General features: G+C 36.3%; 1 protein-coding gene across 2 annotated transcripts; it reads left to right on the top strand.

Moving 5' to 3' along the window:
• The first annotated feature begins 34,554 nt into the window (after positions 1 to 34,554).
• On the top strand, positions 34,555 to 136,612 carry RTKN2 (rhotekin 2). Of its 2 annotated transcripts, XM_061161609.1 has the most exons (12): positions 34,555 to 34,745; positions 42,337 to 42,533; positions 60,523 to 60,581; positions 74,658 to 74,711; positions 75,940 to 76,057; positions 78,509 to 78,703; positions 90,962 to 91,056; positions 103,244 to 103,350; positions 104,223 to 104,354; positions 126,158 to 126,323; positions 131,075 to 131,182; positions 132,419 to 136,612. In XM_061161609.1, the coding sequence occupies exons 1-12, from the start codon at positions 34,686 to 34,688 to the stop codon at positions 132,925 to 132,927; spliced, it is 1,800 nt and encodes a 599-aa protein (XP_061017592.1). In that variant the 5' UTR covers positions 34,555 to 34,685; the 3' UTR covers positions 132,928 to 136,612. The 2 variants fall into 2 exon arrangements, with proteins under 2 accessions (XP_061017592.1, XP_061017593.1); XM_061161610.1 differs by lacking the exon at positions 42,337 to 42,533 and having other exon boundaries at positions 34,671 to 34,745.
• Positions 136,613 to 144,179: the final 7,567 nt, after the last annotated feature.

Here is a 144,179-nt window from a genome sequence, read left to right as displayed (position 1 = left end):
TCCTTCCAAGGAGTAAGCATCTTTTAATTTCATGGCTGCAACCACCATCTGCAGTGATTTTGGAGCCAAAAAAATAAAGTCAGCCACTGTTTCCATTGTTTCTCCATCTATTTGCCATGAAGTGATGAGACCAGATGCTATGATCTTAGTTTTCTGAATGTTGATTTGTAAGTCAACTTTTTCACTCTATTCTTTCACTTTCATCAAGAGGCTCTTTAGTTCCTCTTCACTTTCTGCCATAAGGGTAGTGTCATCTGCATATCTAAGGTTATTGGTATTTCTCCTGGCAATCTTGATTCCAGCTTGTGCTTCCTTCAACCCAGCGTTTCTCAGGATGTAGTCTGCATATAAGTTAAATAAGCAGGGTGACAATATACAGCCTTGATGTACTCCTTTTCCTATTTGGAACCAGTCTGTTGTTCCATGTCCAGTTCTAACTATTGCTTCCTGACCTGCATATAGGTTTCTCAAGAGGCAGGTCAGGTGGTCTGGTATTCCCATCTCTTTCAGAATTTTCCACAGTTTATTGTGACCCACACAGTTGAAGGTTTTGGCATAGTCAATAAAGCAGAAATAGATGTTTTTCTGGAACTCTCTTGCTTTTTTAATGATCCAGTGGATGTTGACAATTTGATCTCTGGTTCCTCTGCCTTTTCTAAAACCAGCTTGAACATCTGGAAGTTCATGGCTCATGTATTGCTGAAGCCTGGCTTGGAGAATTTTGAGCATTACTTTACTAGTATATGATATGAGTGCAATTGTGTGGTAGTTTGAGCATTCTTTGGCACTGCCTTTCTTTGGGATTGGCAATCTCTTTAGGCAAACCAATTATAGAACCTGTGAACCAAATAACTTTTAACCCCTGAGTTAACACCACTGGATCTTTAAAGATTCAAGAGGGATGGTTTAAGCTTTCTATTTTAATGTAAATTCAAATAGATTAAGGCTCTGGTTGAACTCCTGGGAAAGTCTAGTTGTAGGAACAATCTTTCCAACTCATTCTCTTCTTTGGAAGACTTCAGTTTTGACACAATCATTTTCAGTTCATCCACAAATCATTTACTTTTCACAGTCCCTAATTTCAATACAAAAATGTTTTTCTTTTTTTAATAGAGAGAGCTCATTTATCTGGCATTGTCATCATGAAATATTGTGTTGTGACAAACTAAAATTTCAGAGAGTGATCATTTATACTACATATGAAGTACTAATTTTCAAGTCTATAAAAAACAAACCAAAATGTCTCATACAAATGTATACTGATGATGATTTAATGTTTGGTGGTTCAAATGGCACAGAAAAGATTGAGCCTCAGTATCACATTGTGGGCTTCCCAGCTGACTCTAGTGGTAGAGAGCCTGCCTGCCAATTCAGGAGACATGAGACATGGGGTTGATCCCTAGGTGGGGCAGATCCCCTGGAGGAGGGCAGGGTAACCCACTTCAGTATTCTTGCCTGGAGAATCCCATGGACAGAAGAAGCTAGTGGGCTGCAGCCCATAGGTCACAGAATCAGACACAACTGAAGCAACTTAGCATGCACATCATGTTGTAAACATTTAGTTCCATTGATTGCAATAATAGATACAAGTGATAGCAAATAGTGGGCCAGTAACACGTGATGCTGGAGAAGGCTTTTGAGAATCCCTTAGAAAGCAAAGAGATCAAACCAGTCAATCCTAAAGGAAATAAACCCTGAATATTCATTAGAAGGACTGATGCTGAAGCTGAAGCCCCAATACTTGGGCTACCTGATGGGAAAAGCCAACTCATTGGAAAGGACCCTGATGCTGGGAAAGATTGAAGGTAGGAAGACCAGGGGTGACAGAGGATGAGATGGTTGAATGGCATCACTGACTCAATGGACATGAGTGTGAGCATACTCTGGAAGACAGTGAAGGACAAGGAAGCCTGGTGTGCTGTACTCTATGGGGTTGCAAAGAGTCAGACATGACTTAGTGACTGAACAACAATGACAACACATGAGCAAAATTTTGAAGTCTTTTAAAATAAAATTTTTATATGAGTTTTTTACTTCCATTTGTCTAGAAAGCATCCTAAAAAAATAAACTTCATAAGTACACAAATATGTAAATATAGTTACATATATCTATCTCTCTTGCCAAATTAGAGATGAAACTTGTGATCATAGGCTATATCTTGAAGCTTTCTATATTAAGTTCCTAAACAGAAGCACATCCCAAAGATGGTACTCAGTAAATGTTTGTTGAGAGAATAGATAATAAACAATACTTTACATTTCACTTACATTGATTGTTTAATTTTGTTTTGCTTTCTTACAACAATCTTATGACTAAATAATGTCAACTAAAAACATGAGGCTTAGAATATTTATCACTTTTACAGCCAGAATAAAAGCCAGAACTCACCAGACTTCACAATTTTTAAAGACTGTGCTCCATTTATGGACTTTCCTGGTGGCTCACCAGTAAAGAATCCGCTTGTAATGCAGGAGACACAGGTTTGATCCCTGTCTCGGGAAGATTCCCTGGAGAAGAAAATGGCTACCCACAGCAGTATTCTTGCTTGGGCAATCCCATGGTCCGAGGAACCTGGTGGGCTACAGTCCATGATCACAAAAGAGTTGACCACGACGTAGTGACTAAATGAAAACAACTCCATTTATAGTTATTATAAAATATTGGCTATATTTCCTGTGTTGTACAATATATCCTTGTAGTTATTTTATACATAATAGTTTGTACCTCTTAATCCTCTGCCCCTATCTTGCCTCTACCCACCTTCTTCTTCCCACTGGTAACCACTAGTTTGTTCTCTATATCTGTGAATCTGTTTCTTTGTTGTTATATTTACTAATTTGCTGTATTTTTTAGATTCCACATGTAAGTGATATCGTATTGTATTTCTCTCCCTCTGTCTGACATAGTTCACTTACCATAATACCAAATCCATCTATGTTTTTGTAAACGGCAAAATTTCATTCCTTTTTTTTATGACTGAGTGGTATTCCATTGTACGTATGTACCAAATCTTCTTTATCCATTCATCTGTTGATGGATGTTTCAGTTGTTTCCATATCTTAGCTGTTGTAAATAATAATGCTATAAACACTGGACTGTGTATATCTTTTTGAACTAATTTTTTTGGCTTTTTTGGATATATACCCAGGAGTAGTATTGCTGCGTCATATGGTAGGTCTGTTTTTAGTTTTTTGAGAAACTTCCACACTGTTTTCCACAGTGGCTGCACCAATTTACACCAGTGCATAAGGGTTTACCAACAGTGTACGAGGATTCCCTTTTCTCCACATCCGTGCTAACATTTGTTATTTGTGTTCTTTTTGATGATATTCTGACTCAGATGATATCTGATTGTAGTTTTGATTTGCATTTCTCTGATGAGTAGTGATGTTGAGCACCTTTTCATTTGCCTGTTGGCCATTTGCATGTCTTCTTTGGAGAAATGACGATACGGTTCTTCTGTCAATTTTTAAATTGAGTTGTTCGTTTTGTTGATGTTCAGTTGTATGAGCTGTTTATATATTTTGAATATTAACCTCCTATCAGTCATGTCATTTGCAAATATTTTTTTCCATTCAGTAGATTTTTGTTCTATCAATGGCTTCCTTTGCTGTGAAAAAACTTTTAAGTTTAACTAGGTCTTATTTGTTTAGTTTTGCTTTTATTTCCTTGGCTTTTATATTGTTGTCTTTACTCCAACAAAATGAACATGCAGCATGTTATTTCATTCATTCATTTTTTTCTGACACTGTGCCTTTTCACTTGCTTCACAATACTTATAACAATTTGCTATTCTCTCTACATTTGCTTATTGTTGTCTGTCTCTCCTACTAGACTAAGTCTTACAAGAGCAGGGAGCAAGTCAACTTAATGCCCAGAGTCCAACCCAGTGCCTCATACATAGCAGACATTCAAAAAATGTGTTGAATGTTGAACATTACAGAAAATGTTTCCATTCAGTCTTCAATCCCCAGGTTTCCATACTGTTAGAAAGAATGGGGTGGTGTTAAGTAAATGGCACAGCCAGCCCTAGAACCAGGCATATAGGGCTTTACTGTGTGTTTGACCACACTTTCAGAGCCAAATAACCAACATTTAGCCTCAAATATTAATTTTTTGTGTCATTCAGATGTCATTTCCAATAGAATCTGACATCTGCATCCATGACTTACTTCTAGCATAAGAAAACTAAAGTGTACAATCCTTCTGATTGTTTGACAGATGTTTCCTTTAATTGTTTTGATTTTTTTAATTTTGGAAATAAAACATACACTTGATATAAAATTCAACCAAATATAACTCTTCCCCAAACCTAATCCCATTTCAAAGAACCTCTTTTCAGTTCCTATATGTGAGTACGTGCATGTATACGTGTCTGTGTGTGCATATGATTATAATTTATTATCCGAACCAAGACACTTTTGAGAGTGAAAGAAGGTACTGTTAACAATTAAGCAGACAGCAAGCATAAACCAGGAATGTCCTTAGCAAACCTTAACATGTGGTCACCCAAGCTTGAAGTGTTACCCAAACCCTAGCATGCCTCATCCTCAAGGCCTCTTACCTTGCAGTGTTCACTGCCTCTAGATGCTAGGACGACTTACTCTTTTCTCACTTAGGCCTTCTCTAACCGTCCTACATAAAGTAACAACCATCTCCATCTCAACTCATCACTCCCTCTTTCATTTTCCTTAACTTTTCTCCTAGCCCACCATCTGCCATACTCTATCCGTTTAGTTACAGCCTTCTCCCACTAGAAAATAAGCTACTTGAGAGCAGAAATTTTTCTATTTTGTTCATTGCTAATGGTTGGTTCTGAGCTTCCCAGGTGGTGCTAGTGGTAAAGAATCTGCCTGCCAATGCAGGAGACAGAGACACAAGAGATGCAGGTTCGATCCCTGGGTCAGCAAGATCCCCTGAGTAGGAAATGGCAGCTCATTCCAGTATTCTTGCCTTGAAAATCCCATGGACAGAAGAGCCTGATGGGCTAGAGTCAGACATGACTGAGCAACTGGGCACAATGCTTGGTTCTAATTCTTAGAACTGTGCCTGACTCATGATAGGTGCTCAATTAACAATGAGTAAAGGAATGAATGAATGACCAAACTGGTATAGAGTTTCATGATTCATCCTTAGGCCTGAAGTAGAAACCTGTCTTTCCTAAGATCAAGGGATTGCTCTTCTCCAACTGGAAGAGGAAGTCTTCCCCTAGCAGGTGGAAAGGCTGCTCAGTAGGTAACAGGCAGTATCAACAACCACATTCTTACTGAGGAAACTGAAAACCTTCTGTTGGTTCCACCCAGTTAAAAAAACAAATTATACTATCTAGAACACTTCCTGGTCACCAATATTATTACCTCTCTCTTTTTCATCTTTGCCCATCCCTTCAGCAGGGCTGATGACTTCAGTCTTCGCTCCTTCTGAGTTGGACAGCCCTTCCAGGTGCACCATCACTTCTTAGCTGTCCATTTTCTCTGCATTGACCCCTGACAGCTTCCACTTCCCAGGGCTGCCCTATAGCCAGCTCCTTTTTCACACCCCAATCCCCCCTACTGTGGAAAATGGGACCGAAACAAATAAAACACTCTTCTATGTGTCTTAAATGTAAATTCCTAAGAACATCATCAATAAATCTTAATGACTACATCAGTTTCATTCTTTTACAAGTGGTTGACCAGTTTTCCCAGCACCACTTGTTAAAGAGGTTGTCTTTTTTCCATTGTATATCCTTGCCTCCTTTGTCAAAGATAAGGTGTCCATAGGTTCGTGGATTTATCTCTGGGCTTTCTATTCTGTTCCATTGATCTATATTTCTGTCTTTGTGCCAGTACCCTACTGTCTTGATGACTGTGGCTTTGTAGTAGAGTCTGAAGTCAGGCAGGTTGATTCCTCCAGTTCCATTCTTCTTTCTCAAGATTACTTTGGCTATTTGAGGTTTTTTGTATTTCCATACAAATTGTGAAATTCTTTGGTCTAGTTCTGTGAAAAATACCGTTGGTAGCTTGATAGGGATTGCATTGAATCTATAGACTGCTTTGGGTAGAATAGCCATTTTGACAATATTAATTCTTCCAATCCATGAACACGGTATGTTTCTCCATCTGTTTGTGTCCTCTTTGATTTCTTTCATCAGTGTTTTATAGTTTTCTATGTATAGGTCCTTTGTTTCTTTAGGTAGATATACTCCTAAGTATTTTATTCTTTTTGTTGCAATGGTGAATGGTATTGTTTCCTTAATTTCTCTGTCTGTTTTTTCATTGTTAGTATATAGGAATGCAAGGGATTTCTGTGTGTTAATTTTATATCCTGCAACTTTACTATATTCATTGATTAGCTCTAGTAATTTTCTGGTAGAATCTTTAGGGTTTTCTATGTAGAGGATCATGTCATCTGCAAACAGTGAGAGTTTTACTTCTTCTTTTCCTATCTGGATTCCTTTTACTTCTTTTTCTGCTCTGATTGCTGTGGCCAGCACTTCCAACACTATGTTGAATAGTAGTGGTGAGAGTGGGCACCCTTGTCTCAAAATGGATTAAAGATCTAAATGTAAGACCAGAAACTATAAAACTCCTAGAGGAGAACATAGGCAAAACACTCTCCGACATAAATCACAGCAAGATCCTCTATGACCCACCTCCCAGAATATTGGAAATAAAAGCAAAACTAAACAAATGGGACGTAATGAAACTTAAAAGCTTTTGCACTACAAAGGAAACTATAAGTAAGGTGAAAAGACAGCCCTCAGATTGAGAGAAAATAATAGCAAATGAAGAAACAGACAAAGGATTAATCTCAAAAATATACAAGCAACTCCTGCAGCTCAATTCCAGAAAAATAAATGACCCAATAAAAAAATGGGCCAAAGAACTAAACAGACATTTCTCCAAAGAAGACATACAGATGGCTAACAAACACATGAAAAGATGCTCAACATCACTCATTATTAGAGAAATGCAAATCAAAACCACAATGAGGTACCATTACACGCCAGTCAGGATGGCTGCTATCCAAAAGTCTACAAGCAATAAATGCTGGAGAGGGTGTGGAGAAAAGGGAAGCCTCTTACACTGTTGGTGGGAATGCAAACTAGTATAGCCGCTATGGAAAACAGTGTGGAGATTCCTTAAAAAACTGGAAATAGAGCTGCCATATGACCCAGCAATCCCACTTCTGGGCATACACACTGAGGAAACCAGATCTGAAAGAGACACGTGCACCCCAATGTTTATCGCAGCACTGTTTATAATAGCCAGGACATGGAAACAACCTAGATGCCCATCAGCAGATGAATGGATAAGGAAGCTGTGGTACATATACACCATGGAATATTACTCAGCCATTAAAAAGAATTCATTTGAACCAGTCCTAATGAGATGGATGAAGCTGGAGCCCCTTATACAGAGTGAAGTAAGCCAGAAAGATAAAGAACATTACAGCATACTGACACATGTATATGGAATTTAGAAAGGTGATAACGATAACCCTATATGCAGAACAGAAAAAGAGACACAGAAATACAGAACAGACTTTTGAACTTTGTGGGAGAATGTGAGGGTGGGATATTTCAAAAGAACAGCATGTATACTATCTATGGTGAAACAGATCACCAGCCCAGGTGGGATGCACGAGACAAGTGCTCCGGCCTGGTGCACTGGGAAGACCCAGAGGAATCGGGTGGAGAGGGAGGTGGGAGGGGGGATCAGGATTGGGAATACATGTAAAAAAAAAAAAAAAAAAAAAGAGAAGGCAAACAGCAAGAGTATGGTCTATGTTCTCACAGTCATGAAGTCGTAGTAATACTTTAAATTTCTTGACAATAAAGTTGGAGATAAAAACTGAAAAAAAAAAATGACTACATCAGTCAAAACTAAAACAAAATATCAATATATTAGATGCATTAAAACAATGTATATCAGAAGGCACATGCATAAAAAATTGAGTAGTGAATCAGTTCTGTTCAGTTCAGTCGCTCAGTCGTGTCCGACTCTTTGCCACCCCATGAATCGCAGCACGCCAGGCCTCCCTGTCCATCACCAACTCCCGGAGTTTACTCAAACCCATGTCCATCGAGTCGGTGATGCCATCCAGCCATCTCATCCTCTGTCATCCTCTTCTCCTCCTGCCCCCAATCTGTCCCAGCATCAGGATCTTTTCTAATGAGTCAACTCTTCGCATGAGGTGGCCAAAGTATTGGAGTTTCAGCTTCAGCATCAGTCCTTCCAATGAACACCCAGGACTGATCTCCTTTAGGATGGACTGGTTGGATCTCCTTGCAGTCCAAGGGACTCTCAAGGGTCTTCTCCAACACCACAGTTCAAAAGTATCAAATTTTCGGCACTCAGCTTTCTTACAGTCCAACTCTCACATCCATACATGACCACTGGAAAAGCCATAGCCTTGACTAAACGGACCTTTGTTGGCAAAGTAATGTCTCTGCTTTTTAATATGCTATCTAGGTTGGTCATAACTTTCCCTCCAAGGAGTAAGCATCTTTTAATTTCATGGCTGCAACCACCATCTGCAGTGATTTTGGAGCCCCCAAAAAATAAAGTCAGCCACTGTTTCCATTGTTTCCCCATCTATTTCTCTTGAAGTGATGGGACCAGCTGCCATGATCTTAGTTTTCTGAATGTTGAGCTTTAAGCCAACTTTTTCACTCTCCTCTTTCACTTTCATCAGGAGACTTTTTAGTTCCTCTTCACTTTCTGCCATTAGGGTGGTGTCATCTGCATAGCTGAGGTTATTGATATGTCTCCCGGCAATCTTGAAATCCAACATCCACTGGATCATCGAAAAAGCAAGAGAGTTCCAGAAAAACATCTATTTCTGCTTTATTGACTATGCCAAAGCCTTCGACTGTGTGGATCACAATAAACTGTGGAAAATTCTGAAAGAGATGGGAATACCAGACCACCTGACCTGCCTCTTGAGAAACCTATATGCAGGTCAGGAAGCAACAGTTAGAACTGGACATGGAACAACAGACTGGTTCCAAATAGGAAAAGGAGTACATCAAGGCTATATATTGTCACCATGCTTATGTAACTTATATGCAGAGTACATCATGAGAAACACTGGGCTGGAAGAAGCACAAGCTAGAATCAAGATTGCTGGGAGAGTAGTGAAATAATTTCAAAATTATTTAAGTAGAATTCCTAAAGATAAATTCTCATTCTGCTGACTTGACTCAAGATTCTAGTCCTTGGTTAGCAATCACCATTGGACATGTAATTAGATTCAAAATAACATATTCTAAATTAATCTTTTAACTCTCACAAATTGTTCTCTGCCTCTAAACTTTACTCCTCAGTCTCTGCTTCTCCCTGGGTTGTTCCAAACTCATATCAGGAGTTCATCTCTGTTATTAGCCTAAATTTTTTTTTTAAGTAAAATGATGGTCAAATGCTAGGAAATTGATAGCAAGCTGCCTGATTCTGTTTTGGAGCTTGGAGAGTGGATGTGCCCACCACATGAAGAGCAGTCAGTGGAGTTGTGGGAGGGAGACAAGAGAAAGGGAGACAGAGTGCCCTGTCCCTGGCATGCACAGAATATCTATTTCTGTATGTTAAATGGAACATCAGACTCCCCACAACACCATAAACCAACTTCTGAGGCATAATTAGGTGGTTAGTGTTCAAAAGAAAGAGTAAGCTCTGTAAAAACAATTTTATCTTGGCAAATGGGACATTACTATTGAAACTTTGTATAAGGTTAAGTAATTTATTTTTACCATTTCAACAGTGGATTTCAAAACAAACATAAAAGTCTTCTTATTTCAGTTGGCCTCACCATGGAAAACAGATTTGATGGTCCTCTCCTCTCCACCTCCCTGCTCCATTCCTGGAGTATATATATATGTATGGACATATGAGGTGGACATACATTCCTTACACACATAGGAGTTGACCAACTATTATGAGCTGGACACTGTAGGTGGAGATGATAATGTTCAAGACCAACAAAATTCCTGCATCCAGGGAGGTTATATTCTAGTGGCATGTGATTATAAACAAACATCATACAATAAATGAATAAGCAAAAAATATATAGATATAGCTGAATGCTACATACTGTATTATATATGAAAAATGTATGATGAATAAAATTAAAACTATACACATGTAATATTCCTGGAGAAGGGAATGGAAACCCTCTCCAGTATTCTTGCCTGGAGAATTCCATGGACAGAGAAGCCTGGAGGGCTACAGTCCATGGGGTCGCGAAGAGTCAGACACGACTGAGCAAATAATACACACACACACACATATATAATATTAAAATATGTAAGCATATATATAATTAAGGTGGGCTGTCCTGGTGGCTCAGATGCCACCAGGCTGGTGCTCTGGTGCCTGGTGGCTCTCCTGCAAGGCAAGAGATGTGGGTTTGATCCCTGGGTTGGGAAGATCACCTGGAGAAGGGAATGGCAACCCACTCCAGTAGTCTCGCCTGGAAAGCAGATTTGAGAGTTACTTTAGATTGGGTGGTAAGAAGCCATTTCTAAAGAGGTGTCATTTAAGATGAAATCTAAGAAGCAGCCAGTCACAGAAAGATCAGGAGATCTTCATTCCAGGAAGAGGGAATATCTAGGTCAAAGGCTCTAAGGGAGAATAAGCGACATACTTAAGGGACAGGAAGATCAATGACTAAAGCAAAAAGGAAGGAGGGGGATGATGTTAGTGAGGTGGGCAGAGCCAGGACTTTGTCAGCTGAGGTAAGGAATCTGGATTTTATTCTACTCCTTGCCATACAGGATTCATTTTATTTGACTGTTGATAGGCATTGAATTGTTTCCAATACTGTGATAAATGATTTTATAATGAAAGGGGGTATCTGTACCTTCCTAACAGTTTTGAAAAGGCATACCCCTCTAACACTTAACTCCATTGTTTAGCTAATAAGAAAACATGTCCAGGCCTTGATACCACATCTTTACATTTTCAAAATAATACACGTTCTTTCTTGAAATGCAGAGGAAAAAACTCTAAGGAAGAAAATCATCATCTCCAGTACCCTGTCACCCAGATGCGCTGATACCTTCCCTTTGTTTCTGCAAATCCCCTTCTCTCCCTGCTTTGAGCTCTGGGAGCCCCATCTGTGTGGGCTGCATTAACCAACCCCTTTGCCTTCTGGCTTCCTGTTAGATTTGGTGAATAGCAGGCACCAGTCAGAGACTGGAAGGATGGAGGAGAGAGAAATCGGGGTATTTATTCTCCTTGTTCACTGCTTGCTAGATCCACGTGGATTGGCTGTACCCCTCTATAAAAGGCCTCAGTTCTTGTTGGCTGCCTTCATATAGCCACTTTCTGGGTTCTAACAACAGTTCTCTTTAAATCTTGACCACATCTTTGTAAATAGTCCCTTTATTAAATTCTCCTCAAAATACCTGGCTTGAGAGTGCCCATTGTATCCTGTCAGAAACCTGATCAATAGACCAGAGATAATATTTTCTATATTTATTTCCAATATAGTTCCAGTAACTAGCATATAGTTTGAATCATGTTTTTATCACTTAATATTATATTTTCCCATATTATTAACTATTATTTGAAAATATTACTTGTATGGTAATATCTTTATATTAATGATTTAAGCATTCAGCAGTTATTGAACACTTAAATTATCTCTAAATTCTTGCTGTCATGTGATGAATAATATCTATATTCCTACTTTTCTGATTAAAAAGCTCTTTCCTTATTCTTAAAATATTCTCCCATATTATCATCTAAAGCTTTATTGTTTTGTCTTCATATTTAGTTGTACAGTATAACTTTAGTGGAATATTCTTTCACATGGACACCCAAACTGTCCCAACACTATTGATTTGAGTGATAATCCTTTCTTCCTTGAATCTGCAGCGCCACCTTTTTTATAAATTACATGTCCATACATATGTAGGTTTACTTCCAGACTTTGATTTGCTCCATTGGTTTATTTATTTTATGTCAATACTATATTGTTGAATTAACATAATTTTATAATAAGTCTTGATATCTAGTACAGTGAGTCTTTCTACTTAGCTCTTCTTTTTTCCAAATTGTCTTGGCTATTCCTTTTTATCTTTTAGGAATGTGAGTGGTGCTTATGGGTTTCCTCTTTGCTTTTAACTTTATTTTTTAAATGAACAAATAATGTTGGATTTTTGAGGGATATGGTTTTTTTTTTAGGTATATGGTTTTATTAATGTTACAACAACTAAGGATTAATGTTATTACCACTCAAGTCCAGATATAGATGGTTTCATGACCCTAAAAACTCTCTCAAGCTATTCCTTTGCAGCCACCTTCTTTCACCTTCTTTACCACTGCACTTCCTGGTAATCACTAATCTCTTCTCTATTGATAAAGTTTTTCTTTTTTGAGAAAGTCATCTTTTAATAAATGGAAACATACAGTATGCAACATTTTGAAATTAGCTTCTTTCACTCAGGACAATGTATTTGATATTCATCCAAGTTCATGCTTGTTCCTTTTTATTGCTGAGCAGTAGTTGTTTGTTTGAATGTACCAAAATTTGCTTAAATATTCACCCTTTGGAGGATATTTGAGTTGTTCTCAGTTTTTACTGATTATGAAGAAAGTTGCTATAAATGTTTGTGTATGGGTTTTTGTGTGACCAAAACATTTCATTAGGGTGAATACCTGGTAGTGGGATTGAGGGACAATAATAGTATGATATTAAACTTTGTGAGGAACTGCCAAACTCTTTTCCAGAGTGCTTGTACCACTTTGTATTCCCATTAGCAATAGTTCCAGTGGTGGAGCACTTGACATTGTCTTTTTTAAAAGTCATTCTATTATAATAGTTTGAAGAGATATATTATTGTGGTTTTTTTTTTTTTTTTTTGGTCATTGTGGTTTAAATTGGCATTTCCCAACTCATTGGAAGACTCCGATGATGGGAAAGATTGCGGGCAGGAGGAGAAGGGGGCAACAGAGGATGAGATGGTTGGATCGCATCACTGACTCAATGGACATGAGTTTTAGCAACACGGGTTGAAGATAGTGAAGGACAGGCAAGCCTGGCATGCTGCAGTTCATGGGGTTGAAAAGAGTCAGACACAACTTAGCACCTGAATAACATCAACAACAAAGTGACTAATGATGTTGAGTATCTTTTTATGTATGTATTTGCCTTCCTCTCTTTGGTGAAGTATCTATTCAAGTCTTATGCTTTAGTTATTTCTTTTTAATTTGCAGAGTTTATTCTCTTATTGTTGAGTTTAACAAGTTCTCTATATATATTAGACACAAGTCTTTTTTGAAGGCTATGTGATTTGAAAGTATGTTATGTCATCTGTAACTTGTCTTTTCATCCTCTTAACTATATCCGTCACAGAGCAAAAGTTTTTAATTTAAGAGAGAACTTTGATGCTGGTGGTGCTGCCAAAGCAAGTTGAAGCATGCTGTAAAATTCCCTGGTAGCCTCAGGGCAATGTGGTGCCAGGGGTGCTGTGATGGTGGTTGTAGAGAAGACCTGTGTGATTTTAAGTGGTCACTGTCTTGCCCTCTAACTGCAACCCTGAACAGTAGGTAGCAGCAGCCCAGATGGTGAGAGAACAGAATAGAACAATACTGTCTGGGGTTTACAGAGTGACATCTTAACAGACCTCCCTTAATGGCATGGGATTCAGAGGAGGGGGAGGTCCCTATCATGCACAGTGGTAAACTAAGATGAGTTCTTTTATCCCAACACATGTTAAATAGTATTAATTTCATTTTTCTTGTCCTGGGTGTTCCACTTCACCAGCTGCAGCAAGGTGACCATACTATTAGCTTAGTACAACCTAAGAACACTCTGTTTTCTGAAATAATTACCTTGGATTCATCTACAAAAGAATGAAACTTTCCAATAAAAGGAAATACAGAGATGTGCTTCAGATAAGCTGTGTATGTCCTCCCAGAGTTTCCTATGTCAAATTCCCAGGGAAATTTCATTATTCCTCCAAATGAGTTATTTGATCACTTAAACAAACTGCTGTTTGTTTGAGAGCATCCTGTTCCTCTCATTATTTGTCATAATGAATATTTTCAGATTAATGTATCACATAGTTACTATGTATGGCATTGTTGTTTTCTCATAAATTTACTACCAAACTTTGAAATAAACAGGCCCATGGCAGCAGAATAGATCTATACATTTTCAGATATTTTCAAAGTTTATTTTTACTCCTACCAGCCTAGTTTCTGAGAGAATAACAAAAGCATAATAAATGCCTCCTTTCTTGAACATAATTTCGTATGCTAAGCCTCAAAACTGAAATCTTTCAATATTTGTCCAACGAACACTAGCTTTTGTCCCATGTAATAAACAGTGGGATTTTCCATCGCTGTTGATATTTTAGAGAGGTGAAAAGAAGGCAGAAAAGAGATGAGAAATTTCTTTCCTATAGAGGATATTGTTTTCTATGATAACATTTAAAATGTATATAAATTTAGATCTATTCCAAGTTAATATAAACTTTAGAACACATTTTAGAATAATATAAGTTTAAAAGGGGAGCTGGAACTTCCTTGGTGGTCTAGCAGTTAAGACTCCAGTCTTCCACTGCAGGGGGCTCGGGCTTGATCCCTGGTTGGGGATAGTGGTTATAAAGTCAATAGTCAAGATGAAGAATAAATCAGTACTTACTAAACAAAAGATATTAAGAGATAAAGTGATCTCTCTTTTTTAAGAATAAATTGGTGCCAAATTCAGGATGACCCCTGGTGGCTCAGATGGTAAAGAATTAGCCTGCCATGTGGGAGACCCAGGTTCAATCTCTGGGTTAGGAAGATCCCCTGGAGAAAGGAATGGCAACCCACTCCAGTATTCTTGCCTGGAGAATCCCATGGACAGAGGATCCTCATGGGCTACAGTTCATGGGGTCTCAAAAAGTTGGACACAACTGAACGACTAACAGTTTCACTTTCACGTTTTCAGGTTGATCAGTAATCTGATTGGGGTGTTCCTAACAGGTTACCACAGGACCTGTCCCAGAAGAACTTTTCTTTCCTCAACTTTAACCTCCTTATATCGTTTCTGTTCCCTTATTTTCTCCTCTTCACTTTCTGAACTTTACTGTACTATGCAGTGGGGGTACTTAATAATTCAGATTTTCACATTAAGTGTAGTAAACATGTTCCAGCATGTAGGTAAATGAGCATGAATGGATCCTTGAAGCCTCAAAGGAAGGCCAAGAGAGTTTTAGCTTTAAACAGATGTATAATCAAAACAAAACGAAAACACTAAATGAACTTTTGACTTTAACAACATAGCTTTTTGATGAACTCACTTGAGAGAAAAATAGTAAAATGTATCCCTAGGAAATTAGTTGTTAACTATAAGGCAGTTAATTTGGGGGATAATTTTGTTTTTCAGTGTTTAAGTCTTATTTCTGGCAATAGTTAGAAAACTAGGTCAGTTGTCAGTTCATTTCATGATAGATTAAAATTAGTAATTCTTTGTTTTTAGGTCTTTGTCATATCAATTGGAGATACTTGTAACAAGAAGGTAGAATAATCAGATTCTAAATCTGTAAAGTACCTTGGGAAAGCCCTACCCACCCTTTCCCTATTTCTCAACCCACTTCCTATTAATTTCCTGATGTGAATTCAGAGAGGCTAGAAGACTTGTCTCAGTCCACTGGCATAGTTGGAAGTAGTCTAGAATTAGTGAAGAGCATCAAGAGTTTACCAGCCATTCTGACTTAGCTCATATCATCTCAACTTTTAAAAACTTGGCTTTTATCTCACCCACACTTGGAAAGTTTTTTGGTAGAAACCGATGCCCCTCTTCTGTGGTTCTCTTGTAAAACTATGACATGCAGTGCACATGGCATTTATCTGCTAAGTTGTAATAATGGATTTCCCTCTATCTCCCTCATTAGACTGGGAAGATAGGTTTTGTGTTTTGAAATTCTGTATCCTCAGCACCTATGTAATATCCTGGATTGTTCCAGGAAAGGATACAGAAATGAAGTCAGAGTCATCTGACTAAATCCCAGGACTACTCTCAGAACTTTTTTGAAGGAAGTTGTCCTTAGGCTGAAACCATAGTGGTAAATATGATATAAGTTTGAACCTGCCTGGGGCCACTAGCTGGAGAAGGCAAAGGCAACCCACTCCAGTACTCTTGCCTGGAAAATCCCATGGACAGAGGAGCCTGGTGGGCTGCAGTCCATGGGGTCGCTAAGAGTCAGACATGACTGAGCGACTTCACTTTCACTTTTCACTTTCATGCATTGGAGAAGGACATGGCAGCCCACTCCAGTGTTCTTGCCTGGAGAATCCCAGGGACGGCGGAGCCTGGTGGGCTGCTGCCTATGGGGTCGCACAGAGTCGGACACGACTGAAGAGACTTAGCAGCAGCAGCAGCAGGGGGGGCCACTAGCTGGAGCCTGATAATGAATCCAATATTGAGGAAAACAGATAAATACTTGTTAATATTTCACAAGTTTCTCAACATAGCAATGCTTGAAACCAACAGTATCAATTAGAATGCTTTTGGCTTCTACCATTCTTATAACAAACATTTCTTAAAAACAAACATTTCTTTTCCTCATATACCGAAGAGTTCAGGAGTAGGTTGTTCTGCCGATGACAGTCAATCAAATTAGGGCTCTTGGTACACACAGCTTGTCCAATCACAACAGCATCACAGCCTCGTACAACCATGTCCAGAGATAAGAAGGAAAAGTGGATTCTCCTCAAGGACTTTTTCTTTTTATAAGGAAGGAAAGTTTTTCTAAGGGTCCCAAGTGGACTTCTTATGTCTCACTGGCCAGGATTGGGTCAGAGGTTCATATCTAGGTCAAGGGAGGCTGGGTAAGTGCAGATCTGTCATTTCATTTTTTACCTCCACAATGAGAGACAGGCTCTTCCAGCAAGCAAAAAAATAAAAAATAAAAATGGTAGTAGGGGGAGATATACCACTGGCAGTTCTACACCCACTGATTTTCTATGGTCTGTGAGGCGAAATAGCTCATTTATTTAAGATTCTTTGAGCCAGTTTCTGTCCCTTACACCAAATCGTGGGTAACAAAATATATCATTTTACCACACTTATCTTTTTATTATAATTTTAAAATATTTAAGTGAAATTTCTTATAAATTATATACCCTTTCCAAAGAAATAAAAAAAATTATACAGATTATAAAGGCTGTTCTTTTCTTGCTATCTATGTTTTCAGGCTGACCCAAACATTCATGTATGTTAAGTAGAGCCTTCATGCACTTACTAAGAAGATAATTGAGCTTTTATCTCACAAACAGAGCTTTGGTACAATTCCAGCATAAAATCAGTTAATATTTTAAAAGGTTATTCACCCTTATCTTGTTTTCAATCTTTGAGATAAAAATATTTTTAGAATTTAAGATTAGTGTGCTCTTTTATTCACCATACATTCTGCAAATGCATGTCATTCCGTTGCTCACTGTTTTAAAAAAATCACAGAAGAACACAGAGCATAAAGACATAAAAGCTGCACTCAGTTGACTGGCAGAATTGGGACTCAGAAGTTTACTTCACAAGAAAAGAAAAAAAAAAAGAACTAGGCTACTTCCAGTAAAAAATGTATTTCTTTAGTGCATTTTTCAGGACTAAATTTTAAAGACTTGAACTATTTGTAAATTAGACATTCTTTCCAATTTTTTTCTTAATGATGTTGCTTTATTTTTTTCAGAAGCTGAGACAGATGGCTTTTTTATTTTCAAATTTAATTATAGCTGTACATATGAGAAGCAAACTTGTCACTGCCTTTTGCATGGAATTTTCTCAAAATTTTGCAGACAATTGTATAAATACTAAATGTATGGGTTCAGAAAATACATATTAGCAGGGCAGCTGGACTAATTTGGATTGAATAGTATTTAAAAAATGTGCTTTGTATCCCAATCACAATTGTACTGAGATATCAAACTCTAGTGAGTATAATTATGCTTTAGTGAACAAAAGTATAATCTGGTCAGGGAACCAAGATGAATCGTAATTGCAGTTTTGAACTCTTTCTAAAGTCATTCAAATATTTTTTAAAAATCTATGGCATATCTCATCATTAAATCTCATCATTAAAATTGATGTAATTAATGCCAACAATTACTGCCTAAAATGTGAAGATGATAAAAACAGAAGAACTGGAAAAAGTTGGGGAATAAAATCAAACTTGAACTTGATCATGCCTCTGTAGTTTCTCAACCTTGGCACTACTGACGCTTTGAGCCAGATAACTCTTGTTGGGGCCGGGGGCCTCTCCCATGTATTGTAGGATGGTTAGCAGGATCCCAGGTCTCTTCCCAGTAGATGCCAATAGACTCACCTCCACTGTGACAATTAAAAATATCTCCAGGCATTGACAAATGTCTCCCTCCTCCCTGACTCCCCCGACACAGAGAACCACTACTCTGGATCCAACTACCGATTTAAAAGAAGTTCAGAGGACAGAAGAACAGGAGATGCAATCAACAAAATCTACTCTGTGGGAAATTCTGCAGATCAACTGACTTTATTCTGCAAATAAATTTCAAGAAAGAAAAAGTGATTAAAAGAGACTTAAGAGGCCCAATTGTAATGTATGGAACATATTTTCACCCTGATTCCTATAAAGTATAAAAATATTATGCAACTATCCACCATTTAAAAATAGATTAAAAACTATTACACAACAACAAGAGAACTATGAGCATGCTGAATAGATGTTTGACAATAGTATGGAATTATTGGAATTATGAGATAGTGGCTATACTCCTAAAAATTTTTTTTATCTTTTAGAGAGACTAATAGATGGGAAAACAATGGAAATACTGACAGACTTTATTTTGGGAGGCTCCAAAATCACTGCAGATGACTGCAGCCACGAAATTCAGAGATGCTCGCTCCTTGGAAGAAAAGCTATGACCAACCTAGACAGCATATTAAAAAGCAGAGACATTACTTTGACAACAAAGATCCGTCTAGTCAAAGCTATGGTTTTTCCAGTAGTCAGTAGTGTGGGTGTGAGAGTTGATTCATAAAGAAAGTTGAGTGCCGAAGAATTGATGCTTTTGAACTGTGGTGTTGGAAAATACTCTTGAAGAGTCCCTTGTACTGCAAAGAGAGCAAACAAGTCAATCATAAAGGAAATCAGTCCTGAATATTCATTGGAAAGACTGATGCTGAAGCTGAAACTCCAATACTTTGGCCACCTGATGAGAAGAACTGACTCATTGGAAAAGACCCTGATGCTGGGAAAGATTGAAGGCAGGGTGAGAAGGGGACGACAGAGGATGAGATGGTTGGATGGCATCACTGACTTGATGAACATGAATTTGAGCAAGCTCTGGGAGTTGGTGATGGACAAGGAAGCCTGGCATGCTGCAGTCCATGGGGTTGCAAAGAGTTGGACACAACTGAGCAACTGAACTGAACTGAATGACATATTTTCAGCGTTTGGAAAGGTAATCAGGAGACCTAGTGAGGCCTGGGCATCAGGTTTGAGGAAACTATACCAGGTCCATCTGAGGCAGAACCATATCTCAAGAAATAAGACCTTATGTGTTAGAAAATTCATTCCAGTTAGAAGCCCCATAAGGTCAGGAATCATGTCTGGTGTATTCACAACTGTATGCCTAAGCCATTACCAAGGAGTGGCTTGTGAGAGTTTTATTTCCCACCTAACTCTCCATTAGTTGCTATCAGGATATTCTAAATTCCAAATTAAATAACTCCAAATTAATTAATTAGTATTTGCAAAGTTTCTAATTCATACTTTATATAAGATTCCTGAAGTGATTAAGATTATTATCTAAACAGATTCCAACTCTATTTTTAAAAGGGGAAATATTTAGAAAGTGTAGAAAGCAGTTAGAAAAATGGCATGCTTTCCTAAGTATAGCATTTATTTAGCATACTAATATCAATAGAAATAATTTAGGAGAAGAAAAATAAGCCAGGAAATCAAAGCCATTAGGAAAATATGTACTACTTTTGAGTACTGTAGGTGAGAAGGGAATTGACCCCAATTAAGTTAAATGATAAACTTAACATTAAGAATAATTGGTTGATAGAATTTTCAAAAAAGAATTATGTTTTCAGGATAATGATTCTGTTTATCTTTATTCTGCAGTTATTTTCATGATTTTTTCCATTTTATTATTCATCATTATTCATCTTAGCAATTGCTAAGTAAAGTGATAAATTCTGTAAATGCATAAAGGGAATGACCTTTCTCAAATATAGAAACAATGGAAGAGTTTAAGCTTCTGTCAAAAACCCAGCATCTCTTTCAATATGTCTAAGATTCAAAAGTTTAATTTTCTTATTTGACATTTTAGATCTGTATTATTTACTATAACTTGTTAGATAATATGACTCTTGCTAGTATTATACCCTTGCTATAAGAAAATTCAAAGGGTTTGATTCTCTATCTCTTGGACTCTAGCCTAAGTTAATGAGATTTATGTATCAGACCTGGAGTCACAAAACTCCAAACCAGAGTACAAAATAATTTAAAAATTAAGGATGTTAATGCCCCCTTTTATATTTTAAGCTAAACATCTTGAAAATAAATTCCCCCTAATCAATAGTGTAATAATGAGAATGATGTTTGTACTACAGTCACATATGATTAATTTTAGAGTAAATCAATTTTACAAAATTTATTAGAAGTAGAACTAATAAAATTACTGTGCTATTATCATATTAGTATATGATAATTAAAGAGAAAATGAGCATATCAAATTTAAAGGATGAAACATGATATATTATATCTGTAAGGATTAATAACTTACAAGAGAATCACTCATTTCTTTAAACAGTTTTGGTTTATTAAAAGCTAGAAGTGTGAAATGACTAGCACCCATTTCATATTGACCTATTTTAGAAAAAAATCAAGTTGATTATTAGGAAAGCAAATGAAAGCCAACAGAAATAATCTATCCTAATTGATGATTACTTAATTTTGACTGGTTATTCTTGCTAGACATTTGTATGAAATTATTAATATTGAAAGTACTTCAATAATTTAGCCAAGTATTTGACATAAGTTATTTTAATGATACATGAAAGACATCTTGTTAACATTCTGGAATGATTAACTTTATTCATACAATCATAAATATGATGATCATAATAATAGATTCAGAGTTGTAGTCTCATTTTTTAAATTGATTACTATGGCATCAGACTGACATTTTATCTAGTTTTGTATAACCTTTTGATATTAACCTTGTTAATTTGGGGTTTATTGCCACAGAAATAAATTATAATAATCCTGAGGAATAGCTTAATTCAACATACAGAATTTTACAAATTCTCTATGGAAGTATTGAGGCTGATGGTGAAGGCTTTTGTTGAAGGTGAAGGTGGCAAGGCTTTTGTTGTGCTTTTCATTTGAAAAATTAGATACATAAAATCAAGCAGGTAAAATCCGAAGCTGGCTATACTTCTAATGGGAATCTTTCTCTAATAAAACCTGAAAATGAATTTAACAACACTGAGGCTGACTCTTGACTTTAGAGAGAGAAGAGAGAGAGACAGGGTGACTCTTGGTCAAGAGCTCTATCTTAAAAGCTAGATTTTGCTTTATATTTGAAAAGAAAAATTGCTGCTTCTTCTAGAAAGAAAAAAAATTACTTTCTCAGTGGATGAATTAATACATTTGTTCTTTGGCAAGTGCAGCTGTACCACAGTGCAGTAAAGGGAGGTGTTTTATTTAAAAGACTTGCAACTGTCACAACCCCTGAGCTCCTGGCTGATTAATAAATCATTTATAAACTATGACAACTGGATATGGAAGGCAGGAGAACAAGTGGCACAGAGGGATCTTCAATACTAGGCATCTTTTCCTTCTCACTCTTTTCTTTAACTGTCTACATGTCCAACACGACTTATAACTTTTGGACTCACAGCTGGAAAGAGAAATAGTAGCAAGAACTTTTCATATATTTCTGTTGAAATTGATGAACATGAGGAAATGGCCACTGGTAAAATCATGAATTGTGACCTGGGTAAAACCTTTGCCAATACTGTAAGCAGTCATTTTAAACTGATGGAAAAATACTGTGGTAGCTGACCATTAACAAACAATTCATGCCCTTCAATAAATGTTGTCATCAAAAAGGTCACATCAGAAATTGACTTTGTGAAATGTTCTTTTATCAGATATAGGAATTGCACCCCAAAATGCCTTTAATAGTATATATCAATGTTCATACAAATATATAATAAGCGAAAGCTAGCAATTTATCATGTTACTAAAGATCTTTAGGAAGAGATTGCCAGTATGCCCCAGTTGCATATTAACTGTGCCTAATAAGGAGTAAATTCTTTTGCTATTTTTATAATGTTTTATAATCATTACCTTGTTTTAATCCTCTTCTATAAAATTGCAGAATAGAACTAGATAGATAATTTCTAAGACTTGTTTTAATTTCTAAAATTCTGTGATGAATCTTCTTTGCTCTGAAAGTCCTATGATCCATTTTAGCAATAGTCACAAAAATTCTGACCTAATAAGCCATAAAGAATCGACATCAACCTAGATCTCTTTTTATTGTTACACAATAGCTTTTATGTTGTACAGTAGGAAAAAATAGTATAGCTTCTATCTTATACATTTGGTGATAATTACTAAATCATTCTCTATTCAAAATACATATTGTAAGATCTACTTACATAACAAATCTAACCTGACATCCTATTAAAATAAATTTTCTGGAGAACCTACATTTTTTTCAGGGGGAAATATTTTGTTTGAATAATAAAAGTTGATTAACATGGTCAGTTTGAATAAAAAAGGTTATTAACATGCTTAATCAACAATTGGTTTTTCCTATTAATGAATTAAGATATAGGGAAAAAAGATGCACTAAGGGCTTTTAAGAATTTTGAAAATTGTCTCTATAGACATTTTCAACTTATAAAGCTCATTTTTATTAAACTGCAGTATATTAAAAAGTAACTTAAGGTAACCCTGATTTCATTAACCATTATTTTTAATTTTTTTAATCTTATGAATTTGAAACAGTTAATAGAGGCAAATTTAGTTTCAGTAAACAAATGTAATGTTCAAAAGTAGAAACTAATTTCACATTAGGTAATAAAATACATATCATTTTGTATGTAATTTCTATAATTGTCTTGAACATAAGAAACTATTAAGCAAAGATGTGAAATAGAATTCAATTAAATTAAAAAAATGAAGAAAAATAAGATATTAGGCATTGAGAAGAAAGTTCTTTCAACAAGGAAATCACCTCATTTTTTTCTTTTTTTGTGTGTTTTATGTGTTCATTTTATCATATAGTATTCACCTTTTCTATTTAATATAAATATTCTTTCTCAGCACAGCAACATTTAGAAGAATATTTTGGTTAGATATTTTTCAAGTATGAATCAAGTGTATGATTAGTACATAGAATTCTTCAAAGTTTTAAAGCTACACATTAAGGAAGCTACACAATAAACCTGCAGGTAAAATCTCGGGTTTTATTTATACTATGGTAGGGAGAAAGAGTGACACTATTATGCTAACATCTACAAAGCAAAGAAATGAAAGTCCAAAAGATGAAGACACTGTTAGGACATAAAAAAGACAGATGTATATCTGATGACTGCGTCCTCTAGCATGCACAAATATCCTCTGAAGAACTCAAAAGCTACACTATTTGAGTTAAAAGTGACTAGTTTCTTGTTGATACTATATACTTATTATTTTATACTTAAATTACAACTAAAGAGTTTAGTGCATGTTTTACAAATGAATATTATTCTGTAAGTAACAAAGAAATGATTTGAAGAAGTAACTCAAAGTTTCGTATATAATTATTCATCACACATCATCTTCATTACTGTGACAGCACCAGTCAGCATTGCACTTTCCTGAAGTAGTGCGGAGCCCTGCCCTCCCTGCCTGGCCATTCACAACACAACAAACGGCAAGCCAACAACAACCTTCCCATAAGACCCACACATGTCTCTCACAAACGCCTCTAGTGAGCAGCTTATGGTTGTCATTAACCAGTGGAGAACTGCTCAACATGCTCACACACTCTGCAAAGCGCTCACAGGATTCTCCTGTCGTTAGGTGTCCAGAAGATAACAGAAAAGGGCATTTTCTTTTTTTTTTTTTGGATTTTTTTTATTATTATTATTTTTTTTTTCCAGTGGGTTTTGTCATACATTGATATGAATCAGCCATGGATTTACATGTATTCCCAATCCCGATCCCCCCTCCCACCTCCCTCTCCACCCGATTCCTCTGGGTCTTCCCAGTGCACCAGGCCGGAGCACTTGTCTCGTGCATCCCACCTGGGCTGGTGATCTGTTTCACCATAGATAGTATACATGCTGTTCTTTTGAAATATCCCACCCTCACATTCTCCCACAAAGTTCAAAAGTCTGTTCTGTATTTCTGTGTCTCTTTTTCTGTTCTGCATATAGGGTTATCGTTACCATCTTTCTAAATTCCATATATATGTGTCAGTATGCTGTAATGTTCTTTATCTTTCTGGCTTACTTCACTCTGTATAATGGGCTCCAGCTTCATCCATCTCATTAGGACTGGTTCAAATGAATTCTTTTTAATGGCTGAGTAATATTCCATGGTGTATATGTACCACAGCTTCCTTATCCATTCATCTGCTGATGGGCATCTAGGTTGCTTCCATGTCCTGGCTATTATAAACAGTGCTGCGATGAACATTGGGGTGCACGTGTCTCTTTCAGATCTGGTTTCCTCAGTGTGTATGCCCAGAAGTGGGATTGCTGGGTCATATGGCAGTTCTATGTCCAGTTTTTAAAGGAATCTCCACACTGTTTTCCATAGCGGCTGTACTAGTTTGCATTCCCACCAACAGTGTAAGAGGGTTCCCTTTTCTCCACACCCTCTCCAGCATTTATTGCTTGTAGACTTTTGGATAGCAGCCATCCTGACTGGCGTGTAATGGTACCTCATTGTGGTTTTGATTTGCATTTCTCTAATAATGAGTGATGTTGAGCATCTTAGAAAAGGGCATTTTTACAGGACTCTATGATTCATTCTTTCTAATGGGAGGATGACAGTGGAAGACAGGGGTCAAGCCCTTGAAATTCAGAAAGTGGGGGTGAAGGAAAGGCAGATGCAGTTTGAAAACAAAGTTTAATCAGCTTGACTGATATTTGTTGTAAACAAGCCATCTCAATTCTCACCTTGATATCACAAAACAAAACTGTCATATTTCCTAAGGCCAAAATAAACTATTTCTTCTAAAATTACCTTTGGTTTTACTGTTGTTAGTTACAACTCTTTAACTTACAATAAAATTTCAAAAGCATTAAGGACTTTTTAAAGAAGTTTTGTGGTTATAAATGAAGGTGTGTGTAGTTATTTAGCTACTTTAGGTGGAAATATTACCACTTCAAGCTGAAATTATCAAGTCATCCATTCACTGTTACCTGTTTTAAATATATTCTTGACTTCTCATAACTTCTCCAATTTTTTTTCTCCCCTGCATTATACAGGGGAGAATAAACCAATCCAATGTTGTTAATGATACTACTGGCATATATTTGCACATGATTTACATTTTTCACTTTCACAAATACTGGATACAAAAAAAAAAAAAAAAATCCAGTGAAGCAGAGAAGGGAGAATGACTAATCCTATGTCACAAGTGAGAAAACTTACATTTAAAGAAGCCAAGTGACTTGGCATATAGATAGATGGCAGAGCTAAGACTATAATTAATGTAAATACCATCTCTTAGTCTGGTACTTGTATCGATCATAATGGGCTGGGTAATGCTGTAGTGACAAACAATCCCCAGGTCCAGAGGCTCAAAACAACAAAGATGCATTTCTTGTTCATAATACATGTCCATCACTAGATATCTATGGGTTCTCTAGTTCTCTCACTCTGAAACCCAGGGTATTGTACCATCCATTGTCTGTAAGGTTGCCTGTCACTGGGACACAAGGAAAGAAAATTATATCAAATCACACACTTGCTCTTAAAGCTGCTGGACAGACACTTTTGCTCACGCTCCATCAGCCGAAGCAAGACTCTCAGGCAATTCTGACATATGCTACAATGTGGATGAAACTTGAGGACATTAAGCTGTATAAAATAAGATAATCATAAAATGATAAATACTGTATGATTCCACTTATATGAGATACCTAATCAAAATCATAGAGACAGAAAGAAGAATGTGGTTGCCAGGGGCTGGGAGGAGAGAGAATAGGGAATATTTGCTTAATGGGCATAGAGTTTCAGTTTTGCAAGATGAAAGAGTTCTGAAGAGGGATGTAAACAGGCAAATCTATGAGCAAGGGAACCAAACCAGAAATATTTTGTGAATGTCACTGATTATAACAGTGCCAGAAGGGCCTTTCAATGAGGTCATCAAGTTCAAAGAGCAAGCTCTATGGGTGATATATTACAGTTCCTACATCAGGAAGAAATCCACTTCATGTCTGGGTATGGCTCCTCTTGAGTCAAAGAAACCTATGAACTAAAAAAGCATGTCATTTGTTCCCCAAACATCCAATATACACAGGCAAAATGTGCTCATGGTAACATCAATAACTATTCCCTGGAGAAAAATGGGAGACACAGCAGTTACTGATGTGTAGCAGGTGGGAAATCCTGGTAGGCAGATATTGTAAGGATCCTTTATCCCAAGAGGAGAGAAATGTTCCTTGATTAGACCTGGAAGGGGCCTTCCGGTCCATTTATTCTCCATAAGTCTGTGTTCTAACCTTTAAAAAATTCTGTCTTTCCATTTTCCTTTTTGGACACATTCAAAGTGAACATCAGGGAATACGACCTTGTTGGGACACTGAGAAGCTTTTCCTGGTGGCTACATTTACAGAAGGAGAAAGAGATAATACAGTGAGTTTTTCTTAAAATCAAATATGCACAATTTAAGACTGCTTTTCATTCTGTAATTATTTACTGCTTCTATTTTTGCTGCTCAAATATCCTTACTTGTGGACTTCAGTATCAGCAGCACAGTGGATTTTGTGAATAATATTTTGTTTCCTGAAACCATTAAACATAAATTTGCAGGAACCATAAATTTTGCATAAAACATAACTTTTGTAGCATTGCTGAGATCTCCAGAAAGAAAAATCTCTAAGGGACTAAAATCAGAATAATAGTAACCAACCAAACAAAAAACCTTAAGTTGAAACCAGAGCTGTAAGCTATATGTGCACACATGTGATGTACACACACACACAAAGGGTTTTGCTCTGTCGGTGGCAAGTAGAAGGACCTGTACCTGAGATCCTTATAGTAAGCCTAAGAATCTGGCCTAACTTGTCTCAGGTACCTAGAGGCTTTAGGCTCCCAGCAGAAGCAAAGACAGATCCTCTCTGGAAGAAAGTCAAGGTTAGCCGAATTTGAACACAAACTTCAGTTCCTGAATGACAGAATAGAGACAACAGAGGAGAGGCAATTTTCGAAGAGTAAATGCTTTAATGAAGAACATAAATCAAAGCTTACAGGGTGAATATATATACTTACTGAGATAAAGAAATAAACATTAGAAACATTTCCTTCAAATTGAGGAAAAAAACAAAAATGCCCGATATCACCACTTCAACACTATAATGGCCGCCTGCCTTAGCCACTGCAGTTAAGTCAGGTAAAAAGAATAACAAGAATTAGAAAAGAAAGAAACAAAATTGTTACTATTCACACTTAGTCATCTCCATAGACTACCCGCCCAAACCCACAATTTATTGGGAATAATAAGAGAATTTAGCATGGTGCCTGCATGCATGCTCAGTCGCTTCACTTGTGTCTGTCTCTTTGTGACCTCATGGACTCCAGCCTGCCAGGCTCTTCTGTCCATGGGAGTCTCCAGGCAAGAATACTGAAATGAGTTGCCATGCCCTTGAGATCTTCCCAACCCAGGGATTGAACCCACCTCTCCTACGTTCTCCTGTATTGCAGGAGAATTTACCCATTGAGCCACCAGACAAGCCCTGTAGCACAGTAGCTGGATATAAAACCAACAGATGAAAATCAGTTTTATTTCTATATACTAATCAAAATTAGAATACATATCTTTAAAGCTTTATTTCCAATATCAAGAAGAGATATAGGAATCCAAAAATGGAATAAAAGATATGAAAGGCCTATGTGGAAAAAACTGTAAAACTTCAGTGAAAGACATTAAAGAAGATCTAAATTTGCAACATATGTGATGTTCATAGATAGGAATGCCAATATCCTAAATATATCATTTCCTTCTAAATTCAGTGCAATTCTAATAAAAATTCCAGCAAGCTTTTTTATTTTGTCAGAACTTGAAAAGCTGATTAAAAATGTTATGTGAGAGAGCAGTATCTTGGCCACTTTTGAAAAAAAGAAAACAATGGTGAATATTCATTAAAGAACCAAAGTAGGAAGAAAAGGGTTTGTCTTTAGCCTAGCTGATGGCATTAATGTACACAAAGAAAAAAGTTACCTAGAGAAGGAGCTGGGTCCATTCTGGAAACTAGAGGTCCATATGAGAGACTGTGTGGAGGTGGGTGCAAAGTGCCAGGAGAAGAATCAGAGAAATATTTGAGGAGGTGAGTCTGCAGGTGTATGTCCTCTGTTAAACATAGATGTGTTTGGGTACTGTAGCGTGATGCTATCAGATATCCAAATCACAATTTTTTCAAATATTTTTGTGTAAAACACCTAAAAAAATTTATCCCTTACATATATTTTAAGGTGGCATCTGTTATGTTTTTGGCATACATCTAAATAGTTACAAAGCATGCAATTGCTAATGTATTAGAAAATTATAATTTAAGATTAAAACATTATATTTAGTGTGTCCAATGGAACCCAAAATGTCAAAGACTCAGCCACCATTTAAATATATGAACAACTTCATCTGTAAGTTTTAATGTTCCTTTTCCTACTTGAACTTGTATTTTTATTCCACTTCCTCTACAAAATTTTATGCTTGTATAAAATATTTTTATGCTTGAGAGGTCTTTATTGCTCATCCTATCATGTTTCTCTGCAACAAACATACACATGTTAATTGGAATTTTAGATTTCATTGTCAGGAGTTTTCTTTTGGGTTTCATTATTAAAATTATTAGTAGTACATAGCTGATAAAAAAATAAGTTGATTACAGATTATGATGAATCAATATTAAGCATCAAAAGTAAAATTTTCCTGAAATGAATCTCATGATGAGATGGATGAGCCTTTTCTTCCCTCCAGTTAGTTTATGTATCCATGGTTGAATATTAAATGATGCTAGAATAAGACAGCCTTTTTTTTTTTTTGAGACAGCTTTTAATATCAAGTCTACATCTGGTTTTCATTTTTATAAATGTAAACCCTAAGTCTGTGGTTCATTGCTTATAGCAACATCAACACCAATAAATTTAATTGTCCTTTTGGCTCCCAGATGGTTTTTATACCCTGGGGCACACAGTAGGAATGGGTGAACGTGATGCCCTTCTTTTGTCAAGTGGGAAAAGGTGGCTGTGAAAACGGGACCTACGTGAAGCCGAGAGAGCAGACAGGTTGTTACGTAGATCAATTTTAGGATGGAGAACATAAGCTGAAGATCATGATGATGATTCCTTTAAAAGTGTCCATGCCTTTATAAACCTTGAAAAGTCTTTGTGTGCTATAGTTTGAGGATCATTGATTAAAATCTTAAAACTAATTCCTCTGGCTGATTGCTTGCTTAGTATGAAGCCCTCTGATTTTAATTTTAACCTGAATATCCTAAGGCCTCTGTGTAATATGCAGGTCCCATTAACAGTAATAACTCAAATTGCACTTAATTTCATCCCCACCTACTGACAAAACCTCTCATCCTTTGCAAATTCCACCCCCTCCTCCCACCCAAGCTTTTAAAGAGTGGCTCTTAAGTGTTCACAGATAAATCCACATGGCCAGATGGCCAGTTCTGGTCTCCTACTGGTCAGGGGCACCAATGAATTACAGCTGTACTTCTAACTTTCACATAGTATAATATGTACTGGAAATGAATTAAATGTAAATCTAATTTTGTAAGCCAAAAAAATGTATTATTATTTTGGTAAGTATCTTTTAAAATACCATACATTATCATCATTGTTTAACTTACACAGAATACTGTAAATATTCTAGAAATATTTCTTATTATGAAATGTTTGAGACACATAAAAGAATCTTTAGATAAGTTACCTACCAGGTAAACATTGGAATGTGAACCCATCACCTAACTTAAGAACTAAAGCATTACCATTACTAAAGTGTGTTCTGTTTCCACCCCATTGCCTCTCTCCCAGGGACTGTTACAGTCCTGAGCTTTGCTTTTAGCACTCTCTTCTCTTATAATATAAACTTCTACTATATGTATGTATTCCTAAACAGTGTACTGTTCAGATTCTCTTAGTCTTATAGAAATTATGTATTTTATGTACTCCTCTTTAACTTGCTTGCTTCATTCAGTATTTCTAAGATTCAACCATGACATTACATGTATCTATGGTTTATTCATTTTTATTGATATATAATATTTCATTGGGTAAATCACCACAATTTTTTTTACCCATTCTCCTGAGATGAACTTTTGGCTTGCCTTAATATTTTTGTGATTGCAAACAATGTTGCTGGTACACAATTGCAAAAATTTATCTCAGAATGTATAGTCCTAAGAGTGGAACTGCTGGGTATTTACATTTTCAACTTTACAAGATGGCTCTGAATTTTTTTCCTAACTGATTTAACAAATTTACATCCCCCCTATCAGTATATAATATCTTCTTGATTTGCATCTTTACCAATCCTTAGTATTATCAAACTTATTATTTACCAGTCTAGTGACTATAAAATAGTACCTCCATGTACAGATTAAAACTAATGATAAAGTTGAGCCACTTTTTACACATTTTCTCATTTGGATTTACTGTCCTGTAATACGTGCCTACCATAACTTTTGATCATTTTCCAGTTGGACTTTTCTGATCTGCCGGATTTCTCTCTATATAATCTAGGTATTGATTATTTTTTAGTGGTGAATGATATACTTTGACTATATCCAACCCCATTCATATAAGCTTTTCCCATTCAGTTCTCAGTGTTCCTTGGGTTGCTCATAGGGACTGGTGTTTTCTTCCTGCCTAACAATCCCTCATGTTTGTGTTGGATAATCAGTTTACAAAGCACTCTCACAAATCTTACCTCATTTGAGTACCTCAACAACTTTTAAAAGACAAGCTGGGTATTATTATACTTGTTTTATAGATAAGGACACTGAGTAGTTTGCCCAAGCTCATACATAGGGCTCATAAGTCCTCAGTCTCTGTGCATATTCTTCTTATGATTATATGATGCTTCAGCTGTTTATAGATTATGGCTTATTCATTTCAGCAAATGCTGTACCTCTGCTTGGCATCTTTACTTCAGTTCCTTCTTTTTTATGTATATAATTCAAGATAGAGCTCTAGTCTGTGAGGTTCATTCTAAGTTCATTACCTTCAACGTAACAGATGAGTAAAGGAAGCACCAAGACAATGTTTTTTAATAGGATTTAAAAAAAAAAGAATGTTCAGGAGGATATTAGAAACCGCAAGTTACCTGTTCTGGGGCAAATCACATTTTTAAAATAATGGGTCTATTATGTAAGAGTTGAGTTCAAATTTAGTATTTTTCTTTCTCTTGGCCTTTTAGAGAGTTAACAAAAGGAGTATGGTTAATAAAGAGAAGAAAAATATACTTTAATATTTATTAGTATTATCTAAATTTGCTGTCCCATTTACGCCAAACTGATTTTCTAATAATTAATTATTAAATATTTGTTATATTAGCTATAACTGATACTTATATTAAATGTTGAACTTACAATGGGAAGTGACATTGATAAGACAGTAATTCCATCACTCAACCTCTGGCTGAAGCTCCTATGCCTGGGCAGTTCGGTGAGACTCTGCCTACTGTGGGAACCCAAGAAGGGTGGGTGTTAGCTGTCAAATGAGAGACCCCCCGCCTCCCCGCTCAAGTGTTACCTCTCAAACATCTGAGATGGCAAAAGGTGGTATTTCTTACTTTCTGGGAGTTTTTAAATTCATTCATTCATTCACCCTCAAGCTGACCAAACTACTTCATGTGATATCTTTAATTTTTTGGTGGTTTTCATGGATTACTCAATTTTCATGTACATTGCATACACCAGAGAAAACTATGTTTGATGAAATTAGCAGCAATACCAAAGGACCTGAGTATAACTAAGGAAATAGCATTCCTACTCTGAGCTATTTTAATCACTGTATAATAGTATCTTAAGCACTTCCTGAGCATATCCCGTGATGAATAATAAAGAGACAGAACCTCATTGTATCTTCTCCAAAAGGAATAGTTTTAACAGCAACTGTCTGTTCTACAGATAATTACTAAATATGACTTTTCCTAGGTCTCTTTTTCCTAGTATATCTCCAATTATATACCTGGTATTTACTCATCAAATATTCCTACCTCAGTGTCCAATTTAAAATTGGTTGGCTTGCTATTTTATTTTTGATCAGTGGCATTTTGGCCACTTTAATAAGGGTACTGAGCATCACTGTTAGTACTAGGGTTTTTATTTTTCTTGGCTTTTTCTGTTCTGGCACATGTGAATTTTGTTTTATCAAAGACTTTTCTTGGTCTCTGATGATGGGTTTAAAATTAATGGAGCATCTGGTTTTAGTGTGGGGATGATCCAGGATTATGTTATGACTGATGTATATTGGTTACTCATATATATATATATATATATATATATATATATATATATTTGATCTTTGCAAGGGGAAAGCTACAAGGAATGAGTTTTATGCAATAAATTTAAATTTGTTACAGGTTTTCATGTTCAGTGTAAACAATTTTTCAACTTTGGGTAAAAATACTTGCAACAGCTTAAGGTGACTATATTTTACCTTAGGATAACTGTTGCATGCCAATTTGTGTGTGTATGTAAACACTTCAAAACTGAGTTAAAAGATGCAAATTTAAAATTGGTTTTGTGTCTAATGTGCCCCAGGTTCAGTAAACAAGCAATTATTTAAAATACAAACCAAAACAAAAAACAATTGGTTGGCTTGGTCCTGTTTCTGTGAAGTGATGGTTTCTCTAAGTATTTTGATCGAGAGCCCTGTGTGATATATGAAAAATAATATACGGCTGATATAAGCATCCAATATTTCTGGGTCAGGTACAATACTAGGCTCATGAGGCTCACTTTGAGTAGGGGATAATTATACCACAAAGTGGTAAGCATAAGAGAGAGGTGTGCACTCAGAGAAGGGTACCTAATGACTTGAATTCAGATCTGTATTTGGAGAAAATGAATTGAACTCCAGATTGGTAGCTTTGAGCTCTATGTATTTTATGGTTTTGTGTTAAGGATATGGGTCATCATCCCTAATGACTCATGCATTCCTAATGTAAGGGGAGGGCCATTCCTAGAGGGGAAGCCTCTAGAATCACTGGTCCACTGCCACAAAGGGGCAAATTACCCTTCTGAGAGAAAGGGCATCCTTTATATTTTCACAAGATCATCTTCAGACTAACTGGTTTAAAAAAGCCTTGTGGATGTGTCCACATAACTTAATATCCACTCTATCTAGGACAAGACAAGATCCGTGGAATACTGATTTGGACAACAGACCCAAACAAGGACTGTCTCAGGCAAACAAAAAACATGGAATGTTTTATTTTACTTATGGAATGAAAAGTGCCCTAGGCCTTTAAGAGGTAAGGGTGGGAGGGTTGTTTTGATAGATTCTTCCCTTAGGAGCAAAAAAATGTTAGAAGCCAAAGAAGCTTCTGTTGCTTTTTCAAGAGGACAGTGGGGTTTTAAAGAATTTACAGAGGCCTGAAATCTTTGGCATTTCAATTTTGACTTTTAAAGATTCCGTATTTTGACATTATAATTAATTCCCAATAATTAATTTCCCAATATAACTAAAAGGGTCTTTATATTGGTCTTTAGGGACAGCAAGAAATGAGAGTCTGGGGAAATAATACATCATTCTGTTGTCACTTTGGATGTTGGTGGGGAAAGAGTAATGAAAGGGTTTTTTCCAAGAAAGAACATACTACTTAGCAGCGGGGAGGGGCATGTGGAATTACAAAGAAACATTGGGGACAAAAGAAAAAGGCTTGTGAAATGCCTGACACCAGCGTGATTAATAAGGCCCTGGTTTCTAAGTGACCTCGGGTGACAATCTGCGCTGTGTGAGAGGGTGATTGCTGAGGGCAGCGTCACTTGGTTTTCTGGAACTGGGTTGTCTGTGGGAGTCCAGGGACTGCAGCGTTGGGTCAGCTGACCCCGAGAGCTCTGGAGGGTCCTCGGTGAGATGCAGGACGAAGGCTCCGCGCGCAAAAGGCTGGCCTCGAACACCACCAGCCTGAACCGGGCTTCCGGTCAGGAGCTATCAGTGGGCTACGCTTTCCCCACGACCCCGCCCACTCCTGTCCCAGGCCCGCCCACCCCGCAACCTCTCCCTTAAGTGGGCCAGCCGCTCCCTACTTCCCAGCCGGCGCCGGGAACTCGGGTCGCGGCAAACTTCGGACGCGGGCGGCGCGGGGGGGCGCCCTCTGCGCGTGCGCACGCCGGCTCTCAGCCCCCTCGCCCTGTCCCCTGCGCCGGGACTTGGTACGGCCGGGACGGCGGTTGGCGTCCTCCTGGGCAGCCAGGGGCGGGCTTTTCAAACCTTATCTTCGGCGTTGTGCCGACGGCCCTAGCTGTGGTGCTGGAGATGGAGAGGCACATCCTGAGGGGACACGAGCTCCGCGCGGCGGGGCTTGCGGCCGAGCAGGTGAGTGAGGGAGGGGCCCGGCTTCAGGTCCTCAAGCGGTAGTTTTGTCTGGACGACGGGAAGAGACCCAGTCCGCGTCTCTATTCAGCCGAGGCCAAAAACAAAAGGAAAAAGTAGGCGACTGCACTTTTGGGGCCCTAGTAGACCTTGGAAATCTCCCTATTCCCACCTCCCCAACCCCGCCCCCAGTTTTTTAGGAAGGAAATTGGCCTGGAAGGGGGAAGCCAGTTTTGGGCGCACCTGTCCGTCACCCCTCCTCCCAGGATTGGGACCTTGTCTTTTTGTAAGTGTGGCTGACTCCGGGGACTGGGAGCCCCAGGATTTTCCGGAAGCCCACCCGAGGCCAGTGGAGAACAGTTTGCTTGTTACTAGCTTTGATGTAAAGCACAATTACTGTGGAAGCTGTGTCTACACGCTGTATAAACTTGATGGGGCGGGATGGAGAAGCAAATTGGAACCTCTGAACTTGAGAAACAGTTGGTTTGCTAGTGGATTCTTTTATTATTTCTTGGCATTCATTAAAAGATTATACTTTCCACTCTGAACCTTTAAAGATATTTAGAAGATGGGGCTTAAGAGAAAATTCTGCCTTTGAACTGGATATCCACTTCCAATTTAATCTCCAGTTTTACCTATTTCTGAAATAGGTTAAACCATATGAAATTCCCAGTTTTGTATGTTAGAATTGGTAGACTATTAGCAATTTCGTACCATTAGCAATGGTCCAACCTATTATTTTTTGCTTAGAAACCTATTTTCTTTTCTGGAAATCTTAGAATCCTCAGCAGATACGAAGTTATTAGGAAGTCTTCATAATGGTGTGAAAACTAAAGCATGACATTTAGTCTTTCTCCAGAGAGTGCAGTAACTTTATCAGTAATTTATACTGTTTTATGACAGCATTTAAAAAAACTTCTAACATTTTGATGCACAGTGTTTCTTTTTCTATCTTCTTGTGTACCTCTTTTTTTTTTTTAAACTGTAAATGGTATCCAGCTGGGCCTCTCAATGCTCAGAAGCCAGTAAAGAGGCAAGGTTGGTGGAAAGGAAAGTTGACTTCATTTTGGAGGCCAACAAAGAGTGGGGGAGGGCAGTTGTTATTTAGCCCCTCAGTCTTTCCACTCTTTTGTGACACTATGGACTCTAGCCCACCAGGCTCCTCTATCCTTGGGATTTCTCAGGCAGGAATACTAGAGTGGCTATCTGCTCTACTATTTACTTCTTCAGGGGATCTCCCTGACCCAGGGATCAAACCTGTGTCTCCTGCAAGGGAAGGCAGATTCTTTACCTCTGAGCCACCAGAGAAGCCCTGGGGGAGGGCGGACTCCTATCCAAAGGCTGACTTCACCCCAGTGACAAGCGGCCAAGAGCTTTTATAGGCAGAGGGAGGGGGCTGCATGCAGAAATAGCACAGTCAGCTTTGACAACAGTCATCTTAAACTTGTCATTGGTAGTCTGACCAGTGGCATCTTGATTGTTTTAAGTACAGTTAAACTTCACTTCCAGGGTAGGTTTGTTCCCATTTCTTTGAGACCAGTTCTTGGAGTCATAGCAGCTTCTGTAATGGCTACTGTCTGGTCTTGTATTGACAGTTAGCTTATTCCGCCTGGTTGGGGTTTCAATATCCTTAAGACAGCTCATGGGATATGGCTTAGAATATTATCTGTAGCCCTTGAGAAGGAACTAAATGTCATTGACTTTCCTTACTGACTAAATTATTGATATTGTTGTTTTGTCCTGTTTTCAAGGTTTTCTTTGCTTCTGTATTTTGTTACTTCTCTGATTAAACTTATTGTTTGGCTAAAGGTGTTTCACAGGCAAAAAGGCAGGCTGAGGACGTGGGGGTAGGGACCTTAAGGGTTTTGCTCTGTTTCACTTGTACTAAGTATTTTGTAAAAATTTGACTTCTAGTGAATTGGTGGTTATCTTGAGGCTCTTGCATTTATCACATAGGTGTTGGTGGGGCCAATCAGGTGTATTTCTTGAGCTGTGTGTAGCAGCAATATTTTGGAATGGTACAAAAGAGATGAGAATAAGGTCATAAAAGAAGTTTTATGTGGAATGACAAGAAATACTTAAATATACAAAGGTGAGATTATTTACATGTAGGAAAGTACAATACTTAATGATTTCTTAGGTAGCAACAAATTAAGATAATTGAGTTGTAGAATTCCTTCTGTTTGGATCATGGAGAAAAATTGCAAATAGTAATAGGTTGTAATCTCACAGGAATATTGAGGGTCAGTAAAAAAATTTTATACTTGACTAACACTGAATTTTTGTATTTCCTTTGATATTAATGAACCTGCCATAAGATAGGGATAGGTCCTAAGATTCTGAGATGGTCACTCACTAGTATAACTTCTCTACTTGAACATTAGTTAGCTGTCACTACTCACAGCATAGAATATTGGCTTTGAAGTCCAATTAAGGTAAAATCCAATGCTGCTTGTTGTGTAACCTTGCATAAGTTAGCTGTCTTTTCTAAGTTGCAGTTTCTTCAGTTGTGGAATGGGGAAATCGCTTACTTTACAGAGTTGTTGGAATTTGAGAACCTCTTTATTTAAAGTACTTCATGGACTTTCCTGGTGGCTCAGACGGTAAAAGCGTCTGCCTGCAATGCAGGAGACCCTGGTTTGATCCCTGGGTCAGGAAGATCCCCCTGGAGAAGGAAATGGCACCCCACTCCAGTACTCTTGCCTGGAAAATCCCACGGATGGACAGAGGGACTGATAGGCTACAGTCCATGGGGTCGCAAAGAGTTGGACATGATTGAGGACTTCACTTAAAGTACTTAACAACACTCATACATGCTTGAAAGATGACTGGTTTTGTTACTATCTTTGTTCCATTTATCCAAATAGTTGGGGCAGCCACCTACCTTTTCTTACAAATGTTTAAGCTTTTGCAATCTTTATAAAAATTAAAATTCAAGGCATACTTTCTCATTGCAGAAAAGTAAACATAGAAACATGAATTTATGAACTCTTTCTCCAGTTCCATTCCCCAGAATGAGCATTGTTAACAATTTCCATACTTTTCTCTGTACATAAACAATTCTTAAAATACACACAGTTTCTTTTGGAAAGAATGTATCTGTATATGCCGTTTTGCAGTCTTTTTCATTGTAGGTTCTTGGTTAACATGGTTTAACTATATGCATTGGGTGGGTGTAGGTTCTTTGTGTATTCTTGCAGTTTTGTTTTTTTTACCAGCTGCCAGCTTCGTTTTTCTTTTTTTTAGTTAGTACTTAATTTCACCACTCTGGCATTTTCTTTGTCCTTCCTTTGTGTGCCATTCTAGCTCTTAAAATTTAGTATATTTCTGTTTCCTACATTATCTAAGTTTTCACATTTAAGTCATCTATTTCCTTCTTAGCCTGCCCTATCCATTTAGTCTTATCAACCTATCTTTAAATACTTATGAGATAAGCCTTCTGTTTGACTTGATAGCAAGCCCTTATTTAGAGACATGCTTTTTTTTTTTTTTTCCTAGAAATAACTTTATTTTTAAAAAGTAATATGGAATTATATGAAAGGCAGCAAGCATGTAATACTTGAATAAGACAATTTTCTTAAAAAACTTACACATAAGAAATGTGTATGGTAGAAATTTTAACATTAACAGAATGCATTTAGAAACATTACCAAGAATACAATTTGTAGCCACACCTTTTTTGGTTTCTACTAGTAACGCTTTTTTACCACTTAAGTATGCTGCTGCTGCTGCTGCGTCGCTTCAGTCGTGTCCGACTCTGTGACCCCATAGACGGCAGCCCACCAGGCTCCCCCGTTCCTGGGATTCTCCAGGCAAGAACACTGGAGTGGGTTGCCATTTCCTTCTCCAGAGACATGCTTTTGTCATGTGTCCTAGTCAGTCTTGACTCTACCAATATGATTTTAGTTGCCTACTCTTCCTCTTTGAGGTCAGTAAGCATCACCATGGAATGCTTACTGTCATTACACAATCACTGTTTTCACTGTGGTTACGCATCACCCCTAGTCTCAGAGCGCTTTGAACCCCTTTTCAACTAAAACCAAGTCCTTTGATTCCATGAAGCTTTTCTTGGTTAGAGTAGTTTCCTTGACCTGAGATGTTTTCTCTGCATAAAAGGCATAGATGTGTACTGTACATTCTAGTCTGGTAGTGGTGGTTTAGTCAAGAAGCTGTGTCCGACTCATGATCCCATTGGCTATAGCCCACCAGGCTCCCCTGTCCATGGGACTTCCCAGGCAAGAATACTGGAGTGGGTTGACATTTCCTTCTCCAGGGGATCTTCTTGACCCAGAGATCAAATAGTATATATACTACAGTAAGAGAACTTGCATGGAGAACACAAAACTGGTCCTTTTGTTTCATTAAAAACAGAAGCTAACACAACATTTTAAATCAACTATACTCCAGAAAAAAAAAATACACTTAATTTATCCCACTTGTATCAGCCCTCCAAGATTCACATCCACTCACGTAGAGTAAGGGAGGTAAGGTCACAGTTTACTATGTATGTTAATTTGGCTGGGTTAGGGGTCAGCAAACCTCTTTTGTAAAGGGACACATGGTAAATATTTTCAGCTTTGTGGGCCACATAGTCTCTCTTGAAATTATTCAGTTCTGCCTCTGTAGCTTGAAAGTAGCCATAGACAATAGAAATGGGCGTGACGATGTGCCAGTACAACTTTATTTACAGAAACAGGCACTGGGTTAACTATAGCTGCCTTCTGCTCTAAAGGATGTGTGTGCTCAGTAACTCAGTTGTGACTCTTTGCGACCCCATGGACTGTACATAGTCCACCAAGCTCCTCTGTCCATGGGATTTTCCAGGCAAGAATTCTGAAATGGTTTGCCATTTCTTCTTCCAGGTGATCTTCCTGACCCAGGGATCGAACTTGCATCTCCTGCATTGGCAGGCAGTTTATCACTGAGCCGCTGGGAAGCCTGATCTAAAGGATCAGTTCAGTTCAGTCGCTCAGTCATGTCCGACTCTGTGACCCCATGGACTGCAGCACGCCAAGCTTCCCTGTCCATCACCCAACTCCCGAAGCTTGCTCAAACTCATGTCCATCGAGTTGGTGATGCCATCCCACTGTCTCATCCTCTGTCGTCCCCTTTTCCTCCTGCCTTCAATCTTTCCCAGCATCAGGGTCTTTTCCAATGAGTCCGTCCTTTGCATTAGAATTCTAATATCTGCCAGCTGTATCTAATTTCTTTAATGAACTTTTAATCTTATAAATACTGTAAATTTTTTTTAAGCCCTGACTATACATTTCCTTTCTCCACTCTATCCCAAGCCTCTCCAGTTTTATGAAGTCTTGATCAATAATTGATGAAGAGAGACAATCTTCATTTACAGGATGGAAACCTTAGAAACCAATTCCTAAGTGTTTTTGTGGCCACCTGCTGGTTCCTTAAGGTTTCTGCAATTTTCCAGATTGCTGGGGAATATCAAATAGTCCAGCGCTGGTTCTCTACCTGGACTGTGCACTGAATCACCAAAGGAACTTTAGAAAAAAAATGTGCAGGTTATAATTCCAAAAATCCTAATTGTTTGTTTTTGTTTGCCTGAGGTGATTCTAATATGTAGCCAGCTTTAAGAATGACTGTGCTAGTTCAACTGGCTGCTTCATTCTAGTATTTAAAAAGCAAACTTGAATTTAATGGCACCAGATGGTATTTGTTTATATTTGAGTTGTGGGGTAGTTTTTCATCCTAGTTTCAAGTTGCTCCGTAAGTGCACTCTCCAATACTAACCTGCCTGCCAGAGTTTATTTCTATAGACATGTGGGTCACACAGATAATTCTTAAAATTGATTACTAATTACATTAAAAAAGAATTTACTTTGGGACTGACAAGTCATAAAAAGATGAGATGGAGTTGTTGAAATTCAGTCATGTGTAAAGAAGGAAAAGTAGCAAATGACTACATTTATATAGTACATCAGTTTTGAGTTATGCTACAAAAGAAAGTTTTTATATAGTGATTACATGATGTAATTACAGAACGTAATTAAACAGATCTGTTTTCTGCATGTGAATAGTACGTTTGATGGATTTGGATAGTCAAGTTAAATCATCTGCAATTTTTCTTTTCGAATAATCTTCATAGACTATTGCTCTAACTTTTCTGCTTTTCCTTTTAAAAAGACTGTCTTTTCAGTATCTGAAGCTTTTGTTATTAGATTCATTCATTTTTTGATACAGATTTTATGTCACTTAAAAGGTAAATTATAGCATTCTTTTTTTTTAACCACAGATACCAGGGTGATCTATTTTAGAAGTAGACATACTGAAGCATCAGCATATGTTTGTAGGATAGTAAAAAGTAACTTAGCAACTAAACAACAAAATAAAGGGTGGCCGCTTAGCTCAGTTGGTTAGAGCATGGTGCTGATAACAACAAAATAACGAAGAGTATCTAGTGATTTATAATTTTTTTAAAAGTCACTGAATTAAATCAGCAGAGTACATATCAATTTATAGAATTTTGATGTTATATCTGAAACTTGTTTTTAGAGCCGGGATGTTATAAGATCATTGTACAGAATGAAAGAAAGACTTTCAGAAATAAAATAATTTAGTAGTTTCATGGTGACTCTTAAAACTAAAATAAATATATACAAAACTGTGTTTTAAATCTCTGGTCCAGGAAGCTAAAGCTCCTGACATTTTCTTAGTACAGTGCTTTTACTCTCTTGCTTCTGAGATTTTATTTACATTGCTTACTCTAACAAATAGCCTGTTAATCTTTCTGCTGCTAAACCTTAGTTCCTTTGTTCAGCATCTGTTCTTTTAGAAAGTTTTTCCTTGGTTAATTCAGTATCATCAGTTAACATCTTGCCATTTCACAGTGCAACTTACATGAAACATACATATGCTATACTGTTCACCTTGGTTATATTTTTGCATTAGTTTCCTGAGGTTGCCATAACACGGTATGAAAATTGAATGGCTTAAAACAACAGAAATTTTTTCTGTCATAGTTCTGGAGTCCGGAAGTATCTGCAGGGCTGTGTTCCTGCTGAAGGGACTAGAGAAGAATCTGTCCTTACCTTTTCCAGCTTCTGATGGTTGCTGGCAATATTGGTGTTCCTTGGCTTGTAGACTCATTACTGCAGTCTTTACCTGCATCTTCACATAGAGTTCTCTGTGTCCCTCTGTTTCTCCACCTGACTTTGCTATGAGGCCAATAGTCATTGGATTTAGGGTCAAAATGAATCTTGTATGACCTCATCTTAACTAATTACATCCACAAAACTGTGCAGATAAGGGCAGTTCTGAGGTTCTGGGAGGACAAGAATGTTTGGGGGACACTATTCAACCTTGTACAATTACAGTAAAAATATGTAGTATTTCTCACTTTTGTTTCTGTTCTGTTTTTCTAGTTTATAAAGGCTCCCTAATAAAGCAAGAAATTAAGATTTTGCAGAGAGTATTTAACAATTTTTATGCTATCATACATTAAAACTTTATTACTTTGCTGATATAAAGTTATAATACTAGATAGTACATTTTTCATTTGTTAGGAATAAAAAGAAATGTTATTCTGTGTTTTGCTGCCTTGTAAAATGCTTTTTTTTCTTCTGTCTTTTCTAAGGACTGCAGCATTCAAGAAAAAATAGATTTGGAAATTCGAATACGAGAAGGAATATGGAAACTCCTTTCTTTGAGCACTCAAAAAGGCCAGATTTTGCAGGCAGTTAAGAATCTTATGGTGTGCAATGCTCGAATAATGGCTTACACATTGGAGCTGCAGAAGTTAGAAGAGCAGATTGCAAATCAAGCTGGAAAATGGTTAGTGGCATTGTTTACCCATGGTTTTTAATGTACTTAAATATTTACATTAAAAACACTGTGTGATTTAACCTTAAATTTAATCTAAAATGTCAAATCACCAAAGCTTTTAAAAAATACACTGAAGTAGCCTCTAGTATCATAAACATTTTGACAGTAGGGCTCAGAGTAAACTTACTATTAAGGCAGCAGTTTTTACTGGGCAGTTTTATTGTGTTCATTACTTGAAGGTTGTAAAATGAAGTGGTTAAGAAGCAAGGAGTGAGGAAATATTTTAAGAAGGATCAAGATTGATACTAGAATATTAATGTGTACAAATGTAAATTTTAAAAAGCTAATTACTTAAACTGATAAAAAGGTACTATCTGAGAGAAAGGGAAACTTAGGTATAGAAATTGAAATGAGTGGGCAACAGAATTAAAGCTATGACTAGAATTAAAGATATCAGTGGGAGGGAACTTAAAAATCAGCAAGCACATTCCTTTCATGTGCTGAGTGTAAGTTCTAGTGAAGCAAGTTACTCAGCTCAAGGACATATTTGAACTAGTGACAGAAGCTAATGAGCGGTTACTTATGATTTGCTAAGTAGCTCCTGGTTCTTGTTCTCTCTGTCGATTTGTGCCACCTTTTACAGTGCCAAGTCTTATTTGGACCTTAGAATTGACTCAATTTAGTGACTAGACACTGTCTTCCTTTATCATATAAATGGTTTTACATTATCCATGGTTAATCATTGTTAAAGCTATAGCGCTATTTAAAAGTTTCTTTTTAGACATTAGTAGCCATTGATTTGGTTGTTCATAGTACTCCTCCATGAAATTCTTGAAAAGTAAGGTAAAGTCACAGGTCAGAGAAAGAGATTTCTGTAAAAATAGAATATTGATGAAATCATATAATAAATACTTATGTACAAAGTATTGTATTTATTAGCTTTATTCCCTTGGGATAGCTGTTTAATCTGTTTAATTTCTGTAGTAAAGAAAAATTTCTTTTCTACAGTTGACAGAATATTTACATTTTGAAAATTAAGATATATATTAAAAACCTAAAAATCTTTTTATATAATTAGTATTCACAGTATGTCAAATAATTTTCACTATTATTTATCCCTGGTATTATAAAATGAAATTATTCCAGTATCATAATCTAGGAAAATATTTTTCAGGTACACATAACACTGGAATAAGTCTGTGCTTCCCAAATGAGCCAAATGTATTACTTAGAGTACATGATTATGTGTCAGAAGACATGCAAAGCCAAAGAGTAACTATGGCATATCTTTTTGTAGCATGAATTTTTAAGATAAAGTGTGAGAAATTTAGAAGTGTGGCTTAGTTTTGTATTATGCTACTCACAGGGGTATATATTCCTTCTAGCAATATTTTGTCAGGGAGGATTTATAACAATATTTTGTTTAGGAGGATTGTTTAAGTGGAAAAGTTTGAGAAGCACTGGATTTTAAGTATAGTATTTATAACAATATTTTGTCAAGGAGGATTGTTTAAGTGGGAAAGTTTGAGAAGCATTGGTTTTTAAGTACAGGCATGCTCAGTCATGTCCAACTCTTTGGGACCCTATGGACTATAGCCCGCCAGGCTCCTCTGTCCATGGGATTTTCCAGGCAAGAATACTGGAGTGGGTTGCCATTTCCTGCTCCACAGGATCTTCCCGACCCAGGGATCTAACCTGCGGCTCTTGCATCTTCTTTACCACTGGGCCACCTGGGAAGCTGGTTTAAGTACAATATGGGACTAAACCCTCAATATTTTGTCATCACTCACAGTTACATAGAATGTTCCTCTGGGAATCACATCTGCCCTTCATATTTATGTTCTTTAAATATTTATAATGATTTGTGAACTGGCCATTTTATTAATTTGACTGTACAGCTTTCCTGAAGTTGCTGATTTGTAAAAATGTTAAATTATCTTAATCCCTGTTGGATTTATATAACAAAGATAAGAAAAAATATCTGGGAACTCTCACCTGAAAATGTGTACAACTTTCAATTTCTTTACTGATTATCTTTGATAAAAATAGCTTTGATGGTATATTTCTTTTATATTTCAACATTTATATTTATCACTCATATAGAAACATTGCATCCGTTAATTATTATTTCTTTAAAAGTCTGAATATTCTATATGAATTATTTTGTTTATAACTTCTTTTTGTTATGTGCACATATAACCCGAGGTCACTGATCAAATGTAACTGAAAATTACCGTACTTTTTTCCTTATTACATAAAAGAACATAAAAGAATCTAAAGATAAAATAGAATCCCATGATAGATTTTTTAGTTTCTTGAAGAAAGTTATGTAAATTATGCCATTTGATTAATCAATCCAGTATTTATCAAATATCTACTACTTGTAGAACATTTACTAAATATTGTGCTAGTGTATTCAAATTCAAAAAACAGAATTTGTCAAAATGTGAGTATATTTGTATATTCAGCAGTCAAATAATTTACCTTCAGAGACTCAGCAGTCTGTGCCTTTCTTTGTTTTGGTGGTCTTCAAGGTAGAAAAGTATTCCAGTTTTACTTTGCTGCCAGAACTTAAATAGCACTTTGATGAGTCTACTGCCTAACACTAGTCTACCTTCTCTAAAATTTTATGATAAAATGTCAGAAAATTAATAGACTACATCTAGAGTTTTTCAAAGAAGAGTTAAATCACTATAAAATGGTATAGTTAAGGAAGGTCTAATGGAAAAATTGGATAGATAGAGTTTGGTTTGTTGAGTAGGAAGAAAGCAGGATTCTAAGAAAGAAAAATCTCAAAAGTTTAGGATGAAAGATAAGCATGAATTATTCAGTTGCAGTGAAAAGATGTGTTTGGATGAAGCTGAAGCTCAAGCCAAAGTAGGAAAGGATGTGGATAGCAAAGAATCAAGAAAGTTTACAGTGATAGGAGTTTAATTGGTATTTCCTGATAGTCTTTCCAGCTGGCATATTCTGTGCCAGGGCGTTTATAAATAGCACATCACAAGCTGAGAAAGGTATGAACTACTTTATTGAAGATTTGGGATAGGGACTTAGAAATATTAAGTAACTGTTTCAAAGGGCACCCAGTGTGGGATAATAACCCAAATGACTTAAAAGCCAGAGAAAACTTAACCCTCCTCAAAGAAGCCATCTACTCTGTACTACCCCAAGCTGCTCTAGTAAGTTATTTGAGGGCTTTATGTTTATTTCATTGTTTGCTTATCTTTTATCATTTTATTTTCAGCAAGAGAGAGGTATGATAAAATGGATTTTTCGGAAGGTTATCTGGCAAACTATTGAAAAGGATGGTGAGACAAAATGATTGAAGTAATCAATTTTTAAGGGAAATATTTAAGAACAAAGAGTCGGATACGATTGAGCAACTGAACAACAAATTTAAGAACAGGCAGATGAAGTGATCAAATAAGTAACTTTTGATGAGAGTTTTATAAAAACTAGTACATGAGTTTTGGATTTTTCTGATAGATATTCACACGAGGTGCTCTCTACACAGAAACAACCGTTCTGCAAACAGTTTCAGCTATTTCTTAATTTATTAGCAATTGTCTTGTAAGTAAACAAATAGTCTTGCTTCATTTTACAGTCTGGTTAACTGAGGTTTCAAGAAACAATTAAGCCCTAATGCCCTAAGACATGCATTCTATACAGTGACTTCTGTATATGTGGAATAGTGCTAGTTTGGTACCATTCTTAGGAGAACTGAGAAAATAGTAGTCGTTTTTTGGTTTAGTTGAGGAACCCTACTTGATAAATCAGTGATACAGTCGTATCATTTGTTCTTTCTTTAACCGCCTGGGAATATTGGTAACTGGTTAAATGTTCCCTTACTATGATGGTCTAATAATGTAACAGAAGCTTGTTCTCTTTAACTTCTGGTATATTATCCATTTTTTACATCTAGATATGCAAAATATGTTTAGGTTTGTGTAAAATTCATAGTAGAGTCAGAGTGACTCAGGAAAAAGTGAAGGAACTTCCCTGGTTAAGAATCGACCTGCCTGTGCAGGGGATACGGGTTCAGTCGAAATCCCACATGCTTCAGAGCAACTGAGCCCATGTGCCACAGCTCCTGAGCCTGTGCTCTAGAGCCCAGGAACCCACGATACCTGAGGTCTGGGAGCCCTGGAGCCTGTGCTCTGCAACAAGAGAAGTCACCAGAATGAAAAAGCCCATGCACCTCAATGAAGTGTAGCCCCCACTTGCCACACTAGAGAAAGCCTGTGCGCAGCAATGAAGACCCAGTGCAGACCCTCCACCCTCCAAAAAAGTGGAATATAGAAAGCTTTCTAGGTTGAGTAGACAGTAGCTAGTAGGGGTGAGAGGTAGAGCGTGGACAGCTTGCTACCTTAGTTTAGAGAATAGGATTGCTTGTTTACACCAGTCTGTCAATATGTTAATCTTTTAATTGGTGAGTAAAACTCACCACCTTTTCCTGTATGTTATAGCTGTGCGTGTGTGCGCGTGCACACGCGCGCAATGTGAATTGTGCCTAGTTTGTTGCAATGTTCTGACCGCTATGCCAGACTCCTCTGTCTATGGAATTTTCCAGGCAAGAATACTGGAGTGGGTTGCCATCTTCCCAACCCAGGGATCAAACCTGTGTCTCTTACGTGTCCTGCGTTATCAGGTGGATTCTTTAGCACTGTGCCACCTGGGAAGCCCGTATAGCCATAAAGAATTGCTTATATTGGTTCACTTCTTAAAGACAGCTAATGGTTTCCATTTACTAAAATTCTTTAGATAACACTACATGCCACGATTTTTGTGGTCTGATCTCAAACTACTTCCATGATAGTTTATAAATTAGTTTGTTAATTTCTGCTTCACAAATTTATTTCAGCCAAATGCTTGGTCTGTATCCCCCAAACGGTTTTTGAATTTTCCTGCCCCTGTTTTTGTTTATACTGAAGTGTCCCATCTTCTATTTCCATTTTACAGACCTTTTTTATTCTGCCATACCTTACTTGCATCATCAAAGTTTCCTTCATAAGTGAGTTAAAAAAAAATGATTTCTTACTTATGCTCACAGTAAGGACTCAAAAAATGATTATTTGCTTTCTCTTAGTTCTAGTAACATTTGAACCATGAATATCTCACTGTAACATACTATATTCTCTTTGGAATATGTATTTTCAATTACATGATAAACTTTTGGAGACGGGGACAATGTCTGGTTCATACTTATTGGTGAAATAGAAATGATGCCTAGATCTTGAAGGCAATTCAACTGCTGTTGATTCTTTTCTCTTTCTTCTTTGTATCCCCCAGAACACCTAATGATGAATGAATGAAAGTCGCTCAGTTGTGTTCGACTCTTTGAGACCCCATGACTATACAGTCCAAGGAATTCTCTAGGCCAGAATACTGGAGTGGGTAGCTTTTCCCTTCTCCAGGGGATCTTCCCAACCCAGGGATCGAACCCCAGTCTCTCGCACTGTAGGCAGATTCTTTATTAGCTGAGCCACAAGGGAAGCCCAGAACACCCAATAGTGCCGTATAAGTATTTAAGAACAGTTTAATTTGTGCTTCATTATGTTTTGTGTCATTCTCCCTTCCATGTGTATGATGAACAAATAAGGCTTATAATTTAATAATTGTTAATTATATGGCAGTTACTTCTTATTCTTCTTGTTACTTTATTCCATGTTCTTAGGTTCTTATGTTTTTGCTTGCCATGTTCTCGGTTGTCCTTTTTTATTCTCTACTTTGTTAACTTTTCTAAAATCAATTTTTATTGTGAAATTTCATATGTAAAAACTTATAAGCATAGTATGATAGACATCATCTTTATTCTCCACCTGAAGTTTGCCAAATATGTTTGCTCTTTCTCCGTCTTTATCTTTGTACTCATATACACGTGCATGCCTGCATGTGCACACATGCACATTTTTCTTTTTCTACTCATACACACACATATGCATGCATATGCACACATGCACATTTTTCTTTGTGTTGAACCATTTGAAAATAAGTTGCAGACAACATGGGATGTATATTTAAATAGTTCAGCATGTATCATCTAAAAACAAGAACATTTTCCTACATAACCAAAGTATGATTATCATATGTAAAATACTGACAGGAATTCCATAATAATCAACTAATATTCAGTCAATATTCAGTTTATCCTAGTTGTCAAAAACAAAATTCTTTATAATTGTTTTTCCCAAACCAGAATTCAATCAAGATTCATTTGATTATGTCTCTTTAGTTTCTTTAATCATTTTTACCATTTTCTAAAAACTTGTCATTGATGCTTTGAAGAGTCTAGGCTTTAAAAAATATCCTCAATGGATAAGGAAGCTGTGGTACATATACACCATGGAATATTACTCAGCCATTAAAAAGAATTCGTTTGAATCAGTTCTAATGAGATGGATGAAACTGGAGCCCATTATACAGAGTGAAGTAAGCCAGAAAGATAAAGACCAATACAATATACTAACGCATATATATGGAATTTAGAAAGATGGTAACGATAACCCTATATGCAAAACAGAAAAAGAGATACAGATGTACAGAACAGACTTTTGGACGCTGTGGGAGAAGGCGAGGGTGGGATGTTTTGAGAGAACAGCATCAAAACATATATATTATCAAGGGTGAAATAGATCACAAGCCCAGGTTGGATGCATGAGACAAATGCTCGGGGCTGGTGCAGTGGGAAGACCCAGAGGGATGGAGTGGGGAGGGAGATGGGAGGGGGTATTGGGATGGGGAACACATGTAAATCCATGGCTGATTCATGTCAATGTATGGCAAAAACCACTACAATATTATAAAGTAATTAGCCTACAACTAATAAAAATAAATGGGAAAAGAAAAAAAAAATATCCTCTAAAAATATTCTGCATTTTATATTTGTCTGTATAGGGGAGGGAAAAATTTTCCATTTGCCCCTCATTTCTTTTGACAGGTCTAATACAAGACAGATTAGTAAGAGAAAAACAAATTTAATTGTGTATATATGGTGGTCCCATACCAGACCACCTGACCTGCCTCTTAAGAAACCTGTCTGCAGGTCAGGAAGCAATAGTTAGAACTGGACATGGAACAACAGACTGATTCCAAATAGGAAAAGCAGTACGTCAAGGCTGTATATTGTCACCCTGCTTATTTAACGTACATGCAGAGTACATCATAAGAAATGCTGGGCTGGAGGAAGTACAAGCTGGAATCAAGATTGCTGGGAGAAATATCAATAACCGCAGATATGCTGATGACACCACCCTTATGGGAGAAAGTGAAGAAGAACTAAAGAGCCTCTTGATGAAAATGAAAGAGGAGAGTGAGAAAGTTGGCTTAAAGCTCAACATTCAGAAAAGTAAAATCATGGCATCTGGTCCCATCATTTCATGGCAAATAGATGGGGAAACAGTGGCTGTTTCCCCATCTATTTATTTTTTGGGTTCCAAAATCACTGCAGATGGTGACTGCAGCCATGAAATTAAAAGACACTTACTCCTTGGAAGGAAAGTTATGACCAACCTAGACAGCATATTAAAAAGCAGAGACATTACTTTGCCAACAAAGGTCTGTCTAGTCAAGGCTATGGCTTTTCCACTGGTCATGTATGGATGTGAGAGTTGGACTATAAAAGAAAGCTGAGCACCAAAGAATTGATGCTTTTGAACTGTGGTGTTGGAGAAGACTCTTGAGAGTCCCTTGGACTGCAAGGAGATCCAACCAGTCCTTCCTAAAGGAGATCAGTCCTGGGTGTTCATCGGAAGGACCCACGCTGAAGCTGAAACTCCAATACTTTGGCCACCTGATGCGAAGGGCTGACTCATTTGAAAAGACCCTGATGTTGGGAATGATTGAGGGCAGGAGGAGAAGGGGACGACAGAGGATGAGATGTCTGGATGGCATCACTGACTCGATGGACATGGGTTTAGGTAGACTCCGGGAGTTGGTGATGGACAGGGAGACCTGGCACGCTGTGGTTCATGGGGTTGCAGAGTTGGACACGACTGAGCAACTGCCCTGAACTGAACATAACTAAATGATTCAAAAAGTGACCAAAGCAGGTTGTTTATTTTATATACCTTTTTGGACAAAGAGTAAATTATTTGTGATGATTTGACAAAACAAAGGGATTTGAGCTTAGAGTAGCAAAATAATGAAGAAGTAATGAAGTTTGCATATACAGCTTTTCTGCCCCAAACTATGTGTCTCTGTCAATAAGGATGCCTCCCAACCTCTAGCACAGGGAGGAGATCTTCCCATAGGAGCTTTGTTTCCTGCTTCCAGGGGAACAAAGGAGGGTTAGGGTGTTCTTGCATGAACTATTTCTCTGGTAACTTTAATTCAAAATAGTATGCCACTTTGGCATATTTTGCAGTAGTCTCCCCCACTTCTCATCAGTTAATTGTTTATGGTATTATTGAACTTTTTCTCATTTTTTGCTGTAGCTGAAAGTTGGATCGTAATCAGACTCTGATTAAATGTATTTTGCAATTATTTTTCTAAGTTTGTTTGGGTACTAAGTGAGATTGTATATTCTGCAAATGTGTTACAATATGGTACTTGTTTTTACTGCTTTAAATAAGAGTTTGATCCCTTGGTTTAAATAGCAGTTGCCACATTTCTCCTCTGTGATACTTTAATAGTTTTCACTTCATGATTCATAAGTAATCTTTGGGCTGTTACATTGCAATTGGGAGAATATTCTGTTATCCAACAAGCTTTCACTTAATGATTGTATCCATTTATGATCCTTGCCTAAATTATTGGGGCTTTACAAGACAGTCATTATCTATTAATAATATTCTATTTTCCTATAACTTTTGGCTAATATTCTTTTGTAAGGAAGGGCATTCCTTTTCTTTCTGTCTCCATAGATTTGTGGGGTTTTTTAATCCAATGTGTTATTACCATTTATATTCATTAATCATTTTGATAGATTGAATTGTCCCGGTTTTGTTAAATGGAAGGTCCTTTAAGCGGGCTTCTCTGTTCTTTTCAACTTGTCTCCCTGTTAGTCATTAGGAACTTCCTTCCTTTCCCGCATGAAAGGATGGCCAGATTTGCCTTGTATTTTCTGTGCATTAGGCCTGGAGTCAGCCGTTTCTTTAATGAGCCTTGATCTGCTTTAAGGGTCAATGGTAATTTGAAACCAAGATATGAACATTAGCTATGCTCATTTTTATTGGGGATTGCTAATTTTAGGCCTTGAAAACCGTGTAACTATGGGAAAGACTTTAAAAAACCTGATGAGTTTATATTGATATTTATAAGTTTTTTAAATTACTTTGTATTTGTATCTCTTTTTCTTTTACTAAATATCTTAATTCCTAAGAAACAGCAATATATTTCCTTATTTGATTTGTGTATATATTGGTTTTATACTATGATTATATAAAATAGTTTCATAATTATAATACCAGCATGATTGCTGATATAAATCCATCTGGTCAAGTTCAAGATGTCCTTGCATTTCTTTTCTGAGCTACAGAAATTATTAAAACTTTACAGTGTACATAAAAGTTGAAAGAATTATACTGTGAAGACTGATATATCTGCAATCTAGAGTCTGCAATTAATATTTTACTATATTTGCTTTGTCTTATATCTTTCTATTCATCTATCAGTTCAGATTATTTTTTATGATGGTTCTTTTTTTGTATGCGTGTGCGTGTATACATACAAATATATATACATTCTTGTGGATAAAAGGTTAAAAGTTTAAAAGTTACTTAAAATAATCTCTCTCTCTCTCTGTATTTTATGTTATCAGTTTCATAAACAGTCATTCATTACTTGTGTCAGTTTGGGGTTGCCTTTTATCCTTCTTTGAATAAACTATGCTTTCTGTATATGCTGTGTTTGTTTTTCCTCAATGCTGGATTAGTAGTACCTGCCTTTATTCCCACTTGAAGAGGCAACCACTGTTCTTTTTCTTTTTTTCACCATCAGTTCAGTTCAGTTCAGTTCAGTCACTCAGTCGTGTCCGACTCTTTGCGACCCCAGGAATCGCAGCATGCCAGTCCTCCGTGTCCATCACCAACTCCCGGAGTTTACTCAAACTCATGTCCATCGAGTCGGTGATGCCATCCAGTCATCTCATCCTCTGTCATCCCCTTCTCCTCCTGCCCCCAATGCCTCCCAGCATCGGGGTCTTTTCCAATGAGTCAACTCTTCACATGAGGTGGCCAAAGTATTGGAGTTTGAGCTTCAGCATCAGTCCTTCCAGTGAACACCCAGGGCTGATCTCCTTTAGGATGGACTGGTTGGATCTCCTTGCAGTCCAAGGGATTCTCAAGAGTCTTCTCCAACACCACAGCTCAAAAGCATCAATTTTCCAGTGATCAGCTTTCCTCACAGTCCAACTCTCACATCTGTACATGACCACTGGAAAAACCATAGCCTTGACTAGACGGACCTTTCCGTCTAGTCATATACTCCGATTTCTTATTGTTTGCATTTGTTTGGTATATCTTTGTCCATCTCTAATTAGCCTTTATGAATTGTTTGTTGAAAATGTGTTTGTTGTAGTCATCCAAGAGTTGAGTTTTACAGCATGAGCCTATCTGAAAATCCTTTTACTAGAGAAATTAGGGCTTCCCTGGTGGTTCAGATGGTAAAGAATCCTCCTGTGATGCAGGAGAACTGGATTTGATTGTATATATATATAACTGGCATACTTGATTTCAGTTTTGTCATATTCTTTTATGTTAACTTATGTGTATTATAATTACAGCTTATTTTTTATATGTGGCCTGTTTTCCTTATTTTTTAATTTAAGATTATTTGTCATAGTAGTACTGGAACTTTATATGTTTAAAAATTATATACTGTTAGCTTTATAATGACCTTAGTTCTTTTTTCCTTAGGCTTCTCCTATTTTTCTGCTTTATATGATATCATTTTGGAGAAGGCAATGGCAGCCCACTCTAGTACTCTTGCCTGGAAAAATCTCATGGATGGAGGAGCCTGGTAGGCTGCAGTCCATGGAGTCGCTAAGAGTCGGACATGACTGAGCGACTTCACTTTCACTTTTTACTTTCATGCATTGGAGAAGGAAATGGCAACCGACTCCAGTGTTCTTGCCTGGAGAATCCCAAGGATGGGGGAGCCTGGTGGGCTGCCGCCTATGGGGTCGTACAGAGTTGGACACGACTGAAGCGACTTAGCAGCAGCAGAAGCCGCAGCATGATATCATTTTATTTCTACTTACAATTTTCTGTGTGGAAATCAATGAACTTATTATTCTATTTTCCCATTTCTTCCTTTTCTACCATTCTGTCTTCTTTTTTTAGAGTTGTATTTCTGTTTTGCTAAGTAGATAGTATTTACATATCAATCCTGTACTTGTATCTCCACCTTTATTTTAGTCTTTGATCTGCAGTTAAATAAATATAATGTTTGATACCTGTCTTTTTGTTATGCTTTCTAAAATCATCTGTTGTTTAGAGGAAGCTCATGAGCTAGTGGATTCCTTAAAGTGAACACAGTTTTCTTTACATTCTTGTATCTTTAAAGTGCTTTTCTTTAGTGTTGGTACCTAAAGTGCAGCTTGATTGGATACAAAATCCTTGGACAACACTTTCTTTCGCCGAGATTCTCTGAATACCTTGCTCCATTGTTGTGTTGTTACCAATAAATCTAATGTCTAATTTTTTTCCTTTTTTGAAAAGACCAAGTCGTTTATCTGGTATATGACTAAGGCCAAGCATTTTGGCTCATTTAGTGCCTTTGAAATATTGGCTCAGATGGTAAAGAATCTGCCTACCATAGAGGAGACTCAGGTTCGATCACTGGGTTGGAAAGGTCCCCTGGGAGAAGGGAATGGCAACTCACTCCTGTATTCTTGCCTGGAGAATTCCGTGGACAGAGGAGCCTGGCAGGTGACCGTCCATGGGGTTTCAAAGAGCTGGACATGACTGAGTGACTTTAAAAAAGATGTGTTAATAGATTCAGTTCTTTTATTTTCAGAAAGTTTTCCTGGAGTTAAAGCCTGGGGGTGGGGGTGGGGGGGTGGGGGAAACATTAATTCTATCCTGTCTTGTTATTTTATTTTTCTTATTTAAGGACTCCAGTTGCATGCAAATTGGATCTTCTTTGCCTGGCTTTTATGTCTGTCACTTTCTCTTTGATGTTTTTAAACTCTTTATTTTTTTGTTTGTTTTGTTTTGATCCACTGTATCCCTTTTTGCAGCCTTTACCTGCTCTTTATCCTTTACTAGTGTGGGGTGTTAGATTTCAGATTCTTGGTTTCTCTCCTATTTGCAGTAGCTTTTTAAGCTACACTTAATTCATTTTGGAGTATCATGTTAGTTTTTGTTTGTTTTTTGGAGAGTGGTTGTTGGGGTATTTTTATCAGCTGAAGCATTGGGATTCTACTTTCATTGTATAGTAACTTTCTATGGTTGTTTGAGTCCTTTTTTTTGTTGTTCCTAATGAAATACGTGGTATTGAAGAAGACTCTTGAGAGTCCCTTGGACTGCAAGGAGATCCAACCAGTCCATCCTAAAGGAGATCAGTCCTGGGTGTTCACTGGAAGGACTGATGCTGAAGCTGAAACTCCAGTGCTGGGAGGGATTGGGGGCAGGAGGAGAAGGGGATGACAGAGGATGAGATGGCTGGATGGCATCTCCGACTCGATGGACATGAGTTTGAGTAGACTCCGGGAGTTGGTGATGGACAGGGAGGCCTGGCGTGCTGCAATTCATGGGGTCGCAAACAGTCGGACACAACTGAGCGACTGAACTGAACTGAACTGAACTGAATGAAATATGTAGGATGTAGGATTTTTCTGGGTCAAGTGGTGGTAGTGGTGGTGGAGGGGAGTGGGTAAAAGGAGTTAGTTGGTTTCTTAGTTCAAAAGTGTTTTCTATTATTGGAAGGATGGGTAGACGTTTCTTTAATAAACGGTTCCTTTGGAGACTTTGGTTGGTTGAGTTTCTGATAGTTTGATTCTATTTTATATCTAAGGGGTTTTAATTTCAGTTCCTTTCTCCTCCTCCTCTTCTTTCTCGTCCCCCTCCCTTCTTCACCTCCTCTTGCTCCCTCTCCCCTCCTCTTCCTTGTCTTCTTCCTTCCTTCCTTTTTTTCATGGCCAAACCTTCAAAGGATACCTCCGCTATTGTGTCTCTTCTCCACAAGACTAACAACTTCTGAACCACAGTTCTTTTAGAGCCCCTACTAGGGCTGTGGTAACCACCAGATTTTGTATCCATCTTCTAGAGGAGAGGATTAAATAAGTTGATCTTATTTTATGTTCTGCAATAGGTTTTCAGTTGCTCAGTCATGGCCGACACTTTGCGACCCCATGGACTGCAGCATGCCAGGCTTTCTTGTCTTTCACTGTCTCCCAGCTTGCTCAAACTTATGTTCATTGAGTCAGTGATGCCATCCAACCATCTCATCCTCTGTTGTCCCCTTCTCTTCCTGCCTTCAATCTTTCCCAGGATCGGGTTTTTTCCAGTGAGTCAGCTCTTTGCATCAGGTGGCCAAGTGTTTTGGAATACCTGACTATTTGGGTAAGGCCTCCAGGAGCTGGTTCTGTTGTATTCAGTTGTTAATTTCCTCTTTTACATGTAAATTGAAGTCTGTTTTCTAGTTATGCTGTTGGTTTGGGCCATAGATGATTTTATTTGCTTTCCTTGTTGATGTGAAACTTTTCATAGGATTCTAGAAAAGATTCCAATTTAGGTGACTATCATTATCTTATAGAAACTGGGAAGTCATACTCCGATCACTTTTACAAATGATTTAGTGCCTCTTCCACGTAAGCTTCAAATTAATACTAAAACCATAAATACTCACAAAATAATCCTGGTTTTCTTGTACCTTTCTAAGAATGATACACAAATACTAGGGCTTCCCTTGGTGGTTCAGATGGTAAAGAATCTGCCTGCAGTGCAGGAGACCTGGGTTCAATCCCTGGGTCGGAAAAATACCCTGGAGAAGGGAATGGCTATCCATTCCAGTATTCTGGCCTGGAGTATTCCGTGGATAGAGGAGGCTGGCGGGCTACAGTCCATGGGGTCATAGAGTTGGACATGACTGAGTGACTAACACTAAAAATGATACAGAATACTTTACAAATATTTTTTTATTCAGTAGCTATTAGATAAATACTTCCCACCATTTACAGATGAGTATGCTGAGTCTGAGAGGTTAACAGCAACTTACTAAACTAGTTATTAATGGGTAAGAGTCACACCTATTTAGGACTTGCTCCACCAAAATGACCATATCCTGTTTTACTTCATTTGCTATTCACTAAACATTTATTGAGTTCCTTAGACTGTTCTGAGTTATATATATTGGGCACTGGTGATTGAGCAGTGAACAAAATAGGCCAAAATACCCCTATTCTTTTTTTTTTTAAATAATTTTATTTATTTAATTTTGGCTGTGCTGGGCCATCGTTGCTGCATGAGCGTTTCTCTAGTTGCTGTGAATGGAGGCTCTGTTTTGTTGAGGTGCGCGGACTTCTCATTGCAGTGGCTTCTCTTGTTGTGGAGCATGCACATGGCTCCGGTGGTTGTGACTCCTGGGCTTTGGAGCACAGGCTTAATAGTTGTGGTGCATGAGCTTAGTTGCTCCATGGCATGTGGGATCTTCCTGGATCAGGGATCGAACCTTTGTCTACTGCGTAGGCAGGTGGATTCTTTACCAGTGAGCCGCCAGGGAAGCCCCCCAAATTCCTATTCTCGTAGAACTTACATTTTAGCAGTAATGTTCTCTCCTGGCCCAACCCACTAGTCTGTCTTCTTGAAACTTTATTTGACTTTATAATACTAGCCAAAGATACTTATAGGACCTAATTATATATATCATTCAACATGATTGTGATTTTAATAATGCCACAAAGCTAAATAGTTTCTTACACTCCAATTGACTAGTTTAATTACTTATATACTATAACATAAAAATAAAAGCTAAAAGTGTGGATCGCCAGTGATAATTATGCACTCCTGGTATTTCTGCAATACAATATGGTATATTAAAGACATTACTGGTTTTACTTTTTTAAACTTTATATTGTTTGGTGTCTGTTGAAAATAAGTTATTTCAAGATTTAAAGTAGAAAACTCATCTTCCCAACTTAATATACTTATGAAAGTATTGATTTTATACCACATAGTTTTAGATGACTTAAAATTCCATATTAAGCATTTCTGGGTGTTTTAGTTTTCACTTACTTGTGTGAGAGTTGAAGGATTTTTATAACCTGCTTTTAAATAATAGAATCCTATTTAGAATTCTTCTAGTGCTTCGTTAAGAAAATAATACTTTCATCATGTGTCATTTCTTAATGTATTTTGTTAACTCTGGAAGGCAATGCTATTGTAAATTCCAATATGGAACAATATAAAATAAGGTAATCTGTATTTACTCTGCTAATTTTAATACAGATTTTTGAGCAACGAAGTGGCTGATTGGCACCCTCTGTTGGTCATTTTATTTACCTACAGGCAGAAATATGTTAATAAAACAGTTAAAAATTTGTCTTTTATATTTTTATTTCTGTCTTTTAAATTAGCTTTTACAAATCTTACCAAAATAATTCTCTAAACCAGGTTCATAAGAATAAGGTACACTGTTATATAGCTGTGCTTTTGATTGAGTGATTTTTATGGTTATTTGCTTTTTCTTCAGACTGGCTAATTGTAGCATTTAGAATTGGTATTAACATTGCAGATTTTAAAACAAATATTTATTTAACTGTAGCAAACTATTAGCTACAGTAGCACATTGTTAAATAGATAATGTATAACAATTTTGTTGTCAATTTGGATTAATTAGAAAAGCATCACGTTTTAGCACCCTGAATAGTAATTGAGTTATCTGAATTGAAAATAATTCAAGTTTCTGAAACATAAGACTGGATAACTTCATCTCTTAATTTTTTAAAGGCAGACTTAATTATTCTGTAAAATTATTTGGTTAATTGGATTTATATTATGGTTTGATAATATTTGTGTATATAATAAGTTTGTTGACTAGTCCTGAAAAGGACTTGCCTATGCAAGTAATTTACAGTTATAGGGAGAAAAAGCTATACCCTGCAAGGTGGTTGAATAACTTAGAGTGGGAAAAATTTTTTGGTAAATATTCAGCCAGTTGCTTTTGGTGTTTCTAGTATTTTAGAATTTCACTTGTCTGCCAAAGCCTTAAGTTTAATCCAATTTAATAATGCCTAATGGATTTAAATTTTAGCAAAATCTATGACCTATTCCATAATACTGAAGTTACTCACTGTATTAGAGCTTCCTTGTATTTTTTTCACTGAAATGGATATTTTGGAGAATTTATGCCTTGCTCATATAGGAGATATTTTTAGAAATATTTACTTACAAATGCCAGCCAACTGTGTTTATACTGTATTTCTTGTACCAATTTGAGGAAATTGAGATTTGTGTTTGATTTCTAGTTGGCCTTTCAGTGTATAATTTCACAACATAGACTATTCAATTGAATTTTTCACTCTGATGACCTAATAAGCCAGCTGGTAAACATGACAAACTGAACTTGTCTATGAAATATTGAACTTGACTCTTTAAAATTTATGATTCAACAGAACATTTATTTTGAAATAATGAGTACTTTTATTTTTCACTGAGTGAATTCCCTGTTTTAATTTAAAAACCAGTGTGACCACAAAATTATTAGATAGGATCCTGAGAATTTATGACTTTAAGTCTACTATATTACTTAAGTTATACCTAGTGCTTGATTCTATAAATTCTATAAATACTATATATATAAATGTCCTGTATAGGCTTACTGACCATAAGTACCTCAGTAAATTATTTTTGCTCCTTTGGAATTTATTTCACCTGTAATACTTATGGGCTTAATCCAATAAGAGTTAAAAAAGTAGGATGATATATTTTGTTTTAAAATTTGGTGCATGGTAATAATTATGTGCAGTCTTTTTAGCAAGGCTACTGAAATGCATGTAAGATGTGTCATACTCTTCTGAAACTTAGATACACTTCACACTCCCACTCAGTCTTTCTCCAAAAGTCCTTTTAGAATCAAAACAGTATTAAAATGAAGCTTCTATCTTATCACATACTTGAGGTACCTAATTAAATTAACTGGCAGTTAATTGGCTAACCAAATTGAATAGAGACAAAAAAAAAAAAAAAAGTGCACAGAAGAATACTCCTGGATACATTGCTCTAGAAATGGAATGCTAATCTCTAAATGTAGGTTATTTATTAGGAAACGATATTGGAGAACTGTTTAGAGATGGGATTGACTTGGTCTAATGGAAATAACTATTTTGAAAAAAAAACTTTATGATAATAGTATAGTCTACGTTCAAACCTGGAAGTGTCTTATATCCCAAGAATTTCCTTTGAGACATTTTCTATTGTCATGGTAATGTTTTCCTCTCCACATTTATTCTCTCTAGAGGGCCTCTCCCTTCCTTTGCCACCTTAGTTAATTTATTGTTTTGATATATGCTTAGTGTTTAAAGCTTCAAGGAAGTAAATTACGATATTACTACACATGAATACGTAGCAGAGAGTAATTTTTTAAGTGTTTGTTAGAGACTTTATAAGAATAATATACTCTTGGGCGGCAAGCTCATGGTTAGAAAGTTTATTTATTAACTTTTTCAGGTAACTATAATCTGGTAAGCTAGAAATGTAATTTATGAAATGGTTACCCAAGATATACTTCCTAGGACTTGTGTAAATATGGCATATCTTGTTTATAAATGTAAGAGGTCACAAAAGACTTTCATTGTAGAGTAAGCTAATATGCAATCATCAGGGAAAGTAAAGCTTATATGAAAAAATAAAAGAGAGAATGGCTCTATTTCTTTTAAAGTCAGCTAGCTGTTGACTAAATATCACAAAGTTTGAGTCAAATAGTTTATATTAACTGGAAGTCATTGTTATTCCAGGATATGTGTTTAATATTTAAGCATTTGTGAAAGATTGTTAAAACAATTGCTTATTAGAGAAGATCTTTGTTTTTTTTTCATTAGGTTTTTATTTTCTTTTGACAGTGAGGAGAATTTTGAAAGTAAAGAACGGACAGCTTGTAGAGGAAAGATTGCCATATCAGGTATGCTGTAATGGATCATTTTTATATTGCTGAGTAAATTCTATAAAGTAACTTCCTAGAATTAGTGGTTTTTTTAAATTCCTTATATCCATTTTCATTTTATTTTGCATACCTCTACCAGAATATTTGTTGTAAAACACTGTTTTCATCATTATGCTCTACATTTGTGTAGAATTTTACAGTTTGAGAAAACTGATTCATGTATATTGCGTATATTAATGTAGTTTTCTCTTCAGTGCCACACTGTGAAATAAGCAGGGTAGTTCTCTTTTTCTACAGACTCAGAGGTTAAATCACTTCCTGTAAATAGTTGAGCTGGGCTACAAACTCAAGTCGTTTGACTCTCCATTCCTTTTCTGCTCAGAAGTTTCAATACCGCTTTCTTTTAATGTTTGTCTACTACAGATTTTCCATGAGGGTTGGAACCGTGTTTGCTTTGTTTGTCACTATATACCCAGGAACGAATACAGTGTTCATGTGTAGTTATTATTCAATGAATGTTGATTGGATGGATGACTGCACTCTGTTGCCCATAGGATAGAGAGTAGACGCTCCCCCACCAGAGTTTCCTATTTTGACCCAAGTACTTTTCCTTGGACTGTATATAGTCCATGGGGTTGCAAAGAGTTGGACATGACTGAGTGACTTTCACACTCACAACTATTTTGCTAGTCCTATCGTCCACTATTCCTATACATAAGCTGTCTATATTAGCTGTATATTTTTCTCTGTGTTCCGTCAATGCACCCTATGCTCCTGACCCCCAGTTAACTCTTGAAATAACTATAGTATCTTCAGGATCTTTTAGCTCATCTATAAAGCCTTCCCTGTTATCATTCCCCTAGAAATGATGTTTTCCTTCTCTGAATTCTTAATGCAGTTAGGAAACCCTTCACCACTAGATGGCACTTATGCTGTGTTGTCTCAGTTTCTCCAAAGTGTTTAAGGAAGCTAAAGACAATGGCTTGGAGATGCCACAGATTGGAGTGAATAAATACATGACTGACTCATGGGTATGCTAGTTAGATAATGTATCTTTTATAATTATTATCTCACTGATACATTTTAGAAACAACAGACCTCCAGCAGCCCTTAAGTAATAACTAGGTTGTTTCATTGGCTGAAAGCCTTGTTCTCTTAGCTCCAGGAAGCCTGCTGCTACATTTCAGGCCATGTCACCCAAGGAACTGTTTTTAGAAATGTGTTCATGATAAACAAAAATTCTACTACAGGACTGGTAGACCTGAATTTTACATATGACATAATTGTCCTAAATCAGAGGAATTATTCTTAGCAGAAATTCTTCAGAAAATAAATGAACTATATATAAAAATCTGTTGCTTGCTGTATAGTTATTTATGTTTTCCTCTTTGCAATTATGATATGAGTGGAATGAAACATGTTTTATATCTTATTTATGCTTCTGATGCCAAATATAGCACTTTTACATATTGTTAACTATGTTCAATAAATTTTAATGTGAAAAAAACAAAATAGTGTAGATTTTTAAAGAGGATTCTAAAAATACTTAAATATAATCTTTAATACTGAAATATAATTCCTTGCTTATGTTGTAGTGCCACTACGTAAACAAATGAGATGTGTTAAATTGTTTTTGAAGACTGAATGCCATGACAGAGTTAGCCTTTATTGTCATTTCATAGTTGGTTATTGACTGCAGCAGTTCATGAAATTAGCATTAACTGTCCATTTAGAAGAGTGTTTAAATAAAAGCATTTAAGAGAGAAAACTGTTTTCTTGACCACGAATACTTGAGTGTAGAAATCAATCTTATTTCATGTGTTTCTTTATTATAAATGATAATTTTAAATTAAGGAGCCAAAATTCTCAGAAAATGGGATACTTGCAAAATTTCTTCTTATCTTTGCTTAGGCCTAATCATATCTTGTCTGTGTATTTGTTTTGTGTGTGTGTGTGTATTTGTAAAAGATAAAAACAAAGAATGTTAAAAATGAATTCGCCCTTTATAAATCCATTTTATTTTGATGTGGGAATGAAAATATGACTTATTTTGATCAAAATGAATATTTGCGACAAAATTTCATAGTATTTCTGAGATTACATTGTTTTCCAGAAAGTACTTGGGTTTTCTGTTTCCAGCTTCACCACTCACTGGCCAGATCTTTAGGAAAGTTAAAAGAATAATTGAGGTTTATCCTGATTATTTCTGCTAAATATAAAAAAATTGCACATGGTAAATAGGCAGACTACTAATTCATTGACTAAAACCAAATCAGTTCACAAAAGTAACTTGGATTTCACTTTTGAAAATGACAGAACTTCTGGGACCTGATAGCATCAATTTAGCTATCCTGATCAGTTTCAACAATAAAGTGTCAATTAAGACATTAAAAAAGAAGTTAAGAGTACTGTAAACTAAAACTGAGTCAATCATTTGCAAGAATGTGGAAGGAATTTCTACTCTTTGACACTGAATTTAAAAATAATTACTAACTTATACATTTTTTTTTTTTTTTGCCATCTGAATACTACATGACTGCCTGGGAAATAGATAAGAAATGTCCACCTTCTCTTCTTGAGGATTTGATGTAGCTAGGCATGGGAAAGGGCAAACTGATGAATAGGCTGTGGTTGTATGGCAAAAGAAGCAAGGGTCCAGTGTTCCTTCCAAGGTGGTGTAAATAGTTAATATCACCCTAGAAGAAAAAGAGCAACTATGAAAAAGAGCAGTTGTGAAATGCAGTGAGTCATCAACTATGGTCAAGAAAGTAGCAAGCCCTTTGACAGGACATCAGTGAAGTCATAGAAAACAATAAAGGCAATCTTATTAAAATCAAGAACAAAATAGCTTTGTCTATTATATCAATTTTACAACAGAGTTTTAGAAATTCTAGCTAAAATACTAAGAATGAAAGTTGAAACTACTGAAAAGATACAGATAAATTAAGTACTATTTGAAGATAATTGATTGCAGACCTAGAAAATAAAGGGAATTTACTGAGATATTTACAAAAAGTGGTAGTTGGTCCCAGAGTCAGAATAACTAGTTATAAAATATGATGGCAAAAATTATCTCCTTTACAATAAAATCAGCAAAAAAACAAACAAAAAATATCCCAAGAATAACCTTAAATACGACGTAAGAGTAATTGTATTATACTACTCTATATAAATAGCATATTTGTAAAGTTAACAGTTCCCAAGTTACTTTGGGTAATATGTGTGCTCAGTCACTCAGTTGTGTCTGACTCTTGGCGACTCTTGACTGCAGCCTGCCAGGCTCCTCTGTCCATGAGACTCTCCAGGCAAGAATACTGAAGTGGGTTGCCATTTACTCCTCCAGGGGTCTTCCTAACTCAGTGATCGAACCTGGGTCTCCTGCATCGGCAGGCAGTTCTCTATGACTGAGCCACCTGGGAAAACCCATTTTGGATAATAGAATTCTAATAAAACATTTTGGAAGGGGGATTCAGACACAGTATTTCTAAGATTTACTTAAAGAAATTAGCAAGTGAGAATAATATGTTTTCGGATGGGTATATTTCTGATGGTGAATCACTGTAGATGGTGACTGCAGCCATGAAATTAAAAGACGCTTGTTCCTTGGAAGAAAAGCTTTGACAAACCTAGACAGCATATTAAAAAGCAGAGACATTACTTTGCCAACAAAGGTCTGTCTAGTCAAAGCTATAGTTTTTCCAGAAGTCATGTATGGATGTGAGAGCTGGACTATAAAGAAAGCTGAGTGCCAAAGAATTGATGCTTTTGAATGGTGGCGCTGGAGGAGACTCTTGAGAGTCCCTTGGACTGCAAGGAGATCAAACCAGTTAATCCTAAAGGAAATCAGTCCTGAATATTCATTGGAAGGACTGATGCTGAAGCTGAAACTCCAATACTTTGGCCACCTGATGGAAAAGACCCTGATGTGGGGAAAGATTGAAGACAGGAGAAGGGGATGACAGAGGACGAGATGATTGGATTGTATCACCATCTGAATGGACATGAATTTGAGCAAGTTTCAGGAGATGTGAAGGACAGGGAAGCCTGGTGTGCTGCAGTCCATGGGGTCACAAAGAATCAGACGTTACTGAGTGACTGAACAACAACAAAAAATTTCTGTCAGGAGCCACCTGAGAAGCTCATTTTGAATAATAGAATTCTAATAAAACATTTTGGAGGGGAGATTTTGACCCAGTATTCTTAAGATTTACTTAAAGAAATTAGCAGGTGAAAATAAGATGTTTCTTGAAGGATTTATTTCTGAACAGATGGTAAGGTATATAAAATTTCAATAGTTAAGATGGTGTGGTATTGATATCAGGGTATTAATAGGAAGTAATTGATTAATGACTCAGATCTATAAAGCATTAGCCAAGGAAAAGACTGTCAGAATGGCATATGTGGTGAAGATGGCACCGTTCAGTCAGTGAAGAAAAGACCTATTAGATATATAAATGGAGCTGGAACAACTATTTTTATAAGAAGAATATTTATATTTTAACCTTACATATTCAGAAATCTCCATAGATTAAATAATTAATTTTTTAAACTAGGAGCCATAAATAATGTATATTTAAAAAGAAAACTGGGCCATGGATACAAACATATTCACTGAACTGGCCAGTAAGTTAACATTTTTCTTAATCCAGAAAATGCAAATGTAAGCAGTTAATCCTGTCACTTGACTATTAAATTGTGTAAATATATATGTATATATTTTAATTGAAGTGTAGTTGATTTACAATGTTGTGTTAGTTTCTAGCATATAGCAAAGTGATTCACTTGTACATATATGTTCATGCATGTGTGTTCAGTCATGTGCAACTCTTTATAACCCCTCAGCTATATGTGAACCATTGACTTCCAGATGTTCAAGTTGGTTTTAGAAAAGGCAGAGGAACCAGAGATCAAATTGCCAACATTGGCTAGATCATCAAAAAAGCAAGAGAGTTCCAGAAAAACATCTATTTCTGCTTTATTGACTACGCCAAAGCCTGTGACTATGTGGATCACAATAAACTGTGGAAAATTCTTCAAGAGATGGGCATACCAGACCATCCGACCTGCCTCTTAGGAAACCTGTATGCAGGTCAGGAAGCAACAGTTAGAACTGGACATGGAACAACAGACTGGTTCCAAATAGGAAAAGCAGTACATCAAGGTTGTATATTGTCACTCTGCTTATTATAACTTATATGCAGAGTACATCATGAGAAATGCTGGGCTGGAAGAAGCACAAACTGGAATCAAGATTGCTAGGAGAAATATCAATAACCCCAGATATGCAGATGACACCACCGTTATGGCAGAAAGTGAAGAGGAACTAAAGAGCCTCTTGATGAAAATGAAAGAGGAGAGTGAAAAAGTTGGCTTAAAGCTCAACATTCAGAAAAGTAAGATCATGGCATCTGGTCCCATCACTTCATGGGAAATAGATGGGGAAACATTGGCTGACTTTATTTTTTTGGGTTCCAAAATCACTGCAGATGGTGATTGCAGCCATGAAATTAAAAGACACTTACTCCTTGGAAGGAAAGTTATGACCAACCTAGACAGCATATTAAAAAGCAGAGACATTACTTTGTCAACAAAGGTCCGTCTAGTCGAGGCTATGGTTTTTCCAGTGGTCATGTATGGATGTGAGAGTTGGACTATAAAGAAAGCTGAGCACCAACGAACTGGTGCTTTTGAACTGTGGTGTTGGACAATACTCTTGAGAGCCCCATGGGCTACAAGGAGATCCAAGCAGTCCATCCTAAAGGAGATCAGTCCTGGGTATTCATTGGAAGGACTGATGTTGAAGCTGAAACTCCAGTATTTTGGCCACCTGATGTGAAGAGTTGACTCATTTGAAAAGACCCTGATGTTGGGAAAGATTGAAGGCAGGAGGAGAATGGGATGACAGAGGATGAGATGGTTGGATGGCATCACCGACTCAGTGAACATGAGTTTGGATAAACTCTGGGAGTTGGTGATGGACAGGGAGGCATGGCGTGCTGCAGTTCATGGGGTCGCAAAGAGTTGGACATGACTGAGCAACTGAACTGAACTGATGATGGTCAGACACATATCAGATACATATTCTTTGAAGTTTAAAGTACCTCTCCTAAGGACTGGGCTAATGGTTGATTCATGATTTTAGTTCTACTGAAATAAAATGTTAACAGGAGTATTTTCCTATACAATATAAAAGGTCATGTAACGTGGAGTTTAGTAAATATTGAGAAGAATCCAACAGTTAATAATATAAAATTCTAGCCAGCATGTGGTTTTGTGTAAGTATAAGATTGTCATATAGAAAGGGAAGGAACTATAAAGAAGCGGACCGTGTTAAAGGTCTAGTTAAATGCCCTCCTTTTACAAATTAGAGACTGAGACTCAATCTTGTAACTAACTTGTCCAAGCCACTTCTTAGTGTAGAGCCAGGACTGATGCCTGAGCCTGACTTCTGTTTTGGGCTCTTATTTACCATATCTGTGTTCTCCCACTTTATAACTTAATCATATTATTTATTCACTACATTTTTCCTTTAAATTTGGAAAATTAACAAGTAATGAAATGTCTTCTGCCCAGCAACTCTCTAGTTTTTCTCAAAAATGAGCATAATGAGAACAGGATGCAGTTCATAACATTAGAGCACTTGCTTAGCTTCATTAAGGTTAAGAACTATACATAGGAAAAAGTTTACTTTAAATATAATTTGATTTGGCAAACATAAACCTTGCATGAAAGTCACAAACTTCAAAACCTCTTTAGTCCATATCATAGTAACTCATGTTGTGAAATGGTTTTCTATAATCTTGACATTTTCTTCAGATAGACCGTTTTCCTATTTTAGCTGCCTTACAAGAGCTTCCAAAGACTTCAGTCTCCCTAGAGTTTGTTTTTCTTGTAACTCGAGTGTTAGCTGTGTGTGTGTGTGTGTGTGTGTGTGTGTGTACATGGAAGAACTGTATAAAACAGATCTTAATGAACTGGATTACTATGATGGCGTGGTTAGTCACCCAGAGCCAGACATTCTGGAGTGACGTCAAATGGGCCTTAAGAAGCACTGCTGTTAGTAAAGTTAGTGAATGTGATGAAATTCTAGCAGAACTATTCAAATCCCCAAAGGAAGATGCCATCAAGGTTTTGCATTCATTATGTCAGCAAATCTGGAAGACCCAGCAGTGCCCACAGGACTGGAAAAGGTCAGTCCTCATCCCAATTCCTAAGAAGGGTAGTACCAGAGAATGTGCTAACCATTGGACAGTTGTACTCATCTCCCATGTGAGTAAGGTCATGCTTAAAATCTTGCATGCTAGGCTTCAGCACTATATGAATCAAGAACTTCCAGATGTCCAAGCTAGGTTTAGAAAAGGAAGAGATCAAATTGCCAACATTTGCTGGATTATAGAGAAAGCAAGGGGATTTCAGAAAAACATCTATGTGTTTCATCAACTACACTAAAGCCTTTGACTGTGTGGATCATGACAAACTGTGGAAAGCTCTTAGAGAGATGTGATTACCAGACTATCTTACCTATCTCCTGAGAAGCCTGTATGCAGGTCAAGAGGCAACAGTTAGAACCCTGTATGGAACAACTGATTAGTTCAGGGTTGAGAAAGGAGTACGACAGGGCTATCTGCTGTCACCCTGTTTGTTTAATCTGTACACTGAGCACATCATGAGAAATGCTGAGCTGGATGAGTTATAAGCTGGTATCAAGTGGGACATCAACAACCTAAGGTATGCAGATGATACCATTCTAATAGCATAAAGCGAAGAGGAGCTAAAGAGTCTCTTGATAATGAGGTGAAGAAGAGTGAAAGAGCCAGCTTAAGACTAAATATTAAAAAAAAATAAGATCATAGCATCCAGTCCCATTATTGCACAGCAAATAGAAGGGGAAAAGGTGGAAGTAGTGACAGATTTCCTCTTTTGGGGCTCCAAAATCACTGCAGACAGTGGCTGCAGCCATGAAATCAGAATATGATTGCTTCTTGGCAGGAAAGCTATGACAAACCTAGACGGTGTGTTGAAAAGGAGAGACATTACTTGGCTGACAAAGGTCTGTATAGTCAAGGCTATGGTCTTCCCAGTGGTCACATAACAGTTGTGAGAGCTGGACCGTAAGTAAAGAAGGCAGAATGCCAAAAAGTTGATGCCTTCGGACTGTGGTGCTGGAGAAGACTCCTGAAAGTCCTTTGGACAGCAAGGAGATCAAACCAGCCAATCTTAAGGAAGATCATCTCTGAATATTCATTGGAAGGACTGATGCTGAAGCTGAAGCGCCAGTATTTTGGTCATCTGATGCGCATGGATGACTCATTGGAAAAGTCCCTGATGCTGGGAAGGATCAAGGGCAGAAGGAGAAGAGGGCATCAGAATATGAGATGGCTGGACAATATCACTGATACAATGAACATGAACCTGGGCAAACTCTGGGAGACGGTGAGGGACAGAGAGGCCTGGCGTGCTACAGTCCATGGGGTCGCAAAGCATCTGACATGACTGGCTGGCTGAACAACCATGGTTTCCCTGGTGGCTCAGATAGTAAAGAATCAGCCTGCAATGCAGGAGACCTGGGTTCAATCCCTATATATATTCTTTTTCATATTCTGCTCCATATGAGGTATGAATACAGTTCCCTGGGCTCTACAGTAGGACCTTGTTTATCTATTTTATATATATAATAGTTTGTATTATAATGGGATCTGCTGATCCCAAACTCCTAATTTATCCCTTTCTCACCTCATTTTCCTTTTGGTACCCACAAGTTTGTTTTCTATGTCTGTGAATCTGTTTCTGTTTTGTAAATAAGTTCATTTGCGTCATTTTAGATCCCATGTATAAGTAATACCATATAGTATTTGTATTTCCATTTTTGACTTACCTCACTTATGATAATGTCTGGATACAGTCATGTTTCTGCAAATGGCATTATTTTACTTCTTTTTATGGCTGAGTAGTATTTCATTATGTGTGTGTATACATGTGTGTGTATATATATATACACACATATGACATCTTTTTTATCCATTTATCTGTTGGTGAATGTTTAAGTTGCTTCTATGTCTTGACTATTGTAAATAGTGCTGCTATGAACAATGTTGTGTATTTTTTTTTGAATTATACTTTTGTCTAAGTGTATGCCCAGGAGTGGAATTACTGGATCACATAACAACTGTGTTTTTAGTTTTTGGGGAGCCTCCCATACTGTTTTCCATAGTGGCTGCACTAATGTACATTCCCACCAGCTGTGTGGGAGTGTTCCCTTTACTCCACACTGCCTCTGGTGCTTATTATTTGTAGACATTTTAGTGATGGCCATCCTGTCCAGTCTGAGATAGTACTTCACTGGTCAGATAATTTTTATAGTTCTGACATACATTTCTCTAATAAAAAGTGATGTTTGAGCATCTTTTAATGCACATGTTGGTCATCTATATGTCTTCTTTGGAGAAATGTCTGTTTAGATTTTCTGCCCATTTTCTGATTGAGTTGTTTAGCTTTTTTGTTACTGAGTTGTATGAGCTGTTTGTGTATTTTGGAAATTAAACTCTTGTTGGTCATATCATTTACAAATACTTTCTCCCAGTCTGTAGGTTGCCTTTTCTTTTCTTTTCTTTTTTTTTTATGATTTCCTTTGCTGTGCAAAGTCTTAAAGTTTGATTAGGCCCTATTTGTTTATTTTTTGCTTTTACTTCTACTTCTTTGGGAGACTGACCTAAGATAACATTGGTACTATATATATCAGAGAATGTTCTGCCTATGTTCTTTTCTAGGAGTTTTATGGTGTCCTGTTTTATATTTAAGTCTGTAAGCCATTTCTAGTTTATTTTTATATATGGTGTGAAGGGAGTATTCTAATTTCTTTGATTTTACACGTAGCTGTCCATTTTCCCACCATCAGTTGTTGAAGAGACTTTTCTCCATTTTATATTCTTACCTCCTTTGTTGAAAGTTAATTGACCATAGGTGTGTGGGTTTATTTTTGGACTCTCTTCTGTTACACTGATCCATATGTCTGTTTTTGTCCCAATGCCGTGCTGTTTTTGTCTGTAACTTTGAGGTATCATCTGAATCTGGAAGGTTTATGCCTCCAGCTTTGTTCTTTTTCCTCAGGATTTCTTTGGCAATTCTGGGTCTTTTATGGTCCTATATACATTTTAGGGTTTTTCTAGTTTTGTGTAAAATGATGGGTAATTTGACAGGGCTTGTCTTAAATATGTAGATTGCTTTGGATGGTATGGCCATTTTAATGCTATAAATTATAATTCAAGAGCATGGTGTACCTTTTCACTTCTTTAAGTCATCTTTAATATCCTTTATCAGTATTTTTATAATTCTCAGCATTTAAGTTACCTCCTTGGTCAGGTTTATTCTAAATATTTTTATTTTTTTGGTGTAATTTTAAAAGCACCTGTTTTGAACTTTCCCTTTCTGATATTTCATTGTTAATTATAGAGAAATACAACAGATTTCTGTATGTTAATTTTGTATCCTGCTACCTTGCTGAATTCATTTGTTAGTTCTAATGTTTTTGGGTGGAGTCTTTTAAGGTTCTGTCTATGTAGTATCCTGTCTTCTGCATATAATGACAATTTTACCTCTTTCCTTCCAATTTGGATATCTTGTATTTCTTTTTGTTGTGGTTGTCTGATTGTTGTGGCTAGGACTTCCAATGCTATGTTGAATAGAAGTGGTGATGGAATTTCCTGACAGTTCAGTGGTTAAGTCTCAGTGCTTTCACTGCCATGGACTTGGGTTTAATCCCTGGTTGGGGAACTAAGATCCCACAAGCCATGAGGTGCAGAAAAAAAAAAACCAAAAACTAAGTGGTGAAAGTGGGTTGCATTGTCTTGTTCTAGAATTTAGTGGGAAGGCTTTCAACTTTTCGTTGTTGAATATTATGTTGGCTATAGATTTATCATAAATAGGTTTTATTATGTCGAGATATGTTCCCGCTACTGTGGTAAGAGTTTTTTTTTTTTTTAATCATAAATGGATATTGAATTTTATCAGGTGTTTTTTCTGCACCCATTGAGATAGATGATCATGTGCTTTTGTCCTTTGGTTGATGTGGTGTATCACATTGATTGATTTGCATATGTTGAACCATCATTGTGACCCTGGGATAAATCCAGCTTGATGGTTGTGTATGATCTTTTTTATGTGTTATTCGATTTGGTTTGTTAGTATTTTGTTGAGAGATTTTGGATCTGTGTTTATCAAGGATGTGCTCTGTGCTTAGTCACTCAGTTGTGTCTGACTCTTTTTCCATGGGATTCTCTAAGCAAGGGTACTAGAGTGGGCGGCCATTCCCTTCTCCAGGGGATCTTCTCAACCCAAGGGTTGAACCTGGATCTGCTGTATTGTAGGCAGACTATTTACCATCAGAGCCATTTTGTTGAGAATTTTTGGATCTATATTTATCAAAGTTATTGGCCTGTAATTTTCTCTTTTGATAGTGTCTTTGTCTGATTTTGATATAAGGGTGATGGTGGCTTCATGGAATGACTTTGGAAGTGTTCCCTCCTCTTCAGTCTTTTGGTAGAGTTTGAGAAGGATCAGTGTAAGTTCTTTGTATGTTTGTTAGAATTCCCCAGTGAAGCCATCCAGTCCTGGATTTTTTTTGTGGGGAGTTTTTATTTTGTTTTTTACGGATTCTGTTTCACTTCTGGGAAAGATTGAAGGCAAAAGGAGAAGAGGGTGGCAGAAGATGAGATGGTTAGATAGCATCACCGACTCAATGGACACAAATTTGAGCAAACTCCAGGAGATAGTGATAACAGAGGAGCCTCGCGTGCTGCAGTCCATGGGATTGCAAAGAGTAGGACAACAACAACAGCAGCAGATGTTACTTCTAGTGATTGATCTCTTCAAATTATGTTTCTTCATGATTCCATTTTGGTGGACTGTTTGTTTTTGGAAGTTGTCTATTTCTGTCAGGTTGTCCAGTTTGTTGGCATATAATTGTGCATAATGTTCTCTTACGGGTTTCTGTGTTTCTGCAGTATCTGTTATTTCTCCTCTTTCATTTCTTGTTTTTTTATTTGGGTCCTCTTTCTCAGTGAGCCTGACCAGAGGTTTGTTGATTTTGTTTACCCTTTCAAAAAAACAGCTCTTGGTTTTATTGATTTTTTCCCCTACAGTTTTAAATATCTGTTTTATATATTTCCTCTTTGATATTTATTGTTTTCTTCCTTCTGCTGACATTAGGTTTTGTTTGTTCTTCCTTTTCTAATACTTTCAGGTGGTAGATGAGGTTGTTCATTTGAAATCTTTGTTTTTTTGAGGAAGGTCTGTATTGCTGCATCCTATGGATTTTGTATGGTTGTGTTTTCACAGTTAAACTTAATTGATATTTTGAGGACATTATATTAAAAAAATCCAGAATATACATTCTTTTCAAGTGCATATGCAGCATTCTCTATGATAGACCCAAATACTTGGATACAAAACAAGCCTCAACAAATTTAAGAGGATGGAAATTTTTTCAAGCATCTTTTCTATGCACAATGGCATGAAACTGGAAGTAAACCACACAAAGAAACAAGAAAAAACAATTAGATGGAGACTAAACAACATGATACTAAAAGACTAATGGGTTGATGATGAAATCAAAGAGGAAATAAAAAAAAAAATCTCATTTGAGATAAATGACAGTGAAAACACAACCATATATTGGTAGATATGTTTTCAAAATTATTGTTGGATGAGATATATGTAAAGTGTTTGGTTTGACACAAGAAGAACTCAATAGAATAATATTTTATTTTTCTCACTTTTTGATAAAAATTAGTGCTAAAGCAGCAGTGGGAAGAGCACTCATACCTGGTTAGGAAGCATAGAAATAGAGTAATAGAAAGCTTTTCTAGAAAGGAAATTGGAAATAGGAGCTAAGAACCTTAGAAAGAATTCTAAACAAAATCGTAGACAAAAGATCATGGAATCTAAAAGTGAAGCACACCATAAAGTAGCCAAATAGCTTATGTTCATAAAGAATTATGATTATTTGAAAGTGGCATAATAAATAGGTATGAAAAAATAGGCACATAAACTTCCAAAGTGTAATAGGGAAATGTTTTAAACAGAAATTTTCCACAAAATTTGGAAATTTGTACTCTGAGTACAAAATTAAAACTAACTTTACCATTGAGATTTCTACTGTGCTGTATTATGCTATAATTGCTCATCTTAATCTATTTGATAAAATCTTAATTCTCAAACTTTGAAAATATGCAGATAGCATAAGAATGTCAAAGGAAAGTTGGTACTCCATGATGTTAACCTGGTATTAAAAGTAAAAGGAGGAATATAGGAAACTAGGAAGAACCAATGTTGACTGTTTGAAAGCTCTAGGTTAATTTCTGGAATAAATTTGTTATTTATTAAACTTAGAATTTGAAGAATATGTGAATGAGAGAAATATGTTTAGATCACTTTTAGAATATAGGCCCTTTCTTGGCCTGAAAGAAGTAATACATTCCTCTTTTTAGTTTTATTTCTTAAGGAAAATGCTACAGTTTGTAGCATGAATATACAAAGATCTGCAAATTCTTTTGTAGACAAGTTAAATCTTCCTAATGGAAAGATCTTGGATTTGTTTGTCTAGAGTTGGGTCTCTTCCAGAAACCAGTAATCTTATATAAGTCACTTAATTTTTTTCATCTTTTAAGTTTACATAGTGGATAAAAGTTCGTTCTAAAGTCATTTCTACCTCTACTGTTCTATGATTTTGAAATTTATTTAACTACATTTGCTGCTACTGCTTATCCAAAATATAAATTCAACACTAGGTTACCCAAATTTTGTCTATTTCAAAAGCATAAATCACAAAAATTTGATAACAAAAGCTCATTATAGGTGCCACTTAATAAATTAATTTCTTAAGTAATACTTGGTGAGGTTTAAATAAGTGAACAGATTTTATATTCCTAGTCTAAGCTACATTTAAGAGAAAATATTACTATGTTAGTATATTTAACAATAAATAAATACTGGCTTTAGTGGTCAGAATCCATTATGGAATACAGAGGTATATTTTACTCTAAGAAATGAAATTTGCCAAAATTATTCCTTGTCTTTTCTTTTCCGCCTCCATTATAGATGTTCGTATACCACTAATGTGGAAAGACTCTGATCACTTCAGCAATAAAGAACGTATGTATGATTTTGATTGTAATTGACGTATTTTCTTTAGTATGTAGTAAATTTGAGATAATTGGGAGAAGAAGCTGCTTCCACACTGAAATAAATGTCATTTGACAGAATAAGCACAATCTTATTGATAGGAAAACTGTGCAAGGATGCCAACAGGTAATAGAGAAGGAAATTGTGAAGCAAAAGGAGATGTTTGAGTGAAGGTAAATGCCACATTATTTGACCAGAAATATTGGAGATATTTTTTTTGCCTTGTTCTCGTCCTTCAGATTACTTAATGGGATATAAGAGAAAAAGATTTTTAGCTTGATCTAATTTTTCTTCCCCTTCAGCATTTTATGGCTTTATATAGTCTTAGCAAATCCATGCATGGCTTGGGTCATGGAAATTAACCTCAAATGATTTGTAGCTGTTAGAGGCAATGCAGAAAAGTTATGACAATCCTTTATCTTTCTTGTCTATTATGATAGCTTTGTTCCTCATACTTTGAGCCTGAATCATATTGAGCATAATTAGTTTTATATGAAAAATACAAAATCAGGTTAGTATATTTGTTATTCATTTAAGAAATATAATTTAGTTTATAAAGGAATACATGTGGGAATTAAGTGTATCTTTCTGATTACTATAGAGAATTAAGTTTATCTGAAGAGCTCCATTTTCTCAGTAATGAGGATTTAGTCTTTTAATCACCGAATACTTTATATATATATATATATATTAATTTAGAAGGTCCAGCAGCTACGGTTTTTGTGTTCACATCTCTACTTTTTTTTGTTTTTGTAGTTTCCCCCCTCTCTGTTTGGTGGAAAATGTTTTGTTGTTAATGTGTCTGCTCCTAACCTCTTAAAATAGAAAACTTATTTTTATTAAGTATATTTGGAAGCCAAAATGACAGGGGTAATAGTATATATGTAGTGCAAAATTTGCTATTAATTAAAGCTTAAGGAGTTTCCTAGGAATAAAATTTATGAGTTTGATGGTTACTTTAGGCCTATATTTTTAACTTTATTTTTTGATACTCAGTTGTATTTTAGTTGAGCAAGCAATTAATATATACTGACAAAACAGTCTCAATAAAAAATTAAAGGATTACAGTGTACAATGTATGAAAATAAGAATCTATTAACAAATATTTAGGCTATTTTTTTCATTTTCAAGTAGATTTTGATGTAAAATAGGCATGATTCATCACATGAGTCATTGTTTTAATATTTTTCTTCTCTAGGATCACAGCACTATGCCATTTTTTGTTTATTCAAAATGGGAGCTGAAGTTTTTGATACTGAGATGGTAATTGTGGATAAAACAATCACAGATATATGTTTTGAAAATGTGACCATATTGTAAGTATTTTTTTAATCTTAATTGAAGGAAAAGAACCTAAAATTCTACCTTTTTCAGAGGAAGGCAAAATTATTGACTTATTTTTGAAGCATTAAAATCTTTAACTGTTCAAATTGATTTTGAACGTTGCATTATTTAAAAGCCATTTCTGGATCTGAAATTTTTCTAATGTCAAATAAAGTGGAAATCATATAATATTAGTAGTAAAACTATGAATACAATGGCATATCATTACAACATGATTTTATGTAGAGTGAGTTTGAGCATAAAACAGATTCTTACATCTCATATAGGAGATTTACTTACAGAAATACTAAAATAGTGTAACAACTTTATTAGATAGTTCTGAAATATGTACTGTAGGAAAAGAACTTTAGTAAAATTTCAAGATGTTCTTTTTCTTATGGTGCACTTCTTTCATGTACTGCAAAACAGTAAAAACTTGGGTGATCCTCAGGGCCATTTTTATTGCCCCTGCCCTTTTACAGGCTTATTTTATTGTGGTCATAATATAGAATCAGAAAGAACTCCTCCGGTAGCCATAGAAATAATTTTTAATTAATACAAGTTTTTCCTGGCATTTTTTTCTTTTGGCCTTAAATCAGTATGTGATTTATATTTCTTACAGGGTTTCAAAGACAGTATCTTCATATTGAAATACTAGTAACTACTTATCAATTAAAATGAAATCAACATATATGTTTTTTCCAATCTTTAGTTATGGAACTGTACACAGTTGAGTTTGAAAGTACTAGTTTTGCCACTCATGTAGCATTAAAAAAAGAACTATTGCAACCATGTTTTGGGGCTTTGGTCCACTGTCCCCTAAGTAATTGTGCAACACAGAAAATAAAGTACATTTTTTTGTGTAATTAGTAGTGTGGGCCATCTTATAAGCTCTGTTGAACCAAAGGAATTTACTTAGGATCCCCCAAATATTGCCAAATGTTTACATAATGGAGACTAAAAAATTAATTTTTATTATTTATCTAAATATGTTTATTTCCATTATCAACTATTATAGAGCATTTTTTCATGGCAAAACTGTCCTGTTAATGGACTCTTTTCTTCACAACAATTTACTTTTGTTTATTTTCACCACAAAGAAAAAAAATGATCATTTTTTTCATAGAATAGTGCAAGTTCCTTGGGAAGACAGCTCATGATTTATAACTTTTTAATAATTCTGTAAGTGTTTCAAATTGTTCTAAAAATAACTGCTCACAAATGTTCTAAATGTTGTTTTAAAATGTGCTTTTTGTTATGATTGTTTTAATAAGTATTCAGTATTTATGAATCCCTGGTTTTTCTCTAAATATTGACATTTGTTAGTCATTACCAGGAATACTGTATGTTTAAAAGTTGCCAAGTAATAAACTATAAAAGTATTTCAAATCCAATTATTCCTTGGATTTATTCAAACTATAGATTGGCTATTTAAATCTTAAAAAGTCTATGCTGTGTATTTAAAATCTCTGAGACTGATGGATCTTCCTTTACAGGCAAAATCTGCTGATGGACCTCTTTTGCAATTTTAAGTATATTTTATTAGCAGTAATATCACCACAGTCTTTTATAGTAAAGAGAGTTCATTGTGTCTGAGAAAGAACAAAGCCAGTCTTGACATTGCAGATTTTCTGCATATTGTTTTAATACATACTGAATATATTTTATGCTAGATTAAGAATACAAAGATTACCAAGACTTCACTCCACCTCAAGGAGTTCATGCCTTGAAGTCTCTCTCCCTCTCCCTCTTTTTTAAGATTGGTAATATTTATATTTATGCTGGGTGTTAATGCACAGAGTTTATTTGTTGTAGCATTGTGCATTTTTACAGATACATCTAATGTTTTGTGAAGTATATCTCTTTATATTCGTTTGTTTTCTCCTGTATAACCAAATAGTGAATTGTTAGTTATTAGGTACAAAGGTGGAGCAGGAAGGAGGGGCACATTGTTGAGTGGACTGTAAGCATTTTATGAAAAAGACATGAAAACTAAAGGTTTCAGCAGAAGAAACCTTTTATTTAATTTTCTTTCCTTTTTGTTTTCATATCTTTTTCCTTTTGAGGAATGGTCATTTCAGGAAATCACACATATAATGTAAATGCCTTAAAATAATTTTATTAAGGAACTGAAAAAGAACAATAGCATTGGCAACAAAACAACCAGGGCATTTTATTCTTTTTCTTTAAGTAATTTGCCTGAATATATTGTTTACACTGAGTTAAAATTGCCCTACTTTAGAAGCTGGTAGCTCTAGAAGTTGCAGTGACCCTCTCAGGTCATTTAGATACTAAATAAACTCAGGGAGATTCTATCTCATTAATATATATTAACATAAATCTGTTCCAAATGCTGCTTTGAAAAGTTATGAAAACATCAGAGTGTGTTGTAATTTTATTTTCTCCTTAAGTTAAATTTCTAACATGATTGCCCTTGTTTTTAGTAATGAAGCAGGGCCAGACTTTCAGATAAAGGTGGAAGTATATAGTTGCTGTACAGAAGAATCTTCTATAACTAACACACCAAAAAAGTTAGCTAAGAAACTGAAAACATCTATAAGCAAAGCTACAGGGAAGAAAATCAGTTCAGTGCTTCAAGAAGATCATGAAATGTGCTTGTCCTTCAGTTCTGCTATTTAGTAAGTTTTCTAATACAATATTTATAGAGACATAGTATAATTATGTATTTGTGACATTTTAGAGTATTGTATGTGGTGAATATGTTAACATGTTAAATGAGAAAAGACATCCTGGAGCAGTAACAAAACTTGGTTGTCTGACATTTACCCAGCCGAGGTGGTATGTTCCTTTGAAAGTAGAAAGTTCGGTGACAGTGTGTTTTTAGTGATTTGAAATTCCAAGATCTAGCAGAAAGATGAAATTTTTTTCTTGAAAAGGGACTAGCTATAAATCAAACTGTTTGCTCCGTATCAATCTACTATTGAATTTCTGAATATATGTCATGCTTTCAGTCTTACAGATTTTTAAAAACATTTTACTATAACAAAATCACATTACCATTATCACACCTAACAAAATAAAAAATTAGTCCTAAATATAATCTTATAACCATTCTTTGTTCAAATTGCCCCAATTCTGAAGTTCTCTTCTGATTTGTGCATATCAAGGTCCAAACAAGGTCTGTAACATTGCATTTACGTGAATCTTTTAAGTTTCTTTTAATCTTTAACAATTTTCTGTTTCTTTGCCATCATTTATTGAAGAAGCTAGATCTTGTAGATTTCCCATATTTTCAGTTTATCTGATTACATCTTTGTGGTCTTTTTAAAACACCTTTTTCTATCCTCTGTGTTCCTGTAGCTTACAGTTAGATCTAGAGGACTGATTAGTTTCAGATTCTCTTTTAGGGCAATAATATTTCATATTGATTATATGTACTTTCTACTGTATCCCATTTGTAGGTCTTGTTTCACTTTCAGCTGTGTTAAAACTGATCAGTGGGTTCAGGTGTTGTTAGCCTGATACATCCATTGTCAAGTTCCCTATCAATGTTATATCTAATAGTTTTAGCAGCTGTGACTGATCTTTATTACATTCAAGATTATAATTTAGTGGCTTTCTAAATTTGTCCTGTATTTATTTATTTTTCTATATGCAGTCATTTTTTAAAATTTATTTATTTTTAATTGAAGGATAATTGCTTTACAATATTGTGCATTTATTTTTAAATCTGGAATTCTCTCAAAGAATAACTTTCCTTCATGAACTCTATATAAATGCGAAAAATTGATGAGGGAAAAGGAGGAAAAAATACACTTGATTCTTTTATTTACCCAATTTTACTTTCTGAGCCATGAGGGAAGCCTTATTTATCCAATTTTAGAATAATAATTTGATATCCTTGCATGGAGGTGATTAGTGTTTTGTTTTATTTGAACTCCTGAAGTTTTATGTATTTGTGTTTCAATCTAATGCAGTTGTTATTCTCTTCGAAGCTAAATTGCCCCATCTTTGATCAATGGGAAACCTTTAAACCAACTCAGCATCTTTTTGACACAACCTAATCAGAGGAGCCTGGCGGTCTGCAGTCCGTAGGGTCGCAGAGTTGGACATGACTGAAGCGACTTAGCACACACACAACCTCTAATTAGCTTCTTTGTTTTGTGACCAGGGAAAATGTTCTGTGTTCATGTTTTATTTTTCAGCTCACACTTAGAATCACCACCTCTGCAAGGAGCCCTGGTTTCTTTCAGATACTTTCTTTAAACATTGTGTTTGTTGCTTTACAAGCAGTTTTATCTTTCTTTCTTAGGAAAACTGTTGTACAGGCAGCATTCCTAGAATTTCTTTGCATGTTGGCTCTTCAGCATGTCAATAATTTTACTATAATTATAAAGCAAAATATTTTAGGTGTAGATCCTGTAGATCATATCAGTTATATTACATGTGAAAAATGCCTTGGGACTTTAGCATTGTGGCTTTCAGTTTATTTTGATGAGACCATGAGTAAGAAATGCATTTTATATCATTACTGAATATACAGTACCATCAGCAGTCAGGTTTCATGAAACAATACTTAGCTCTTGCTATTTATAGTATAGCCATTAGACTCCTCTTTTTCTAGGTATCTTCAGTTTTTAAAAAATGCTGTTTATGAATCATTAAATTGATTTCATGTTTCTTGAATGGGTCCCCTCTATTGAAGAACAGTCATAGAAGATATAAGTCTTTATAATATAAATGTTATTAAAAAGGAGGAAGGGAGACCCTTTAATTTTCCCTCTTTAGAATTTTAAGGCCAACTTAAAACTTTTCTAGATTAAGATTATATCAAGTATTTGCTAGAAAATGTTTTAATTCAACTGTAAGGTAATGAAACCATACTTTTTGATGAATAAATGAGCAATTATATTTATAGTTTGAAACATAGGTTTTAGAATTGAAAGAGACCTTAGAGATAATCACCAAATTCAATAGTTTTAAAATGTTTTTAAGCAGCAAAATTTTTATTTAGAAAATGACAGCATTAGTAGTGTCCTGAACAAGTTACATTATTTCCTGGGCCTCAGTTTTCTAATATGAAGGGTAAAGTTGCTTAGATAAAATCATTTATTTTTAGAAGGCTCCTTAGATCACTTCTTGGCCTTTTGGCTACGATCAAGTATAGAAGTCTCTCCTTAGAGACATTTTAGAGTTTCCTGTACCTTTCAAGCATGTAAAAACAATAAGTGGGGTTTTCACACAGTTCAAAACTTCATGGTTTCAGTACTTGATTTTTTTATCCTGTCATTATTTGTGTGACCCAGAACTGATTAATATACTCTCTGGGTTTTTCTTTTTCCCTCTGTAAAAAGGGAATAATAATAATGGAATAATATTTAACTCCATAGGATCATTATGAGATTCAGAAAGATAATTCATGAACTTGGTATGTTCTAAGCATTTAATGAATGTAGCTCTTACCATTATTGTTACTATTTTTACTGTTCTGCAATCAATGCTTTTTCTGAAAAATTTTATTTAAAAAATTCATGCTGAAGCACTACATGAAGAAACCGTCCTAGGATTATAAAATGTAGACAGGGTCTTCCCTGGTGGCTTAGTGGTAAAGAATCCACCTGCCAATGCAGAAGACACAGGTTTGATCCCTGGTTTGGGAGGATCCCACAGGCTGCAGAATAACTAAGCCCATGCACGAACCCACTTGCTACAAGTACTGAAGCTCGTGTGCCCCAGAGCCTGTGCTCCCCAACAAGAGAAGCCACTGCGGGCAACGAGAAGCCCACAAACCACAGTGAAGAGTGGTCCCCACTCACCACAACTAGAGAAGAGCCCACACAGCAACAAAGACCCAGCATAGCCAATAAATAAGTAAAACTATATTTAAAAATGTAGACAAATATTTTAAAATTTAAATACAATGATTATAATTTCATAGAAGATAATCTAAGTGATATTATAACTTATACTTAACCTATACTCCTCTTCAATGCCTGGAAGTGTTTTTGAGAATAACATTATTGATATTAAGTTTTTTGTAACAGGGACTGACATGTTTGTCTTGAAGTGTTTATTCTTCTATTCAGGTTTGTCATTCTATTTTGTTGTTGTTAGTCGCTAAGTCTTTTGTGTTAGTAGTAGCTAAGTTAGTGTTTGTTAGTAGCTAAGTCGCTAAGGCTTTTGTGATCCTGTGGACTGTAGCCCATCAGGCTTCTTTGTCCATGGGATTTCACAGGCAAGAATACTGGAGTGGGTTACCATTTCCTTCTCCAGGGAATCTTCATGACCCAGGGATAATTCTATTTGGTTTATACCTAAATCAAAATATCAGTTTTCCTTATCACCATTTCCCATGAAACTTGTATGGAATTTGCTTATTTATATCATTAAAGCTGATCAAAAGATAGGGTAAAACCTTTTATAGCATTTCACCTACTTGTATTCTTTTAATACCAGCATTTCTTTTGAGCTTTTGGTGTGAATGCTGAGTGTACCAAGTTAAACTCATAGTCCAGGACCAGTCTTACCTGATCCTTCCTTAACTGACCTCTTCAGCACCCTGGTTCCTACCAGGGTATTTCAGTAGCACCAGGTACTGCTATTTCAGAATAGCAGTAGTGATCAAAATGCCTAAAAGGTCAATTTTTATTTCTTTAATAGTGATTTAGTTGAATGAGAAGATTCCTAACATAGCTTTTAATTTTTAACCAAAATGGGCAAAATATATCTTCTCTAGTAATATGTCATGTGACCAAATATAGCTGTTCTTCCTTACAAAAGAGTACATTTTTTTTTCAGACCTCCATCTAAGGTAGTCATTTATTTTTTCATAATGTTTTTGGAACCCTTGCTGCATCAAATGTTACAATAATTGGCCTATTTGTTAAAAAAAAAATTGTAGCTGATTAAACTTTTGGGAACTCAATATTAGGGTTGGCTTAAAAGAATGAGTGTAATGTTTTAGTAAGAAAATGTTATCCTGACAAGAATGCTTTAAAAGTGAGATCATTGTTGATTTTGGAAGCATTGGCATTGTAATTAGTCATGGTTTAAAAATGAAGTAACTTGAAATATCATCATAAAGTATTGTTTGATCTGAAAGAAGACAGTGAACATTTTTGGTAATTCTTAGCATGCTCCCTGGTGTGATTCATTTATTCGTTTTATTTGTGGAATTTAGCTTATTGAAATTCCTGTAACTAGATTTTTCCCAGTGTTTCTAATAGCTGAATTAACTATTTTATGTACCTTGAGAACCAATTAGTACATTATTCTTCATTGTGTAAATATATATCATTTAAAACAATTATCTTGTGGAAACTAGTAAAATTGAGAGTGATTATTTACTTGACAGAAAGGCATTAACTAAAACTTAGCTAAATATTAACTAAAAAAATAAGCTATTATACTACATTTTAAATTAAAGTTATAAAACAAATATCATTGTGCAGGATAACTGGATTATTTATGTTTTGAGGAACAGTGATATTGATGGTTTGGTAGTGTGAAAGATGACGCAGTGTTTAAAATTAACTAAGGAATTACTCAGCTATGGGGTATAATTTTATTTATTCATTCATTTAATTATCTTAGAAATGATTATTCAGCAGTTGTATCATGTGGCACTTTGGACTTAAAGGTTTGGTTCAGTTCAGATCAGTCGCTCAGTTGTGTCCGACTCTTTGCAACCCCATGAATCGCAGCACGTCAGACCTCCGTGTCCATCACCAACTCCGGTGATGATACTCAAACTCATGTCCGTTGAGTCGGTGATGCCATCCAGCCATCTCATCCTCTGTCGTCCCCTTCTCCTCCTGCCCCCAATCCCTCCCAGCATCAGGGTCTTTTCCAATGAGTCAACTCTTCACATGAGGTGGCCAAATATTGGAGTTTCAGCTTCAGCATCAGTCCTTCCAGTGAACACCCAGGACTGATCTCCTTTAGGATGGACTGGTTGGATCTCCTTGCATTCCAAGGGACTCTCAAGAGTCTTCTCCAACACCACAGTTCAAAAGCATCAATTGTTCGGTGCTCAGCTTTCTTCACAGTCCAACTCTCACATCCATACATGACCACCGGAAAAACCATAGCCTTGACTAAATGGACCTTGGTTGACAGAGTAATGTCTTTACTTTTTAATATGCTATCTAGGTTGGTCATAACTTTCCTTCCAAGGAGTAAGCGTCTTTTAATTTCATGGCTGCAATCACCATCTGCAGTGATTTTGGAGCCCCTAAAAATAAAGTCTGACACTGTTTCCACTGTTTCCCCATCTATTTCCCATGAAGTTAGTAAGCCATGTTTCCTGCACTCAAAATTCTTGCAATAGTAAAAGATAGTATCTGTTTTAATAGACAAGTACCTTAATTAAACTATTAATGAAATATAAAGGGTAGTGGTGGTAAGTGTAGTATAGTGGGATTCTGTTTCTGGTGTACTACTTGCTAGCTACAGGCATATAGGTAGGTGTAGTATTATAATGCTTTGCATGTTTTGATTTTTAGGGGAGGGTTTTCATCCTGCTACTTCACAAATCCTATTTCATTGTGTGTGCGCTTAGTTGCTCAGTCATGTCCGACTCTTTGTGACCCCATGGACTGTAGCCTGCCAAACTCCTCTGTCCATGGGATTTTTCAGGTAAGAATACTGGAGCAGTTTGCCATTTCCTCCTCCAGGGAATCTTCCTGACCCAGGGATCAAACCTGTATCTCCTGTGTTTCCTGCATTGCAGGTGGATTCTTTACCTGCTGAGCCATTGGGGAAGCCCCAGTTATTTCATTATAAAAGTAATATAAACTTTAGAAATAGAATCTAGAAAGAGGAAAAAATGCATGCAGTTTATTATAGATGGAATGGGCTTCCCTGATTGCTCAATTGGTAAAGAATCTGCCTGCAATGCAGGAGACCCCAGTTTGATTCCTGGGTCAGGAAGATCTGCTAGAGAAGGGATAGGCTACCCACTCCAGTGTTCTTGGGTTTCCCTTGTGGCTCAGCTGGTATAGAATCTGCCTGCAATGCGGGAAACCTGGGTGTGATCTCTTGGTTGGGAAGATCCCCTGGAGAAGGGAAAGGTTCCCACCCCAGTATTCTGACCTGGAGAATGCCATAGACGGTATAGTCCATGCGGTCACAGAGTCGGAAATGCCTGAGTGACTTTCACTTTCACTTGATAGATCAAATCAGTTCAGTTCACTTCACTCGCTCAGTTGTTTCCGACTCTTTGTGACACCATGGACTGCAGCACGTCAGGTCTCCCTGTCCATCACCAACTCCCAGAACTTGCTCAAGCTCATGTCCATCGAGTTGGTGATGCCCTCCAACCATCTCATCCTCTGTTGTTCCATTCTCCTCCTGCCTTCATTCTTTCCCAGCATTAGGGTCTTTTCCAATGAGTCAGTTCTTCACATCAGGTGGCCAAAGTATTGGAATTTCAGCTTCAGCACCAGTCCTTCCAATGAACATTCAGGACTGATTTCCTTTAGTATTGACTGGTTGGATCGCTTTGTGGTCCAAGGGACTCTCAAGAGTCTTCTCCAACACCACAATTCAAAAGCGTCAATAATTCGTCACTCAGCTTTCTTTATAGTCCAGCTGTCACATGCATACATGACTTCTGGAAAAACAATAGCCTTGACTAGATGGACCTTTGTTGACAAAGTAATTTCTCTGCTTTTTAATATGCTGTCTAGGTTGGTCATAGCTTTTCTTCCAAGGAGCAGGTGCCTTTTAATTTCATGGCTGCAGTCACCATCTGTAGTGGTTTTGTAGCCCCCAAAATGAAGTCTCTCATTGTTTTCCCATCTATTTGCCATGAAGTGATGGGACCAGATGCCATGATCTTAGTTATTCGAATGTTGAGTTTTAAGCCAACTTTTTCACTCTCCTCTTTCACTTTCATCAAGAGGCTCTCTAGTTCTTCTTCACTTTGCCATGAGGGTGGTATCATCTGCATATCTGAGATTATTGATATTTCTCCCGGCAATCTTGATTCCAGCTTGTGCTTGCTTTTTATAATTTTGAACTGATATATTTCCTCCAGGTTTTAAAGTTACTAGCTTTGTGAGATATATATATATATATATATATATGTATATATGTATATATATATATATTCTTAAGTATGCTATACATTCATATATATGTGTGTGTATATATATACACCCATACATTTTTTCCTTGAGTTATTACAGAGTCTTTATATGATCATTTTAATGACCACATTATCTATCAATTGGTTCTATCATAGTTTATTCTTAGGGGAGGTTATCAATAACTTTTTTTGTATTGTTATTTTAAGATGTGTAATTCATTGGAAACAGAGGCAAATGTATTATGTATTTATCTCAAATAGTTGAGGAGAAGATGTCTTAACCACAATTATCTTATAAGGCCTGAGAAAAAATTCAACATATATTTGGGTCATCACACAATTTTAGCCTATTCTGCCACACAGGTTGCCACCTCTGCAATGCACTTGGTACAAATGCACAGCCTATAACATAGCTACTTCCTGTGTACACTAAAAGCAGTATTTCATATTCCATTGTGTATCAAAATGATGCTATTCTTGATGTGAAGAATACTTTAATACTTTTAGTGGTCAGTGAGAATAAATTACATCACTCCTAAAAGTAAAACTCTGAAGTATCTTCTTTCTCTTTCTCTCCCAGTCTCTGCCTTTTACCATTTCAGACAATATTTCTTGATGAATTTAAAATACATGCAGACTGTTCATCTAATACCTTGACCTCTAAGTTTCATGACTTCCTTGCCTCTGGTGATCTTGTGCCTGTTTTAGCCATCCATCCCACAGTTGTACCCTAGATCTTGTCATTACTAGTAATTGCATATGGTCTCTGTAGTAATATCCAACAATATCTACCACCTCCCACATTTCCAGCTTTCTCTGTTCAATATTCTGACTCCAGTTAGCTTAAATTCCTTCATTCAATTAGCTTAAATTCATTAATTCTATTATTTCTCTCCTTTTATTATACTTACCTTGGAGAAACTTCAGTTCAATCATTCAGTCATGTCCAACTCTTTGTGATCCCATGGACTGCTGCACGCCAGGCTTCCCTGTCCATCAACAACTCCCAGAGCTTACTCAAACTCATGTCCATCAAATCAGTGATGCCATCCAACCATCTCATCCTCTGTCATCCCCTTCTCCTCCTGCCTTCAATCTTTCCCAGCATGAGTCTTTTCCAATGAGTTAGTTCTTTGCATCAGGTGGCCAAAGTATTGGCATTTAAGCTTCAGCATCAGTCCTTCCAGTGAGTGTTCAGGACTGATTTCCTTTAGGATGGGCTGGCTTGGTTAAATCCTGCCTTTAGCTCCTCTGCACCTGCACTCAGGAATAGATGGGGAAACGAGAATAATAATACTGTCTGGTCTCACTTTAGAGGGATCACTGATCTTAAGGGAATTCCAACATGAGCAATCGTCCTAAGTGTCCACAGCGTTTCACTTTACCTCTCGTCAGAATAAGTATTTCACATTACATTACTCTATCTTATAGAACCTCCTTTTCCACTCCTTATTCAAAGCTGATGTTGTTGTTATTCAGTTGCTGAGTCATGTTGGACTCTTTGTGACCCCATGAACGTACATTCCAGTCTCCTGTGTGCTCCACTATCTCCTGAAGTTTGCTTAGATTCGTATCCATTAAGTTGGTGATGCTATCTAACCATCACATTCTCTCTGACCCTTTCTTCTTTTGCCTTCAATCTTTTCCAGCATCAGGGTCTTCTCTAGTGCATTGGCTCTTTGCATTAGGTAGCCACAGTATTGGAGCTTCAGCTTCAGCAACAGTCCTTCAAATGAATATTCAGGGCTGATTTTCTTTAGGATTGACTGGCTTGATCTCCTTGTAGCCCATGGTACTCTGAAGAATCTTCTCCAGCACACAGTTTGAAAGCATTAATTCTTTGGCACTCAGACTTCTTTATGGTTCAACTCTCACATCTGTACGTGACTACTGGAAAAACCATAGGTTTAAAAGACACTTGCTCCTTGGAAGGAAAGTAGTCACAAACCTAGACAGCATATTAAAAAGCAGAGACATCACTTTGCTGACAGAGGTCTGTATAGTCAAAGCTGATGACTTCATTTGATACAGCATTGATGATGCTGAAGTAATCAGAAGAGAACTTGCATATCCTCTGTCAACCAAATCTATCAGCCTACTGGCATTTGTATCTTCATTTGCTGCTTTCCTTCCTTTTGAACTGCCTTTACTCCATCTGAGACCACCTACCTGTGCATTAGATCATCTTCTCAAGTTCTCAAAAGTTGGCTCCTGCACATGTCCTTTGTTCTTCTCTGTCATCAGTTTTTCTTCTGCTGCATCATTTCCAAAAACATAAACATGCTGAAGTACCTCGCATTTCTCTTGCCCCATTGCACAGCTGTCCTTTACAGAGAAGTTTTCACATACTCTGTCTCTACTTCCTGTCCTCCCATTCTCTTGAACCAGTTCAGTCAGGTTTCACATGTTAACTTCTATCCCATCCTGTAGAAACTGCTCTTATCAAGGTCAGCCGTGATCTACATGTTGCCAAATACCATCGTCATTTATCAGTATTCCTCCTCCTGGAATTTTCAGTATTCAACACAGTTGATCACTCTCCTTGGAACACTTTTTGAACTTGGCTTCCTTGGATACCACTTTTGTGATTTCTCTTCTGCCTCAGTGACTGTTCCTTGCTTGTCTCCTTTGTTCATTGTGCTTCAACTTAATCTGAAATGATGGAGTACTGTGTCCAGATACTCAGTTGTCACATTTTATTTAACTATCTAACTTTCATTAAATATCATTTATATATTGGTAACTCCCAAATTTCATTCTTTAATACTTTTTCCTCTCATAACCCCAGATTCATTATCCACCTGCCAACCCTACAACCCAGTCTCAAACTTGATCTGTTCAAAACTTAAATTTTTACTTCCCATATCTCTTCTTTTCTCAGTCAGCCTCTTTGCAGTTAATAACAATTCCCTTTTTCTAGTTGCTCAGGCCAAACTCTTTGGAGTTGTCCTTGATTCTTTCCTTTCTTTTGCATCCCGTGTCCACACTGGGTCAACTCTAGAATATATCAAAAATCTTACCACTTCTCACCATCCCATCAATTACCGCCCTATCCCAGGCCTGTATCAACTCTTGACTGGTGAGGTGCGGTAGCTTTCTAGTTGGCATCTCCATTTCTCTCTTGGCCTCTGTGGTCTTTTGTCTACATGGCAGCCAGAGGGATCATTAAAAAGTACAAGTCAGATCATAGCACATGCCTCTGCTCAGAACCTGCCACTTGCTTCCTATCTCACTCAGGAGAAAATCCAGGGGCCTCATCATGCCCCACAGGGCATGCCCTCCTGCAGTGTAGAGTGTCTGCCTGTACATGTCGGCATGTAGAGTGTCTGTCTACATGTTGGCATGTAGACATTGTGTCTCCCTCTCTGTCACTGTAATCCTGCCACACTGATGGCCTTGTTGTGTGTCAGATGCACCTAGTGTCACTCTCTTGCATCACTTATCCACTTCTTGTCAATAATCTGTTCCTGAAAATAACACATTTTGCACTAAAACACTAATAGGGAGTCTATTTACCATTGTTTAGCATGGGAAAAATTGTATAAAACCCATGTATCAATGACAAATTATTATATTGAGATAGTGCTTAAATATTGTGCCCCATCACTAAGCAACTCCTATGATTATTAATAGGCAATTTTGTGTGTAGTAATATTTGCTTTTCTGTTATAATCGCTGTTCTCAATTGCTTTTATTCTTCACCATTTAAAAAAAAATATTTCCTCAACTTTTGAGGGGCACTTATTATGTAACAGTAGGGAAAAATAAGAGCTAATAATGAAACTCACTGTAGAAATTTGTCAGGACAAGTGAAAAGAGCAGAGAATGGCCCACACTGAGAAGGAGGTTCTCACAGTGTGCCTTTGCTCTAGTGACCTTCCCAGTAGTCTGAATAGAAGTCTGAATTATACCAATTGTATTCAGAATGTAACTTAAAAATGAACTTGCGAGTTGTTTTGTTAATTTTTTTTTTTTGTCAAGTTTTGGGGACAGAAGCATCTATTTTCCTATGTAAACACTGACAAAAAAAACATTGGCTAGTAAGAGATATCTCTTGTCTATGATGGTTGTATTTTGAAAACCAAGATGTGCATGCTCAGTTGCTGAGTCGTGTCCAACTCTCTGAGACCCCTTGGACTGTAGCCCGCCAGGCTTCTCTGTCCAGATAAATCAAACCAATGAAATCAAGTGCTGTAAACCTTAAACTTATACAGTAATGTATGGCAGTTGTTTTTCAATAAAACTGAAAAATCCAAAACCAAGAAGCCTTCACCCAGGGGACAACATTCTGTGGAGTGTACCATTATTTATTAATGAAGTGCATGCATGCATTGCATTATTGCTACATGTATACATATTTTTTGTAATGTTTATTTTATTACATATATAGTAAGAGACAAGATTTATGAAACATATCACCTGGCCCAATTAATAAAAATTCTCATCAGACTTTACATGGTAATTCTGTTTTATTTTTCGAAGAATGACCATACTGTTTTTCATAGTGGTTAACATTTTACATTTCCATCAGCAATGCAGAATGATTCCAATCTGTCCACATCCTTGCCAACAACTTGTTGCTTTCTGTTTTTTTTTTTTTTAAATAATGGTCATTCTAATGAATGTGAAGTGGTTTTGATTTGTGTTTTCCTTAGGATTAATGATCTTGAGTATCTCTTCATGTTTTTATTGACCATTTGTATATTTTCTTTGAAGAAATGTCTATTCAAGACCTTTGCCCATTTTAAAATCAGGTTGTCTATTTTGTTGTTGTTGAACATCTAAGTATTTTGTGTAGTAGAAAATATACTAAATTCTTAACACCTGTCTTTTTTCTCACTATTAGTGGTGCAAAGTACAGTTTGCTAGCTCATACTACCCTGAGCTTGGAAAGCGCTGAGGATAGCTTCAAGACTCATAATCTCTCTGTTAATGGGAATGGTAAGTACAGTATTCATTTTACTTATTATACATGTTATGTCAATATGTGTCATGAAAGTAATAATTGCTGATTTTAATATGTTCCTCTGAAGTGACAACTGGCTTATATGACATAGGCATGAGTGATTCTGTGAATTCTTTCAAATATGTCCGTCCCTTTTCCCCAAATGTGAAAAGTTTATTTTTCTCTCTGTCTCCTGTTTGCTAGAGATGTGTTTATGAGGCTTGCTTGTTAAGAACAGAAAGGTTTTGCATTTTCTGAATCCTTTTCTTTGACTTGAAATGGATGACTTCACCACTCTTCTGTTAATAGTTGTCAAAGACCTGTCTTATTTTTTAAATTGTAATTGAGGAAACCAACCTGTCTGTTTGTAGAAAGCAGAGGATATAAGGGAAAAGTGGGGCTAAATTAATCTTAAACATTTTTCTCTAGATGACAATTGGTAGTTATAATTTGTTAAAAAGAAATAGTTAGCAGGGTGAAGAAGGGAGGTAAGTGATTAGGAAGATTTGTAAAACTTAGCATAAGCACTCTCCACACTCCCAGATTACTTTTAGCTATGATGAAAAACACGTCCAAGGTAAGAGAAACCCAAGTAAGATGGTAGGTGTTGCAAGAGAGCATCAAAGGGCAGGCACACTGAAACCATAATCACAGAAAACTAGCCAGTCTGATCACAGGACCACAGCCTTGTCTAAATCAATGAAACTAAGCCGTGCCGTGTGGGGCCACCCAAGATGGACGGGTCATGGTGGAGTGGTCTGACAGAATGTGGTCCACTGGAGAAGGGAATGTCAAACCACTTCAGTATTCTTTCCTTGAGAACCCCATGAACAGTATGAAAAGGCAAAATGATAGGATACTGAAAGAGGAACTCCCCAGGTCAGTAGGTGCCCAATATGCTACTGGAGATCAGTGGAGAAATAACTCCAGAAAGAATGAAGGGGTAGAGCCAAAGCAAAAACAATACCCAGTTGTGGATGGGACTGGTGATAGAAGCAAGGTCCAATGCTATAAAGAGCAGTATTGCATAGGACCCTGGAATGTTAGGTCCATGAATCAAGGCAAATTGGAAGTGGTCAAACAGGAGATGGCAAGAGTGAATGTCAACATTCTAGGAATCAGCAAACTAAAATGGACTGGAATGGGTGAATTTAACTCAGATGACGATTATATCTACTACTGTGGGCAAAAATCCCTTAGAAGAAATGGAGTAGCCATCATGGTCAACAAAAGAGTCTGAAATGCAGTACTTGGATGCAATCTCAAAAATGACAGAATGATCTCTGTTCGTTTCCAAGGCAAACCATTCAATATCACAGTAATCCAGGCCCCAATCAGTAACGCTGAAGAAGCTGAAGTTGAATGGTTCTATGAAGAACTACAAGACCTTTTAGAACTAACACCCCAAAAAATGTCCTTTTCATTATAGGGGACTGGAATGCAAAAGTAGGAAGTCAAGAAACACCTGGAGTAACAGGGAAATTTGGCCTTGGAGTATGGAATGAAGCAGGGCAAAGGCTAATAGAGTTTTGCCTAGAGAACGCACTGGTCATAGCAAACACCCTCTTCCAACAACACAAGAGAAGACTCTACACATGGACATCACCAGATGGTCAACACTGAAATCAGATTGATTATATTCTTTGCAGCCAAAGATGGAGAAGCTCTATACTGTCAGCAAAAACAGACTGGGAGTTGACTGTGGCTCATATCATGAACTCCTTATTGCCAAACTGAGACTTAAATTGAATAAAGTAGGGAAAACCACCAGACCATTCAGGTATGACGTAAATCAAATCCTTTATGACTATACAGTGGAACTGAGAAATAGATTTAAGGGGCTAGATCTGATAGACAGAGAGCCTGAAGAACTATGGACGGAGGTTCCTGACATTGTATAGGAGACAGGGAGCAAGACCATCCCCATGGAAAAGAAATGCAAAAAGGCAAAATGGTTGTCTGAGGAGGCCTTACAAATAGCTGTGAAAAGAAGAGAAGCGAAAAGCAAAGGAGAAAGGGAAAGATACTCCCAGTTGAATGCAGAGTTCCAAAGAATAGCCAGGAGAGATAAGAAAGCCTTCCTTAGCGATCAATGCAAAGAAATAGAGGAAAACAACAGAATGGGAAAGACTAGAGATCTCTTCAAGAAAATTAGAGATATCAAGGGAACATTTCATGCAAAGATGGGCTCAATAAAGGACAGAAATGGTATGGACCTAACAGAAGCAGAAGATATTAACAAAAGCTGGCAAAAATACACAGAAGAACTATACCAAAAAGATCCTTATGACCCAGATAATCATGATGGTGTGATCACTCACCTAGAGCCAGACATCCTGGAATGTGAAGTCAGGTGGGCCTTAGAAAGCATCACTACGAACAAAGCTAGTGGAGATGATGGAATTCCAGTTGAGCTATTTCAAATCCTGAAGGATGATGCTGTGAAAGTGCTGCACTCAATATGCCAGCAAATTTGGAAAACTCATTAGTGGCCACAGGACTGGAAGAGGTCAGTTTTCATTCCAATCCCAAAGAAAGGCAATGCCAAAGAATGCTCAAACTACTGCACAATTGCACTCATCTCACACGCTAGTAAAGTAATGCTCAAAATTTTCCAAGCCAGGCTTGAGCAATATGTGAACCGTGAACTTCCAGATGTTCAAGCTGGTTTTAGAAAAGGCAGAGGAACCAGAGATCAAATTGCCAACATCTGCTGGATCATCGAAAAAGCAAGAGAGTTCCACAAAATTTTCCGTTTCTGCTTTATTGACTATGCTAAAGCCTTTGAGTGTGTGGATCACAATAAACTGTGTAAAATTCTGAAAGAGATGGGAATACCAGACCACCTGACCTGCCTCTTGAGAAAGCTGTATGCAGGTCAGGAAGCAACAATTGAACTGGAAATGGAACAACAGACTAGTTCCAAATAGGTAAAGGAGTACGTCAAGGCTGTATATTGTCACCCTGCTTATTTAACTTATTTGCAGAGTACATCATGAGAAACGCTGGGCTGGTAGAAGCACAAGCTGGAATCAAGATTGCCAGGAGAAATACCAATAACCTCAGATATGCAGATGACAGCACCCTTATGGCAAAAAGTGAAGAGGAACTAAAAAGCCTCCTGATGAAAGTGAAAGAGGAGAGTGAAAAAGTTGGCTTAAAGGTCAACATTCAGAAAACTAAGATCATGGCATCTTGTCCCATCACTTCATGTGAAATAGATAGGGAAACAGTGGAAACAGTGTCAGACTTTATGTTTTTGGGCTCCAAAATCACTGCAGATGGTGATTGCAGCCATGAAATTAAAAGACGCTTACTCCTTGGAAGGAAAGTTATGACCAACCTAGACAGCATGTTAAATAGCAGAGATGTTGCTTTGCCAACAAAGGTCCGTCTAGTCAAGGCTGTGGTTTTTCCAGTGGTCATGTATGGATGTGAGAGTTGGACTGTGAAGAAAGCTGATGTTTTTGAACTGTGGTGTTGGAGAAGACTCTTGAGAGTCCCTTAGACTGCAAGGAGATCCAACCAGTCCATCCTAAAGGAGATCAGTCCTGGGTGTTCATTGGAAGGACTGATGCTGAAGCTAAAACTCCAATACTTTGGTCACCTCATGTGAAGAGTTGGCTCATTGGAAAAGACCCTGATGCTGGGAGGGAATGGGGTCAGGAGGAGAAGGGAACAGAGGATGAGATGGCTGGTTGGCATCACTGACTCGATGGACCTGAGTTTGAGTAAACTCTGGGAGTTGTTGATGGACAGGGAGGCCTGGCATGCTACGATTCATGGGGTTGCAAAGAGTCGAACACGACTAAGCGACTGAACTGAACTGAACTGATGATGAAAAATATACAGTCGTGTTGGTAAAGTAGATTGGAAATATGATTTGGGTTATTTATTCTTTTTCATTTTTCAAGGTATAATATATAAAATCATGTACTACCTTACTTATACTTTTTGTTGTAAAGGGAGATGACTATATATGTTTTAAATTTCACACCAAATATTACATTAAAAATAGAGAAAAGTTCATAAAATGTAAATGTGCAGTTTAAAAAATAATTGTGATATAAATGAGGCTTCCCCGGTGGCTCAGAAGTTAAAATTTCGTGTGTGTTATATTATACCTTATTGCATCTGGGATCATTTTCCTGCTGCTTGAAGTATAATCCTTAGAATTTATTTTAGTATGTTATGTTAGGATCATACTTCTTGATTCTTTGTGTTTGTCTGAAGATGACTTTATTTAGCTTCACTCTTAAAAGGCATTTTTTGCATGGTGTAGAAGTTTGGCACTTTAATATTTTTCTTTTTGAATATTAAAGCTATAATTCCACTACCTTCTGGTGTCGTGTGAAAAGTGAAAGTGAAAGTGGCTCAGTGGTGTCCAACTGTTTGTGACCCCATGGACTATATTCTCCAGGCCAGAATACTGGAGTGGGTAGCCTTTCCCTTCTCCAGGGGATCTTCCCAACCCAGGAATTGAACCGGGGTCTGCTGCACTGCAGGTGGATTCTTCACCTGCTGAGCTCTCAGGGTCTTGAACTGGCTGTTAGAAATCATTTGTCAGTGTTCACTTCTGTGAAGGTAACTTTTCATTTTTTCTTTGTCTTTGGTTTTCTGACGCTTCACCATGCTATAGGTGAAGAATTTAGTTTTATTTATGCTGCTTTTGGAAATCCTTGAACTTCTTTACGCTGATTGATGTCTTTCATTATTCTGGACAGCATCTTGTCTATTCAGACAGCCTCTGGTCCATTCTCTTTCCTTCCTTCCTCTAGCATTCTTATTAAACCTATGTTAGTCTTTCTGACTGTGTTCTGTATTTTTATTATCACTTATGATCTAGTCCTCATCTTTTTTTTCTGTCTTTGCTACTTTTCCTAGAATTTTTAATGCACTCTTTTATTTCCTTTATTCTCTTTGCAGCTCTCTGATCTGCTGTTGAATCTGTATACCAAGTTCTTCATTTCACTTATTGTACTTCTTATTTCTAGAAGTTCTGTTTGATTTTTTTCTTAAATCTGCTATGAAGCTTTGTATTCCCTGCATGCACTGTTAATATTATCTTTTAGGTTTTTATTAAAAGAATAACTATTTTATAGTCTATGGCTAATAATGCAGATATATAAAGTCTTTCTTGGTCAGTTTCTATTTTTTTTTTTTTTTTGTAACTGGTTACCACTCAGTTTCTTCATGTATAGTTACTTTCATGTACTTGCCATTATAATTGAAAGTTTACATAGCAGAATAAATTAATGCTTAGTGTCTGCTTCTGGCAGGAACTTGGAGCGACTAGGCTCACTTTATCCAAAGACCATATCTGAGTTTCTCTGGATCCCTTCATCCCCACTTCCAGGCAGTGGGAATCCTGGGCAGTTAGATTGGTTTATTTATGGTTCCCTGGAGAAGGAAATGGCAATCCACTCCAGTTTTCTTGCCTGGAAAATCCCATGGACGGAGAAACCTGGTAGGCTACAGTCCACAGGTTCGCAACGAGTTGGACACGACTGAGCAACTTCACTTTCACTACCCAGCTGGTGATTCCTTTGGGCTATCAGCTTAATATGAGGAATCCTCCCATTAATCTGCCTACGATGTTAAAGTCCTAGACTGATTTCTGGTCTACTTCCCTCATCTTGCAGGATCTTAAATCATAAATTGGATTTGCTGGGATTAGCAAATGCTCTTAAGACAAACAGATTCTGTGCTCATTTAACTTTCTGGTTCTCATTTATCAGATTTGTACTGGTAGTTTCTTTTAGTTTTGTTACCTCTTTGTTGCTCTAAAGTTTTTAAAATAGATTTGGTTCAGCATTTTATAGTAGTTTTCAGTGGGAGGATTGGTCTGAACAATCCAATTGAGCTTTCTTTTGCCCACAACTTCAAGTTTGTAACAGTATTAGCATTATCAGTTGGCAAATCAGAAAACTTGGCAAATTAAGTTTTAATTCGATTTTGTATCAATTCTCTAGAATTATTGATATTATCACCATATATTGAGTGCCTGTTATGTTCCAGACATATTCAGCCTTGAGAAAGAAAATTCTGTAATATGTGACAGCATGAGTGATCTTTGACATTATGCTAACTGAAATAGCCTGTCACAGAAGGACAAATACTACCTGATTCCACTTATATGAAGTGCCTGAAATAGACAGACTGTTAGAAGCAAAGCATAATTTACTATGGGAGTTACTATGGCAGTTACTAGGGGTTTGGAAGATGAGAAAGGGGGTGCTAATAAACTGGTATAAAGCTTCAGTTATACAATGTGAATAAGTTCTAGAAATCTGCTGTACAACATGTGACATAGGTTAACAATACTGTATTGTTTTCCCCAAAATCTGTTGAGAGTAGGTGTCCTATTACATGTTCTTATGCTAAAGCAGTTTTTATTTTTAGTCTATGTGAGATGTAGTTCTTAGGGAGCATTACAATGAAGTGATTAATATAATAATGGAGACTGTGGAGCCATCAGCCTTGGATTCGTATTCTAGTTCTACCACTGGCTAACTCTGACCTTCCCAAGTTCCTTATTTTGTTATCATTTACATTTTACAGATGAATAAAATGCAGCTTAGAGAATGTAATGTGCCAGATTATGTAGCTAGCTAGTGTTCAAGCCAGACTTTAAATAATCCAGGACAGGCAGTGCTTTTTCTGCTATGTGTTCTGGTCCTAGGCATATATTATTACTGATAAAGCACCTGAAAATTCAAAATACTATGATTTGTTAACAATGGAATTGATGATGAAAGATCCTATTCAACTAAATCATCAGAAAGACTGTTGAAATGAATAAAATTCACTAAGAAAGCATCAATTTCAGCAGTGTCCCTTTGTCGTTAGTGCTCTTAAGATATTACTAGATTCTCCTTTAGAAATGCTCATGAGCAAATAAGCATAACTATGTGGTATATTTCTTTCCAAGAAAAACACAAAAGAGATTAGCATATTGAGCATTCCCGCTAAGTTGCCTCAGTCATGTCGGACTCTTTGTGACCCTGTGGACTGTTGCCCACCAGGCTCTTCTGTCCATGGGTTCTCCAGGCAAGAATACTGGAGTGGGTGGCCTTGCTCTCCTCCAGGGGATCTTCCTGACCCAGGGATTGAACCCGCATCTCTTCTGTCTCCCGCACTGGCACTAGCACCACCTGGGAAGCCTGAGTAGGATATTAAAGACTATGAAAAGACCTGTGCTTACAGCAGTAACACCCCAAAACGGTTGACAACCGACTTGTAGCTTCCGCTGTAGAAAATTTAAGAACACTGGCCTATATGTCAAACTCTTTTGATGTGATAGAAATGTTCCTAGAAATGTGTGTAAATGACAATCTTGTAAATCAATTATATTTTGGGAAAAAAAAGTGTGTAATTAAAAATAAACACAATTTTATGCAGGAAAAAGTCACCCTTTTATTTATTTGTTAATAAATCTATGTTTAAAAAGGTTTTCCTAAATAAAGTTATGTCAATGTCTCCCAGATACTGTAAAGAGGAAATACAAGATTTTTGAAATTTATAACTCAACTTTATTGCTCTTACTAGTTGAAGGAAAAAGCCAAAATGGTATCTTAAGGCTTGTGTTTGTCATCAAGAAATTTTTATACTTTTTATAAAACAATGAAACCACATTGTAAAGATTGACTGACAGGGAGCTGAGATGTTATCTGGATTCTTTCTCTTGCCTTAGTTTTGTTGTCGCTGTCATTTTAAAACTCCATTTTGTTCCCCATCTAAAACTACAGATGAATTAGATAAAATCTTCCAGTATGAAAAGTCAAACTGTTCTTTCACTTCCTGTTTCATTTCATCTTGTCCTAATACCACCCTTGGTTAGAAAAGAAGAATTAAGTATTTTGATTAAATGTGTTGCACAAGACTGGAAAGACAGCATTGAGAAATGGAAAGGATATGGCTTCAGGACTGAGAGTGCCCTGGATATGAAATTATAAGAAGCATCTGTTACATGCCAGATATAGTGATAAATGTCATATTTACACATTTTCTTGTTTAATTTCACAACAACCCTAGTACTTTATAGGTAGTATTTTTAAGAATGAGAGTTGATACTTGGGCAGGTTAAGTGACCAGCCTAGATGTCATCTTTCTTGTTAAATGTAGAGAGAAGAAACTGTAGCTCTGTGCTTTATTCTCCAGTGGTCATGAGCTGTAGAGAAATCTACAGGGGAAGTAACAGCTGACTGCGGCCTGTGTGGCATGTGATCTGTAGAACAAAGAATTTTACATCGAATGTCTGTTTTCAAGGACTGCAACTAGGAAGGAATTATTTTTCTTGGTGTGCCATGAAATCTGAAGTTATTTTGCTAGAGAAACTATTACATGTGATGTTTAGGTTCCAGGTATATTGTTGATTGAACAAACTTTATGAACTGGTCTGAAAAACTAATCATTTATGATTCTGTTTCTTTAGGAGTTACATCCTAACTTAAAAACAAATCATCCATAAGTCTTGTATGTAAAGAAACTCACTTTGAAACTTTAAATTCATAAATCACAAATTTGATTTCAGATGTATTACCTAGATCCATGCTTTTATATAATGTTTCTTTCATTTCCTGCCTATTTTAAGAAAGGAGATTCTCATTTATTTATATCTGCATTTTAAAATCATTGCCTGTAGTGTATTTATACACTTAAATTCTCTCAGATGAAGCCCTTCATTTCTAAAAGATAGCAGCTTTAACAACGTAATAATAAAAAGAATAGGCCCAGAAAATTTGTTGTGTGCTATTCTTTAGTAGAATCTTGAGCAGGTAAATTGATAAAAATTATTTTATTTTGTGCTGTTCATTTGGGCTTCTCAGGTGGTGCTAGTGGTAAAGAACCTGCCTGCCGACACAGGTTAGAGATAAAGACTCCGGTTCGATCCCTGGGTTGGGAAGATCCCCCTGGAGGAGGGCATGGCAACCCACTCCGGTATTCTTGCCTGGAGAATCCCATGGACAGAGGAGCCTGGCGGGCTACAGTCCATGGGGTTGCACAGAAATCGGTCACTACTGAAGCAACTTAGCACCCACACACATGCTCTTCATTTAGGCTGGTCTTTTTCGTTTAACTGATGTACGAAACCTTGGCTACATCTATTAAATATATATTAAATAATTGTATTTTTACCAAAAGTATTTTATTTTCTGTACTAACTTTTTGGTTAATAATAGTAACAGCCAATTGTTAGTCATTTAATAGGCATTTACCAACAGGGGTGCAGTGAAAACTTTACAAATCTTTTTTTGTGTGGTCCAGTGTGAACAAAGGGCTGACCATATGTTGCATTTTTATTTATACTCTGATACACACAATAAATTATACATTGCTTTCCTTCCATACAGTTATAAAGGCTGTACACCCACCTGCACATTACATTAGAGGAGTATTTTAATGTTTTTGAAAGAACTTTATTAAACAATTGCAAACTTATAGAAAAGTTAAAAGTTGAATATCAAGGTCTTTTTGTTTTTCTCGAGAAGTATATGAGAGCAAGTTGCTTATCTGATGCTTCATTACTCTCAACTCTGTTAGTATCTGTTTCCTGCTAAAAGGCATCCAGCTACATCGTTACAGCTATACAAGTCAGGAAATGAATGTTAATGTATTACTTTTATTCCTGTTAAACAGGCACTATTCAAATATTTTTCCAGTAATGTCCCTATGACCAAAGGATCCAGTGTAGGTTCACTTACTGCATTTAATCATCATGCTTCTTCAGTTTCTTTCAATCTAGATCAGTTCTCCAGTCTTTCCTTGGCTTTCATAACTATGACATTTTAAAATATCATAGTTATTTTGTAGAAGTTCCCTGTGTTTAGGTTTGTTGAATGTTTTCTGGGGCTAAGACTCAGGATGTGCATCTTTGGCAGAAATGTCACAGAAATGCTGCGTTCTCATTGCATTCTATCAGGTGGCATATTTTGATTCATCCCATTACTGATGATGTTCACTTTGATCACTTGATTTTAGGGTTTCTGTCAAGCTTCTCTACTGTGCAGTTACTCTTTTTGTTTACCCCTTTTGTAATTAATACATAATTTGTGCGTGGGATGGGGGTACTTTGAAACTAAGTATAATATTTATTAGACTTTCAACTTTATTCATTGATTTATTTATAGTAGCATGGATTTGTGTTTTATAGTTTTACTCAGTGCATTATAATCTGTTAATATCTTGTTTACTTTGAGATTCAAATTGTCTCTGTTTTGGCCAGTGGGGTTACATTCAAGATGGTTTCTGTGTTTTTTCATGTCCTCCTCATTCATTGAGTACTTCCTTGCTTCAGGCATGACAAGATATGTCAGACTCATCATGTACTTTACCTGCCCCAGTCCTGGAATCAGCCATTTCTCCAAAGAAGACTGAGTCTTTTTAATAGAAATAATATTTAGAAGACGTGGGAGGTTTAGGTAAATTCATTGCCATCAGACTGTCACCATTAGTTGTCACTTTTCCTAGGCCCTCTTAGTGGGCATACATGTATATATTTTTTGTCATGGATTTCTTAATCTCTATATGTTGAAAACCATGAGTTCATACCAGTACATCTAGTTCTAAACCAATACCAAAGAGTTCATTCTGCATATTTGTATTTCCTTTCTCTGATAGTGAGAAACCTGTCTTCTATTATCTTTATATTATCTACTGTATTTTATTCTTTGATTAGCCTCTTTAAAAGCAACCATTTCCCCATCTTCCTCACATAATTGCTTTCCTCACCCCACTCAGGTTTTAACTCCACATGCCTGGCTGCCCTCATTACCCCATGTGGACACCCTTGTCAGCCTACCTGTGCCAGCTGCCCCTGTGCTTGGATTTCCTTCTTCCTGGACTCTGACGCACGCCTCTGGTTTACCAGATGTGTGAATGGCTTCCTCATTGCCCTCAAGCTGACACCCATGGCTGGACCACCCCCAAAATGTGCACACTTCTCTTGCTCTCCTTGGATTCTGACACTTCACTTGGGCAGCCACTGCGCATAGATACCCTCCTTGCTCTACCTGGACCCCAACTCTCCATGCCAGGCCAACCACTGAGAAGAGATTTCCCTTGGGTTCTAGATTCCCCGTGTGATCCATCGTCCTCAGCCCATTCAGGCTCTGCCCCCTCATGCCAGGAAGCTTTCTCACTCAGCGTTCTTATCCTGCCCGGCTCCAGCACCTAGCTCTGCCCACTACTGTTCCCCTCCCCGCAACTCCTGGCACAGATCCCCATCTTGGTGGGCTTCACATAATGGCTTACAACTGAACTGTTCAGTAAGGAAAGGGAGAAGGGGAAGGGCCAAAAGGTTTATTATTAAATTATTTAAGTTGTGCTCTGAAGTGTTTTATTCAGAGGATCAATTTGCTAATTACTATAAAGAAAACCCTAATGGCTTCCCTGGTGGCTCAGAGGTTAAAGCCTCTGCCTGCAATGCTGGAGACTTGGGTTCGATCCCTGGGTCAGGAAGATCCCCTGGAGAAGGAACTCGCAACCCACTCCAGTATTCTTGCCTGGAGAATCCCATGGATGGAGGAGCCTGGTGGGCTACAGTCCACGGGGTTGCAAAGAGTCAGACATGACTGAGTGACTTCACTTTCTTTCACTTTATAATGAAAACCAGAGTAAAAAGTAGAATGTGACATACAAAAATAATTTTATTAGGATGTTTTTTAAATTACCTGAGTTTACTAATATGCCCTGAACTACCTCCATTGATTAATTGCTTTAAGATCAAGAAAGAGATCAAGAGACTAAAAGTTCCATGTCTGTTCCAGGTGATAGCATGCTATAAACCAGGGGTCCCCAACCACCAGAATCTAATGCCTGATGATCTGAGGTGGAGTTGATGTAATAATAATAACATAAGTAAAATGCACAATACAGGTAATGTGCTTGAATCATCCTGAAACCATTCCACCCTCCCAGTCTGTAGCAAAATTGTCTTCCACAAAACTGGTTCCTGGTGCCAACAATGTTGGGGACCACTACTACAAACTATTAGTTTAATAACATCCTGTCCTGACTGCTTTCTTTCATTTGCTGTTGTCATTGAATATGGTAATATGAGTAGGATGGACCTTTACATATGTTCTTATATAAAGCAAAAATAAAAATTGTAAAAATAATTAAAATGTATAATGACCTTAAATAAGCATATATTTATACCTTGGCTTTTTCTCATTTAAATAGAAGAATCTTCATTTTGGCTTCCCTTATATGGTAACATGTGCTGCCGACTAGTCGCCCAACCATCCTGTATGGCTGAGGATGTATTTGCGGGATTTCTTAATAAGCAGGTTAGAAGACTTTAAATATCCTACAATTGTAGCTCTAATTTAGATCTTAATGGCAGTTGTTTGGCATTTTGATATTGAAAAGTATTTTCTTTTTTTTATATAAAATCATATCTTGAATGGGTAGCTTCCTCATTGTTAGACACAGAATAGGAGTTGTGGCTGGGAGTGACAAGGTGGGAAGGGAAGGGTCTTAATGCAATTTTGATGGCTAAGGAGCTGCCTCTCCAGGTTCCTCTGCTTCATTAATAGCAGCAACAGGATAATCAGTAACAGAGGACTCCTTGGGGAAGCTGATGAGGACTTCTCAAACCTTTCCCATAAAGACCTTTCTGGCAGACAGCTTTCAGCACAGTTTTGGCCTCTAGGCTTCCAAAGCTGCCTCTGTGCAACCTACTCCTTATTTATTTATAACTATAGTTATTTATATTCAGTAAATAATTAATTATGGGCTTCAATGAATCAATAGCTTTTAAAAAAATATTCCATTAAGAGGAAAGAAAATTTGCATTTTTATAGGGAAGTCCGTGTTCTGAGAACAGTAAGGGAAAGTTATATTTTGAATATTGAGTTATTTTTATAATATTCCTGAGTCATTTGATGAATTGCTGTGGAATTACAAGCACTAATTTTTAGTAGACTAGCTTCTCTTAAATTGCATTGATTTATGATTTTATGTGTATGAGTAATGTGATAATCATAAACTAACTTTTTGGCTTTGGGCTACTAACTTATTATATGGTAAATTAATTGGGTAACTATCATATTAAAACATCTTTAAAAACTAACTGATAATTCAAGTATTTTGTTGAGTTGAGAGTTAAGATGATAAATAATGATTTAAAGTTGAGAATTTCTTGATTTTGCTTTTTCAGCAAATGGTAGGAGGTCTGATTCATTGGAGAAGGTTGTATTGTGTTTTAAGAGGGGGCAAACTCTATTGTTTTTACACTCCAGAAGAAATTGAAGCTAAAGTGGAACCAGCTTTGATAGTGTCTATTAACAAGGTAAATGCTATTTTGAAGATAAAGGTATAATATTTTATGAAATTGTTTTCTATTACGGTTCACACTGTTGTCATCTTATTTACAAAAAAGGGAAGAACTGCTAAAAATAGTTCATAAAGATAATTTAATCTTATTTTTCTGTTTATAGAACCTATCTGGTAAAGGAAATACTGTATATTTTGCAAGAAAGTGTAGTAATTGGAAATCTGTACCAGCAAATAGATCTTAAAGCAGAGAATGTAACTTGACGTTAACAGGTGGTTTAAATTTTTTATGAATGTATAATTAAGAAATCATATAAACATCATGTTACAGTAATATGCTCTTTCTAGTTAATGCTTAAATGAACCCATAAAAAGAAATTCCTGAGTATACTTTCTGATTTCTTATGGGATTGATGGACAGTTGTTTAGCCTTCTGCCAGAAGAATACACATACACGTAAATATACTGGTTTGATAAAAAGGAGATTACAAAATTTTAGTTTCAAAGTTTTCACCCAGAAATCTGCAGGAAAATTTTTCAGTCTAAGGCAGACTTATTTTATCTCACCATCTTGTCTATCCTCCAAGTCTAGGGTTTATTAGAGAGTTTTTCCTCCTCCTTTATAGCATTCCAACTCTAGAATTAAATTAGCATTTCTAGATTAGAAGATCATGTTTTCTGCCTATGAACTTCAATTGTTTCTAGTTGTGTAACTTTGCTTGCCTTCAGTATGTGGTGAAACATGAGCCATCACATCTGTTAACTGTAATATACATGTTCTACTTGCCTTTAAGTTATCTTTTGAGAAAAAATGTTAGTATATGTCCTGAAAAAACATGTAGATACTGGTCTGCTAGTGTATAAAGATTTAGTTAATTTCTATGATCTTTCCAGTAATGACATTTGATTTGTTTCTGCCCTGCTTTTAGAGATGATGCCACTTTTTCTTAAAGGAAATCCTACAGTGAGACCTTTTATTATGTAATTAAGTCCACTTAATTTATCTGTTGTATTAGAAAGATTAATGTTGCTCTTAAATAATATACCTCAAATATTGTAACAGTGAATTTATTTTCATTTAAAAATTAGGTTAAAGTATCATTTTATTATTGGAAAATTGATGTAATTTTTCCATTGTTTGTCAACTTTTTGTTGTACATAGTGTTCACTTCCCCCCAGAGTATTTTTTAAATTTCAGATGTATAGAGAAGTTGAAAGAATAGAAAAATAAAACCTGATATCCATCACCTAGATTATTCGGCTGTTCTTAACATTTTACCACATTTGCTTTCTCTCTAGATACTTAAAAAAAATTTTTTTCTGAACCATTTTAAAGTAAGCAGCAAGCAGCATGAAATTTCTTTCCTAGAATGTATTAGCATGTTTCTCCTGAAAACAAGGACATTTCCTTCATAACTGTAATATTATTATCATAGTCAATAAATTTACTGTTGACAAAATAATATTATGTAATATACTGAGCAAATTGCCACGATTGTCTCCAAAATGTTCCAATTTTTATTTTTTCTTTTATCCAAGACTCCATCAAGGATCACAGATTGCATCTGGTCACCATGTCATTTGTTTCCTTTTTATCTAAATTGTACCCTTCACTTGCCTTTTTAAAAAAAAAGTATCATGACATTGACATTTTTGAAAAGTCCAGGCAAGTTCCCAAATTTGTTTTTGACTAATTGTTTTGCTTTATTCATGTTAAATATTTTTGGCTAGAGCTCTTCTGATACATAGATGATTTTGTGTAACCTGATTTTTGCTAGGTAGTTAGGTAATAAAAATGGAATCCTACCAATTTTTTTCTTGTATGTTGTACAATGGAATATGGATAGCTATAAACTAAATTAAAATTAATTCAAACAAATGATATTTTAAAAGTTAGATTTGAAAATAGCCTTCGAGGTACTCATTTTTCCTATCTCAGCCCTTTAAAGGAGGCAGAGCAGGTAGATCAACCCTGTTTTACAGGTATCTTATTTCTGTTTTACAAGTGAAAACCCATACTCAGAGATCAGATAGAACTTGTCTAGCTAGTACATAAAATTAAATGGCTCACTTTTTTCCTAATGGGTAGAAAGCATAGATTAAAAATTCATGGATTGTTTTTCTTTTTCTTCATAGTCATACTGCTAGTCTAGATTTGGGAAGCAAAATTAAACTTTTTCCTATCTCCGAATCCACTTTGAATCAGTTTTAAAAGTAGAAAGTAGCTTTGAAATGAGGTTCTCAGTCCAAAGCCAAGTTACCTGTTGGCAGTAACTTATGAAACTATTGAAAGTTTGCCGTTTAAATTTAAGAGGACCATTATAATAGAACTTCTTGGTTAATGTAGTCAGTGCATCTGTATTTTCTTGTTTGATGGCAAGAGTCTAATTTCCAAAAAGTGCTTAATGGTATTTACATGACCTAACTAAATTGACCTTTTTCAATTGACTCATTTTTCTTGTGGTAATAAAGGCTGATAACCTGGCAACTGATGGAACTCTGTAGTCAATCAGCTCCATTATTATGATCACTGAAATCGGCATATTTAGAAATCCTATGGTGGCTCCACAATTAAGCATTATAGATTCATAGGAAAATTATTTATCTAATAATTTGTATAGACTCAGCCATATGCTTGGTACAACATGAGCTATATTTGACCCTGAGGACTGATGACACAGTTACTGCTTCCAGTGAATATGACTGTTGTCTAAAGTACCAAAAAGAATTTTAATATTAAATCATAAAGGTAAGGTTAAGGTTGGGAAGATTAATATAATTTAGTTGCTTATCTCAAAAATTAAATTGATGACAAAGTGCTAAATTACCTAACTTTGCAATATTTCCATCTTAATTTTCTCCAGTGCTGATTCCAGCACTGATTCCTGCCCTTTCTCAGTAGAAATTTTTCCTTTGCATTTCCTACTTAAAAAGATATTTTGCATGAAAGTATAATTAATTCACAACGTTGTGTTAGTTTCAGGTATATAGCAAAGTGACTCAGTTACACGTATACATATATTCACTCTTTTTTTAGATTCTTTTCCCATATAGGTAATTTACAGTGTATTGAGTAGAGCCCCCTGTGCTGTATAGCAGGTCGTTATTAGTTATCTATTTTATATGTAGGTCTGTATACATCAATACCAATATTTCAGTTTATCGCTCCTCCTGCCTTTCCCCTGGCAACCATAAGATTGTTTTCTACTTCTTTATCCATGTTGTAAATAAGGTCATTTGTACCACTTTTCAAGATTCCCAAAATAAGCAATACCGTATGATTTTTATTTTTCACTATCGAACTTAACTTCTCTCAGTATGACAATCTCTAATCTAGGTCCATCCATGTTGCTGCACATGGCATTATTTCTTTCTTTTATGGCTGAGTAATATTCCATTGTATATATGTATCATATCTTTATCCATTCCTCTGTTGATGGACGTGTAGGTTGCTTCCATGTCCTATTGTAAATGGTGCTGTAATGAACATTGGAATGCATATATCTTTTTCAGTTATGCTTTTCTCAAATGCAAAAAAGCAAAATGGCTGTCTGAGGAGGCCTTACAAATAGCTGTGAACGGAAGAGAAGTGAAAGGAAAAGGAGAAAATGAAAGATATACCCATTTGAATGCAGAGTTCCAAAGAATAGCAAGGAGAGATAAGAAAGCCTTCCTCAGTGATCAGTGCAAAGAAATAGAGGAAAACAATAGAATGGGAAAGACTAGAGATCTTCTCAGGAAAATCAGAGATACCAAGGGAACATTTATGCAAAGATGGGCTCAATAAAGGACAGAAATGGTATGGACCTAACAGAAGCAGAAGATATTAAGAAGAGGTGGCAAGAATACACAGAAGAACTGTACAAAAAAGATCTTTATGACCCAGATAATCATGATGGTGTGATCACTCACCTAGAACCAGACATGGTCAAGTGGGCCCTAGCATCACTACGAACAAAGCTAGTGGAGGTGATGAAATTTTAGTTGAGCTATTTTAAATCCTGAAGGATGATGCTGTGAAAGTGCTGCACTCAATATGCCAGCAAATTTGGAAAACTCAGCAGTGGCCACAGGACTGGAGAAGGTCAGTTTTCATTCCAATCCCAAAGAAAGGCAATGCCAAAGAATGCTCAAACTACTGCACAATTGCACTCATCTCACACGCTAGTAAAGTAATGCTCAAAATTTTCCAAGCCAGGCTTGAGCAATATGTGAACCGTGAACTTCCAGATGTTCAAGCTGGTTTTAGAAAAGGCAGAGGAACCAGAGATCAAATTGCCAACATCTGCTGGATCATCGAAAAAGCAAGAGAGTTCCAGAAAAAAATCTATTTCTGCTTTATTGACTATGCCAAAGCCTTTGACTGTGTGGATCCCAATAGACTTGGAAAATTCTGAAAGAGATGGGACTACCAGGCCATCTGACCTGCCTCTTAGGAAACCCATATGCAGGTCAGGAAGCAAGTTAGAACTGGACATGGAACAATAGATTGGTTCTAAATAGGTAAAGGAATACGTCAAGGCTGTTTATTTTCACCATACTTATTTAACTTATATGCAGAGTACATCATGAGAAACGCTTGGCTGGATGAAGCACAAGCTGGAATCAAGGTTACCCGGAGAAATATCAATAACCTCAGATATGCAGATGACAGCACCCTTATGGCAGAAAGTGAAGAAGAACTAAAGAGCCTCTTGATGAAAGTGAAAGAGGAGAGTGAAAAAGTTGGCTTAAAGCTCAACATTCAGAAAACTAAGATCATGGCATCTTGTCCCATCACTTCATGGCAAATAGATGGGGAAACAGTGGCTGACTTTATTTTTGGGGGCTCCAAAATCATTGCAGATGGTGACTGCAGCCATGAAATTAAAAGACACTTGCTCCTTGGAAGAAAAGCTATGACCAACCTAGACAGCATATTAAAAAGCAGACACAGTACTTTGCCAGCAAAGGTTCGCCTAGTCAAGGCTGTTTTTTCCAGTAGTCTTGTATGGATGTGAGAGTTGGTCCATAAAGAAAGCTGAGTGCCAAAGAATTGATGCTTTTGAACTGTGGAGTTGGAGAAGACTCTTGAGAGTCCCTTGAACTTCAAGGAGATCCAACCAGTCCATCCTAAAGGAGATCAGTCCTGGGTGTTCATTGGAAGGACTAATGTTGAAGCTGAAACTCCAATACTTGGGCCACCTGATGTGAAGAGCTGACTCATTGGAAAAGACTTTGATGCTGGGTAAGATTGGGGGCAGGAGGAGAAGGGGATGACAGAGGATGGGATGGTTGGATGGCATCACCGACTCAATGGACGTGAGTTTGGAGTAAACTCTGGGAGTTGGTGATAGATAGGGAATCCTGGCGTGCTGCAGTCCATGGGGTCGCAAAGAGTCGGACATGACTGAGCGACTGAACTGAACTGAACTGATAACAGCTGTAGGGCCCATATGGCTCCGTAATTAGCCCTCACCCAGAACATTTTTCTAAAATTCAAAAGAACCCATGGTTGTTCCTTCCTTCTTCTCCCCACAACATGATGTGGTAATGGGATTATAATTATGGCACCATAAAATTGAGATACAGGAGGCAAGGAAAGGATGTTGAGGGGACTGTATTAACTCTAGCAATAAGAAACCTCCATACTGTTCTCCACAGTGGTTCTACCAATTTATATTCCCACACAGCACAGGAGAGTTCCCTTTTCTCCACACCCTCTTCACTTTATTGTTTGTAGATTTTTTGATGGTGACCATTCTGACCAGTGGGGGCTTCCCTGGTGGCTCAGATGGTAAAGAATCTTCCTGCTTCCAGGAGACCCGGGATTTGATCCCTGGTGGGGGAGATACTCTGGAGAAGGGAATGGCTACCTACTCCAGTATTCTTGCCTGGAGAATTCCATGGACAGAGGAGCCTGGTGGGCTACAGTCCATGGGGTCACAGAGTCTAACATGACTGAGCAATTAGCACTTTCACTTCGATTTTGACCAGTGTGAGGTGATACCTCATTGTAGTTTTGATTTGCATTTCTCTATTAATTAGTGATGTTGCTCATATTTCCACATACTTTTTGGTCATCTGTTTGTTTTCTTTGGAGAAATGTCTATCTAGAGCCTTTGTCCATTTTTTAATTGGGTTTTTTTGTTGTGGTTTTTTTGTTTTTTTGAGCTGCATTTTTTTTTTTTTTTTGGTCTATTTGTCAGTCTCATTGTTTGCAAATATTTTCTCCCATTCTATGGGTGTTCTTTTAGTTCTGTTTATGGTTTCCTTTGCTATACAAAAGCTTTTAAGTTTAATTAGGTCTCATTTGTTTATTTTTGTTTTTATTTTCATTACTCTAGGATGTTGTTCAAAAAGATCTTGCTTTGATTTACATCAGAGAGTGTTTTGCCTGTGTATTCCTCTAAGAGTCTTACAATATTTGGCCTTACGTTTAGGTCTTTAATCTATTTTGAGTTTATTTTTGTGTATAGTGTGAGGGAGTATTGTAATTTCATTCTTTTGCATGTAGCTGTCTAGTTTTCCCAGCACCACTTATTGAAGCCACTTTCTTTTCTCCATTGTATAGTCTTGTCTTGTAATAGATTAGTTTGACCAGAGGTGTGTGGATTTATCTCTGGACTTGCTATCTGGTCCATTGATCTATATTTCTCTTTTTATGCCACTGCCATACTACTTTGATTAATGTAGCTCTTGGACTTGGTTGACTATTTCCTTTTCCATGTTGGGGAAATTTTCAACTATAATCTCTTCAAAAATTTTCTTATACCCTTTTTCTCTTCTTCCTCTGGGACCCCTATAATTTGAATGTTGTTGCATTTGATATTGTCCCGGAGGTCTTTGAGACTGTCCTCAGTTTTTCATTCTTCTTACTTTATTCTGCTCTTCAGAAATTATTTCCACCTTTTTATTATCTTCCAGCTCACTGATTTGTTCTTCTGCTTCAGATATTCTTCTATTGATTCTTTCTGGAGTATTTTCAATTTCAGTAATTGTGTTGTCTCTCTATGTTTATTCTTTAATTCTTCTAGGTCTTTGTTAATTGATTCTTGCATTTTCTCCATTCTGATTTCAAGGTTTTTGATCATCTTTACTGTCATTATTCTGAATTCTTTTTGAGGTAGTTTGCCTATTTTCATTTATTTGGACTTCTGTGTTTCTAGCTTGTTCCTTCATTTGTGTCATATTTCTCTGCCTTTACATTATTATTTTTTTTTAACTTACTGTGTTTGAGGTCTCCTTTTCCCAGGCGTCAAGGTTGGATTCTGTCTTCCTTTTGGTTTCTGCCCTCCTCAGGTTGGTCCGTTGGTTTGTGTGAGCTTCGTGTAGCCTGAGATTCGTGCTGAGTTTTGTTGTTGTTTGTTTTGTTTTTTCTCTGATGGGCAAGGCTGAGAGAGGTGGTGATCCTGTCTGCTGATGATTGGGTTTGTATTTTTGTTTTGTTTGTTGTTTAGATGAGACGTCCTGTACAGGGTGCGACTGGTGGTTGGGTGATGCCAGGTCTTGTATTCAAGGGGTTTCCTTTGTGTGAGTTCTCACTATTTGATACTCCCGAGGGTTAGTTCTCTGGTAGTCTAGGGTTTTGTAGTCAGAGTTCCCATTCCAAAGGCTCAGGGCTTGATCTCTGGTCAGGAATGAAGATTCCACAAGTGGTTTGTTATGGCATTAAGTGAGATTAAAACAAATACCCCAAAATGAGAAACCAAAGATGAATCCCATACAAATGGCAGTTACAAAATCAGTCAAATAATAATTAAAATAATGGAACACACACACACACACACACACACACACACACATATACACCCATAAGCAAAATCAAAACAGTCCAGCAAAAATAAAGTACAGTAGATTGACCTGGCAAACAAAGGAAATCAAAAATTACATCTACCAGTTAAGAACAAAACTAATTAAAGCACAAACTGGAAAACAAAACTAAAGCAAGGTGCCAAGTGGGGAATAAAGCAATGAAAACAGAACTAACAAATATGTTGAGAAGAAAGGAAAGAAAGAAAAGAAAGAAAATATATATTCAAAGTTAAATAGAGGTAGATACATTTTTTATTAAAGCAATGTTTACTTATTTTTTCAACTTATAAGATTATTCAGATTTATAGGAAAGTTGTAAAAAACACCTCAGTGAACACTTGTGTATCATCTAGAGTCACCCATTAACATTTTGTCATATTTGCTTTATCTCTTTATTTTTCTTTTTTTGGGAGTGGGTTAAGCACTTTATATATTATTTAATTTTAATCAGCTTTATGGTTGTATACTTTGCATAAAATAAAATTCACCAATTTTAAGGGTATAGAAGTGAAATCGCTCAGTCATGTCTGACTCTTTGCTACCCCATGCACTGTAGCCTGCCAGGCTCCTCCGTCCGTGGGATTTTCCAGGCAAGAATACTGGAGTGAGTTGCCATTTCCTTCTCCAGGGGATCTTCCCAACCCAGGGATCAAACCTGGGTCTCATGCACTGCAGGTAGACTCCTTACCCTGTGAGTCACCAGGGAAGTCTTTAAGGGTATAGCTTGATAATTTTGACAAATAAGATACAGTTATGTAATCATTATTACAATCATTATTGGATTATAGTTTGTTTAGGTCTTTTTTATGAGAACATTAAGTCTACTCTCTTAGAAAATTTAACTTATACAGTACTGTTACCAACTTTTGTCACCATGTTTTACATTAGATTATTGGACCTAATTATAGCTGAAAGGTTTGTAAAGTCTTTTATCTGTTTTTTTTGTGTGAAGACATTTGAACATAAGTCTCCAATATTAATAATTCATCCCTGAATATTTCAACAACACCTTTTAAAAACAGGAGCCTCTCAAATTATATACATTTATATGTATAGAATTATGTGTATATATATAATTATATCATCCCAGCTGGGCAAATTAGGAGGGTTTCCTATATATCATCTAATAATCAGTCCATAGTCATGTTTCCCCATTGTTGCTAAAATATCTTTTAGCTTTCGCTTTCAATCTAGGACCATTCAACAATTATGCATCCTAACTTCTTCTGAACTGTAAATTAGGTCTAGATACTTGATTAAATTCATTTTACACATTTTTATTAAAATATTTCAGGGATAATGTCAAATACTTTATAGAACATTATGTTCAGAGTCACATGATGTCAGGTTGTCTCACTATTGGCAATGAGAAGTTTAATGACTTGATTAAGGTGATGACTGCTAGCTCTCTTCAAAATAAAGGTTAACTTTGGTCTTTACAGTTAGCAAGTAGTCAGTTCGGTGATTTAGCCACAGTGTAAATATTTTTATTGTCCAACAATCTTTCACATGGTTTTAGTGAACTGATTGCCCTTATCTAGACCAGTTATTACTTTGGAGATTGCATTTATTTTTCTCCCTACTGTGTTTCCTCTATATGTGTTAGCTGATGCTCTTTTGTAAAGAAGAGTGAATTATGTCACTCCTGAAAAGGCTAGATGCATGTTTAATGTTAATGACCAATTTTCAGAATAAGGAGTTGGTTTTACATGTTGACATTATATTGATATTGACAACATGTATTAGAGTAGAATTACCTCCCCCAGATGTAGCATATGAGTGTCATTTATTGTCCCATCCCACCTTCAGTATTATGATAAACTTATAAATTTCAGTCTATGCAGTCTACTCAGTGTTTTAAATTACCTGGTTTTTAAATATAAGGTAAGTAAGTGAAGTCGCTCAGTCATGTCTGACTCTTAGCGACACTATGGGCTGTAGCCCACCAGGCTCCTCCATCCATGGGATTTTCCAGGCAAGAATACTGGAGTCGGTTGCCATTTTCTTCTCCAGAGGATCTTCCTGACCCAGGGATCGAACCCTGGTCTCACACATTGTAGGCAGACACTACTCTCTGAGCTGCAAGGGAAGTATAAGGTAGATGTTTTAATTATTTTGCTTACTTTGTAAATTTCTAAGGGAAGATGTGCCATTAATGTGTTCTTAAGTAAATAGGATCATTGATAAAAGCCAAGTTGGTATTTTCTCATAGGTAGAACAGATAAGCACCACATAAAACTTTTAAGAATAGTATTTTTGTTTCACTTGTTAGTATTTCCAATACTGGGTCTCTAAGATCTTCCTTTTTATGCTTAATAATGTTAAATATTAAATACAAAGTAAAATTCCTTTCTTTTGATTGTCTTCTCTCAAGATTTAGAAAATAGTAATTTTGCTTAATGCTACTTTAAAAATTCTATGAAAGTATAAATTTTACAGTTGCTAAGGTGTATAAATAATAGCTCTGCTATTTTGATCATAGGATCTTTTCTATGACTATAATTCTTGTCCTTCTAAATGGCATTTCCTGTAAGGCTAAGTCAGTTCATTAATTTTCAGAGGGAGCCATCTGTGGAGATAGTCACATTAAGAAAAGAAAAGCCTAAAAGCTATTCCCCTTTTCTTTTCAATCCAAATTTGAAAGGATGATTTACTTCAAAGTGATTGTTTAACTTCAAAAAACTTCCCTATGAATGTTGTTGAGCTAGACATCCTCAATAAAGGGTACTTAGCTGGAGCCACTGAATCTCCTATACGTTGTTGAAAGCATTTTATTAGCCAAAGTTTTATCCATTGCCAGTGGGGTGGGGAGTGGAATGGAAAAGAAGTGTGAGTCTTTGAGATCAGTAGTCTTTTCTTATTTTAAATACTATGCATGACTTCATTTTAATGAATAATAAAATCTGTACTAAACAAGTCAATAACACTAGTTGGTGTGATAGTCCTTTGTTAAATTGTCTTAAAATGACGTTTAACCATTACATTTATCATGGACCCTAGCAAGTAAAATTATAATGAAGCATATGGGATTTTCTTCTGATTATGTTAGTCCTTTTAATGTATGAACCCTATCAACTATATAGATGGTGCTTTATGAAATACAGCAAAAATAATTTTTTAAGCAACCTTTTTCTTAGGAGTTTGCATCTGATTTCATTGACATAAATTGAAAATAATTATATCACACTACTACTAATCACACCCAATACTTATTTTAACTTACGGTTATGCTTTATTTCAAACATTCCTTGCCATATGTTTGTAGAAGGTATGCTTTCTTTGTCATTAGAGTATGTATAAGTTCTAAGGCTTGTTTTTAGCCATCAACAATTTTGTCTTCATGCCTGATAGACTTTAGACCAGACATCTTTCAAAGAACTCATTTATCTTTACAACATGTTTCTGAGGAAGATGTGAGTGCAATATTATCTCTGTATTATAAGTAGGAAAGCAGGCAGTTCATTTTTGTAGTTGTATTTTATGTTTTTTTTTTTTTGGAAAAATTTCAAGACAATCTGTAGAAAGAATATTACCTCCACCGTAGGATTATTTTGAAGCAAATTCTAGCAATCATATCATTTTACTTGTAAATATTACTGTTGCCATACTTAAGAAAATCTGTAGTTGTACATAAAGATAATGTTACCAAAAATCCAGACAGTGTTCAAATTTCTGTCTTGTGATTTTTTTAACAGCTTTTTGAATCAGGATCCAAGTAAGGCCCATATACTGCAGTCGACTGATTAGGTCTCCTAAATTTCTTAATCAGTTGGCATTCATTCCACTGTCACCCTGCTTTCTCTCTTACATATACACACACAGAATTACACACAATTTGTTTGTTGAAGAAATTTGGTCATTTATCTTACACAGTTTTCATAGTCCAGAGTTTGCTGATTGCATCTTCAAGTTGTCTTTTTTCTTTCTGTTTCTGAAGCAGGTCTAGGTTTGTTCATTGGTTAGTTTTCATTCCAATCCCAAAGAAGGACAGTGCCAAAGAATGTTCAAACTACTGTGCAATTATGCTCATTTCACATGCTAGCAAGGTAATGCTCAAAGTCCTTCAACCTAGACTTCAACAGTGTGTGAACCGAGAACCTGCAGATGTACAATTGGATTTAGAAAAGGCAGAGGAACCAGAGATCAAATTGCCAACATCCATTGGATCATGGAAAAAGCAAGAGAGTTCCAGAAAAACATCTACTTCTGCCTCATTGACTACACTAAAGCCTTTGTGTGATTCACAACAAACTGTGGAAAATTCTTCAAGAGATGGGAATACCAGACCATCTTACCTGCCTCCTGAGAAATCTTTATGCAGGTCAAGAAGCAACAGGTAGAACTGAACATGGAACAGACTGGTTAAATTTGGAAAGGAGTACATCAAGTATATCGTCACCCTGCTTATTTAACTTCTGTGCAGAGTACATCATGTGAAATGCCAGGCTGGATGAATTGCAAACTGGAATCAAGATTGCCAGGAGAAATATCAACAACCTCAGATATGCAGATGATACCACCCTAATCACAGAAAGAGAAGAGGACTTAAAAAGTCTCTTGATGAGGGTGAGTGAAAGAGAAGAGTGAAAAAGCTGGCTTGAACCTCAGCATTCATAAAACTGAAATCATGGCATCCAGTCCCATTATATCATGGCAGATAGATGGGGAAAAAGTGGAAAGTGACAGATTTTATTTTCTTCGGCTTCAGAATCACTGTGGACAGTGACTGTAATCATGAAATTAAAAGATGCTTGTTCCTTAGGAAAAAAGCTATGACAAACCTAGATAGCTTTTTATAACACAGAGACATCACTTTGTCGACAAAGGTCTGTGTAGTTAAAGCGATGGTTTTTCCAGTAGTCATGTATGGATGTGGGAGTTGGACTATAAAGAAAGCTGAGCACTGAAGAATTGAGGCTTTTGAACTGTGGTGTTGGAGAAGACCCTTGAGAGTCCCTTGGACAGCAAGGAGATCAAACCATTCAATCCTAAAGGAAATCAACCCTAAGTATTCATTAGAAGGACTGATGCTGAAGCTCCAATACTTTGGCCTTCTGATGTAAAGAGTAGACTCATTGGGAAAGACCCCGTTGCTGGGAAAGATTGAAGGCAAAAAGAGAAGCGGGCAACAGAGGATGAGGTGGTTGGATGACATCACCAACTCAATGAATATGAGTTTGAGCAAACTCTGGGAGATAATGAAGGACAAACAAAGGCCAGTGTGCTGCAGTCCACGGGGTCACAAAGAATCAGATATGACTTAATGACTAAACAACAACAACAGTTGGTTGGTTGGTAAGAATATATGTGACTATTTTTATCAAGAGATGTGTAATACTGTCTGGGTCTTCCAGTCATGTTAATGTCTGTTGATGAACATTATATAAATTCTTTATTTCATCAGGGATTCCAAACTGGTGCTATTTTTAACATTCTTTCTTCATTTATTCACTGGCATATCTCAACTTTATCAGCTATTAGGTTGAAGGACAATTCTTAAAGGAAAGCCAGGATAAATGCTTGTATTTTTACATTTATATACTTTGTTGTTGTTCAGTCGGTGAGTCGTGTCCGACTCTGCATTATACCCATGGACTGCAGGATACCAGGCTTCCCTATCCTTCACCATATCCCAGAGCTTGCTCAAACTCATGTCCTTTGAGTTGGTGATGCCATCCAACCATTTCATCCTCTATCGTCCACTTCTCCCCCTGCCTTCAATCTTTCCCAGCATCAGGGTCTTTTCTAATGAGTAGACTGTATCTAGGTGACTACTATTGGAGCTTCAGCATCAGTCCTTCCAATGAATATTCAGGGTTGATTTCCTTTAGGGTTGACTGGGTTGATCTCCTTGCTGTCCAAGGGACTCTAAAGAGTCTTCTCCAACAGTTAATACACTAGTTACCAAAACTATGAGGTGGTTCCCCAGCATCCTTCAGAGATGATCAATGAGTTAGTTTTTAAATATCATACGAATTTGTGGATTTAAAGACTTTCCATGCATCAAACCATTTCTGTAGTGATTCTTCTTGATGTTCAGTTGCCCTCTAATTGGCTACTGGAAGTGTCTTCAAGTTTACTCTTGAGTCTTTTTTGATACAACCTTAGTAATCTTTGATTTCTGGTAGGAAAGATGTTTTAGGCTTACCCTATTTCTTGAGCCAGGCTGGAAATGAACCATTTCTCTAAAGAACTCTGATTCTATTTAGTAGGAAAGAGTATTTAAAAATCATAATCTGAGTATATAGTAGACATTTGAAAAGTCACATACTCAAAAATAAGATAAACAAGTTGTAAATCTATTTCTGATATGGTATTTTTCTGTTACCACAGAAATGGAGAAGTTAAAGTACAGTTTTAACTCAAAATAATAAAAAACTTTCCTTTGACTTAAGAGTTAATTGTATTTTGTTACAAAATTGACTTCTTGGATTGTATTTTTATTATTTTAAAGCCTCTCAAATCAGCTAAAAGTTTTGGAATTAGCAAAAGCAAAACAAGAAACTGATCTTGGAGAGAACACTTATCTCAGAACATGTTTCCTCATCTATAAAGACTGACTATGGATTATCTCTAGGATCTTAGTCTTTCAGTATCAAACTTTTAATTGCTATCTAAATGATTCTTTTGTTATTCATTTATTCATCAAATATTTTTCAATCAGTGAGTACGAGGCAATATTTTAGTTACTATAAATAATGGGGGCAAGAATATCCACGTTGCTCGCCTTCATACCCTGCTGAGAGGAGATACTCACTGCATGTATATATTGTGTGAGCCCATAGTGATAACAATCCTAAAATGCACCATGTATTTTCTAATTCCTTCCATGTTGGTAAGTGAAGTCCTGAGCACTATTACCGATACTTTTTCCACAGTGAAAAACTGACTACATGAACTTTCTGACATTATCAGAAACTTTTAAATGACTTTTTCTTTGATATGTACTTTCTTGGTTGAAAAAAGTTTCTCATTAGTTAAATTATTTTGGATGATAACACATTGAAGTTAATTCAGATGGTATTTTCTGTTTCATTTGTACCTTTAAAAATCCTCTCGTGTTATAAAGATTTAATGGTACTTATGGCTATCAGAGTTAATGGAGTGCTCAGTATTTCTATGTTGTACTGTTTTCTTGTAGAAGGATATAAATGATTAAGTTGTCAGATTTTCTACATAGCTATTTTTGTTAGAAATGGTATATTGGTATTATTAAAAATTCTGCCTACTCATCTATAAAAATCTCATTTAAAAATTAAATCCATTTTACCGTCTGTATATTAGGTTGGTGCAAATTTAATTGCGGTTTTGCACTGTTGAACTTTGTCGTTTGATATCGGAATACATTCTTAAATAAATGTGGTTAGGTTATACATCATTTTAATGTGCACTTCTTGCTTTATATCTTTTTACCAATGACATTACTTGTTGTTTATTTTATGTTTATTTTAGATTATAGAAATGGTGTTAAACAAAAAGCAAATTCTAGTGATTTTTTTTTTTTTATGGTCGAGTTCAAAGTGGATCAGAAAGCAGCACAGACAACTCGCAACTTCAACAAAATGCATTTGGCCCAGGAACTGCTAACAAACATACAGTGTAGGGGTAGGTCAAGAAGTTTTGCAAAGGAGACAAGAGCTTTGAAGATGAGGAACACAGTGGCTGGCCATCTGAAGTGACAACCACCAGTTGAGAGGATCATCGAAGCTGATCCTCTTCAACCCACATGAGATGTTGCTGAAGAACTCAGTATCAGCCATTCTATGGTCATTTGGCATTTAAAGCAGATTGGAAAGGTGAAAAGGCTTGATAAGTGGGTGGTGCCTCATGAGCTAACCGCGAATAAAAAAAAAAAAAAACAACCCATCATTTTAAAGTTTCAGCTTCTCTTATTCTGTGCAGCAACAATGAACCATTTCTCAACTGGATTATGACATGTGACAAAAAGTGGATTTTATGTGAAAACCGGCAACAGCCGACTCAGTGATTGGACCGAGAAGAGGCTCCAAAGCACTTTCCAAAGCCAAACTTGGACCCCAGAAAGGATCACGGTCACTGGTGGTCTGCTGCCAGTTTGATCCAGTACGGCTTTCTGAATCCCAGTGAAACCATTACATCTGAGAAGTATGCTCAGCAAATCAATGAGATGGACCAAAAATTGCAATGCCTGCAGCTGGCGCTGGTCAACAGAAAGGTCCCACTTCTCCATGACAGTGCCTGACCTCACGTCACACAACCAGTGCTTCAAGTTGAATGAATTGGGCTATGAAGTTTTGTCTCATCTGCCATATTCACCTGACTGCTTGGCAGCAGATTACCACTTCTTCAAGTATCTTGATAACTTTTTGCAGGGAAAACACTTCCACAACCAGTAGGAGGCAGAAAATTCTTTCCAAGAGTTCATTGAATCGTAGAGCATGAATTTTTACTCTGTAGGAATAAACAAACTTATTTCTCATTGGCAAAAATGTATTATTGTAATGGTTCCTATTTTGATTAATAAAGATGTGTTTAAGCCTAGTTATAATGATTTTCAGTTCATGGTCCAAAACCACAATTACTTCTGTACCAACCTAATACAAAAGATAGTCAGAATTTGTATTAAAATCGATTTGAATGGAGGGAATCACAGTTTCAGCAACAATATGAAATAAGAATAGTTTGCATTTTATCATTCAGGTTTGTTTTTAAATATTAACAGCAATAGAGGGTTGTCACCCTAGCCCTCCATATCTGCATCAGCTTTTATTTAGTTTGAAAGGAATATATCAAAGATTATTTTGAGAGTTAAGTCATTCTCTGCTAATGATAATAAGGTTTATATTTGAAAAGGTTGATTACATGTATTTGAAGGCTCCAAAGATGCCATTTAGGGCAGCATTGTTGAATAGTGTACTAGTAATTACTTAATGAAGTTAACTTATGAAGTTTATTCCAAGGCATAAGAGTGTAAAAAGATCCTATTATGATAAAATTACAATACTGGCGATAAATATTAACAATCCTCTGAAGATACTCACATTCCTACTTTTTAAAAAAATGACAGGATAGACTGTCTCTAAGTTACCAATCCTTATGTTTTACTATACTTGAAAATTTCAGAGCTTTTTAACTACTTCATGGGGTTCTCAAGGCAAGAATACTGAAATGGTTTGCCATTCCCTTCTCCAGTGGACCATGTTTTATCAGAACTCTCCACCATGACCCATCCATTTTGGGTGGCCCTACAGGGCATGGCTCATAGTTTCATTGAGTTAGACAAGGCTGTGGTCCATGTGATCAGTTTGATTAGTTTTCTGTCATTGTGGTTTTCATTCTGTCTGCCCTCTGATCCCATCACTTCATGGCAAATAGATGGAGAAACAGTGGAAACAATGACAGACACTATTTTGGGGGGCTCCAAAAACACTGCAGTTGGTAACTGCAGCCATGAAATTAAAAGACACTTACTCCTTGGGAGAAAAGTTATGACCAACCTAGACAGCATATTAAAAAGCAGAGACATTACTTTGCCAACAAAGGTCTGTCTAGTCAAGGCTATGGTTTTTCCAGTGGTCACGTATGGATGTGAGAGTTGGGCTATAAATTGCAGAAGAATTGATGCTTTTGCGCTGCGGTGATGGAGAAGACTCTTGAGAGTCCCTTGGACTGCAAGGAGATCCAACCAGTCCATCCTAAAGGAGATTAGTCCTGGGTGTTCATTGGAAGGACAGAGCTGAAGTTGAAACTGCAATACTTTGGCCACCTGATGCGAAGAGCTGACTCGTTTGAAAAGACCCTGATGCTGGGAAAGAGTGAAGGCGGGAGAAGAAGGGGACAACAGAGGATGAGATGGTTGGATGGCATCACTGGCTCAGTGGACGTGAGTTTGAGTAAACTCCGGGAGTTGGTGATGAACAGGGAGGCCTGGTGTGATGCAGTCCATGGGGTCGCAAAGAGTCGGACATGACTGAGCAACTCAGCTGAATTGAACTGCCCTCTGATGGATAAGGATAAGAGGCTTATGGAAGCTTCCTGATGGGAGAGACTGACTGAGGGAGAAAGTCTTGTTCTGATGGGTGGAGCCATGCTCAGTAAATCTTTAATCCAATTCTCTGTTGTTGGGCAGGGCTGTGTTCCCTCCCAATTGTTTGACCTGAGGCCGATCTATGGTGGAGGTAATGAAGGTAATGGTGACCCACTATTCAAAAGGTCCCAGGCACTCACTGCTGCACTCAGTGCCCCCGACCCTGCAGCAGGCCATTGTTGACCCACGCCTCCGCCTGAGACTCCTGGACACTCACAGGCAAGTCTGGGTCAGTCTCTTGTGGGGTCACTACTCCTTTCTCTTGGTCCTGATGCATACAAGGTTCTGTTTCTGCCCTCCAAGAGTCTGTTTCCCCAGTCCTGTGTTAAGTTCTGGCAGCTCTATGATGGGGTTAATGGTGACCTTCTCCAAGAGGGCTTATGCCAACGCAGGTCTGCTGTACCCAGAGCCCCTACCCCTGTGGCAGGCACTTTGCAGGAGACACTCAAAACACAGTCTGGCTCAGTCTCTGTGGGGTCTGTGTGTCCTGCTGCTCACAAAGTTTGTTTGAGCCCTCTGAGCATCTCTGGTGGATAAGGGGTTTGATTCTAAACACGATTTTGCCCCTCCTGTCATCTTTCTGGGGCTTCTCCTTTGCCCTTGGACATGGGTCATCTTTTTTGGTGGAATCCAACATTCTCCAGTCGACAGTTGTTCAGCAAGGGGTTGTAGGTTTGGAGTTCTCACAGGAGAAGATGAGCACATGTCCTTCTACTCACCATTTACCAGTTCAGTTTTCATTCCAATCTCAGAGAAAGGCAATGCCAAAAATGTTCAAACTACTGCACAATTGCACTCATCTCACACACTAGCAAAGTAATGATCAAAATTCTCCAAGCCAGGCTTCAACAGTACATGAACCATGAACTTCCATATGTCCAGGCTGGATTTAGAAAAGGAAGAGGAACCAGAGATCAAATTGCCAACATCCGTTGGATCATCGAAAAAGCGAGGGAGTTCCAGAAAAACATCTGCTTTATTGACTACGCCAAAGCCTTTGACTGTGTGGATCATAACAAACTGTGAAAAATTCTTCAAGAGATGGGAATACCAGACCACCTGACCTGCCTCTTGAGAAATCTGTATGCAGGTCAAGAAGCAACAGTTAGAACTGGACATGGAGCAACAGACTGGACCCAAATAGGTAAAGGAGTACATCAAGGCTGTATATTGTCACCATGCTTATTTAACTTATATGCAGAGTACATCATGAGAAATGCTGGGCTGGATGAAGCACAAGCTGGAATCAAGATTGCTGGGAGAAATATCAATATCCTCAGATATGCAGATAGTGCCACCCTTATGGCTGAAAGCAAAGAAGAACTAAAGAGCCTCTTGTTGAAAGTGAATGAGGAGAGTGAAAAAGTTGGCTTTAAACTCGACATTCAGAAAACTAGGATCATGACATCTGGTCCCATCACTTCATGGCAAATAGATGGGGAAACAATGGAAACAGTGAGAGACTTTATTTTCTTGGACTCCAAAATCACTGCAGATGGTGACTACAGCCATAAAATTAAAAGATGCTTGCTTCTTGGAAGAAAAGCTATGACCAAACTAGACAGCATATTAAAAAGCAGAGATGTTACTTTGTCAATAAGTGTCCGTCTAGTCAAAGCTATGGTTTTTCCAGTAGTCATGTATGGATAAGAGAGTTGGACTGTAAGGAAAGCTGAGCACCAAGGAATTGATGCTTTTGAACTGTGGTGTTGGAAAAGACTCTTGAGAGTCCCCTGGGCTGCAAGGAGATCCAGTCAGTCAATCCTAGAGGAAATCAGTCCTGAATATTCATTGGAAGGACTGATGCTGAAGCTGAAACTGCAATACTTTGGCCACCTGATGCAAATAAGTGACTCATTGGAAAAAACCCTGATGCTGGGAAAGATTGAAGGCAGGAAGAGAAGGGGACAATGGAGGATGATTGGTTGGATGGCATCATTGACTCGATGGGCATGAGTTTGAGTAAGCTCTGGGAGTTGGTGATACACAGGGAAGCCTGGTATGCTGCAATCCATAGGGTTGCAAAGTCAGACATGACTGAGTGACTGAACTGAACTACTTTATATGGCATACATTTTTTCTCGTGATTTTTAAATAGGAGTTCCTTCAGAAAAGAATTTATGTCGTCTGTATGGTGTTTGCCTGCTCATATTTACCTGTTTGTCAGGGAATGGATTGCATTTCTTTCAAACTCTTTGCTACTTCCAAAATGTCCACATAGGACAGCATTAAATGTATATATCGGTTTTGGTGTGTGACTCTACACACAGATTCTCTTCATTCTGTATTCAGTGTAAAGTGAATAATTTCTTCCCACTCTGAATCAGCCTTTGTAACTGCCAGCCAAGTATTCTGCATTCATTACAGTAGGCTTAACCATCCAGCTCTGGGATGGCTCTACTCAGTACAGTTGCCACTAGCCATTTGTGGCTGTTAGGCACTGAAGATGTGGCCAGTCCAAGTTGAGGTATATTGTAACTATAAAATACAGACTGGAATTTTTTGAGACTTTAGTGTGAATAAAACAATGTAAAATATCTCAACATTTTTAGTCAATTACATGTTAAAATATTTTCAATATCTGGGTTGCAAAAATATATTATTTTAAAATAATATATTAATTATTACATAATTATTTTCACTAGTTTCATTTTACCTTTTTTAAATTTGGTTACTGGAAAATCTAAAGTTACTTATGGAGCACACAACATATTTCTAGTGAACAGCATTGCACTAGAAAAATGTGTCAGTCATTATTCAGGCAGCCAGATCACTCTCTTTGCTTAATAGGTCTATTTCAGACTTCTTTTCCATGGTTCCTTGGAAACTGCTTGTAGGTGCTAGCTTATCACGTGACATAGCAATGCATATATGTGACTTGGGAATAGTCTCTTCTGCCCATAAACACAAGACGGATCACACAGTGACATACTTACTACCACTCAGAAAAAAGGGACTTTCCTTTTTCCTAGATTGGGACTTCCCTGGTGGCACAGTGAATAAGAATCTGCCTGCCAAGGCAGGAAGCATGGATTCCATCCCTGATCTGGGAAGAATCCACATGCCATGGAACAACCGAGCCTGTGCTCTAAAGCTCTAGAGCTGCCTCTCCTGAAGCCTGTTTGCCTAGAGCCTGTGCTCCCCAATGTGAGAAGCCACCTCAGTGAGAAGCCCATGCACCACAATGAAGAGTTAACACCCACCCCCCGCCCTGTTTGCTGCAGCTAGAGAAAAGCCATGTCCAGTACAAAGACCCAACACAGCCAAAAATAAATACTGAAAAAAATTTAAAGAAAAGGTTTAGACTATCAGCATGTGTGAAGCTGTTGCCTTTGTTATAAAGTGGTGCATTCATCATTTTAAAAAATAATTTTTTACTGTTTTCAAATTTATATTACTTTATGGATCTTTAGCTATGAGCTTGGTAAATGAATGTTACATATGAAATAAATGTTAATGATGAAAGCTAAACTTTACTAGTTATGTAAATGTTATGATTGTACTGCTTTAACTGATAACACTGTATTCTATGAGTGAATATTAGAATAAGAAACATACTTTACTTATTATTACTGTTGGAAATACAGTTAACTCATTACAGTTATAACATGCTTACTTGTTTTATTACAAATTTTAAGATGTCTATAAAAGACAGCAAACTCCTACTTAAACTGAGAAATCTACAGAGGTTATGTTTTAATCTCATGTAATTTAACATTGGTGCTACATGTAGTATACTTTGAGATATTACTCAGTATTTTTAATGTATTTTTTAAAAGCTTTCTTGATTTGAACTTGAATAGTGAAAATTCTCAAAATTGCATATTTTAAATTTCAACTGATCAGCAATAAGATTGTAATTGCATCTGGTATAAACATGGTAGCTATGCAATAAAACATTTATTTGATCATTACAGAAATAGTCTCTTGTTAAACACCAATTTTGTCTTAATTTTTAGGAAACCAGAATTCGGGCAGTGGATAAGGATAAAACGAAAAGAATTCATAATTTCTCTGTCATCAACCCTGTTGCTGGACAGGCTGTAACTCATATATTTTCAGCTGACAATAGAGAAGATCTTCAGAAGTGGATGGAAGCCTTCTGGCAGCATTTCTTTGATCTTAGTAAGCTGACATTTGGATTCTCTAGTAGTATATTCTTGTAGCATGGAAGGATGTACATAGCAAACTAAATATTAAAATTACAAGTGTATAGTTTGTATTAAGAATTTGTATGCTCTTGAATAAAATGGTATTGTATCATCAATGCATTGATGATTTTTTCTGTCAATTTTTCCCCAGTGCATGACTGATAATACCTGTGAATTCCTAGTATCATTGCCTGTTACTTTTAAATCCTGGTCCCTAAAACAAGTAAACCACATTTTCTCAGAATATTAGGTTGAATGGCTTAAGGCAATCTCTCCGATCAAAAGGATAATAAGCTATATGAGTAAAAAAAAACTTCTCTAGGATAGTGATGATCATAAAATATTGAAATGTTCAGAAAGAGATTCATTTTTAGGTAGACTTCTGTTAACTCCTGATTCATTATATCATTTTGGACATCATCCAAAGAGATTTTTTTTTAAACAGCACATATAGTTTTTCAGTTTCAATAATACAGTTCAATGATGTGGATTATAAAAACAATGTGATAGTAACGTAACAGAGTTATAGTATGTAAAATATATGAGGTTCTAATATTCTCAATTTAAGGAAGAATTTTATCAACAAAAATATTGAAACTGTATGTTGAAAATGTAGACTATTGATAATGGCTATTTCTAAGCAAAGTAAGCCTACTGTTAGATTCAACCAGTATTTTATGTCTTTAGGATACTTTTCTATAGAATTGCAAAGTAAAACCATTTTTAAACAATAGGAACTTATTTCTGCAGCTCTTAGAGATAATCCTAGAGTTATTTTAGGATCTAGATCCTAATCCTAGACATTTTAGACCTCTCTAAAATAGTTAATATCTGCAGTCCTCAGATTGATTTTTATAAGCATACTCTGATCCATGGCTTGGCCAGTTATTACAGTGATGGTTGGGGAGGGGGCAGAAAAGGGAAATAAATTTATTGATTAGCTTCCAAATACCATATGGCTTCATTTATTTTTTATAATAACCCAGTGAAGTAGAAATTATTTCTCTCTGCTTTTAAGATGAGAAAATTAAAGCCTGAATAGGTTTCAGGTTTATTGCAGGGAACCAGAGGACTCCCTCCAGGGCTTTCTTGGATTCTTCAGAACTTGTTTTCCTTAAGTATTGTCTGTTGACCCTCAGTAGATGTTTAAATGGGTCTTCCCTGATGGCTCAGATGGTAAAGAATCTGCCTGCAATACAGGAAACCTGGGTTTGATCCCTAGGTTGGGAAAATTCCACTGGAGACGGGAATGGCAACTCCAACATTCTTGCCTGAAGAATTCCATAGACAGAGGGTGGTCTACAGTCCATGGGGTTGCAAAGAGTTGGACACGACTGAGCAACTAACACTAGTAGATGTTTAAATATTTGTTTCACGTTTACCTGCATGTACTGCATTTCTTTATTTTAAAATTTCAGCTGATCTTAGGTATGTAACTTAAAAGACAACAACTTCCTCTCATTTGCTGATTACAGCTAAAATTTTAACTGCTTTCCTAACTGCTTTTGATTTATAGAGTCTGTCTTATAGAAGACTGTGTTACTTTTAGAAATGACTCTGGCATTTTAAGGGCTTCCCCAGCGGCTCAGCATTAGAGAATCTGCCTTCAGTGCAGGTGCTGCAGGAGACACGGGTTTGATCCCTGGATTGGGACAATCCCCTGGAGGAGGACATGGCTACCCACTCCAGTATTCTTGTGGGCTACAGCCCATAGGGTCAGAAAGAGTCAGACATGACCAAAGCAACTTAGTATGCACACACACACACTGGCATTTTAAAATTTTTGTGTAGACAAAAACAAGAAAAGGGAGTGAAAATGTGAGAATAGTATAGTCTAGATATCAACTACTGTTAGATGATTTCATGTTTTCACTCCTCAAATTATGTAAAATAACATTATACTAAAAGAGGGAGTTGGTGGGGTAAGAATCTCATGACATTTGAGGAGAAATGAATTGGGAGATTGGTATCGACACTGTTGATACTACATATAAAACAGATAACTAATGAGAACCTATTGTATAGCACAAGGAATTCTACTCAGTTGCTCCTAGGAAGTTGTTCCTTCCTAAATGGGAAGGAAATAAAAAAAGAGGGAATATGTGTATACGTAGAGCTGATTCACTTTGCTGTACAGTAGAAACCAACACAACATTGTAAAGCAAATATACTCCAATAAAAATTAAAGAATCTCATGACATTTTTGTACTGTCAAAGTAATTAAGTGATGACGACTAGGTTCTCAGGTCTGGCTACTTCTTTAGTATTTAATGCTTTGGATATAAAATCTGCCAGTCTAATTTTTTAAGTATAAATAGTATTACATTTGCTGTTTAGAATTCATTGTGTAAGATACGAAGATCAGAAGCAAAAAATGGAAGTGCATGTATTATCCCAAAGAATGACTTGCGCTTAGAATTTTTACTCTCCTAGTAATAAGTGTAGCCTCTTGTAATCTTCAGTGAAATGTGATGTATGCAACAAAATAGAAGGTAGATATCTAGGGTAGAATAAAGTAAGAGTAATTTAGAACATATTTCAATTACTTGACTTAGCTTGAGAGTGGAAAACCATGAGGGTGAGAAAACTGGAAATCATGAGAAAACACTGACGGAGCTTGGTGTGTTTAACCTGTGGAAGGACAGCTTGAGGAGTGGAGGCTGGGAGGCAGGGGGAGTTAATAGCTAATTTTTAATATCTGAGTGCTAACATGTAAAAGACGAATGACACCTGTTTTAGGTGATCAAATAGGTTACTGCTTGAAATAGTGAAAGATTTTTTTCAAATATTTAATAAAATATATATTAAGTTAAATAAGCAGCTTAACATAATAGATTATTTTGAATGGGAGCATTGTAATAGTATATGTGGTGGAAACATCTTCAATATACAGATTTTATGTGAGCAAAATGTACCCATTAAATATCTCATACTGGGCCTTTATTGTTAGCATATTCAGAATTACTGCATAAACCTATACTTGCTAATTTATTTACTGGTAAAGTGTTTAATTGTAATGTCTTGATCAGTGAACATGCCACATTTATATCTCTGACTTGTGTAACACATGGGATAATGTGGCTTTATATCACAGTTTTCAATATAGTTAGTATTCTGCTATCAGTTTAACAATGAAAAGCTTTCAACTATCAATATTGAAACAATGCTGTACTATGTTATTAGTCTAAGATTTGACAGAGAATTGTTTGCTGGTTTAAAGTGTTTCATTACTTTTCCATTAGATAAGGCAATTTTTTTCCTGCCCCCAAAAAGAAAAGGCTGGCGCTTCTATATTTATCTAAAAAAGGAAGTAGAAAGGAGGAATAAATTATCAAATCTCAGATCCTACTAGATTTAAATTCTACAGAGCAACCTTTGAAGGTTTAAACTCAAGATTTTATTCCCTTTATATATTGCTATATGAGATATTTTGAAATTTTTTTACCATATTCTATACTTAGCATTGTAACAAAACGTACTGAAAGGGTTTTTTTTTTTAATATTTCTTAACTGTTTAAAGTGATGGATTTAAAGTGTATATATATATATATTAACCATATTAACATGACATAAATTAGACATAAAATAATAAAAATAAATACTTTGAGTAAACATGAAGTATCTTTAATTTTTAAGCCATGGGGAAATAAGTTAGATATTGAATGTAGAGGTTGAGAATATAATAAAAAGAAATACATATCATAAATCAGTATAAAAAGGCACGTGTATATTACATTTACTTTTCTGCTAATGTAAGTTAGCATGTAAGAATGGTAAACCTCAGCATACAAGTCCACAATAAAGATAGAAATGCTAAATATTTTTTTATATCCGCTCAGGAGAAATAAATCTGAGAATTTAATTTTGAGATGAAAAGAGTAAAACATAATTACAAGAAAAATTAATATGGTCCACACTTTTCAATTTTAATAATTAAAACAACTTATTCAAGAGTATTTTTATTATTGAGTATTATTTTGAATGCCTAATGTCTTTATTTAAAGTGTCCTTCCTAAAATAAATTCAGTTCAGTTCAGTCGTGTCCGACTCTGCGACCCCATGGACTGCAGCACGCCAGGCTTCCCTGTCCATCACCAACTCCCGGAGCCTACTCAAACTCAAGTCCATCACATCCAGTTAGAATTTTGAGTGATCTGTCTTTATAGTAACAGGTTTTTATGTACCCGAAATAAAATGAAAATACAGCATTTTTCTAGTTTTCCTGATTTTTAGGAGGGCATGATTATCATCTTAAAAGAATTTTTTGTAAGCAATTCTTATTTCTTAATTAAAATTTTCAAAATTAAAATCATTTTCTGAGAAATACTACTTATATTTTTTTCTACTTCCTTCCAGGTAACTATATTTCAGTTAATCTTTACTTTTTAACTGTTTTGAATGTTTTTATATAATATTTAAAATAAGAGAACTTACACAAACTTTCACCATAAACATTTTAGTTATTGACCGTTTAGAGAAGTAATATAGTATTTAGTAGCCTACAGAGCTTAGCTTAATATCTGTTCATAGAGATTTATATTTAAAATAGAGTACATTTGTGCCTAGACTTAGAAATAATGGGTAGTGCTAGGTTTTTATAGCTTCTTTAAGATAATACTTCATGAATTCCCTTATTTTTTCAAAGCAAAAAACGTGTTGATAATCTTAAAAATTAAATATATATTTCACATTTGTTTTAAACTAGCCTACCTTTTTCTTCCTTAGGCCAATGGAAGCATTGTTGTGAAGAACTTATGAAAATTGAGATTATGTCACCACGGAAACCACCTTTGTTCTTGACAAAAGAGGCAACCTCAGTCTACCATGATATGAGTAAGTGGGGTTTGTCTTTTCTAAGCTTCAGGGTAACAAAAACGACATTGTCCTTATACAAGCAGCTTATTCTATTGACATTAAAATGCTAAAATTTTCAAGCCACAGTCAAAAATGAATGAAAAAAGACTATGATTATAGACTAAGAAACTCATGTTTAAAAGATGAATTAATACAAAATTAATGAATACACAGTTTTCATAGTTTGAATGCTTAAGATCAAACAAAAATGTTAAGACTTCAAAATGAATAAGGGTACACTGAAAATAAATATTAGCTGAGTAGCTGATGAAAATTGTGAAGATATAAACCTTGACGTTTTAAAATGTAATTATGTTCAGTAATTTTTTCCATATTTTATTAAATTTGTTTTAAAGTAGTGTTGATAAATGAATATTAATCAATGGAAGCTTTCCTCTCAGGCAAAAAAATTGGTTAAGTTTAATACTTTGGAAAATTTTAGATTTCTAGACTCATAAATATTCCATTTTCCCCACACTTTGAAGTATATTTATTTATCTTTGTGTGATTGCCTCAGTGAGCAGTGTTGTGAACAAGCACAAATCAATGCTAAATTTTAGTGTATTTTACCACCAACGTTCCTGCACTTACATATATTCTTTAAATGTTGGATTTAAAATGAAACATTTGAGCTTACACATTTGAAAATATCATGTAATTGACATAAATGTCTCCCATTTTTCCCAAGGAAAATCACCAAAGTGGTATTAAGGATTCACTCTGTTTCCATGGGGGTTTTGTTTCGGATTTTTTCCCTGTTACAAAGACTTTACTGGTCTACAGGAAAGAATACTAATCCAGTTACATTTTCCCAGTTTATGTATCAGGGGTTTATAAAAGGGAATCCACTCTTACCTATAAGTCAGAATAGATTTTAAACCCCACGAAAGTTATTTAATAAATAATCTGCAGAATTCAAAAAAATTCTGATGAAGCTCTACTCCTTTGAAAACTGGATTTTCCACGTATATTTAGGAATATACTTATGCATGTGTATGTATGTGTGTGTGTGCATATGTGCAGTACATGATCTTCTTATATTTTGGTTCCATTAGCATGGTTATTTTTACAAGTTAACATATTAAAAAAAAACACACTCATTTTGGTCTGGTTTGGATAACTATTATATAGATAACATAATGTAGTAACTTACTTGGGTAAAGGGTGTACTGCTTCAGAATTTGTTCCATGTATTTTTTCTTATAATTATTACAGGCATTGATTCACCTATGAAACTTGAAAGTTTAACTGGTATAATACAAAAAAAAATTGGCCAGCATGAAGAAGCCTCACCTCCTTCTTGGGCCACACTCTTTGATGGTAATCACCAAGTTGTCATCAAGAAAAAGGTATTATCTCCTGCAAGCAAGCAGTTATATGAAGAGAAAGGGAAAAAGAGACGAGCTCCCCTTCCTCCTTCTGATAAAGCTCCATTCAACTTAAAAACACAGAGCAACAAAAATCAATTGGTTCAGGGCAACTGGGAAAAAACAAGTGTATCTCAGACCTTGCCTTTGGATACCAAACTGTCAACCCCAATGCATCACTTACAGAAACCAGTGGCTGCTCCTCGAAAACTTCTTCCTGCCAGGAAAAGTAGTTTAACTGGTGGCGAACACACAGACACTAAAACCAGTATTGAAGCCAAGCCAGTACCAGCTCCGAGGCAGAAATCTATCAAAGACATTTTGGACCCTAGATCATGGTGGCGGACACAAGTATAGAAAACCCTTAATGTATAAAACATTTAAAAAACCTATAACTGTGAAGCTTAATTCAGAAGCCCTGTAGATATAGTAATATGTAATTATGTAGTAAATATGATAGTGATTTATATCAATAATTAGTAGGTATAAAATATTTTATAATGAAGAAATGGATTTCTCTTTTGTGATTTTCGGAATTGAAGTTATTTCTCTAGCAGAGCATAAAAGGCAGTTTCTAGACAATATCTCAATTGTTGGAAGGGTTAATTTATTCCTAAATTAGTACTAGGCGGTGAATAAGCACTAGGCAGAAGAAAGCATTAACATTTCTTTGGGGAGAGATTGTCTAGTAATTTAAAATGTGTTAAATAAGAGCCATATTCTCATTGTGAGAATTTTAATACTAATGGAATGTTTCAAAAGTTTTATTCAAACCACAAATTATAGAATCCACCCAAGAAGATTTCTTCTTAGCATTCTGGAATTCGCATCTAATAGTCCACTGGCTCTCATCTATTGTTTTATTCACTAGTTAACTTTCAAATTCCTGGGATAAATTTTGGAATATTAAAATCTTCGTCTTTAAAGGGAACATGTAATGTGTTATTCAAAGTTGTTTCCTTGATGATCCCTGAAATCCTGTTGACATTACCTTTCATATGTAAAGCAAAATATTTTTAAGTTTAGGTAACAGGTAGATGAAATGTTCTTCACTTTCACTTTTCTATGCATGGTATTAATTTCCATTGTGACATTGGCATTTGGAGAAATGGGTAGCTGTTAACACCTTAAAATTCATTTAATACTTATTTAAAAAGCAGATGATCTATTAAAAATATCAGAAAATTTGGCCATGATAATTTCAGAATTAATCCTTCTAAAAATATTATTTAGATTTCCTTTTTGTAGTAGGGGTTCGTGTCTGCTATTGATATTTGCTATTAAAGTCATATTGTTAGAATAATGACATTGGAATCATTTCCATAGGAGGTAATTTCCATAGCAACTAATCATAGTGACACAAACAGAATTATGAAATCAAGTGAGGAATAAATAGCAAAAGAATGAATACCTTAAAGGAACAAAAAAAAAAACCCTTTTTCTTAATAATTATGCTTCTTATAAATAAGAGCTGGACAGTTTTAAAAATCAGAATTTCCAAATAAAACAGTTTCCATAAGCTATCAGCAGCAGCACTAAAAATCTCAAATATCATTGTAAGAAATGAAAATATAAGAATTAAATTACTGCCCTGTATATAATCTCTAGAGATTTTTTAAAGCTCATAAGAACTCTATTTGAATCAGAATTACATTATTACAAAGTAAAATGAATACTTCACAAAAAATAACATTAATTTAAATGGATCCTTTCATTATTTTTAGATAGCGGAGTCTTTTTTCATTTATGTAGAATAATGTAACTGCCAGGTTACTTTTGTGTTTGCCCAGGACTCCTAGTAAGAATTAGGACTCAAGGGAGTAATGATACAAAAGGTCTCTTGTGACTGGAGACACCAGGACAGACATAGCATTTGATGAGAAGGAAATCCTACATGCTTGCCTGATAAAATTTAGAGACAATGAAAACCTAAAAAGGTAGGATTAATTTGTTTTTTCTAACTAGAAGGCTCTCATAAATCTCAGCTGTGATTGCCAATTCAGTAAATGACATATTAAAAATGTGAAGGATATTATTGTTTGAATTTTATTTTTAAACCTCACTGCTGTTTTTGGCAGCATTTATGACTCTTGTTGCCACTAAATTACTGAGCTAGAAGATGTGCAGGAAAAATTGTTTCTGAAACTGACATCTACACATTTTTTTTTTTTTTTAGTTAAAGCCTTCCTTAGAATAAAACAGTGTTAAAACTTCCAAATTATATTCTTGTTGTTTCTGCTTATGCATGTTATTATCAAGAAGGATTCAAATGGTCCAGGAACCAGAATTTGTTCTTAGAGAAATTACCTGACATTGTGCCCTCAGTGGGCACTTTGAAATAAGGCTGAAACCTTTCTTCCTACAACCATTTAGATGAAGCTTGACCAAGGGCCATCTCCCCCCAAAATTATTCAGACTGTTTCTGGGGTCCTATCTTGCTGTATATTATAAAGCCTTTAAAATCAGGCTGAAGTCTTCAGCTGTACTTCTGAGCTGCTACTCACTAAGTGTTAGTTCTTCCCACTCTCCATTCCCAGCAAAAGGTATAATACCAAGTTAGGGCTCCTTTCCTCCCTCTCTTCCTCCCTCCTTTTTTTTCTTCCACAGTTAATATCTAAAAATACCAAGTTAAGCACTTTTTCAAAGAGTTTGTCAAAAGAACTATTTGTTTTCTCATTTTCCTAAGCCGGAAGTTTATGACAGAGAAAAATACGCCACATAATAAAAGACATTTCAGCTTTTTTATGAGCTGACTTTTCACATTCCTTGTTTGTCCTTTTAATTTTCCTCTTGATATATGAAGACTGTAAGCTTGAAACAAAGAGTTAGCTGTCAGATTTTAATAATGTTATAATTGGAGAGTCATAAATAGAATAGGTATTTTATGATATTATAATGCAGATGATCTGATAATATCTTTAAAAATTACATTTACATTTCAAGCCCTGAGATATAAATTACTTAAAACAGCATTACAGTAGTATTTTAATTGCTACAAAGTAGTGAGCTTTTTATTAAAAATCTTGCAAGGACAAAGAAGGCATTTTGTTAATATAAATGCATACCTCCTAAGGTAAACAGTCTTTCAAAATATCAGGCATGCCAACTCTTGATTAGTTTTGTTAAATCCTAACTGTCTGCCATGCCCCCTGACTTCTTTTAAATGGACATGCATGTTTGTGGGAAACTAAATCCATTTATTATAAATGCCTTATCTTACCCTTTAGGTCCTACTAAATATATTTTACCTGGTACTGTTTATTAAAATGGAAGCTGCCTTGATTTAGAGACAATTCATGGAAGGTAGGTTAAGCAGTCAAATATTTCTTTAGGCTTATGTTCAGTACCTCAGCCACCTACTGAGAAGTTAATTAATTCAGTCCAACATGAAATTATAGGGCAGATCGGTGCAATTTATGGTAAATGCCATTTGAATGCAGTCGCCTGTGTTACCCTGAACAAGGAACAACCGTACTAAATAGAGATAAAATGCTTGCACCATGAACGAGAGAAGTGGTTTGGCAGGAAAAATATCTGTCCCTATGGTTAGAATTTGTCAAAACTCACTGTCTTTTTAAAGAGTGAATCATCACACAGTATTTAAACTTTGGTGACCTTTTATATTCTCATAGTTCTCTTCAGTGTTCTATTAGTCTTAAACTTATAATGTAAGTAGAGTTGACTTTTTGCATTTACATTTCAAAGACACTCTTTTTAAATGCTTATACATTTATGTGTAACTGCATTGTTGCTAGTAACAGTTATAATGAAAATGGTCTGTTCTGTATCATGCTTATTCTTGGTTAATACTAGGAATGTGTTACCTTTGAATTTTTAAAGACAAAATTTCATTTGAAAATATTGTAGAATGTTATTTTCTGTGGCATGTTTGTATAATTGGCATTGTTTATAATTTTTACCTTTTTAATGTGGGTCAGGATTCTGGATTAAAAAGTATTATGTTATGCATATATATATACTTAACTATTAGAAATGGATAAACCAAGGTCATGTGATTAAAACTTCTTTATTTTTTTTATTTTTATTTTTTTTAACTTCTTTACTTTAAAAGAGTGATTCATGAAAACATTTTCTAGATTTTTTCCTTTAGGTATGTCCTGTAGGCTAAACTGATAGAAGTAAACAGTGTTGTGAAATCAGGGTAAACAGAGAAAAGACATACCCAGAAGCTGGTGCTCAGAAATGTACTCAAATGAACAAAGTACCTTAATGTTCAAATAACATAACTTTAACTATTAAAGAAATATTAACCAACATTTTTATTTATCTCAAGATAGGAAAAATACCAATCTTGGTGTGTTTGATAGGCAAAATCATCTCATATCTTGCTAAAGTTGTGTTTTAAATGGCAGCAATTTGCTTTGAGAGATGTGGTAATCTCTTAATGTTAACTACTAAAGGAGAGAAATATTGAAAAGATATAGATACATAATTATGCTTTGTCATAAACGTGTTTCAAGATAGCCAAATAGATAATTTTGTTGAAAATGGATACTTTCCTGAGTGTTGTATCAGGATATAATTTTATTTTTGTTTACTCAAAAGAAAACAAAATTTGGTTTTGTGAATGGATGTATTTTTGTTGAATTTAGCCAGTTTAGAAACATGTTTTCAGCTTAATTAGTTGGGGTGATTTTAATTTTACAGGGGAGAAAAAGTATTAAGTTATCCATCTATTAATCTTAAGTATTAAAGCATGTATTTTATATTTATTACATGTATAAATAGAAATATGTATATCTACACACACACACACGTATGTATCTGCACTCTGTCAAGTCTTCACTCCAGATATTCCCTGTTCTTTTACAACGTGCTGCCGTGCTAGCAGAGTGCGAGTCCAAGCCTTTCCCACGGCCTACAGGAAGCAGCGTGGCCCAGCTCCAGCTGCCCCTAGGTGCTCTCCTCTTGTGGTCCTTGGCTTTTGGACATTGCCTCAGCAATCTGTGCTGTTCTCTCTTTACCTGGAATATCTTTCCTCTCCTCTTCTTCACGCATTCTCCTCTCAACCCACAGTCAGCAGATTTTATTCACTTTTCAAAGTAGTAGCACCACTAAATTCACAATGACTTTGTGCCCTCCTCAGGCTCTCCCTCTAGTGGATTTACACTCCTTCCTTTATGTATACCTCCATTTATAGCCTAAGTCCTTGTTTGTATTTTTGTGTTCTCCTACATATTAATGTTATGTGCTTCTTCTGCACAACAAATTATCATCAACTTAAAATCCTTTTCATTATCTAGCGTTTCTTTTTCTCTTTTTATATTTTAAATTACGAAAGTATGGTAATACTTTTATAGGAGACTTAGAAAATACAGAACAGAGTTACATGTAGTTCCACTATATCTTATAATTATTTTTTTAAGTAGATAAATTAAAGTTTTAGTTGGCATTTCAATATCAAATCCTTAAAAATAAATAGAATGAATATACAGAAAAGTAGGATATAGTAGACCTGAAAAATCATCATGAACCAATTCAACATTGTTAAGCTTTATATAACTTTCACACAATAGTAGGATACAAATTCTATTCAAATTCCAATAGACTATCAACTAGGAGACATTGGAATGTATCGCTGGACTTAAGGTGCAAAACTTTCACGGTCTACAGGTATTGAAATCATACAGAGTGTGTTCTCTTAACACTGTGGAATTATGTTTAGAAATCAATATCAAAGATATTTGAAAATAAGCCACATATTTTCAAGTTCTGTGTGACATTTACCAAGAGAGATCTTTGACTTAGCCATTGAAAGCCTCAATAAAGTTAGAAGACTAGAAAAACAGAGGGTGATTGCAGAGAAGAAAGTGTTTACATAAGAAATTAATATAAAAATGAGAAATTAATATCAAAGATACTTTAAAAACCCCAGGTATTTAGAAATTAAGTGTCCACTTTTAAATGATGGGTGTATCTAAGAAACTGTAGATACACCCTTAGAAAATATTTCAGTTGGAGTTTCAAGATCAAATTCTCAAAAATAAATAGAGTGAATATACAGGAAAGTAGATGGATGTAGTAGACCTGAAAATCAGAAAATATTTGTAACAATAAAAATAAAAAGAATTTATCAGAATTTATTGCATGCAGCTGAAGCTGCTCAATGCAGTTAAATATAGTGTAGAATCTTGCATAAGGTATGAAAACAAATAATGGATACTAACTAGCATAAAATTTTGTGAAATTTGAACAAAATCTGTAGTTTAGTTAATAATACTATATCACATGTTAATTTCCTGTTTGTTTGGTTTTTTTTTTACAACATAGCATTTCTTTATATTCTCAGACTTTGATTAGATGTTTCCAGCCTCATTCAAATTTTTTAAAAAATCACTAAGGTAGTAAACTTTCTAGTCTTTTAGCAGTAATAACAGATGCAAAACACAAGGAACTATATCAAAATTTTGAGTAAATAAAATTTGAAATCTGGCATTCTATTCATACTAAGTACAACAAGTGGAATCAATATGTCATAATTTTTTTTAGCCAGGCAAAAATTCACAAGTTTTCTAAAATATATATATTATATATACCATTTATATATATGTATGTGTGCAAACAGAGAAGGCAATAGCACCCCACTCCAGTACTCTTGCCTGGAGAATTCCATGGATGGAGGAGCCTGGTGGGCTGCAGACCATGGGGTCGCTAAGAGTTGGAAAGGACTGAGCGACTTCACTTTCACTTTTCACTTTCATGCATTGGAGAAGAAAATGGCAACCCACTCCAGTGTTCTTGCCTGGAGAATCCCAGGGACGGCGGAGCCTGGTGGGCTGCCGTCTATGCGGTCGCACAGAGTCGGACACGACTGAAGCGACTTAACAGCAGCAGCAGCATGTGTGCAAAAGCTTTTCTACTATGCTTGATACAGGTTTGAGAACAACAGCAAAAAAAAGAGAGAAATTGGAAAACATAAACTAAATGAAATGGTAAAACAATATGAAATAGAAAAAGTAAAGCAGACTAGATAAAAGTAAAAAACCATCATATAGTCCAGTTGTTTTTAAACATGGATGCTCATAAGAAACACATCTAGAGCTTTGGAGAATAAAAACAATACTTGGGCATTTATATTTTTCAAAAAATTCCAAAATAATTCTGATATGAATCTGGATTTTAAAGAATGATTACAGTTTTTTCCTACTAAATTGTACTTTTAGTGATATAGAATTCTGTTATTTTCTGTTGACTGTCAATACAAAGTTATTAAGTGAGTAATATTTACATAATCACAATAGTGAAAGATGTTTATCAGTTTTTACAGTCAATAGCTAGGCAAAAATAAGAGATAATTACAATTGCAAGCCATAATGGAAACATGATTAACTTAATATTAAATAATTACATACAATTTAGGTGATTAGGTAGAGTGAGGTGGTAAATGGGAGTGCATGCACACATGCATGTTTTCATCTGCCCGGCCAGTCTGTATGTTCTGCTTGGTGCATTTAATCCATTTATACTTAAGGTAATTGTTGATGTGTATGATTCTCTTGTTTTCTTCATTGTTTTGGTTTATTCTGTGTGGGTCTTTTCCTTGTTCTGTGTTTCCTGCCTGGAGAAGTTCCTTTAGCGTTTGTTGAAAAGCTGGTTTGGTGGTGCTGAATTCTCTTAACTTTTGCTTGTCTGGAAGGCTTTTAATTTGTCCATCAAATCTGAACAAGAGTCTTGCTGGGTAAAGTATTCGTGGCTGTAGGTTCTTCGCTTTCTTCACTTTAAATATATCATAATTCACCTTTCTTTAAATTAGAAATCTGTATGGGTTTCAATGGGTTCTCTGCTTAGGATACCACAAAATCCATATCAAGGTGTCAGCCAGGCTGGACTCTAATCTAGATGCTCTGGGGAAAATCTGCTTCCAGTCTTTTTCAGGTTGTCAGCAGAATTCACTTCCTCATGCTTTTTGATCAGCCAGGGGTCACTCTCCAGTCCTTATATGTGGACCCTCAGTCTTCAAAGCCAGCAATAGCTTATTAAACCTGACACACCCAAATTCTCCTTCAGGAGGATTTGAATCTCTCCTGTCCAATCAGCTAGAGAAAGCTGCTTTTTAAGGGCTCATGTAGTTAGATATAGCACATCAGGATAATCTCTCTTTTGATTAATTCAAGGTCTACTGATTAGTAAGCTTAATCACATTTGGAAAAATCTCTTGACTATAACATAGTCATAGGTATGATGTCATATTAATAGGGCAGGAAATCTTGGAGGCCATTTTAAAATTCTACCTACCCCAAGTTAGATTTTTCAAGGGCAGGGAGCATGTCTTATTTGACTTTTAACCCTGTCATAATAATAATGAGGGAGGATGATTATGTATTTATTATGTGTAAAGTATCATGCTAAGCATGTGACTTAACTCACTTAATCCTTAAATAGTCCTTGTAGTGACCCCACTAAACAAATGTAATGCAGAAGACTTGCCTTGGGTCACAATGCACAGTAGTTAAGAGTTTGAATTCTGGAATTAGACCTGGGTTAAATTCTAGCTCTGCTGTGATCTAGCTGTGTGATAGGGCTGGGTTTTTTTAACCTCGTGTATTTTTTTTTTTTTTTTTGGAAACCTTTAAGATGGAAATAGTTCTTACCTCATAGGATAATTGTGATTATTAAATAAAATAATGCATGTAACGCATAGCCCAGGACCTGGCATGTGTTCTTCCATTGTTTTTATAACCTGACACGTAGCATGTAACAAATATAGAAAGAGGAATGAGAAGAAAGAGCTGGTACTTGTGTGTGTGATATGTGTACATACATACAGATGTATCATTTTAAAAGAAAGGATAACACCTGCCTCATTTTCACTTTATGCTTGATGAGAGCATACTCGCCAAGTGCATAAGAATTTATTGGTCGTGTTGTTTAGTTGCTAAGTCATGTCCAACTCTTTTGACCCCAGGGACTGTAGCCCACCAGGCTCCCCTGTCCATGGGATTTCCCAGGCAAGATTACTAAAATGGGTTGCCAGTCGAACCTCTGTCTCCTGCATTGAGGGCAGATTCTTTACTGCTGAGCCACCAGGGAAGCCCATGCACAAAAGTTTAAAAGATACTTAAAATATGTCCATATTCTTATTGTCCTTATAATAAAACTCAGAGTTTACAAGATTAAAAAAATACATATTCTTGAGAAGTTCACAGTTTAGTTGGTGGGCCCAACTATATTAGAGACTACTGGTGTGGCTTACTGCTTAAATTTGCCTGCCTCATATATATACACGACCAGGCTTCCTAGGTGGCTCAGTGGTAAGGAATCCACTTGCCAATGTAGGACACGCAGATTTAATCCTTGGGTCAGGAAGATCCCCTGGAGAAGGAAATGGCGACCCATTCCAGTATTCTTGCCTTAAAAATTCCATTGACAGAGGATCCTGGCAGGCTACAGTCCATGGGTTCACAAAGAGTCAAGACGTGACTGAGCGACTGAGCTGAGCACAAGTATATATATAACAAATATGTCTGCATACAGACACTTAAAACAGTCTCTGCCTACCGTCAGTGAACCTAACACATCAGTGGAGATCAATACGTAAAACAGCGATGGGAACTATAAAAGAACAGTTACAATAATAGCATTACACATCTGATTTTAAGTGTTGTGAGTGATCCACAAGGGGTATGACAGCTTGTACATAGCAATTTTTCAACAAGTGCAGAAGGCCTTTGTATCTTTTTACTACTAAAATGATGAATTAAGCAGTGCACAATTACATACTATGAATATCTTTGATGTCAGAATGTGTCATAAAAAGATTTTTCAAATCTGGGAGAAATAAGTAAAAGTCAATTTATTCAACAGGCTATAGGAGTTTAATTTTATACCATTCAAATTTAAGGGAGATGAGTTGTCATGGAAGTTTGTAGAAAGGAATTATTGGATAGGGCAGTTAATCTACTGTTAAGGCAAGAACCAACAAGCAGATTGGCATGCCTTAAGGAAAAATGGAACTAGGGGGAGGTTACCATCTGCTGGACCATGAGCAGAGCTTTAATGCCAGCTCAAGAAAATAAGTCAAACTAAGTAGGACTCCTGGACCCTCACGGGCAAGTCTGGGTCAGTCTCTTATGGGGTCACTGCTCCTTTCTCCTGAGTCCTGGTGCTCACAGGGTTTTGCTTGTGTCCTCCAAGAGTCTGTTTCCTTAGTCCTGTGTAAGTTCTGGTGGCTCTATGGTGGGGTTAATGTCGACCTCCTCCAAGAGGGCTTATGCCATACCCAGGCCACTCCCAGGGAGCCTGCCCCTTCGGCAGGCCACTGCTGACCCTTACCTCCACAGGAGACACTCAAACACTCCAAGTCATGTCTGGCTTAGTCTCAAGGTTCTCCTGGTGTGCACCTGGAATGTTAGGTCCATGAATCAAGGCAAATTGGAAGTTGTCAAGCAGGAGGTGGCAAGACTGAACACTGACGTTTTAGGAATCTGAACTAAAATGGAAGGGAATGGGTGAATTTAATTCAGATGACCATTACATCTACTACTGTGGGCAAGAATCCATTAGAAGAAATGGGATAGCCCTTATAGTCAACGAGAGAGTCCAAAATGCAGTACTTTGGTGCAATCTTAAAAATGACAGGATGATCTCTGTTCGTTTCCAAGGCAAACCATTCAGTATCATAGGAACAAAAGTCTGCCCCAACCAGTAATGCTAAAGAAGCTGAAGCTGAATGGTTCTATGAAGACCTACAAGACGTTCTAGAAGTAACACCCTCAAAAGACATCCTTTTCATTATAGAGGACTGGAATGCAAAAGTAGGACATCAAGAAATACCTGGAGTAAAACAGGCAAGTTTGGGCTTGGAGTACAAAATAAAGTAGGGCAAAGGCTAATAGAGTTTTGCCAAGAGAACGCACTGGTCATAGCAAACACCTTCTTCCAACAACACTAGAAAATACTCTACACATGGACATCACCAGATGGTCAATACTGTAATCAGATTGACTATGTACTTTGCAGCCAAAGATGGAGAAGCTCTATACAGTCAGAAAAAACAAGACCAGGAGCTGACTGTGGCTCAGATCATGAACTCCTTATTGCCAAATTCAGACTTAAATTGAAGGAAGGGAAAACCACTAGAGCATTCAGGTATGACCTAAATCAAATCCCTTATGATTATACACTGAAAGTGACAAATAGATTCAAGGGATTAGATCTAATAGAGTGCCTGAAGAACTATGGATGGAGGTTCATGACTTTGTACAGGAAGCAGTTGTCAAAACCATCCCCAAGAAAAAGAAATGCAAAAAGGCAAAATGGCAGTCTGAGGAGCCCTTACAACTAGCTGTGAAAAGAAGAGAAGTGAAAGGCAAAGGAGAAAACGAAAGATACACTCATTAGAATGCAGAGTTCCAAATAGCAAGGAGAGATAAGAAAACCTTCCTCAGTGATCAATGCAAAGAAATAGAGGAAAATAATAGAATGGGAAAGACTAGAGATCTCTTCAAGAAACTTAGAGATACCAAGGGAACATTTCATGCAAAGAACATTTCATGCTCAATAAAGGTCAGAAATGGTATAGACCTGAAAGAAACAGAAGATATTAAGAGGTGGCAAGAATACACAGAAGAACTGTACAAAAAACATCT

This window comes from Dama dama, chromosome 15 (genome assembly GCF_033118175.1).
Source record: "Dama dama isolate Ldn47 chromosome 15, ASM3311817v1, whole genome shotgun sequence".
In the NCBI taxonomy this organism is placed as follows: domain Eukaryota; kingdom Metazoa; phylum Chordata; class Mammalia; order Artiodactyla; family Cervidae; genus Dama; species Dama dama.
This window is presented reverse-complemented; position numbering and strand designations above follow the sequence as displayed.

Bases quoted from the DNA above. Each gene is read 5' to 3' on its own strand.
- RTKN2 (XM_061161609.1), top strand. From the start codon at position 34,686: ATGGAGAGGCACATCCTGAGGGGACACGAGCTCCGCGCGGCGGGGCTT. The intron at 34,746-42,336 runs GTGAGTGAGGGA...GTCTTTTCTAAG, and splicing joins CGGGGCTTGCGGCCGAGCAG to GACTGCAGCATTCAAGAAAA. The intron at 78,704-90,961 runs GTAAGTTTTCTA...TCTCACTATTAG, and splicing joins TCCTTCAGTTCTGCTATTTA to TGGTGCAAAGTACAGTTTGC.